We start from the raw sequence: 144,179 nt of genomic DNA, 5'->3' as shown, positions 1-144,179 counted from the left end.
GTTCAGTGGTGAACACAGCAGGTGCTAGGTTAATGATTGGACTCGATGATCTTAGAGGTCTGTCCTGGGTTACACAGAGATTCTGGTATCCACCTTTTCTTTTCTCTTTTCCCCAAATATGCCTACTAATTTAGACTGTGTCGGGGAATTTAAGATAAGGGTGGTACTATTATCCTAGGAGAAGAATGTATCCACAAGTGTGAAAGACTGGAATGCTGACGACTCAAACAATCCAGGTGTTGAGGGTGTGCACACCTGCCACCTCAGGCTATGAGCTGGGTGTTGTTTCTTTGTCCTTACACAAATGACTCATCTGTGATAACTCCCCTTGGGGGAAGCATCAGGACAATTCACACACATGGCCTGAAGATATTCATCTCTGCTGATGGCCATAATGGATCCACCTGTGCTGACATAACAGGCAGCTGTAACATCTTTGAAGGTGTCAAAGGTTCCTGAAATGTCCCATGATCTAGGTGTTTTTCTGCAATTCTACCTTGAAAAGAAGACTAAACAGCTAACGGAATTTTGAGGGATTGACTCTCCCCTTGTGCTTTCTACCAGAGGCTCCAGGTCGGGCCATTCTCCTTAGCTGCAGTGTAGAGCACATTTTTTGCATCTTGGCCTGTCGGGACTGGCCTGAGAGCTACAGCATGAACTATTTCCTGTTTAATTTGTTGAAAGGCTTGTCGTCGTTCAGGGCCCCATTTGAAATCATTATTATCCTGGGTCACTTGGTAGTTGGGGCTGACAGATTGTAATTTGGAATGTGCATTCTCAAAAATCCCACAATGCCTAAAAAGGCTTGTGTTTCTTTCTTGTTAGTTGATGGAGACATTGATGTTATTTTGTTAATTACATCTGTTGGGATATGATTACATCCATCTTGCCATTTTATTCCTAAAAGGTGGATCTCCTGTGCAGGCCCCTTTACCTTCCTCTGTTTTATGGCAAAACCAGCTTTCAGAAGGATTTGGACTATTTTCTTCCTTTTCTGAAAAACTACTTCTGCTGTATTGCCCCACACAATGATATCATCAATGTATTGCAGGTGTCCCAGAGTTTCACCCTGTTTCAGTGCAGTCTGGATCAGTCCATGGCAGATGGTAGTGCTTTGTTTCCACTCCTGGGGCAGTTGATTCCAGGTGTACTGGATGCCCCTCCAAGTGAAAACAAACTGGCCTGAACTCTGCTGCCAAAGAGACTGAGAAAAATGCATTGGCAATATCAACTGTGGCACCACTGGGCTGCCTTTGACTCCACTGACCGATGCTTAGATGGTTCCCAAGCAGCAATTGGCCCCTTCTGGACAATTTCCCCCAGTTAATATACTTGGCATGATGTTCTATGGTATGGAATATCCCTTTGGCCAGTTTGGGTCAGCTGTCCTGGCCATGCTCCCTCACAGCTTCTTGTGCACCTGCTTACTGGCAGAGCATGAGACACTGAAAAGTCCTTGACTCAGGGTAAGCACTGCTCAGCAACAACCAAAACATCAGTGTGTTATCAGCATTATTCTCATACTGAATTCAAACCACAGCACTGTACCAGCTACTATTTGTGAATATATCCTATGATGTGGAATATGCTAAGAGCGAGCATTTATCTGTCTGGCTTCCTTTTTGTTTTACTGTGTATCTGAACTGCCATTTTTTGTGTCTTAAGTTTATTCCTATGTTCTGTACTGTTTTACTCTTATGGCAAGGCAGCCATGATTTACTCACTGCTTTTGCTCTGTCTTCTTATAGGGGTTTTACTTGGCTATGTTTGTGTTCCTTTTGATTAATATTTAATATAATTATTAATACTTAATATTCTATTAATTAAAATAATATCGTAAGGTAAAATATACACAGGTACTTGCCCCAGAAATGCCAAGGCAGTAGAAAGGATTCAAAAAGATTTATTTCAGAGGCCAGAACACTAAAAACTTACAAAAAATCTCACAGTGCACAGACAGCACTGGGCCTCAGGGGAAAGGCAAACCTCCTGTTTGCTCTCAGGCTTTATTATCACTGGCCTTGTAGCATTTCTGTAAGCATTATCTCTCTCACATATCAGAGAGGATGGAAAATTACTATGACTAAAGCCAACTCTCTTGTGGTCCTATAAACAGCAGCCCAAAGTGAGACCCTTTGAGTTTTCCTGGCCTGCAGTGGGCTGCGACCAGCACCCTCCCTGTGGAACAATGGATAGGGTTAAAAATTAGAGGAGACTAAGAATTAGAGGGTAAAATGCAGCTGCTGCTCCCCAGATGGAACACTGTCGACCTGCCCCACAAAAATTCCCTAAAAAATGATAAGCACCTGCTACAGGGGATGGAATGGAAGAGGGGAGTAGCGTGAATGCACCACGGCCTCCCTCCATAAACATCCTGCAGGGAGGGGAACATGGTGATACTTTGTAGTTCAAAGACCATACAGTATCTGTCCACCAAGGGAGATAGATGCCAAGGACTACTACCCAATTAAGTGCTTGTGACTAGAGTCACTCAAACTCCACCTAAACCTAAAGAAATAATAGAAAAGTAAGTTGGAAATAAGGAAAAATTAAAGGAAGACTGCACTGAAACTGCTGGGAACAGTTGATGGGCTGAACTGCTCTTCCCCACCACCACCACAGGGACGCCTACTGGGTAAGAAACTTATTTTATGCATGCTAAATGCTGCTTTCAGGACTAAATCTTGTGCTTTGCTCTATAGCATTTTGGTAGAAACATAGAATAATAAAATCAACTGGGTTGGAAAAGACCTCCGACATCATCGGAGGACAAGGGGGCACGGGCTTAAGCTGCGCCAGGGGAAATTTAAGTTGGATATCAGGAGAAAATTCTTTACAGAGAGAGTGATCAGGCATTGGAATGGGCTGCCCAGAGAGGTGGTGGATTCACCATCCCTGGAGATTTTTAAACGCAGATTGGACGTGGCACTGAGTGCCATGATCTAGTAAATGGACTGGATTTGGACCAAGGGTTGGACTCGATGATCTCGGAGGTCTTTTCCAACCCAATTGATTCTATGATCATCAAATCCAAGCCTTGATCCAACACTGCTGTGGTTACTAGACCATGGCACTAAGTGCCACATCCAGCCTCATCTTAAAAAACCTCCAGGGATGGTGAATCCACCACCTCCCTGGGCAGCCCATTCCAATATCTGATTACTCTCTCTGTAAAAAATTTCTTCCTAATATCTAACCTAAACTTCCCTTGGCAGAGCTTAAGATCACGCTCTCTTGTCCTACTGATAGTTGCCTGGGAGAAGAGACCAACACCCACCTGGCTACAACCTCCTTTCAGGGAGTTGTAGAGAGTGATGAGGTCTCCCCTGAGCCTCCTCTTCTCCAGATTAAACAAACCCAGCTCCCTCATCCTCTCCTCATAGGACTTGTGCTCGAGTCCCTTCACCAGCCTTGTTGCTCTTCTCTGGACCTGCTCCAGCAGCTCAATATCCTTCCTGAACTGAGGGGCCCAGAACTGGACACAGTAATAGAGGTGTGGCCTCACCAGTGCTGAGTACAGGGGAAGAATCACTTCCCTGGACCCGTTGGCCACACTGTTCCTGATACAGGTCATGATGCCATTGGCCTTCTTGGCCACCTGAGCACACTGCTGGCTCATGTTCAGCTTCCTGTCAATCCAAACTCCCAGGTCCCTTTCTGCCTGGCTGCTCTCCAGCCACTCTGTGCCCAGCCTGTAGCGCTGCATGGGGTTGTTGTGACCAAAGTGCAGGGCTCGGCACTTGGCCTTGTTGAACCTCATCCTGCTGGAATCAGACCATCTCTCCAGCCTGTCCAGGTCCCTCTGAAGAGCCCTTCTGCCTTCCGGCAGATCTACACTCCCCCCCAACTTGGTGTCATCTGCAAATTTGCTAATGGTGGACTCAATCCCCTGATCCAGATCATCAATAAAAATATTAAATAGAACTGGGCCCAACACTGGTCCCTGGGGGACACCACTAGTGACCGGCTGCCAACTGAATTCAGCACCATTCACCACCACTCTCTGGGCCTGGCCCTCCAGCCAGTTCTTAACCCAGCAAACAGTGCCCCTGTCCAAGCCGTGGGCTGCCAGCTTTTTCAGGAGCATGCTATGGGAGACAGTGTCAAAGGCTTTGCTGAAGTCCAGGTAGACCACATCCACAGCCTTCCCCTCATCCACCAGGTGGGTCACCTGATCATAAAAGGAGATCATGTTGGTCAGACAGGACCTGCCCTTCCTAAACCCATGCTGGCTGGGTCTGATCCCTTGTCCATCCTGTAGGTGCTGTGTGATTTCACTTAGGATGATCTGATCCATAACCTTGCCAGGCACTGAGGTCAGACTGACAGGCCTGTAGTTTCCCGGGTTCTCCTTGCAGCCCTTTTTGTGGATGGGCACTACATTTGCCAACTTCCAGTCATATGAGACCTCCCCAGTGAACCAGGACTGTTGGTAAATGATGGAGAGCAGCTTGGTGAGCCCTAGGATTGATCCCATCTGGTCCCATAGACTTGTGAGAATCCAAGTGGATCAGCAGATCGCAAACTGTTCCCTCCTGGATTACAGGGGGGCTATTTGTCTTCCTGTCTTTGTCTACCAGCTCCAGAGGCCAGTTGTCCTGAGGACAACCTGTCTTACTATTGAAAGCTGAGGCAAAGAAGGTGTTAAGTACCTCAGCCTTTTCCTCATCTTTGGTGACTACTTTCCCCCCCATGTCCAATAAAAAATGGATGTTTGCCTTGCCCTTCCTTTTGCTATTGATGTATTTGTAGAAGCACTTCTTGTTATCCCTAATGCATGGTAATGCATGGTAATCACCTTCCATCAGGTGATGTTTCAGTTTGCCAGAGTTGAATACCTGTTCAGGTGTGAAATCCCAGGTAATGGGAGGTGTCAACCACCCTAGTAACCTGCCCAAATCCCTCCACACACCCTGCCACTCAGGAATTGCACGCCTCAGGGCACATTTCAATATGTCTTCACTCAAAGTTTGTTTTCTCTTACACCTGGATAACACCAGATTCTACGAACTCCATAGCGTGCCAACAGTATTAGTTAGTAATATTAACAGTATTAAACAGCTTACATAAGGATGAGCAAAGACCATGGGAGACTTCATTATAAAGCCATTCATATCCATCTTGGGCAGGGAGGGGAGGGTGTATTCCTCTATCGTCCCCAGATGATATCTCCCCCAGCATGACACTGCTGTCAGTGTAAGGGCAAACACGGAGCCATTGTTTATATTAGTATGTTCCCAAACTCAGCAAAATAAAGAGATAAGCAGTGCAGCTGACAAACACTGTGTCCTGCACAGGAGCTTGCTATTCAATAGCTACTACTACAATAGCATGCAATATATATATGTAACTGCCTTTGTCTTGCCCCATGTTCCGGTGCCAAAAAGACTGTAATGGGTTGACCTTGGCTGGATATCAGGTGCCCACCAAGCCACTCTATCACTCCCCTTCCCAGCCAGACAGAGGAGAGAGAATAAGATGGAAAATGACTTGTAGGTTGAGACAAGGCAGTTTTCTAAAGCAAAAGTGAGTTTGCATGCACACGAATGAAGTGGAAAATAACAAGGTTTATTTTCTACTTCCCATTAGCAAGTGATGTCTGGCCACTTCCCGGGAAGCAGGGCTTCAGTATGCATAACAGTTTCTCAGCAGGAAACCATTGTAAACCACAAATGCCCCCTCTTCCTTCTCCTTTCCTTAGCTTTTATATCTGAGCTGATGTCATATGGTATGGAATATCCCTCTGGTTAGTTTGGGTAAGCTGGCCTGGTTGTGTCCCCTCCCAGGATCTTGCCCTTGATTGATGAAGGAATGTTACAGTGCTGATGCTGTGCTCAGCAGTAGCCAAAACACTGGTGTGTTATCACACCTTTCTAGCTCCCAATGCAAAGCACAGCACTGTGAGGGCTGCTATGGGGAAATGAACACCATCTCAGCCAGACCCAATACAGTCTCCACCCCTTATTCCATACCATTTGCATCATACTGGAATCCCATATCTGACTATTTCATACACTTTCACAGATCCCATTTTATGGCCTTCTTCCACTTCTTCAGACCTTGGGCTCCATTCCATCGGGATGGGTACTCAGGACAGGAGAAGCAACACAATTGATCATTGGGCACTGACACCAGCCCAGCTCAGGTCATTGGCACTTTCCTTGCTCCTCACAGAATTTGCTCTGGAAGGGAAAGTATAGAAAAGCAGATAAATATTTGCACAAACCAAAGCATTAATTATAAAACCTATATTATTTTCAAGACCAGTGTGCTGGTTTTGGCTGGGGTAGAGTTCATTTTCTTCACAGTGGCTGGTATGGGGCTGTGTTTTGGATTTGTGCTGAACACAGGGTTGGTAACAGAGATGTTTTTGTTATTGCTGGACAGGCTTACACAGAGCCAAGGCCTCTTCTGCTTTTTGTACTGCCACGCTAGCAAGGAAACTGGGGGTACATGGGAGGTTGGGAGGAGACATGGCTGGGACAGGTGACCCAAAGTGACCAAAGGCATATTCCATATCATATGGCATCATGCTCAGTATATAAAGTGGGGGGGAAAAGGAGGAAAGGGGGCATTTGAAGTGATGGCGTTTGTCTTCTCAAGTAATAGTTATGTGTGATGGGGTCCTGCTTTCCTGGAGGTGGCTGAACACCTGCCTGCCCATGGGAAACAGCAAATACATTCCTTGTTTTCTTTGCTTGCATATGCAGCTTATTAAATTATCTTTATCTCAACTTTTCTAACTTTTACCCTTCCAATTCTCTCTCTGGTCCCACTGGTGGGGGAGTGAGCGAGTGGCTGCGTGGGACTTGGCTGCTGGTTGGGGTTAAACCACAACACCCAGTTATCATTCTAGCTGTCAACTAGAAATAGAACATTCACTTTTCAGACTTATATTCTCAGAGTTCATCCAAATATTTATTTGGTTGCCAGTTTTCATAGAAGCATAGAATCATAGATTCATTTACATTGGAAAAGACCTTTAAGGCCATCAGGTCCAACTGTAAACCTAACACTATCAAGTCCACCACTAAACCACGTCCCCAAGTGCCACATCTGCATGTCTTTTAAATACCTCCAGGGATAGTGACTCAACCACTTCCCTGGGCAGCCCGTTCCAATACGTGATAACCCTTTCAGTGAAAAAATATTTCTTAATATCCAATCTAAACCTACCCTGACACAATGTGAGGCTGTTTCCTCTCTTCTTATTACTTGCTACTTGGGAGAAGAGACCAACACCCACCTCAGTACAACCTCCTTTCAGGTAGTTGTAGAAGATGATAAGGTCTCCCCGAGCCTCCTTTATTCCAGGCTAAACAACCCCAGCTCCCTCAACCTCTCTTCATAAGACTTATTCTCTAGACCCTTCACCAGTTTCATTCCTCTTCTTTGGACACAGAACTGGCCCTGAGGAACCCCACTTGTGACTGGCCAGCACTCTCTGGGTCTCACCATCCAGCCAGTTTTTTATCCAGTCATGAGCAGCCAATTTCTCCAGAAGAATGCTGTGGGAAGCAGTATCAAAGGCTTTACTAAAGTCTAGGCAGACAACATCTACAGTTTTTCCCTCGTCCACTAAGCGGGTCACCTTGTTAAATAAGGAGATCAGGTTGGTCAAACACAACCTGCTTTTCATAAACCCATGCTGACTGGGCCTGATCCCCTGGTTGTCCTGCACGTGCCCCATAATGGCACTCAGAATGATCTGCTCTATGACCTTCCATGGCACCAAGGTCAAGCTGGCAGTTCCCCAGGTCCTCCTTCCAGTCCTTCTTGTAGATGGGCATCACATTTGCTAACTTCCAGTCAACTGGGACCTCCCCAGTTAGCCAAGACTGCTAGTAAATGATTGGAGGGGTCAGTAAGCAAAGCAACAGCAGTGACAGCAGCGATGACTAAGTTTTAAGGGTGAATTTTAGATCAGGCTGTACAGAGGGGTTCCTGTGTTCAGGGACTCCCGAGCAACAGCCCAGAGCCATGTCCGTACCCAAAAGTTCACAGCAGCCAATCAGGCAAGGAGGGGGCAGAGCAGGGAGCAGCATGGGAGATTTAAATGACTCTAGGGAGCACGAGCAACCAGGAGCACAGCAAACAGAGTGAGCAAACAGTGCGAACACATCAGTCAGGGCAGATGCAGCAGTTCGGCTTGGATGGGTGGACTCTGATGGATAAAAAACTGGATGGATGACCAGGCCCAGAGAGCTGGGGTGAATGGAGCTAAATCCAGGTGGTGGCCGGTTGCTAATGGTGTTCCTCAGGGCTCAGTTTTGGGGTCGGTCCTGTTTAACATCTTTATTGATGATCTGGATGTGGGGATCAAGTGCACCCTCAGTAAATTTGCAGACGACTAAGTTGGGTGGGAGTGTTGATCTGCTTGAGGGTAGGAAGGCTCTACAGAGAGACCTGGACAGACTAGATCAGTGGGGTAAGGACAATTGCATGAGGTTCAGTAAGGCAAAGTGCCGGGTCCTGCACTTGGGTGGCAGCAATACCATGCAACAATACAGGCTGGGGGAGGAGTGGCTCGAGAGCTGTTCAGCAGAAAGGGACTTGGGAGTGCTGGTGAACATCCAGCTCAATATGAGCCAGAAGTGTGCCCAGGTGGCCAAGAAGGCCAATGGTATCTTGGCCTGTATCAAGAATAGTGTAGCCAGCAGGACTAGAGAAGTGATCATCCTGCTGTACTTGTGTCCTAGTTAGGACAGCTGAGATCAGTTCATCATGGTATGGGTGTAACCCAAAACTGTGTATTCTATAGCCTTCCATGCCATTTCCCAGAAACTGTCGTCAATAGACTATTCGCACCCTCTGCCCATAGACCCTGACTCCTCAGGCTATAAACTAGGTGTTAAGAGGCCTGTGAGATAGGAGGATGCTCTTGTCCTCACACCCTTTGTGGAACTCCCCACCCTGAGGGAAGCGCTGAGCATTCCTGCCTGAACTGGAGGATATATAATCTTGGAGTCTTGGAACATTTTTTTAACCACTCATGGGATCCAGAGGAAGGCTGCAGCTCATCGCTCTCAACCAGACTTAGACCACCACTGGACTGCAATCACCACTTTTGGCCAGACTGCAGCAGCTCTCCCACCAGCAGGTTCTTCCCCTCTCCCTTTACTTTGGACTCAAGCGGGGCCCAAGGAACACCACTTTGTTCATGCCCCAGGGTACTGGGTTATACATTTGGGTTTTGTGGGTTGAGACCAATTGTTTGTATGATTGTACTCACTGTATTATTTTAATAAATTGTTATTCTCCTTTGAGTTGAGTTCATTTCCCCTGCTGGTTAACTCTTAAACCAGCACAACTTGGCATTGGTGAGGCTGCATCTTGAATATTGTATTCAGTTTTGTGCCCCTCACTTTAAAAAGGACATTGAGGTGCTGGAGCGTGTCCAGCAAAGGGCAACAAGGCTTGTGAAAGGTTTAGAAAACATGTCCTATGAGAAATGGCTGAGAGAGCAGAGTTTGCTTAGTCTTGAGAAGAGGAGGCTCAGGGAGGACCTCATCACTACAACTACCTGAAAGGAGGTTGTAGTGAGGTGGGGACTGGTCTCTTCTACCATGCCTACAGTGAGAGAACCAGAGGAAATGGCCTTAAGCTGAGGCAGGGGAGATTCAGATTAGATATAAGAAAAATCTCCACTGTTGGAGTGGTCAGGCATTGCAATAGGCTGCCCAGGGAGGTGGTGGAGTCACCATCCCATGAGGTGTTTAAGAGGCATCTGGATCTGGTGCTGGGTGATGTGGTTTAGTGGTTTAGGGGTTACAGTGGTAGTGCTGGGTTGATGGTTGGACTTGATGATCTTAAAGGTCTCTTCCAACCTTGATGATTCTATTCTATGGAGAGCTCATCCACCAGCTCCCTCAGTACCCTTGCGTGGGCCCCATCTGGCCACATAGATTGTGCATGTCAAAGTGGCATATTCATTCAAAAGGAATGTTTGTTTATATTTGTCAAGAACTTCTTTAGTCCTCTACTTAAATTGATCACATCAACATGCAGGAAAGAAATCAGTTTTAGTGGAATTAATCTCTATTTGATAGGTGACTTTCACCTCCAGAGTCTTTTTAGGACTATGTTCCAACATAGTTTTTGGAAAATCAAACTGTGGAAGAGCACAGTACTGAGAAATTCACAGCTGTAAATGTGGGTGGTCATAATTCCCTTAACATTTTCTCATTTTGCCTATCATGGGAAAATACCAACAGAGCTGAGTGTTTGTCCACTTTATTATGCTATCTGTAGTGAAAGACCTTATGTAATATGTATTATGAACAGATTGCATCACCATGTGAGGAAAAGACAGGAAAAGCTAGCTAAAAAAGCAGTAAAGCTACTAGATGCCGCTAATCAATGATTGCAGGTAAAAAATATAATTAATAAATATGACAAAGATTATTTCCTCATAAACTTGGATGAGTAAGGTCTTAAGTATAGTTTTCCTGTGCCATTTTATGCATAACACTAAGGTTTATTAAAAAAAGCTAAGCACTAGGTGTCTCAGTCTGATGGGACTGGAATGTTTGCTAAAGAGGATGAGTTATGAGATAGACCAAACTTCTCTCTCTCAGCAATTGTAAATTCAAAATTAAGGGGTTTTAATCAAGGAAGTGTGGAAAAAAACAGAAGAAATAACAACCCTTTATTAAAAGATATATTTATGTTGGCAAAAACAGTAACAAAACACAAAAAAACCAGACAACAATCCTAGAAAAAAACCAACAAAACAAAACAAAAAAGGTCTAAATGAATACTTCCCTGTCCTTTAGCGCAGTCCTAATCATGGTCTGCAGGGGGCGCTGTTGGATCGCCGGAGGTGCAGGGCCTGCAGTTCTATGTGCTGGCCTGCAGGGGGCGCTGTTGGGCTCTGGTGATCACCACATGGGGAGAGGGGTCTGGGGGGTTGGTCTCGGGTCGCAGGAGGAGCTAATTCCTCTCTCAGATTTATAACCTATAACACTAGGTCTTCAGAATGTATATATAAAGAAGTAGATACATGTCTGAGGTACTATTTTACATCAACACAGAATGTCATTTTTCTTCCTGCTTTTAAGATACAGAATTAAATTCAAAGCTAAGGTTAAAAGGAAGAAAGAAAACCCTACCTTATCACCTTCTTCAATCTGACATATTTCCCCTTTGTTTGCAGGGTTAAAGATTTGAATTTTTTTACCGCTGACTGAATCATGCCACTTGTTGTTTATAAATATCTGCAAAGGAAGAAATAATATTAGTAACATATATTGCTGCTATTATATATTTTAATTTAAAAATCTATTGCTCATAACTGAGAGCTTTCTGATACCTAAATTCCAAATGGAATATCTATTTCTTCATTCTTCTGAAAAGATAAGTGACCATATATGCAGTTAACAAGGAACAATTTTTTAAAAATAACTTTCTTTGGAGACAAGCCACTTTCTCTTTCCACAAGATATTTTCACTTTGTCGCATATTATGAAAAGACACTGGGGTCCTTCCCCTCTCAAACTGAAGTCTATGAAGTGCAGTCCTATCTGAAAAGTGACCTACCTAAAAATATCTGTCTAATCTATGCTCACAGTATTGGTAACTGTGGCCTTTCTGTTACATGCCCCTACAGAAATAAACCAAAGACTTGGGTTTAGTAGATGTGGTACATGTAGTATCCATCCAAAATGTAATCCCAACAAAAAATAACCAATGATATATTATTCTGAAATGAAAGTCATGACTAAAAACTCCACAGTCCATTGAATGAAACAAGGAAAGGAACATTTACAGAGAGGGTAATCAGGCATTGGAATGGGCTACCCAGGGAGGTGGTGGATTCTCCGTCCCTGGAGGTTTTTAAGATAAGACTGGATGTGGCACTTAGTGCCATGGTATAGCAACCACAGTGGTAGTAGATCAAGGGTTGGACTTGATGATCTCGGAGGTCCCTTCCAACCCGATTCTATGATTCTATGATTCTATGATTCTATGATTTAAACAGTGTAAAGGGTGTAGAATCCCAGAAGGGGCTAATGTGTATGTCTCAAACACCGATAGCTGGATGGCTGTGGAGTCAACCAAGGATCACTGGTAATAACAGTCAACTATTGTTGGTAATAACACACTGTAAGAAAGAGCAAGATGTGGCTGGAAAAGGGGCCATATGAAGGTAGGGTAGCACTTTTCTGGGACAAACATCCTTATTCTAGTTCCTGGACATAAGCACAACACAGCACAGCACAAGTGCAGGAATGAGGCCAAGAAGTGGGCATGGACTGTAGGGGGGATCAAGACCAACTGTCACGTGAAAGGGGGGGATTGCCTGACCCTTAAAGAGGGGAGATTTTCTTGACCCTCAGTAACTTACTTGTCTGTCAGTGCCCCAGGGCAGTCAAGACCCTTACACCTGACCAGCCTGTCAGCATCCTGTAAGGGGGGAACCCTTCACCAACAGATTCACAGGATCAGAGGGTGATTTGACTGCCCTTTTCGGGGGGACTGCGTCATGGCATGGAGACCCCTCAGCAGGTCCTGTAAAAGTGTTATCTGCTCCTGGCAACTGCTAGCACCTTATAAAGGACTCTAACAGTTTACGGAATAACGCTCTTTATTAATACAAATTGTGACAGGTTCATAAGGTTCATAGGTCATCGGTGATAGTGTCTGACTGCAAAAACATATTTAAACCAGTCTACTAATACTACAAAGCAAGCACAAACATGAACTCTAATAAAAAGCAATGTACAAATATACTACAGAGCAAGCACAAGCTCTAGTCCTAAAAGCAGAATTCACTGTGCATAGAATAAGGTTCTTACCGAGTAGGCGTCCCTATGGGGGGGGGGAAGGCAGGTTCAGCCCGTCAACTGATCCCAACAGTTTCAGTGGAGTCTTCCTCCAATTTCTCCCAATTTCCAACTTACTTTTACATTATTTTTTTAAGTTTAGGTGGATCTTGAGTGACTTTAGTCATAAGTACTAACCTTTGTGGAACATGTCAACTGTGTTCCATCCAGGGAGCAGCAACTGCATTTTACCCTCTAATTTTTAGTCTCCTCTAATTTTTAACCCTATCCATTGTTCCACACCAACCAAAACCCTCGAAGCCCTCCGACCCATTTCCAGAAAGGTCTGAAAGAATGGACTGCACATGATAATTAATTTACATAGAAAATGAGAAACCTATTATAAGAATTGATAGATGCAGGTTAACCAAGATGGCCATGAACCACAGCTACAGTGTGAAGAAAAGATTTATTCCATTATTTCCTGGCAGACAAAGACATTGCACTGCTAGGAAACAGCAGGCAGAAAAACTGCACGAGGGGGCCCGTTCCTGGTCTCTACATAAAAACAGGCCTGGTGCATGCACATTACTTCAAGGCTTTGTTCTCCCCTGTGCTTTTATGGTCTCTGTCTTGCCCAGCAGGAGCCTCAAGCATGTCTGTGAGAAAGTGTTATCTCTTCATAGGAATCCTACTTCTCAAAACAGGCAGAGGATAAACATCAGTAGGTGTCTTGGTTTATTGACAATGTGTCCCAGGAGGCAGGACCTCTGATGGAACAGAAACCTCTCCCCCTAAATTACGAATTTTTTTGAAATTGTGAGGTATTCTACTGGGCTTACCACACGCTTCCCTTGAAGAATAGGAGGGCTCCTGACCAGTAGGGGAACAGCAAAAACTGGGGTGCAGGGCAGCTCCAGGGAAACAGCAGCTGGGGACTCCCTCTCAGCTGCAGAACCAGGAACCAAAGATAGTGAGTTCCCATCATGCCAACAGCTTTATTCTCTTAAGTTCTCACATTATTTTTCCAGGCAGGACCCTTTCTTCCTTCCCTGCCTCCCCCCCACCCTGGGGGTGTCCCAGAAATTTTGCTAAACCATAATATTATCCACCCCAAATTTTTTCATTCCGTCATGCTACATTGGATTTGAGCTTTCCAACTATACACATGCATAGATTACTCCAATTATATACACATTTACAAATATATACATACAGGCACAGTGTTATGGACAGTTTACCCAAATATTAGGTCCCCTGGAGGTATACATTGTACTTCTCCATCTTTCTGCATCACCCACCAAGTGCAACCCAGTCCTTGAGCAAAAAGAATCCCATGAATGGGTTTGCCTTTGCTTGAGGCAGGACTAATCCAAACCATTTTTCCTAACATATCTCTCCGGTGTACTATGAAGACTTCATCTACAGTGTGAAGGGGCTCTGATTGGGCAGGGCCGGCTCGATTGACAGAGCCTCTAGTGTTGAATAACCAAGTAGCCTTTGCTAAATGCTGATCCCAATGCTTGAAAGTCCCCCTGCCCAATGCCTTCAAAGTAGTTTTCAGCACTTCATTACACCGCTCAACCTTCCCAGTGGCTGGTGCATGATAAGGCATATGATACATCCGCTCAATACCATGCTCCTTAGCTCAAGTGGTAACTAGGCTATTCTTGAAATGAGTCCCATTTTCTGACCGAATTTGTTCTAGGGTGCCATGTCACCACAGGACTTGCTTTTCAAGGCCCAGGATGGTGTTCCAGGCAGTAGTGTGAGCCACAGGGTATGTTTCCAACCATTCAGTGGTTGCTTCCACCATGGTGAGCACATAGTGCTTACCTTGGCGAGTTGTGATGTAATCAATCTGCCAGGCCTCTCCATATCCATATCTGCCAGACCAATATTCTCACCTTCAGGCCAATATGTAATTATTTCCAAGATTCATGTTCCTGATTCTGGCGTGATGCATGATCAAGGCAATCCACTTACTCTATGTTACGTCAGTGGCATGATGCATGGAAGGAGCCTTCCTGGTAATCTCTATACCTTCTGTCCTCTCTTTCTCTAAGGTCGTCCTCATATCTGGAATATTCATAATCTCTCTCCATTCTTTCCCTATCATAGGGGTGTCGGTATAGAGGGTCGAAGGGGTCTTCCAGATTTTCCTCTATGCTCCTCATCCAAGCACACATGGTGTCCACACTTGGTTCATCCATCTTTGGATGATATGCGGTTATCAAGCAATACCTATATGGTTTAGGGGCACCTTGAATTACCTTCTTCCACATTGGTTGTGTGCAAGGAACATTCTCGGGAACTTGGATGTCATAATATTCTGGATCAGAGTAGACAATTTCCTGCATGGCCAATTCCCGCAGGTATTGGATGCCTTCTTCCGCAGTCCTCCACCTTCTCGAAGAACTCTTCAGGGACTCCTTAAACGGGTATTTCGCCCTCACAGCATGAAGAATTCGGAGCCAAAGACTGGATGCCGTTTTCTCCCTTCCCATTTCTTGTTCTATCTTAGGGTCTCGGGCAATGGATCCCAGTTGTCGTGCTTCGTCACCTTCAATTATGTGACTATCAGCTCCCTTGTCCCAGCATCGCACCAGCCAGGCGAGGATTTGTTCACCAGGCAAGCGCATATAATCTCTCCGTAAATCTCTAAGCTCTCTTGTGGTCAGTGATTGTATAATTTCGCTTTCTCGCATTATTTCTTGTCCATCTCTCCCACGTAGAATCTTTTCTACCTCCCTCTTTACTCTTCCGCTCTTACGTGGAACCGCTCCTGCCTCCTCCCTGTATCTCTCACGTGGAGATGGAGACTGGGCATGCCATGGGGATAAGCTTCTATGTTGTTCATGGCGTGGAGATGGACTTCTACGCCGTTCATACCGTGGGGACGGACTCCTACGTCGTTCACGCCGCGGAGATGAACTTCTACGTCGTTCACGCCGTGGAGATGGACTTCTACGTCGTTCACGCCGTGGAGATGGACTTCTACGTCGTTCACGCCGTGGAGATGGACTTCTACGTCGTTCACGATACCCAGCCGGTGGAGGTAGCGAGTAGTCTCTCGGGTGCCAAGATAAGGGCTTCTTCCAATCATCCACACCTCCAAGAGAAGGTTGGGTCTGGAGGGGTAGAGATAATTCCCCCTCCAATTGAGGGGGATGCTTTGGCTCCTTCTTTGCGTCCTTTGTAACACTGAATTTGTAGTCAGGATATAAATCATCAAGCGACAATATACCACCGGCCATTTGTGCTGTTGCTTTCTTTTCTCTTGGTGCTGTTCTGTATTCCTTTGGGCGTGCCCCTAGTTCTTTTGGACGTGCTCCTTCCCGTGTAGCCGTTTCTTCCTCTCTGGTAGCTGCTTCTTCTCTTCCAATCGCTCCTTCCTCAGTCACAACCACTTCTTCCTCTCTCGCAGTCGCGCCTTCATCACTTGCTGTTGCTCCTTCTCCCATTGCTGCCGCTCCTTCGTTCACTACATCCTCTGTTCCTTCTTCTTCTTCTTCTCTTTCTTCTGTGCGTTCTGGTTGCGGAGATGGGTCCGTAAGTTCCTCGATCTCCCTTACCCACGTCTTCTTCTTCTTTATAGGGGCAATGATGATCTTCCGGTTCTTAGCTTGAGTCCCGATTCTAGTGGACTTAGTAGAAATGTCATTGACTTCAAGTTGTGTTTGGACCCCAACTTCTGTGGACCTAATAGGGACATCACTGGTTTCAAGTGGCGTGGTTTGGGTCTCTGTGTCGACCTTAGCCCTCTGAAGGTGGTCTATGGCAGCTCGATAAGCATTAGCCAGGCCCCAGCACAAAGCGGAGAATTGCATATTCGGATCTTTGTAGGAAAAACACCCTTCTGCCAAACAGTGGGCCATCTCACCAGAATCAAACATTTGTTCTGGTGTGAACTCCCAATTAATGGGGGGTGACACACGTCCTACTAATCTACCGAAATCTCCCCAAGCTCCATGCCACCCGGGGACTGGCCTGTCTGCAGCCCTTTCCAAAGTTCCAGCGAATCCCTTTGAGGTGTGATCTTTCCTACAAGAGGGAGAGCAACGGAACCCCATTCTTCCAAGTTTAAGGAGCACTTCCAGTACCTTTATCAATGACAGTACTGTTGCAATAAGATTTATATAGTAATTAGAGCCGATTTTAACCATGGGGATCTCCTTTACCAAACCTTCGATGTCAAAATTAAAGGATGGAAGCAATTCGTTCCATCCATCCTCAAGGTCTGGACGTCTCCCTATAGAGTAGCCTAACACAGGTGTAAAGACGGCTAGAATTATAAGACAAATTAATGAAATAGCCATTGCTTTTTGTTATTATTTCTTCTTGATCCCAAAACAAACTTTTGTTTTATATAAACAAAGTTTCCTTGGCTGTTTTCCCAGACTCTGGCAGTGTTCCCAGACCTGTTCCCAAAACAATAGATTGGCTTGCAAAACAACACCGAGCTTAGCTGTCTTCCTGGAAAATGTTTATCAAAACAAGCCAAACTTAACCAAAATATCCCACTTCTGACACCAAAAATGTTGTACAAGTTTCGAGCTGGCTTCCTGCCAAGTCCCCCGAAACTCGACAACAAGGACCCGCCTCCCAGAGAGGGAAAAGAAGAAAAACCAAGCAGCCAAAGCTATAGCAAAAAATATGTATATATATATATATGTATATTTATATATAAGACAGATACACGAAAGGGGAATACCACACACCGGGGGGGGAAGGGGGGGGGAGGGGAAAAAAAAAGGAGAAGGACAAAAAGGGGCAAGGACCGAACAAGTCAAACAGCCAGTCGAAGGCAAACTAGCAAAAATCTCACCACTTCCCTTCGAACAGGCAGGATGGCCAGACACGGTCCTTGGCTCTCCCCTCACGCGTGGCAGATAACGGCAGTCACTGTAGGCCTCGGCTCCAGATAAGCCCAACCGAAACAGGGACCCACCGTTCTCGAACCTCGCCGGAGAGGAAAGAGAGCGAACTCTCTTATCAATGCCTTATTTATACCCTGGGTTACGTAAAGGAATAGCATGGAATACTTCCTTGGTCACCCTCCTAGTTCCCTCCTGGTTACAAGCTGGTTTCCAGGAAGGCCTAGACTGAAACCATCACAATGTTCCTGATTCTGGCGTGATGCATGATCAAGGCAATCCACTTACTCTATGTTACGTCAGTGGCATGATGCATGGAAGGAGCCTTTCCCTTGAACATCCACCCCAGCACTGGTAGTTGGGGTGCCAGGAGAAGCTGTGCTTCCATGCCAATCACTTCTGAGGCAGCTTGAACTCCTTCATAGGCTGCTAGAATCTCCTTCTCTGTTGGGGAGTGTAGTTGGCCTCAGACCCTCGGTAGCTTTGGCTCCAGAATCCAAGTGGTCAGCCTCAATTGTCCCCAGGCACCTTCTACCAGAGGCTTCAAGAAGGACCATTGTCCCCGGTTGCAGAGTGGAGCACATTCTTCACCTCTGGTCCTGTCCTGACTGGCCCAAGGGCTACAGCATGAGCAATCTCCTGTTTAATCTAATCAAAGGCTTGTTGCTGTTCAGGGCCCCAATGGAAATCGTTCTTTTTGCATGTTATGAAGTAGAGAGGATTTACAATCTGTCTGTATTCTGGGATGTGCATCCTCCAGAAATCTAATGCACCCAGGAAAGCTTGTGTTTCCTTCTTACTGGTTGGTGGAGACATTGCTGTGATTTTATTGATGACTTCTGTTGGGACCTGATGATGTCCGTCCTGCCACTTTATTCCCAGGAACTGTATTTCTTGGACAGGTCCCTTGACCTTACTCTGATGGCAAACCCAGCTTTTAGGAGAATCTGGATTATCTTCTCTCCTTTCTCAAAGACTTCTTCTGCCATGTTCCCCATACAATGATGTCATTGATGTACTGCAGGTGTTCTGGAGACTCACCCTTCTCTAGTGCAGCCTGGATCAGACCATGGCAGATGGTGGGACTGTGTTTCCACCCCTGGGGCAGTCAGTTCCAGGTGTACTGCACGGCCCTCCAGGTGAAATCAAACTGTGGCCTACACTCTGCTGCTAAGACCAGAAAGGCCCCCAAAATTCAGTGCCAAGAGAAGCACCGCCCTAAGCTCCGCCTAGGCTCTGCCTATCATTAATATGTATAGATAGATGTAATAATATGAATATGTAAGTAATCATATATGTAAAACTGTATAAAAACCTTGATAACAGCGCCCAAATCCCAGTTCATAGGGTGGTTATGAACTTAAGAGAACTAATACCATAAATACAATCATGCAAAACAAGGGATCGATCCTCACCTTATCAAAATACCACCCAAGTACCAACTCAGGAGTTTCACCTGTGGTATGGCACCCTGCGGGAGGCGTCCCTCACTGTCTTATGGGAACTCCAATACCAAAATAGACAAAACCAAATATAAATACCTTTATCAATAGGCAGCGAGTTCTTTGTCCATCCCCGCAAGAAGCCACCGAAGAATGGAGCCCCACCAGGTAAACTTAACTGGGGCGCGCCAAGGGGGTCCCAAGCTTTGACGGATTCTGCAGCCAGGTGGAGAAGTCTGCTGCCTGGCTCACCAAATTGATACCAAAAATCTCAGAATGAAGAACTGCTCAGAGACTTTTTGTCTTTGAACATCAAGGTATTTATTATACAACATTGGGAGTGAGGCAGGTCGCCCTGCACAAACTCGCTTGAAGACACCACACATAACTGTTAAAACTCCCCTGGGATGCATATTAAAACATTGGAAAGATCTTGGAAGTATTCCGGGGGGGGAAGCCTAAGTAAAAAAATCATTGATAAAATATTGCAACAACTGCAATATTTGGTGGCCAATTTATACTTTAGATGTAAGGTTTGCCTCCCCGACAGACAAGGTTGGGACAGAACCAGTGTGCGTATTGTAGAGAGGGGCTGTTGTTGCTTACAGAGTACCGAGTGGGGGGAGGCGGGCAGGCCTGCCCCTAGGGGACCTGCTGGGAAAAAATTAAGTTAGGGGAAGAAAAAAAAAGAAGAATTAGATTTTTTAATTGATACCGGGGCTACATTCTCTGTTTTGAATCAAGAATTAATACCTAAAAGTGATAAATATGTTCAAGTTGTTAGTGCCACTGGCCAATCAGAAAGAAACTTTCTTTTGAAACCCCTAAAGTTCAAAATTGGAAAACAAATGGGAATGCATCAGTTTTTGTATTTACCAAATTCACCCAAACCCCTATTGGGCAGAGACCTACTAGAAAATCTGGGAGCTGTAATAGAATTTAAACAAGGTAAAATTGAATTTAAGGTACAGGAAGAACAATTAATAACAACTTTAAGTTTAGCAATAAGCCATGTGGAACCAAACCAGAACAATCAGGATGTCAATCAACTTTTGGATCAGGTATACCCTGGGGTCTGGGCTACTGAAACACCAGGAAGGTCGAAATGGGCAGATCCCATTCAAATAGAATTACAGCCAGGAGCAAAACCAGTAAGTAGGAAGCAATACCCACTGAGGCTAGAAGATAGAAAAGGAATTGAACCAATGATAGATAACTTCTTGAAGTTAGGGCTTTTTGTCGAGTGTGAATCAGATTTCAACACCCCAATTTTACCAGTCAAGAAGCCAAATGGAACATATAGGTTGGTTCGGGATTTAAGAGCAGTAAATAAAATAGCTAAAAACATACATCCAGTTGTTGCAAACCCATATACCCTCTTAACAAAATTAAAGGAAAATCTAATTGGGTTCACCGTATTAGACTTAAAAGATGCCTTTTTCTGCCTCCCCTTAGCACAGGAAAGTCAAAGGATATTTTCCTTCAAGTGGGAAAGTCCCACCACAGGAAGGAAAACTCAACTCACTTGGACAGTGTCACCTCAAGGGTTCAAAAAAATTCCCCCAATTTTGGGGAATCAATTAGCTAAAGAATTGGAACAATGGCAGTCACCACTGGGAGAGGGTATACTTTTACAATATGCAGATGACTGAAAACCAAAAAGAATGTATCCAATGGACAGTAAACCTCTTAAACTTTTTGAACTTAAATGGGTATCGAGTCTCTCAACAGAAAGCGCAGCTGGTGCAGAAACAAGTGGTGTACCTGGGATATGAAGTATCTGGGAGACAACATTCTCTGGAAACAGCAAGAAAGGAAGCCATCTGCCAGACACCTAAACCACAGACAGTGAGAGACCTTCGAGCCTTTCTGGGAGTGCCAGGTTGGTGTCATTTATGGCAGGTAACTAACATTGTCAGCCCAGCTTCATTCCTAGAAGGCAAAACCACAGCCAAACCCATTGTACACGACTGCTTGGAGACCACTGAAGCAGTGCATTCCAGTTGCCCGGACCTCAAAGAAGAACCACTCCTGGACGCAGAAGACTGGTTTACTGATGGCAGCAGTTTTTTAAAACAAGGTGTGAAGATGGCTGAGTATGCTGTAACCACCACTACTGAGGTAATCGAATCAAATCCTTTGCCCGCAGGAACCTCGGTCCAGAAAACAGAACTGATAGCTCTCATTTGAGCTTTAGAATTGGCAGAAGGAAAACAAATTAACATCTGGACTGACTCCAAAATATGGTCATGGAGCAATTTGGAAAGAAAGAGGACTTTTAACTTCTCAAGGAAAAGTTGTGAAATATGTTGAAGAAATTCTACGATTACTAGAAGCTGTACAACTCCCCTCTCAGGTGGCAATTATGCACTGCCAAGGACACCTGAAAGGTAACACTGTCCCAGAAATAGGAAACAGGAAAGCTAATGCAGAAGCTATTTTAGCTGCTGCAAGAGGTAAAGAACTACCAGTAGCAGTCCTAGTGCCAGAAAAACTAGACACAGATCAACAGGTAAAATATCAATTATAAATAAATATATGAAAATGGAAGTAATCTGTTAGACAATGGGTGGGGTCAACTAAAAACAGGTCAGTTAGTATTACTAGAAAAATTAGTGTGGCAATTTGTAAAAGTAGAACATGATAAAACTCATTGAGACTTGGACCCACTCTATCAGCATTTAAGGACCAGAGTGGCACCACCATAATAAAGCAAGTCATATCCCAATGTGAACTCTGTCTGAAAAAAAAAAAGAAAAAAAAATAACCCAAGTACTGGAACAAAAGTCCACCAAGGGGCAATAAGCAAAGGGCATTTCCCAAGTGAAATTTGGCAAATTGATTTCTCTGAACTTCCAAGAAAAGGGGGGTTTCGTCATCTCTTGGTTTTGACTGACAAATTTTCTGGATGGCCTGAGGCTTTCCCATGTAGAATAAATTAATCGAAAGAAGCAGTTAAAGTCTTGTTGAATGAAATTATACCATGGTTTGGAGTGCCTAAGAGCATCTCTTCAGATAGAGGTTCACACTTTCGTGCACAAATTGTACAAGCAATAAGTAAAGTGATAAAATCAATTGGCAACTGCATACGCCCTACAGACCCCAAGCAAGTGGGCAAGTAGAAAAGATGAACCATCTCATTAAACAACAAATCGCTAAAATCTGTCAAGAAACAAATCTGTATTGGTACCAAGCTTTACCTATTGCTTTAATTCAAATAAGAATCAAACCAAGGTCTAAAGAAAATCTAAGTCCATTTGAAATTCTATATGGCAGACCTTATGGAATGAACAGTATTAACAGTGAAGCTTTAGATCAGATAGGTAATCAATATGGTTTTTTTTAACTATGTTATATCTGTGGGGAAACAATTGAATAAGAATTCTGCTGTTGTATTAGAAAAATCAATCTAAGCAACCTGATTGTAAACTGCATCCATTTACTCCTGGTGATTGGGTATATGTTACAAATTTTTCAGGACATCCCCTACAACAAAAGCGGAATGGACCCTTCCAGGTGTTGTTGACCACGTTCAGAGCAGTCCAGATAAAAGAACAATCCACCTGGATTCATTAGTCTAGAGTCAAGAGGGCTCCCGAGAAACCATGGACTTCAGAGTCTCCAGGACCAACTACCCTCAGACTTACTCGATGCTGGTCATTGGAATTTGTATGATGACTTTGATTCAAGTTACTACTCCATAGTGGCCATGGTCTGGCGCTCATATTGGATACTCTAGCAGTGCTGGAAGTGGTCTCTACACTGATGGCCATGAAAAGTCCTATGTAAATTCAGCTGTATACGTTCTGCACAACAATGAGTCATACAAACAACAGGACTGGAAATCGATTCAAAGGACTCCAGATAGCAAACCAATTGATACTTTGATAGGGAAACCTGGGGATGTCATAAATAGGGTGCAGAAGTGTTAACGTTCATGACTGGGCTTCGCGAACGAAGATTTGGGAAGGCTCTATCCACATTTGTTACAGGCACGTTGGTGACTTATGAGACCAATAAGAGACAGACATATCCGATTGCAAAAGGCACAGCAGAAAGACTCTTTGGATGGTATATTCTGCAAAACACGGTTCTTTCTGCGTTGCCTTTTCTCCTCGAGAGTGATCCTGCGTGTGTTCTCAAAGGAGACAGCTGCATTATAGATGGTGTGTCTCCAGGCCTCCCGATTTGAGACCAGAGTAGACCAGTTATGGTGATCAATATGGCCAAGGCTGAGATGTTGTTTCAGGGAGTCCTTATATCTTTTCTTCGGGGCTCCTCTCATGCGGCAGCCAGTGGCAAGTTCACCATAAAGCAAGATCTTAGGGAGGCGGTGGTCCTTCATCCTGGAGACGTGCCCTGCCCATCGCAGCTGTGTTCTCATCAGCATGGCCTCTATACTTGTGACTGCTGCTTGCTCAAGAACAGATGTATTGGTCACATAATCTGACCAGTGGATGTTTAAGATTGTACGGAGGCAGCGTTGATGGAAGCACTCTAGGAGACGCAGGTGGTGGCAGTAGATGACCCATGATTCGGAACCATACAAGAGCGTAGACAACACTATGGCTTTGTAAACACTGATCTTGGTGCTTTTCTTCAAGTGTTTATTACGCCATACTCTTTTGTGGAGTTTTCCAAAAGCACTGTATGCCTTTGTTAACCTATTGTCTATCTCTCCATCAATCTTACCATCTGAGGAGATGAGGCTACCGAGGTAATTAAACTGCTGGACTGATTTGAGCTCCGATTGGCCAATGGTGATGTGGGGATGATGGGGGACTTCCTGAGGTGCAGGTTGATGGAGAACCTCTGTCTTCTTTAAGCTGACTTCCAACCCAAAGAGGTCAGCAGCATCTGCAAAGCAGGATGTTAAACGCTGCAGAGCTGCTTCTGTGTGGGCGACAAGGGCGGCGTCATCAGCATAAAGCAGCTCCCGGACAAGATGGTTTAAGGTCTTAGTGTGGGCCTTCAGATGCCTTAGATTGAATAGGCTTCCATCAGTACGATATCGAATGTAGATACCATCCTGATCATCGAGGTCTGCCATGGCCTTTTGGAGCATCATGCTAAAAAAGACTGTGAAAAGGGTAGGAGTGAGAACGCAGCCTTGTTTCACACCATTCTTAATTAAAAAGGGCTCAGAAAGTGTGTCACCATATCTGACTTGGCCATGTTGATCCTCATGGAGTGAGATGATCATTTTAAGGAACTTGGGGGGACAACCTAAATGTTCCAAAATCTACCACAGACCTTTTCTGCTTACAGTATCAAAAGCCTTGGTGAGGTCGACAAACGTTACATAGAGACCTTTGTTCTGTTCCCTACACTTCTCTTGCAGTTGTCTGAGGACAAATACCATGTCCGTGGTGCTTCTGTTGGCTCTGAAACCACACTGACTTTCAGGTAGGATTCCTTCTGCTATAGCGGGTATTAGTCTGTTCAAGAGTATTCTTACCAGGATTTTGCCAGCAATGGAGAGCAGAGTAATACCTCGGTAATTTGAGCAATCAGATTTAACTCCTTTCTTCTTATACAAAGTGATGATGACTGCATCACGAAGGTCTGATGGTAGTTCACCTAGTTCCAACAGCGCACCACAAATTCGTGAAATTTGGAATGGAGTGCAAGGCCCCCATGTTTCCAGACTTCGGGTGGAATTGCATCCACTCCGGCTTCCTTGCCGATTTTCACCTGCTGTATGGCCTTGAGGGTTTCTCCTAAAGTGGGGGCAGTATCCTATTCATACTTCACTGGTTGTTGTGTGATGGACTGAATTGCTGAGTCTTGTACTACACGGTTGGTACTGAAAAGAGTCTGAAAATGTTCAGACCATTGATTCAGAATGGAGGTTTTATCTGTTAGAAGTGTTTGACCATCAGTGCTGAGTAGAGGGCTTTGTACCTGGTATGTAGGCCCATATGCTGTTTTCAGGGCCTCATAGAAACCTTTGTGATCACCTGTATCTGCGCATAATTGAGTTTTTTCAGCTAGATCGATCCACCACTTGTTCTGGATGTCACGGAGTTTCCGTTGGAACTTGCTGCATGCGAGACGAAAGGCTACTTTTCTTGCGTGACAGGATGACAGTGCAAGGTGTGCTTGGTGGGCGGTTCTCTTCTTCCTCAACAAGTCCTGGATTTCTTGATTGTTTTCATCAAACCAGTCCTTTTTCTTCTTGAGGGAGAACCCTAAGGATTCTTCAGAGGACTGCAGGATGCTGTTTTTAATATGGTGCCAAATTGTTTCAGGAGAGTAATCTGCAGAATCTGTGGAATGGTTTTCGAGCCTAGTTTGAAGGTTTGCCTGGAATCTGTCTCTTCCTGTGGTTGATTGGAGATTGTTAACTTGGAGTCTTCTCCTTGGGATATTGCCCCTTTTAGGTTTGAATTTGAGATTGAAGTTGAGTTTACAGCACACAAGTTGATGGTCTGTTTGGCATTCTGCACTGGGCATCACGCGGGTATGGAGGACATCGCGAACATCTCTCCGTCGCACCAGGACATAATCGATGAGGTGCCAATGCTTAGATCTGGGGTGCATCCAGGTTGTCTTCAGACTATCTTTCTGCTGAAAGATAGTATTAGTGATGGTGAGCTGTTGCTCCGCACAGAATTCTAGCAGGAGTCGACCATTATCGTTGCAGTTTCCAACACCATGCTTGCCTAATATTCCTTTCCAGGCATCGAAATTCTTACCTACTCTGCCGTTGAAATCACCAAGGATAATGATCTTATCATCTGCAGGCACCTTTTGGGTAAGGCGGCAGGGTCAGCTTGGAGAGTTGGGGCATATATACTAAAGAGGACAACGTGTCGGTTGTTGTGGAGTGGAAGGTGAAGGGAGATAATGCGGTCAGAGTGACCTGTCAGCAGATTTTCGAGTTTGGGAAGAATAGAGTTTTTGATCATGAAGTCGACACCTGAGAGATGTTTTTCGGTTCTGGGCTTCCCTGACCAAAAGAGTGTGTAACCGGCACCATGTTCTCTGAGGCTTCCTTCCTCGTGAAGGCGAACTTCACTGAGGGCAGCAATGTCAATGCTGAGACGAGCCAGTTCATGGGCAATTAGGGCAGAACGTCGCTCAGGACGTCCACTATCCGCAGAATCGAGCATGGTTCTGATGTTCCAACATGCTAGAGTTAATTTAGGTACACCTTTGGAGGCAGGTGCATGCCTTTGTCTTTTGATCTTCGTGCGACCGCATTGGAAGAAGATGCCCGTTGGCCTGCGGTTAACCAACCGGGTGAAGGTGGAGATGAGCTTTGTCCAGGCCACCTTTTCTAGGCCCGTCTCCGAGTGGAGCAAGCAGTGCTGTCCTTGGAAAGGCTGCTTGGTCATTCAGGGTGCTGCCCCAAGAGACTGTCATCTCCGGTCAGTCTCAAATGACCAATATCCTGAACCGCCTGCATGCAGGGTTGGGTCTGCGGCTTCCAGTGCACCTTTCACCTGCCGTTTCGACCCTCGCCCATCGCTACAGGACTTTTTGCATGTGGGTAAACCCTTCAAGTCTGCGCAATGGATTTTTAGTTGAGATGCAGTATGTGCAGAACTGAACCCACCCTTTAATCCTGAGGTTCATCTGCCAGGGCCGAGCGAGCTTGGACGGTGGCAGCGAGATCCTCGGGACGTAGGTTTGATTAGAGTGACCTTCTCTTAGATGGATGGCCTTACAGGGCTAAGTGAGCTCCATCTGCCCCGGTTTGAGATTAGAATTGTCCTTTTCCTAGGATGACTGCCAGAAGGCTAACGAGCTCATCCTGCCCAAGAATGTATTAAATCTGGCCCTGCTGTTTTGACCTGTCTGGCATGGGCGACCCTACCGAAGGCATGTACCATCGCCAGCATAGCTCGCAACCACACAGGGGTACACCGTCTACGTTCCTGTTAGAACGGTTTGGGCAAGTCTTTCATTTCCTGCTTTACTATCACCTATTTATATACAATCATAAGGAGATACCCAGGAACAGCCCTTTGTCCTGCCCACCCTTTCAGGACGTAACAGAGCAAAGCAAACATATCCGGAGCATGCCGAGCCTGAGCAATAGCAGCAGGTGAGTCAAAGACAAACAGACAAACAAACCAACCCACCATTCTCCATTCTGACCCTCGTACACATCCAAGACTGGGGTGCTTATCAAGGCCCCAACTTGGCTGGGACCCCAATCACTCTAAAGGAACCCCAGTATTCTCCCTGACCATATCCTACCTCCACTGTGTTACCATGTATCTGCAGGTGCACTGCACACCTGTGATACTTCCTACAGGACTGCCCCGCTGTCCCTTCCGTCAATCATAAGACCCCCATGGCCCGCTCGATACTCCTCCCCTCTCTTTCCCACCCCCTTCCCCTGTACCCCCCCTCCCCCTTCCCCCCCAAACCTGAAACGGCAAACCTCTGTGTGCTCCGAAGCTGCTCTCTCCTCCTCCACGGGTGTGCAGCAACTGCTGGCAAGTCTCCCCTGCTTTCTCTCTCCCCTCCCCTGCTGCGACTGCACCTTGGGATTAAACTGCGCGCGCAGAGTGCGCGCGGCGCCGGGGGAACTCCTACCTGTCCCAGGAGCCACCCTCCGCACGCAGCCCGCCCACAGACCCCCGCACACCCCCCCGGCACGAGGGGGAAACTCCCAGTGTTAACGTATCAGTTCAAGAAACAGACCAGATTCAGATAACTATAAGACCTGCAGACCCCCAGGAATTTTTAGTTAATACTATTAAAGAAACCACTTGTAGATCCCCACCATGCGAGACCAAACTAAAATTAGGCCAGACAGCTTTGGTTTTATGTTTGTGGGCTGGAGTGAGAAGAAATAAAGCGCAGTGTGAGCTCAGGTTAGTGTTAAACCAAACAATTTAGGTTATGTGTTTGTGGACCGGGAGAAATAAAACTCTATCGAAATTATTTGTAATAGAACTTGAAGAAAGCATAACTACTAAATCTCCAGGTGAGACAACTTCACAACCTACAAGTCCTTCCCCAAGTTGTAATAACATACACAATTTAACTTTTGCTGGACCTTACGTAATTAGGCAATCAAATGAGCAGAAGTTATTGTTAGATCCCACCTACTCACTGAAAAGAATCCAAATAAACATCCAAGCAAATATATCTCACCTACAAAAAGACTGTCAGCCCTATATTCAGCAGAGCCTCAAAGGCTGGAATGCATGACTGTCAGCCAGATCCCATCATAATAGAGTTCGAAGAGATGTAGCTGGATGATTTGGCACAGGATTAGGTGTACTAAACACTATAGACCAAGAAGTACTGGTAAATAAGCTAAGTGCCGTCACTTCTGATCTAGAAAAACTCAAAGTTCCCTTAAGATCCTCCTTGCTCACTTTAGCAGAAACACAATCATTGGCAGTCAAATTGTTGACATTAGTAGTGATGCTGTAAGGTCCATTTGGTTTTTCTAATTTTCCTAATTTTATAAGTTTTATAAGTAGTTAAGTAGTAAAAGTAGGTTTTAGAAGCTGTAGCCCTTATTCCCTCACCCTTTAGCACAAGTAGTTTACACATTCCTCAACCCTCTTACCCCATTCTATGTTCCCCATATCAATTCTACCCCTGAATTCCAGTAGAAAATGTTTAGTCTTTTGTCAAGGCAAGGCCTATGCTGTTTAGAGAACACTCATATCTTAGCCTGAACCACAGAACACAGTCAAGAACTGGGTGACCGTGTACCCTTTGTGCTCTGAAGATGGTGAAGGTCATGAAGAAGTGGTCCTGAAAAGCCCCCAGACCCAATTCCCAGGAGGTGGGCCAGGGGGTGGACCAGAGCAAAGGCTACGGGATGGACAAAACTTGGATTGGTCGGGCAGTATTATAAATTGTAACACCTGAACATGACCTGCACGCACGTCTTGTGACATCTATGCCTAGGCACAAATTAAACGCTTTTCTTATCTCACCCTCAATTAACTGCTTTGGAGTTTTTTTCCTTAGCTCCTCATAGGCATCAGTAGCTAACCACACTGCGGAACATTTTATCAAAATTGCCGACTATACTGGTGGCATTAGCAGGTTTGCACTTGCTATCCAATGCATCTAGACTCAGCAGTGGGTACAATCTGTAGCTGCAGCAATACTAAGAGAAGGAACTTCAGGAATTCTATCCCAAGAAATAAGAGAAATAATAGCCAGAAACAGTTCTACTACTCAATTTGAGAAAAATCACCAGGCATAGTGGCAGTTAGTAAACTTCACTTACAATTCACATGAGCATATTGAAGCTTACGTACTCACTATCAGTGCAGCCAAGGAAAAGACTATCTTTCCTGTTTTGACATTAGGAGCTATACACCAGAATGTTATTGTCAGACCCATAGGCCATAATGTTTGGGCAAGTTATGATCACACCACATGCAAATGGCAGTCAATCAGTACAGAGGCATGTATTCCTAAGGGACAGTTGGGATATATCTGTGAAAATGCTGTAGTAGAAAATGAAGATTTATGCTTAAATACTGAAGACAGTGTATGTACTTTCGAGATGTTTCCCCATGCCAAGACCCAATCACAAGTCTATTATGTAAGAAATGGATGTGCATGTGTTAGGACTTTTTGTGTTAATTTTACCATTGATAATTGTCATGAAGTAGCAAATGGTACTAATTTTTGTGTGTGTAATTTTACTTGAATCATAGGTTGTGATTTTGATTACACTGTTCCTGTAACTACTAGACAACTAATTGAATCTGATTATATGCTGTACCATGATGTCATCATCATCATCATGGCTGGGCTTCGCGAACGAAGATTTGGGAAGGCTCTAACCACATTTGTTACAGGCACGTTGGTGACTTATGAGGCCAATACGAGATAGACATATCCGATTGCAAAAGGCACAGTAGAAAGACTCTTTAGATGGTATATTCTGCAGAACATGATTCTTTCTGCGTTACCTTTTCTCCTCGAGAGTGATCCTGCGTGTGTTCTCAAAGGAGACAGCTGCGTTATAGATGGTGTGTCTCCAGGCCTCCCGATTTGAGGCCAGAGTAGACCACTTATGGTGATCAATATGGCCAAGGTTGAGATGTTCTTAGGGAGGCGGTGGTCCTTCATCCTGGAGACAATTATATGCTGTACCATGATGTACTGAGATTGCAAATAGGCATGGATATCCATCTTTTCAAGGCAATGCTTAGACATCCTGACATAGAGAAAATGGTCCAAGAAGTAAACAGAACAACTCAGCGTATGCTCTGGCAAGTGAAACATGACACTGAAAGTATAAAGACTATCCTAACTAAAGTGGAACAAGTGGGGGAACATCATTGGTGGGACATCTTTACAGGGTATTCCCCCATGGCAACACAGGTGTTTCACTATTTGATATATCCTATATTGGTCCTAGTAGTAGCAATAATTCTACTATCCTTCTTAAACGTTTGTCTGTGGTACAGACGAAGTATCATAATCAAAAGGATGCAGATAATATGGGCAATGATGAAAATCTACCAAAACTCTTTGCTATTGAAACTTGAGGAAAGAATTCGCAAGTCATAAGAAAAGGGGGGGATTGAAATGAGAACCAGGCCTAAAAGAGTTAATTGAGATATCTCGACCTGCTAAGAAAGCTCCCCCCCAATACCTGTTCTGTTGAAGAATGCTAGAAACAGTATGCAATGAACCTAGGGGTAATAAATTAGGATAAGGTTGAATAGGAGAAAAAGGCTTGGAGCCAAGGCTTTCTGCAAGCTTCAGTAGTTAGGACAAGAACAATGGAAAGGTAAGAAACTCAGAATGAGGAAGATGAGAAGACGACCCCCGATTTGGGGAGGAAGGCCAGAAAGGCCCCCAAAATTCAGTGCCAAGAGAAGCACCGCCCTAAGCTCTGCCTAGACTCTGCTGATGCCTCAGAGTTTTTTTATTTTTTAATTTTTATAGACTTTAGAAGTAGATATGTAGTGGATGTAGATTTTAATGTATCAGTATTTGTAGTAGAAGTAACTACAGCAGCACATATCTCAAGTATCATTTCCACACTGAGGTCTCTACCAGCATAATTAACAAGCATTCTTTTACTGTCTCACCGTATTATATCTTTTACCAGTATTTTCCAGTAAAAGTAATGACAGTAGCTTAATGGTTGCACATACCAAACCCCGTCCCATATCAATCCCTCAAAATTCCGTTAGCTGTTTAGTCTTCTTTTCAAGGTAGAATTGCAGAAAACACCTTAAGGCCTGCACCCCAGGATGCAAACATAGGCAAAAGTGACCTTCAAGCCTGGAACTTTGGAGGGCCTCCAAGGACTCAAGGTGCTCTGAGGAGGATGAAGATGATGAAAGAGGGGTCCCAAACTCCCCCAGACTCAAATCCTGAGGGGGTGTGCCAGAGGGCATAACTGGGCAGAACCGGGGGTTGGTCGAACGGGGATTGGATGGACATCATTATAAAATCATAGAACCTGTGTCCGAATGCATGTGCGGGGTATGTATTCCTGGGGCCTGGAGGCTCATTAAAGCTTCTGCTCTTCTTATCTTATCTCCTATACTAAATTGATCTGGAGTCTTTTTTCTCCTCGGTGTTTTAGGCAACAGTTTGGCACTTCTGAAAGGTGGAAACCTGGAACTGAGATTTCTTCACATCAGTCCTCAGAACCACACACGGAGGTAATATAAGAGAGCAGCTGCTTTGGGTAATTTTGTTAGCAGCTGCAAAGGGGGGTTTTTCCCCGGAAATTGGGAATACAGTAGACTGGGATGTTAGGTTAGACTTGGGCCCAGTTGTTGCAAGAGTCGGTGTTTTCCGTCTGTGGGTGAAAAGCGTTTCGCCTGGACAGGCAGTTTGACTGTCCCTTGTGGCTTCGGTAAAGGCAGGCAGAGAGTGGTAACTCAGGGGTTTCATGTTGACCGGGCATGGACAGAGGGGAGGGATGCCTCTCCTGGTGTTAAAATACTCTGTTCTTGCCTGAGGCTGGTGGTGGTGCTTGGAGAAGGAGCTTGCATGGTGTTCCTGAGGCCATGAGTTCAAATCCAAGCACCAGAAAGTTTTTTCCCCTGCCTGCTACTTGCCATCATGGGTTGTATGCAATCTAGGGAGGAGGAGATTCCCAAAGGGTCTCCTCTAGCTTTGGTTTTGTGGCACTGGAGGCATTTAACTGGCTCTGAAACATCTTTAAAAAGGCAGGAGTTGTGTAGGCTGTCTGTAAATATATGAGCTACTCCGAGAGGTGGTTTGGCTCTTTTGAAATAAATACAGTGTTACAGCTTATTTCGATCCTTCATAAGGAGGAACGGTGGAACGAATTAGTGTATGTCGAATCGGTTTTGGTTTTTTTAACCCATCCGGAATGGAGGGCCGAATATAAGAAGGATGAATCCTCGGTAGAGGCGGAGCTCTCAGAAATGACTTTAGAGAAAAGAAAGAGGAAAAGTCGGGGTAAGCGGGATCCCATCAGCCAAATTTATGTTAAAAGCCCGGGAGATGAGGACTTGGATCTTCTAATGGCCCCTGATTTGCGAGGGACCAGCCCGGGAGCCCCAGGAGCCGCTCTGGGCCTGGGCGCAGGTGCATTGGGTGCTGATCCTGTCAGAGTGGCGGCTCCTCCAGCTGCTGCCCCTGGAGCGGTCACGGTCGGGGCAAGGCATAATACGTGTCTTTATTAGTTCTATGTCAGGACTAAATGCAATACTTGTGATTCGGGCTTTACATTTCATTTGCAGTGTTTCAAGTATAGACAAACTAACTAGTTGCACGACATACAGTGACTGAGGTATTACTGTCGCCAAGCTCGCAGGTACACATAGAGGCATTTATGGCCTGTCACGAAGTAAAAGCAGCAGAGGGCAGGACCAGGTTAGCCACAAGAAGATCGTTCTACCCCGCTGTCGGCTGCAACCCAATAGGCATGGGGAGTGGAAGTATATGCTATACTGGACCTCTGCTTGCCTTAGTGTGCTCCAGCTAGTAGTCATTGCTGATGACCATTGCTCAAAGTGTTACAAAAATGCATACTATGAGACAGGTGTGATAACCACCTTTATGGCATATGAGTAAGTTGTTACAGGATGAAAATTGTGTGAACAATTTTCTTTGCATTTCTGTGTGTTTTACGTTGGCATGGCTGGGTGCAGATAGTAAAAAATGCTGTGCCACTAATATGGCTGCAGGCCTTGTGCCAAGATGCCAAGGAGGAGTTTTGGCAGGTGAATAAAGTTTTCTCATCTCCTATGACCACCTGTTGTGGTCCAATTAGCAGTGGACAGCAAAGCATGTTTTCCTTATGTAACCAATGTTGTGTGAACAAGAAGCTGAGCACTATATAATCTGTCTTTTTCCTAATAAACCCGACATTTGCCTGATCATATTGATCCTGGAGCAATCTGTCCATACCCTTCCATCGAAATCTGGCGCCCGAACAGGGACTCAAAGTTCGTCAGTTCTTCGGGACGTAAGACGAACGGAAGAGCCGAAGGAAGCAGCCGTTACAGGCAGCGCTGAACCCCGGTGCTGTGAACAAAGCCGTGCACGGTCGAAATTGGAAGCTCACCTTGATCACGTGAGTCAGCTGGCGGGAGTATGGGGTCCACTGATTCTAAAGATGAAGAAATCGTGGGAAGGCTCCTGCAAAATATAGTCTCTCTAAGAGAGCCAAATTACGATAAAAAAGCCCTTGAAGGGTTAATTCTCTGGGCGAGAGCTAAGAATCTACTCCCCTCCGCTCAAGCAGCCTTTGAGTTATCCATTTGGGGTGCTATTAAGGCTCAAATATGGGAAGAAATGGAACAAGGGTCTAAAAATGTTAAAAGATATAGAAAATACCCTAAAGTTTGGCGTTTGGTCATTGAATCGCTGAAAGAGTTAACTACGGATCAGTGAAAACTTGTAATTGCTCAGGGAACTTTGTCAGGAATCAACGGGACCGCGGCGTATCTCCAAGCCCGAGCCGATAGATCTGTTTATGAGGAGGTCCTAGTGCCTGCAGCTACACAGCCAAGATCGCTAATGAAAGCAGCGGATCTCACTCAGTTTAGCAGCACGTTTGTACCAGCAGAGACTGTGAGAAAAGTAGGAGCAGTGGAGAGCGACACTGGCACCCTGCCAGCGCCACCGCCCTTCACTGCGCCTGCTCTGCCAGCACTACCATCTTCTATTGAGCCTGTGCAGCCAGCAGCCCCTCCTTCAGCTGCGCCTGCTGTGGGCATTGAGTCATAAACTGTTTCTGAGCATGCGTCGTCTGGAACAGAGCTGCTAAGAGCCTCCGAACCACTAGATGTAGCTACATCACCACTGCCTGGAATCATCATGTCGCCTGAAGTTACGTCATCAGCAGTCGTCTCCTCAAAACCAGGAAGTCAAACCATGGAAACTGCGGTCGCGGCAGCCGGAGTTGTCCCTTCAAGCATTGCCGTAGCAACTGAAGCTACTTCAGCAGGATCTGCGGCCTTGGCAGAGGCGGCTACCATCCTGGTGGGAGCTACCGTTTCGTCAGAAACCACCACCGTTCCGATGGGGACCGGAGCCACCTCCGAACGGAGCATGGCTCCTCAGCCTCCCTCAGTTCTGCTGCCGAAGGAGGACGAGAAACTTAATCATGGTAATGCAAAAGAGTTATTTTCATCATTTCCATCCTCAGGCTTGTCTCCTGATGACAAGAGCTTGGACAATGGAAGCGAGAGAGCTATTATGCCTGCAATAAAAGACCTTAAAGACACCTTATTGCTTTGCTTTCAAAAGCTCGAGTCTAAATTAGGAGAGAGACAGCTTGTGCAGCTGAATACAGCCCCCTCTAATGTTTCAACTTCAATTGAGAGTGAACCCTGGAAAGCTTTGGACTGGAAAATTTTAAAAGAAGTTAAAATGACTGTTATGCAGTATGGTTTAAAGAGTGATTATACACAAATAGTATTGTGGTATCTTTTTACTGCTCATCTGCTAACACCATATGATACTCGTATAATTGTATCTATGTTACTTTCCCCTTTCCAGCAACTGGAATTTTTCACCGAATGGAGTGCCAGCTGTGCAGCAGTGGTTGCACAATCTAGGCAGAAAGGACACCCTCTCTTTGGTGTTTCTGCTGACATGCTCATGGGTTTCGGTCAGTACGACAGCGCATATTTGCAAAATCAGTTTCCAGATGAGGTATTAAAAACTAGTCAGGATTTAACTTATAAGTCATTGCTTATCATAAGAGATGCAAAGTCAAGACTCCCATGTATTTCAATTAAGCAGGGACCCACGGAACCATACAATCAATTTGTAGATCGTTTAAATGAGTCAATAAATTCAGATCCAGACATAGATAATAACATGAAAGCAAAATTCTTAAACATGCTGGCCTATAATAATGCTAATGAAAATACAAAACAGGTTTTGGGTACACTACCTAGGAGTGCTACTACAGCCCAGTTTTTAGAAGCTGCTGCAAAAATAATCCAACAAGAGAAAGCAGCCTATTTAGCTGATGCTACAACTGCAGCTATAAAACCCCTTTTGTCTGTGGAGACTGACACTTCTTCAGATTCAGACATAAGTTCTGATGATGATGAAAAAGAAGTTAATGCTGGAGTTTAGAACAAGTCAGCAACATCCCCAGAATTTTTTCAGAATTATTAAATAATAGAATTAGTATAGTGGAGTTTGTTGTAGAATAAAGCTGTTATAAGTTTAGAATTATTAGCATAAGAGTATTTAGTAAAGAAATCAGTGCTTTAAGAATTTTTAACACACTTTCGCACAAAGAAAAAGAGGGAAAGAGAGATATCAGTTTTTCTCTATTGATTTGCAAAAGTGTTTCATATGTTTTAAGTATTTTGTGCACAGGTGTTCTCTGATTATCTGCACATAAATGAAACCCTGGAAAGAAGCTGGTTCTTCAAAACAACATCAGTATTGTTACTGTTGCAGGTAACAGTGTATTACCAAAAAAGCACAGTATTTAGTCTTATTGAGAGCACAATTTTTGGGCACAGTTTTTTCAGTATTACAAATGCACAATGTTTAGGTATTATGAGCACAATTTTTTGATATTTTTAAAGCACATAAGTAAGTTAAGAAGCACATAATTATAGAGGTTTAGAATTTAAAAAAGTGTGTTGTGTAAACTTTAGATTATTCACTATATATTAATAAAAAAAAGTTTATCTATTTGGTTAAGAAGCTTTAACATCATAAGGTACTAAAGAATTATAACTTTTTAGCTCATAAAACACAGTGATATGGAATTCAAAAGTATGTTTGTATGAATGTTGACAGTGGTCACTGTGAGAGTTTGTATGTTTGTATGTGTGTGTGAATGCATGATGATTAATGTGTTTTGATCCAACAAATACACAAACATCTCTAAATAAACACAGAAGACACATAACAAAAATAAATGGAGTTCCATTTCCAGAAGTGTTTTATACTGAATAAAGATTTTTCAAGAATAAATCCTATATTTAGAAAAGCACTTTTAAGAAAATTTAAGAGCACAAACCTTGAAATTAAGTTTGTTAATGTACTATTATTGTTATATGTAATCATGTTTATTGATATGTTATTGGTACAATAAGGAGTATTACAGAAATGCAAATCAAATTGTTCAAGAACAAAAAAGGGGATTTGTTACAGGATGAAAATTGTGTGAACAATTTTCTTTGCATTTCTGTGTGTTTTACGTTGGCATGGCTGGGTGCAGATAGTAAAAAATGCTGTGCCACTAATATGGCTGCAGGCCTTGTGCCAAGATGCCAAGGAGGAGTTTTGGCAGGTGAATAAAGTTTTCTCATCTCCTATGACCACCTGTTGTGGTCCAATTAGCAGTGGACAGCAAAGCATGTTTTCCTTATGTAACCAATGTTGTGTGAACAAGAAGCTGAGCATCATGAGCACTATATAATCTGTCTTTCTCCCAATAAACCCGACATTTGCCTGATCATATTGATCCTGGAGCAATCTGTCCATACCCTTCCATCGAAAGTAAGTGAATGAAGTTTGTTATAATGAAAAGGAATTGGAAACCTGTACAGTAGGTAACAGAGGCTATGGGGTAGCAAAGAATTTGGAGCCGGAAGGAGCACAACTAGGATTAAGCTGCCCTGTGGGCGAGACATGGATTTGTTGGGGTATCACCAGCAGATGGGGGGTCTACAATCTTATAAAGGAAGAGATCATTATAAACGCTGAACAAGAGACACCTAAAAATCACCTACTATTGTCAAAGTTGAGTGATTTATACTCTGAATTGACACAGGAGGAGATCAGAGATTTAGAGCTCCCCTCAGTGGGACAAAACTTGTTTGTTGATTTGGCAGAGAAAGTTGCAAAAGGGCTAAATGTAAATTGTTGTTGGGTTTGTAGTGGACCTTTAATGACAGAGGAATGGCCCTGGAGGGGTTTTAGCCTAGATGCTCAAGAAATACTTAAGGGAAATTATACTTTTTCTCGTAATAAAGTAAGTCGGTCAGAAGGGTGGATATTAAGCTCCACAGTGATTGGAAGAGAACAGGAGTTCATTTTGTACACCAAGTTGGGGAAACTCCATGGAAAAGAACTCTGAAGATTAACTTCACTCACAGTGAGTATTTTCCACAGGCCCTAACAGATTATTGGTTGGAAAAAGACCACTCCAATTGTGAGTGGGATATGAGCCAGAAGCCCTACAAATGTAACAAAACCAAAATGAACCCCTTTTCTGGAATAAAAGAAATATCAAAATTTTGGAAGAACATTGATAGCACTTCCAAAGACTTTTGGAAGGCACCCAATGGGCTCTTTTGGATTTGTGGAAAAAAAGTGTATACAACTTTACCAGAAAATTGGAGAGGTTGTTGTACTTTAGGAATAATCCTGCCTGGGTTTTTCCTGTTGCCCTTAGAGAGTGGAGATGAATTAGGGGTCCCTTTGTACGACTCCCTTAACCGGGAAAAAAGGGTGATTGGAGAAAAAGTACCCTATATTGGGATTAAAGGACACTCGGTGGGAGGATCCCAGAATTGGGTAGAGGAAGAGTGGCCTTCCAAAAGGATTATTGAATAGTATGGACCAGCAACATGGGCGCAGGATGGGATGTGGGGTTACCATACACCCATTTATATACTTAATCAAATCATATGGTTACAAGCTGTGGTCGAAATAGTTATAAATCAGACTGCGACAGGATTACAATTGATAGCTGAACAGCAGTGTCAAAGTAGGGCAGCCATATACCAAAACAGATTAGCCTTAGACTATCTTTTGGCAGGAGAAGGAGGAGTGTGTGGAAAATTTAACACCTCAGATTGTTGTTTACAGATTGCTGATAACTATGAAGCAGTAATGGAAATAGCCTCTAATATCCACAAAATAGCCCCTGTGCCAGTCCAAAGCTGGAAATCCATGCTAAATGGAGGGTGGTGGTCTGACCTATTTGGAGGAGCATGGTGGAAACAAGTGGGGTTTTTCCTTTTGTGTGCTATTGCTGGATTGGTATTTTTACCCTGTTTAATCCCGTGTTTCATAAGATTGATTACTAGTGTTGTTCAAGGGCAGCCCTGTACAGTGTTAAACAGGGACTAAATGAAACTCCCACCAAATTCCTGGATAGACTTAGGGAAGCCATGAGGAAATACACAACCTTAGATCCAGCCTCACCGGAAGGGAGGCAACAACTAGTAGGTTTAATGATGGGACAATCTAACCCTGATATTAGGAAAAAGCTACAGAAAATTAGGGAACCTGACAACAGAGATTTGGAAATATTAATGAGAGAGTCATGGAGAGTCTATAATAACCGAATAATACCCAAATTACAAATAGGCATGAATATCAACCTTTTCCAGAAAATGCTCAAACATCCTGATATAGAAAAAATGGTGCAAGAGGTAAATAAAACCACCCAACATATGCTTTGGCAGGTGAAGCATGATACAGAAAGTATAAAAACTATACTAACCAAGGTAGAACAAGTAGGTGAACATCATTGGTGGGATATTTTTGTAGGATTTTCTCCCACATCAACACAAGTGTTTCATATTTTTATACATCCCATCATAGTTCTGTTGGGAGCAGTAACTTTACTATCCCTGATTAATGTATGGCTGTGGTGCAGGTTGAGTGTCATGGCCAAAAGACTACAACTAATCTGGGCAATGTAGAATCTATACCAGGAACACCCAACTTTAAGACTTCATGAAAGAATTCATAAATCATAAAGAAACGGGGGAAATTGATGGCAGAAAGACACAAAAAGAGTTAATGCTGGTACACCTTGCCCTGCTGAGCCAGGAGAAGGTAATTGCTTAAAGATATTTGTTCTGTCTGCCTAGCTAGAAGAACATTATAGGAATACTGGTTAATGTCTTGTTCTGTTCAGTTTACTGGACCAAAGTCTCAATACTAGGGAATGAACCAGAGGTCTCCGGAGAGCCCAATCAACTGACTAGACGGTGGAACCCAGCCCTTCCACGAGGGATTTAAATGGCTGCTGGGAGTGCCAGTGACCCAGAGCATGGTGAACAGGAGAGGGCAAACAGGGATGTGGCATGGCAGTTAGCGAGGCAGTTCACGCAGGAGGGGCACAGCCACCTCCCAGCTCTCTCGGGTGAGTTTTGTTGGGTGTTTTTTGGTTTGTTTTTGTTTTTTCCCCCTTGTAACTTAAACCAGCAATGGTTTCCAAAAAAGCAAAAGCTGTTGCTGCTGCTATCACAAGGGATGTGTTCACACAGACGGAACCCCCCAAGAAGGACACCAAGATGGACGCAGCTGTTCAGGTGTCTGGCTGCGCAGAGTGTTTGAGCTTGGCTTTAGCACCAGAGAACAGTGTGAGCGGCATCTGTGTATGATGTGAGCAAGTGAATGATTTGCTGTGCCTGGTGGCAGAGCTCAAGGAAGAAGTGGAAAGGCTAAGAAGCATTAGGGAAAGTGAAAGGGAAATAGACTGGTGAAGTCACACCCTTTCGCCCACAAAAGAAGTCCAGCAGGAGACAGTGAAGCCCTGCCCCTCCTGCCATCAGGCAGATGGAGCAAACCAAGTAGATGAGGAGGAATGGAAACAGGTCCCTGACCAGAGAGGTAAAAGAATCCCCTCCCAACTCCCATCACCTCCCCAGGTACCCTTAAAGAACAGATATGAGGCCCTGGACCCAGAGAATCAGGTAGAGGACAGTCAAGAGGATCTGTCTGGAGGGTGTCCCGGTTGCACCCCATCTACCGGATGGATTACAACTACAGTTATAAAGGAAAAAAGAAGGGTAGTTGTAGTTGGTGACTCCCTTCAGAGGGGAACTGAGGGCCCTATATGTCGACCAGACCCATCCCACAGGGAGGTCTGCTACCTTCCCAGGGCCTGGGTGAGGGATATTAGTAGGAGACTCCCTGAGCTAATTCGGTCCTCAGATTATTATCCACTGTTGGTAGTCCAGGCTGGCAGCGATGACATTAATGACATTAATGTGATGCCTTAAGCCCCTAATGGTTTTTTATTTTTCTAATACTTGTAAGTTTTACAAATGGGTTTTAAAAGCAGAAACCCTCCCTTCTTTGTCCCTTGTCCCTTTCCCTTTCTCCAGTACCCTTGTTTATACATTCCTTAACCCTCTTACCCCATTCTATCCTCCCTATATCACTCATAGCCCCAAATCTAATAGAAATGTTTAGTCTTTTGTCAAGGTAAGGCCTAGACAGTTGACAGAACAGCATATCTGGGCCTAAACCACAGAATAGGTCAGGAATTAGGTAACTATGTACCCTTTGTGCTCTGATGATGATGATGATGGATGAAGGAGGGGTCCCAAAATACACCCCAGACCCATTTCAAGGAGGTGGACCCGGGGCAGATCAGAGTAAAGGCCACAGGGTGGGTACATCTGGGATTGGATGGATGGTGTTATAAAATGTAACCTCTCAGGCACAACCTGTGCGTGCGTCGTATACCATCTACTGCCTTGGCAAATAAACCCTTTCTTATCTCACCCCTAATTAACTGCTCCTGGAGATTTTTTCAGCACCAAAATACACCGGCAACAATGGAAGAAGTACTAGGACGATTAAAAAGGACTTCAAGGCACTGGGTCAATTAGTTAATGGGACAGGAGCACAGGTGGTGTTCGCCTCAGTTCCTGCAGTAGCAGGGATGAATGAGGGGAGGAGTAGAACCCATCTTATCAATAGGTGGCTAAAGGATTGGTGTCACCGGCAGAATTTTGTTTTTTTGACCATGGGGTAAATTCCATGGTACCTAGTCTCTTCAAATCAGATGGGCTTCATCTATCTAGGAAGGGTAAAAGGACTCTAGCCCATAAGTGGCGGGGCTGATCAGGAGGGCTTTAAACTAGGTTTGAAGGGGGAAGGGATTGAAACTGGCCTCTCCAGAAATGAGCCTAAGGGTGGAAAGCCCGAGTTAAGACTGAAATCAGCAGCCCAGCTGAAGTGCATGTACACCAATGCAGACAGCATGGGTAACAAACAAGAGGAGATGGAAGCCATCATGCAGCAGGAAAGCTATGATGTAGTTGCCATCACGGAAACATGGTGAGATGACTCACATGACTGGAGTGCTGCCATGGGTGGCTACAAGCTCTTCAGAAGGGACAGGCAAGGTAGGAGACGTGGAGGGGTGGCTCTATATGTTAGAGAGTCTCTTGACTCTGTAGAAGTTGAAGTCAGTAACAATAAGGTTGAGTGCCTGTGGATCAGAATCAGGGGGAAGGCCAACAAGGCTGATATCCTGGTGGGAGTCTGTTACAGACCACCCAACCAGGATGATGAGGGTGATGAATTATTCTACAAGTAGCTGGCAGATGTCTCAAAATTGCCAGCCCTTGTTCTCGTGGGTGACTTTAACATGCCGGATATCTGCTGGGAACTCCACACAGCAGAGAAGAGGCAGTCTAGGAGATTCCTAGAGCGTATAGAGGATAACTTCCTGCTCCAGCTGGTAAATGAGCCTACCAGGGGTGGGACCCCACTAGACCTGCTGTTCACAAACAGAGAGTGGCTGGTGGGAGATGTGGTGGTCAGTGGCCATCTGAGGCACAGTGACCATGAAATAATAGAGTTTTCAATACTCACGGATGCAAGAAGGGTCATCAATAAAACCTCTAAGCTGGCCTATTCAGAAGACTAGTTCAGAGCATACCCTGGGAAACAACCCTTGAAAACAAAGGGGTCCAGGAGGGATGGACGTGCTTCAAGAAGGAAGTCTTGAAAGCACAGGAGCAGGCTGTCCCAGTGTGCCGAAAGGCAAACTGGTGGGGAAGACGACCGGTCTGACTGAACAGGGAGATTTTGAAGGAAATTAGGGTAAAGAAGAGAGCCTACTGATTATGGAAAAAAGGGCTGGCTACTCAGGAAGAGTTTAGGAATATAGTTAGGTCATGTAGAAAGAAAATTAGAGAGACAAAGGCACGACTTGAACTTAATCTTGCCACTTCTGTTAAGGATAACAAAAAGTCTTTCTACAGATACATCAATAGCAAAAGGAGGGGCAAGGAAAACCTCCATTCTTTACTGGACATGGGCGGGAACACAGTTATCAAAGATGAGGAAAAGGCTGAGGTATTTAACAGCTTCTTTACCTCAGTTTTCAACAGTAAGACAGGTTGTCCTGAGGACATCTGGCTTCTGGGGCTTGTAGAAAGAGACAAGAATCTGAATAGCCCCCCTGTAATCCAGTAGGAAACAGCGACCTGCTGAGCCACTTGGATCCCCACAAGTCTATGGGACCAGATGGGATCCACCCAAGGGTGATGAGGGAGCTGGCAGAAGAGCTCACCAAGCTGCTCTCCATCATTTACCAACAGTCCTGGCTCACTGGGGAGGTCCCAGATGATTGGAAGTTGGTGAATGTCAAAGGGCCGGAAGGAGGACCCAGGAAACTACAAGCCTGTCAGCCTGACCTCAGTGCCTGGCAAGGTTATGGAGCAGGTCATCCGAAGTGCAATCACACAGCACCTGCAGGATGGACAAGGGATCAGACCCAGCCAGCACGGGTTTAGGAAGGGCAGGTCCTGTCTGACCAACATGATCTCCTTTTATGATCAGGTGACCCACCTGGTGGATGAGGGGAAGGCTGTGGATGTAGTCTACCTGGACTTCAGCAAAGCCTTTGGCACCGTCTCCCACAGCATTCTCCTGAAAATGCTGGCAGCCCACGGCTTGAACAGGGGCACTATGCTAGGTTAGGAACTGGCTGGAGGGCCAGGCCTAGAGAGTGGTGGTGAATGGTGCTGAGTGGTGCTGAATCCAGTTGGCGGTCAGTCACTAGTGGTGTCCCCCAGGGATCAGTGTTGGGCCCAGTTCTATTCAATATTTTTATAGATGATTTAGATGAGAGGATTGAGTCCACCATTAGCAAATTTGCAGATGACGCTAAGTTGGAGCAGAGTGTTGATCAGCTGGAAGGCAGAAGGGCTCTGAAGAGGGACCTGGACAGGCTGGAGAGTTGGGCTGATTCCAGCAGGATGAGGTTCAACAAGGCCAAGTGCCGGGTCCTTCGCTTTGGTCTCAACAACCCCATGCAACGCTACAGGCTGGAGACAGAGTGGCTGGAGAGCAGCCAGGCAGAAAGGGACCTGGGAGTTTGGATTGATAGGAAGCTGAACATGAGCCAGCAGTGTGCCCAGGTGGCCAAGAAGGCCAATGGCATCATGACCTGTATCAGGAACAGTGTGGCCAACAGGTCCAGGGAAGTGATTCTTCCCCTGTACTCAGCACTGGTGAGGCCACACCTGGAGTACTGTGTCCAGTTCTGGACCCCTCAGTTCAGGAAGGATGTCGAGGTGCTGGAGCAGGTCCGGAGAAGAGCAACAAGGCTGGTGAAGGGACTCGAGCACAAGTCCTATGAGGAGAGGATGAGGGAGCTGGGGTTGTTTAATCTGGAGAAGAGGAGGCTCAGGGGAGACCTCATCACTCTCTACAACTACCTGAAAGGAGGTTGTAGCCAGATGGGGATTGGTCTCTTCTCCCAGGCAACTATCAACAAGACAAGAGGGCATGGTCTTAAACTGTGCCAGGGGTGGTTTAGGTTAGATATTAGGAAGAAATTTTTTACAGAGAGGGTAATCAGGCATTGGAATGGGCTCCCCAGGGAAGTAGTGGATTCTCCGTTCCTGGAGGTTTTTTAAGATGAGACTGGATGTGGCACTGAGTGCCATGGATCAAGGGTTGGACTTGATGATCTCGGAGGTCCCTTCCAACCCAGATAATTCTATGATTCTATGATTCTGTGATTTGATGGTATATTTCATAATATCTTGCTTCGGTTTTGGTTTTACAGCTGAATTGAACATGATTGCTCCAATTATCTCTCATTTCTTTTTGACCTCATGTCTTAGTTTAGCAAGACACAAATGTTTGTTTAGGAGGGCAGGTTAGAAAAGAAGAACCAATCTCCTCCCTCTGAGTTATTATAACTTCGAAATTTAGAGGCTTCATGTGAAAGATGTAGAAAAGGAAAATAACAGCTCTTTATTAACAAACCTGAATAAACAACAATGGTGCAACCAAAACTTTCAAAAACAAAGTCCTAATTCCCCAGGTGGGGACCCCTGTGGCAAATCAGGGAGGCCGAGCGTGGGCTGTCCCTGGCGGCTCAACAACTGCTCACAGCCACGCAAGCGATGGTGGCTCCGTGGCCAACAATGAAAGGGTTTTTTCCTGCTGGTCCCAGGGCTATGGTGCAGTCCTCGGGTCAGGCAGCCACCGTGGGAAGATGCTCTGATAATGCAGCCCCACAGCCCGGGGCAGAATACCTTGCTCCAACTGGGTTGGGGGGGGCTCTCCTGGTCACTCCTGGTGGTGCCAGGTGGGGAGGAAAAAAAACACTTCTCCTTGGGGAAAAGAGGGGAGTGGCCGAAACCAAGGGTGGCTGCCGCTCTGTCGGTTGGTGGACAGCAAGTCCAACAGTCAAAGGGGGATTCCGAGGCATGGTGCTGTCTGGTTTTATAGAGAAGCCTCCCCCATTCCCATACCTATCTGTGCATGACCCCGCTGCTTCCCCCTTCTCGCCTCCTCCCACCCTGGAAAAAAACATATGGAGGGGGTTTTCAGTGTAGGTGCACACTGTCCAGTATTTGGTGCTTCTCTGGCAAAATACTAGGAACCATATTTTTTGGGTGAAAGTTTAATATTCAATTTCTAGATGCAGAAATACATTTCATAAGATAGTAAGTTAAATGTCTAGTTCAATTTAGTTATTAAATGTCTATTTTACTTTCAAGGTGCATCTGAATTACAAACTTAATATGGTGTATGCTTGGGTCTTTGGAAATTTTGAGGACTAAGGGATCCAAGCCCAGTAAATCCGGGGAGCTACTGATTTTGGTCATCTTTGCTGCAAGAACACAATTCAGTGTTTGTGAAGTAAGATAACACGCAGGCACCCCCCAAAATGCCAGGCAGTGGAAGGACTGCAGGAAAATTTATTTCCGAAGTTGAGAACATTAGACTTACAAGCAAAGTTCTAATGGCACTTCAAACACACCTGGTCTGAGAAAGACAAGCCCCTGTTCTTCTTCGGGCTTTATCATCGCTGGCCCCTCTGGCTCTCCCTGATGGCACAGAGGCCTGTAACGTCTGTGAGTGTTATCTCTCTCCTCACATACCAGAGAGAGAACCTGAGAGCCTCTCTGGAATGCAGGGGGAGAAAACATCAAAATAGTCTTTGAGAAAGATGTTTCTTTTAGGCAGGAAATGTTTCATAAGTGAGTAACTCTGTCTCCTCGTAGTAAAATCATCTGGAAGAATATTCTATCCTCACATTCCACCCCCTCGCTTAAGGAAGGATTTCCCACCAGGACAGGAAATATAGAACATAACAGTGTGCAAAGGCACATGGCAAAGCATATAGGAAAGGGATAAACATGTAATGCTGTGAGGTATGTCCTTCTGTCATGATATTACACCATTCAATCAGCAGGGCATCACTGACAAGGTGCCTTAGTCGTCACATGGAGTTCTGCTGATTTCAAAGTCCCTCTTAACGCAGCTGGATTGGCAGTTATGTGGAAGCAGCATGTGCCATCAGGCTCAAACAGCGTATGTAGCATTGAGACAGAAGGCAGCATAGCAGCAACTGGACTGGGAAAATTCTCTGGTGCAAACACAAGGCAGGTGGTCTATATCTACTGTGTGGAGAACAGAAATAAAGTAAAGGAAGTATTACACTCAAGTATTTACATGATAATTCTACAGGATGTACCCAGATCTGATAGCTCAGGATGGGGTGACTGCCCATCCAGACTAGTGAGGCACAAACCACTCTTGTACAGCAGGATGTCAATCGGAGTGGATTTTGAATAAAGGGTAGGGTGAAAGAGAAGAGAGAGAGAGAGAAAGAGATTAAAGAGAGAGAGAAAGAAATAAAGTAAAAAAGAAAGATCACCAGTCCTGGCTCCAGCATCAATCCAGCTGATGGGGTGTCCAGGGTCCTGGGGGCAAACACATGAGCTTTGTGGGGGTACCTTCTTATAGATAAGTTTTCCCTGCCCTGGAGCTAAGTTGGTTCCATTCACAGTTCGTTCTTCTAGACCTTTCTGAAAATGGGTCGGAGGGCTTCAGGAGTCTTTGGTGGTCTTAATCCCCCCCCACTGAATCCACTATTGTTTGACAGGTCATGCCTGCTTCATTCCTGTGCTTGCACTGGAATGTGTTGTGCTTATCTCCAGGAGCCAGAACATGGATGTTTGTCCCCGAAAAGTGCTGCCCTACCTCCATATGGCCCCTTCTCCAGCCGCATCCTGTTCTTTCTTGCCCGTTTGCACAGTATGTTCTTACCAACAGTCCTTGTTGGCTCCATGGCTATTGGTGTTTGAGACATACACATTATTCCCTTATCTTTTGGGCTTCTACACCATTCTCATCAAGTTACAGGCCACTGTTATTTCTGGTCTGCCTTTTGCTATTAATATATTTTAAAAGCCCTTATTGTTGTCCTTCACAGTACTGGCCAGCTTCAACACTAATTGAGCTTTGGCCACCCAAATTTTCTCCCTACAGTGGTGAACAGCATCTCTGCTTGGCACAAAACTAAATTCAGAAAAAGTTGCCAAACTGCTCAAGAGTAAGATTACCAAGAATAACCTTCAGGGTTTCTGTGCCATGTAAACCGTCACAATAAGTTGAAACGCTAACCTCTCAGTGACAGTTATCTTTACAGCCCCAACAGGTGTTGCTATTGGTTTTGAATTGAAAAATCTGAATAATCTGAAACCAAAAACGTCATTTGAAGAAAAGTTAACCAGGAAAATAAAGATGCAAGAAATGAGCTTCCTTGTTAAAATGGTTTCAGACTGGATAGAAATCCCCTCACATATTCCTCCCCCATATCCTTAAGTCAGTTAAATTCATCAGGCACAGATAATGCATTTTACGTTGGTTGGTTTGCTTTTAAATACAGGGGAAAAATTTTTTATCAGGCCTAATCATCATTTGAAGTACAGAAATAAATCAAAGGCATTTCATGTGCTCAAGTTCCAATAACCAGATAGATTACAAAATACTGAAAGACAAACAATTTTAAGGTCAGTATTAAGATTTATTTATTGATTGGTTATAGGCAATAGTTAATAAATGAACATATTAATTGCTATAAAAAATAAGAAATTGGATTTGTTGTTACCCATGTTGCTTGAATATAATATTGGGCTTTAGAAAGAGTTCTGAAGGATGCAGTTGAAAATGCAGTATACAGGTTTGAATTACTTCCAAGATATTGATCTTGCCAGTCCCCATCGCCACATGAATGTTGTTCTTCAAGAAGAGAAATCGAATTAGACCTAATCGAATAGAGTACTCAAAGGGAAAAAGTTAATCTGAAGACCCTTCCTCTTTGATCAATTCTGAAATAGCTTATGTTGAAAGAAAAGCAACCAAGGTAGAGAGAACATGTTGTTCTTTCAGGTTCTGGTCTTAAATTAGTTTTATTGATAGTGACAGTATATCAGCTAAGATTAGTAAACTAAAGAACATGCTCTGACAAAAGGGCACTCCCACATTGTGTAAAGGGTACTCAAAGTGTACTCTGTTAACAAATTACCAGGCCTTCTCCTGACATTTGTGCTCAGGGGGTTTACAGAATTGGATCGGGGAACTGACTCAACTCATTCACGGATGGATATTTCTTCAGGTTTGGACTTTTTTGTTTACTTTCTGTAAGTTAAACCAGTTTCCAGATGTAGGGGGTTGACCCTGGCTGAACACCAGGTACCCACTAAAGCTGCTCTCTCACTCCCCTCTGCAACTGGACAGAGGAGAGAAAAAAAAACAGCTAAGGATTCATGAGTGAAGAGCTGGGAGAGGTGACTTACTGATCACCATCATGGGCAAAACAGACTCCAGGTGGGGATATTACTTAAATTTATTACTAACAGGATAAGAGCCAAAGAGTGAGAAATAAAATAATCTTAAAAACACCTTCCCCCCACCCCTCTTTCCTTCCAAGTTCTCCTTCCTCCCCCCCAGCAGTGCAGGGAGACAGGGAATGGGGGTTATGGTCAGTTGTTGTTTCTGCCGCTGCTCAGAGAAAGGAGTCCTTCCCCAGCTTCCTGTGGGATCCCTCCCATGGGAGACAGTCCTCCATGAACCTCTCTGGAGAGAGTCCATTCCATAGGCAACAGTTCTTCATGAAACTGCTGTCACATGGGTCACTTCTCCATGGGGTGCAGTCCTTCAGGAACAAGCTGCTCGAGCGTGGGTCTCCCACAGGGCTACAAGTCCTACCCAGGAAAAAAACCTGCTCCAGCATGGGCTCCTCTCTCTATGGGTTGCAGGTCTCTGGCAGGACCCTGCTCGATCTTTGGCCTCCCATGGGGTCACAGCCTCCTTCAGATATCCACCTGCTCCATCATGGGCTTCTCCATGGGCAGCAGGTGGATCTCTGCATCCCAATGGTCCTCCATGGGCTGCAGGGGGACAGCCTACTTCACCGTGGTCTTCATCACGGGCTGCAGGGGCCACAGCTCCTGCACCTGGAGTACCTCCTACCCCTCCTTCTGCACTGACCTTGGTGTCTACATTGTTGTTCCCATGTTCTCACTCCACTTCTCCCTGGCTGGAATTTATTTGTGCAATAACTTTCTGTTCTTAAATATGTTATCACACAGGTATTACTATTACTCCTGATTGGCTTGGCCTTGGCCAGGGGCAGGAAGCCTGTCCTGGAGCTTCTTGCTGGCATTGGGTCCACCAGACAGGGGAAGCTTCTAGCAGCTTCTAACAGAAGTCACCCCTGTAGCCCCCCCCACTACCAAAACCTAGCCACAGAAACCCACTACACCAGATCCAACTCAAAAGTTGTATAAATGCAAATGTCAGCACAATGTCTCAGTTTAATGAGACTGATGTGTTTTGCTAAGGAGGATGAGTTAGGAGGAAGACCAAACTCCTCCCTCTAAGCAACTGTAAATTCAAAATTAAGAGGCTCCAATTGAGGAAGTGTGGAGAAAGAAAAAATAACAGCCCTTTATCAAAGGATATATGTGTATTGGCAGAACAACAAAAGAACACAAAAACAGCCAAACAATAATCCTGTACCCAAAAACCCCCTTCAAAAAGGAAACAGTTCAGTACTTTCTGCCCTTTGGAGCAATTCTAGTCACAATCAGCAGGGGGCACTGTTGGGCTCTGGCGGTCGCCATGTGGGGCCCCGGTTCACTGGAGAAGCTGAAAATGGGTATCTTCCCCCCCACCGAGAAGGGGAAGGGGGAAAAGGGGGCTCTTCCCACCAAACTCACACTGTCTGCAGCTGGCTGTGGCCAGGATGTCCCCCCTTTCGTCGACGGACACACGCTACTGCTAACACAGGAGCAGAGGAGAGAAAGGGCAACCTCCTCCCCAAAAGATTCCTCTGCAGATGGGTCAAGCCTCTGCAACGAAGTCCGAGCAGGTCTGGGCTGGGGGTAGAACAGGGCGCAGGAAAAACGGAAGCAAACTGAGGCCAGAAAACAGCCAGATGACCAGGCCGAAAAGCAAAGTGAACCTCGGACCTCTCCAACACACACCTTGCCTGAGTTAAGGCAAAAGTGAAGTGCCTCTCTTTTTTGAGGAGAGGAAAACAAAACAATTCATCACCCCTCCCCACAGTCTTCGGAGGGCAATCAGCTTGGAATGTGGATCTGCTAACTAGTTCCTTTGTGTGTGTCAATTACCCCAGGCAAACACCTTCCCCCTTCCTTGTTCCAACATTTTTCTTTTACAGCGATGAAGGGGAAAGAAATATTCCCTGCTTGGTTTTTTACAAGTAAACTCATGACACAGATCCACCCCTAATTTTTTTTCCCATGCCACCACACCCTATCAAATTAAACCTTTGAACTTCATACGTACATGCATTATTCTACCTATATACACATTCACAAATATGTAGATGCAAATATAGACACAGGAACAGAGTTATGGCCAGTGCCCACAAAGATAAGATCCCCTTGAGGTATACACTGGGTTTCTCCATCTTCTTGCATCACCCATCATGTGCAACCGGGTCCTCAGGCAAAAACAATCCCATGAATGGGTTTGCCTTTGCTCGAGGCAGGGTTGATCCAAACTGTTTTACCTAACATACCCCTCATGTGAATCACTGGGACTTTGTCTCCACCTACAGTGTGGAGGGACTCTCATTGGGCAGGGCTGGCTTGGCTGACAGAGCCTCTAGTGTTGACTAACCATGTAGCCTTTGCTAGGTGCTGATCCCAGTGCTTGAAAGTCCCTCCACCCAACGCCTTCAGGGTGGTTTTCTACAGTCCATTACACCGTTCAACCTTCCCTGCGGCTGCTGCATGGTATGGGATGTGATACACCCACTCAGTGCCATGCTCTTTTGCCCAGGTGGTAACTAAGCTGTTCTTGAAATGGGTCCCATTAGCTGGCTCAATTCACTCTGGGGTGCAGTGTCACAACAGGACTTGCTTTTCAAGGCCCAGGATGGTATTTCGGGCAGTGGTGTGAGGCACCGGATGTGTCTCCAGCCATCCAGTGGTGGTTTCCACCATGGTGAGCACATAGCGCTTACCTTGGCAAGTTTGTGGCAGTGTGATGTAATCAACCTGCCAGGCCTCCCCGTACCTATACTTACTCCAACATCCACCGTACCACAGGGGTTTCAGTCTCTTAGCCTGTTTAACGGCAGCGCATGTCTCACAGTCATGGATAATCTGGGAAATTGTGTCCATGGTTAAGTCCACCCCTCGGTCTCATGCCCATCTATAGGTGGCATCTCTGCCCTGATGGCCTGAGGCATCATGGGCCCATCACACTAGGAACAACTCTCCTTTGTGCTGCCAGTCCAGATCCACCTGTGACATCTTGACTCGTGCAGCTCGGTCTGCCTGTTCATTGTTCTGATGTTCCTCATTGGCTCCACTTTTGAGCACATGCGCATCTACATGGCAGACTCTCACAGTCAGCCTCTCTACCCAGGTAGCAATGTCTTGCCACATATCAGCTGCCCAGATGGGTTTCCCTCTATGTTTCCAGTTGGCTTTCTTCCATCTGTCCAACCACCCCCACAGAACATTGGCCATCATCCACAAGTCAGTGTAGAGGTAAAGCCTTGACCACTTCTCCCGTTCAGCAATGTCCAATGCCAACCGGATAGCTTTAAGCTCTGCGAATTGGCTCAATTCACCTTCTCCTTCAGTAGCTTCTGCAACTTGTCATGTGGGGCTCCATACAGCTACTTTCCATTTACGTTTCATTCCTACAATGCGACAGGAACCATCAGTAAAGAGGGCATAGCGTGTTTCTTCTGGTAGTTGACTGTATGCTGGGACTTCCTAAGCCCATATGACCTGCTCTCCTTCTTCTTCATCTGCTAGACCAAAATTCTCACCCTCTGGCCAGTTCATGATGATTTCTAGGATCCCAGGGCGATTCGGATTTCCAATACAGGCGTGCTGGGTGATCAGGGCAATCCACTTACTCCATGTAGCATTAGTGGTGATGCCAAAAATGGCAGAGAATAACTGCTCAGAGATGAATTTTTGTCTTTAAGCAGAAAAGGTATTTATTTCGTGCAACGTTGGGGGGCTAGCCGGTTCGCACTGGACAAACGAGCTCCAAAGTTCTCAGTGAAAAGTCAGGTAATTTATACAGTTTTCATGAGAGGTTACAACATCTTTACATAGATATTCATTTGATTTCGACATCTAATCATCATATTCATAATAGGCGGAGTTTTGGCAGAGCTTGAGGAAACTTTTAGGTGGTCGTTCCATTCTTTGGCCTCACTTTGCGGGGTTGCTCGCTCTTCTTCCTCGCTTGAACTTTTCAACTCTCTTTGTTCACTGACCTAGTTTCTGGAGCTTGCAAAACCCCCCCTGACTCATGCCCACCCAATCTTTATTTATGATTGCTAGATCTCTTAAAGTACATTTCTACTATCTCTTACTTCAGTACAGTCAGCAGAACGGAACAAACAATCTCTGTTATATTTCAACATAAGCAGAGCATCTTCCCAGAGCATGGTACCAACTCCATCCTAGTTAATCCTTTGAAGTCTTGTTCATCTCTGTTATATTTAAACGTAAGCAAGGCATCTCTCAGAGCAAGGTACCAACCCTATCCTAGTCAAGCCTTTAAAACCTTGCTCTGTTTCCCCCCCTTTTCTTAGGACTTACGAATTCTTTCATCGAGTTCCAAAGACAAAGGGTTTTGGTAGGCATGCATCATTGCCCACATTATTTGCATCCTTCTGACTATGATATTTAGTTTGTACCACAGACAGATGTTCAAGAGGGATAGCAGGATCATTCCTCCCAACATGATTAACATGGGGTGTATTAAATTGTGGAATATTTGTGTTGCTTTAGGGGAATGCCTTACAAAGATGTCCCACCAATGATGTTTTCCAAGTTGTTCTGCATCAGCTAGGAGAGATTTTATATTTTCAGAGTCATGTTTCACCTGCCAAAGCATGCGTTGAGTTGTTCTGTTTACTTCCTGAACCAGTCTTTCTATGTCAGGGTGCCTAAGCATTGCTTTAAAGAGACTAATATTCATGCCTATTTGTAATTTAGGTACATCATGATACAGGGTATAATCAGCTTCAATTAACTGTCTAGTAGTTACAGGAACAACATAATCAAAATCACAGCCTACAATTCTGGTAAAGTTACATACACAAAAATTAGTACCATTTGCTATTTCATGACAATTATCAATAGTAATGTTAACACAAAAGGTTCTAACAAGTTTTACTTGGTTCCCCGCCAAGTCCCCAGACACAAAATAACTCCGGCAAAGAGCTAAGGAAAAAACTATAAAAAATCGAAACTAGCCAAACTATATGAAAATAAATGTATTTCAGTTATATACAGTTGAAATATTATGTACAATTCCAAAAGGAAAAGGGAAAAGGGAAGGTGGAAGGAAAAAAAAAAAACAAACCAAAATAGATATACAAACAGTCAGAAATTCAGGATCTAGCAAACTAAAGAATTAGCAAAAGAATATCTTACTACTCTCCTTGGGACAACAGAAATCGCACTGGATGACCACCAGCACCTGCCGCCTCCCAAGGTCCCACTAGGCCTCACCAGGTCCCACTCCCCCACACGGCAGAACCGACAGCAGGGAACCCGCACCTCCAGAGCCACTGGAAGGGAAGAGAGCGAAGGCTTCTCCTCCCTTCTTCTTTATACCCCTGGCTTACGTAAAAATCATAGGGAATACCGGGTAATATGGCCACTTCCTTGGTAACAAACTGGTCACCAAAGAAGACCTAGACTAAAACTACCACACACATGCACACGCATTTCCTACATAAAATACTTGTGACTGGGCTTTAACATGAGGAAACATCTCAAAAGTACACATACCCTCTCTGATATCTAAACACAGATCTTCATTCTCTACTACTGCATTTTCACAGATATATCCCAGTTGTTCCCTGGGAATACAGGCCTCAATGCTAATCGACTGCCACTTGCCTTTGGTTCCATCATAACTTGCCCAAACATTATGGCCTAGGGGTCTGACAATGACATTCTAGTGTATAGTTCCTAGTGTCAAAACAGGAAAGATTGTCTGTTCTTTTGCTGCACTAATTGTGAGCACATATGCTTCAATTTGCTCATGTTGTGGGTTGTAGGTGAAGTTTACTACTTGCCACCAAGCCTGGTGATTTTTCTCAAATTGAATGGTGGAGTTGTTTTTGGCTATTATTTCCCTTATTTCTTGAAATAGTATTCCTGATGGTCCTTCTCTTAATATTCCTGCAGCTACTGATTTTACCCATTGCTGGGTCTGGATGCATTGAATAACCAGTGCAACCTTTTTGCTAATGCCCCCAGTAATTTTGGTAAAATCCTCGGTTGTGTAATTAGCTACTAATGTTAACAATCTACCTGCCAAAGATTGAATTTCTGCTAATGTGAGCATAGATGATCTCAAAGGAACTTCGAGTTTTCTGTTTTCCCAAATCAGAAGTGACAGCACTGAGCTTGTTGACTAGTACTTCTTGGTCTATGGTATTTAATACACCCAATCCTGTGCCAATCCATCCAGGTGTATCTCTTTGAGTTCTAGTGTGGTGAGACTTTCGATGGAAGGGTATGGACAGATTGCTCCAGGATCAATATGATCAGGCAAATGTCGGGTTTATTAGGAAAAAGACAGATTATATAGTGCTCATGACGCTCAGCTTCTTGTTCACACAACATTGGTTACATAAGGAAAACATGCTTTGCTGTCCACTGCTAATTGGACCACAACAGGTGGTCATAGGAGATGAGAAAACTTTATTCACCTGCCAAAACTCCTCCTTGGCATCTTGGCACAAGGCCTGCAGCCATATTAGTGGCGCAGCATTTTTTACTATCTGCACCCAGCCATGCCAAGGTAAAACACACAGAAATGCAAAGAAAATTGTTCACACAATTTTCATCCTGTAACATGAGACCTAGTTGCTAGCCAGGCATCCCATCCTTTAAGACTTTGCTGTATGTAAGGCTGGCAACTTTTTTGTATGTGGGATATATTTGCCTGGACATTTATCTGAACTCTCTTCAGCGAATATGTGGGATCCAACAGTAGTTTTTGTTCATTTGATTGCCTAATTACATAAGATCCAATGAAGGTTAAATTATGAACACTCTCACAGCTCAGAAAAGGAGTTGTGGGTTTGTTGGTTGTCCCAATAAATGGTTTGACAGTTGTTTTAATAGGTGGCTTAGTAGTAGGACTTTCTTCAAGCTTAATATAAACATTTCAGAAGTACCCCTGTCTTTGCTAACCCATAAGCACATAACTGAAACTGATTGATCTAATAGTAGCTTAAACTCACACTGGGCTTTGTCTCTTTTATCTTCTTTAATGCGATCCCACAGGCAAGAAACTGGTCCCTCTCTTTTTAACCAAACGCTATTGCCAGTGTTTCCCATATGACTAAATGTGACTGGTTCTTTATAGGTGTTACTATTAGCTTGACTTGTTTTGTCTCTTGCACTAACACAATAACCCCTTTACGCCCTATTTGGATCTCATCTTCCATTTTTCCTATTATGGTATCTAATGAACCCTAGATCTTATTCCAGTCTTGTTGTTATGTAAAACATAAATGGCTAGACTTGGGTTAGGCCCTGGGCCAGTTGAGAGTGGTTCATCAACCCATGGAAGTGATTCGACAATATGCACATCAGACCACGGCCATTCTAGAGTGGGAGCTTGAGATAAGGTTATACTTATCAAAAGTCCAAGAATCAGTGTTGGGAGGACTTGAGAGCAGGTACTTCTTGTTCAGAGGTCCATGGTTTCTCAGTGTCTCAGTTTGAAGAGACTGGAATGTCTGCTGAAGAGGATGAGTTATGAGACAGACCAAACTCCTCTCTCTCTCAGCAATTGTAAATTCAAAAATTAAGGGGCTTTAATCGAGGAAGTGTGGAAAAAAAAGAAGAAATAACAACCCTTTATTAAAAGATATATGCATATTGGCAAGAACAGTAACAGAACATAAAAACAACTAAACAATAGTCCTGTACCCAAAAGTTCCCTTCAAACAAAAGAAAAAAGTCTGAATACTTCTCTGTCTTCTAGCGCAGTTCTAATCACGGTTGGCATCACTGTTGGATCACTCGAGATGCAGAGCCTGCAGTTCTCTTTGTTGACCTGCAGGGGGCGCTGTTGGGCTCTGGCGGTCACTGCGCAGGAAGGGGGTCTGGGGGGATGGTCTCGGATTGCGAGAGAAGCCGAAAAGAAAAATGAGGACCCTTCCCCTAATGGAAGAAGGGGGAAAGGGAAAACAGTCCACCCCCATGTAACTCACTGTTGTCCTCAGATGACAGTGTCTCAGGGCTCCTCCTTTTTCTCCCAGTGAGCACAAAGACCTCTCCGATGAAAACACATCAAAACTTGGGCCGGAGGCAAAGGCAGCCTACGAGGAAACCGAGACCCGAGAGAGAAAACAGATCTCAAGGCTCCCCTCTCCCAAAACTGCCCGCACACAGACTCTGTCTCCGTTCTAGAGAGCGAACCCCCCAGTCAGCTCTCTCCCCTCCCAGTAGAGCCCGCCACCGCCTCCCAAAACTCCTCCCCTCTCTCCCCAGCCTCTGATGGGCCATCAGCTAGTTATTCTGTAAGGCTAATTGACTCCCTTCCCCCTTTCCATTCAAACTCTGTCTTTCCTACAGTGGGGGGCAGGGGGAAGAAAAAAATTCCCCCTCTCGGATTTCTAACCTATAACACTCAGGAGCTTTCTTGACTCTTCTCAGGAGCTTTCTTCACTCGGCAGTAGCGAATCCAAGTTGGTCGCTCTTTTATTCAAACTGCTGTGAAGGTGGTCAGCAACACCTGGAAGATTCCATCCCACTTCTCTTGCAGAGGGTTCCCTGAAAAATTCTTAACATATACCCAATCACCAGAACTAATTGTATGTGGTTTACAATCAGGCTGCTTAGGCTGGCGTTCTAACACCACTGTAGCATTTTTACTTAATTGTTTTCCTACAACTATAACATGATCATATACATACTGATTGTCTACTTGATCTAAAGCTTCGCTATTTACAATCTGCATCACATAGGGTCGGCCATACAAAATTTCAAATGGGCTCAGCTTTTCTTTTGATCTTGGCTTGACCCTTAGTCTGATTAAAGCAATAGCTAAAGCTTGATACCAGTATAAGTTTGTTTCCTGGCATATTTTGGCAATTTGTTATTTAATGAGATGGTTCATCTTTCTACTTGCCCACTTGCTTGGGGTCTGTAGGGCATATGCAATTGCCAATTGATTTTTAGTGCTTTACTTATTGTTTGTACAACTTGTGCACAAAAGTGTGAGCCCCTGTCTGAAGAGATGCTCTTAGGTGGTATAATCTAGTTCAACAGAACTTTAACCACTTCTCTTGATTTATTTGTTCTGCATGGGAAAGCTTCAGGCCATCCAGAAAATGTGTCAGTTAAAACCAAGAGGTAACGGTACCCCCCTTTTCTTGGGAGTTCAGTGAAATCGATTTGCCAAATTTCACCTGGGAATTGCCCTTTGTTTATTGCCCCTTGGTGTATTTTAGTTCCAGTATTTGGATTATTTTTCAGGCAAAACTCACGTTGGGATGTAACCTGTTTTATTGCGGTAAGTAGGTTCGGTCCTGCTACTCTAACTCTTAAATGCTGATAAAGTGGGTCTAAGCCCAAATGAGTCTTGTCGTGTCCTGCTTTTACAAATTGCCATACTAATTTTTCTGGCAATACTAGCTGTCCCATTTTCAGCTGACCCCACCCATTGTCCAATAGCTTACCTTCATTTTCATGTATCCACTTATAGTCTGTCTCTTGATATTCTGGTTGAAAATCTGTGTGTAGTTTTTCTGGCACTAGAGCTGTTACTGATAATTCTCTACTTCTTGCAACTGCTAATTTAGCTTCTGCATCAGCTTTTCTGTTACCTATTTCTGGAACCGTGTTACCTTTCAGGTGACCCCTACAATGGGGACAGCCACCTGTGATGGGAGCTGGATGGCTTCTAGCAATTGGAGGATCTCCTCTGCATGTTTTACAGCTTTTCCTTGGGCAGTCAATAGCCCTCGTTCTTTCCAGATTGCTTTGTGGGCGTGTATGATAGCAAAGGCATACTTGGAATCAGTCCAGATGTTTATCCGCTTTCCCTTTTCCAGTTCAAGAGCTTGAATAAGAGCTATCAGTTCTGCTTTTTGGGCTGAGGTCCCTGCAGGCAAAGGATTTGATTCAATTACCTGTTCTGTGGTGGTTACTGCATAGTCAGCCATCCTTACACCTTGCTTTACAAAACTGCTACCATCCGAAAACCAGTTGTCTGCATCCTGGAATGGTTCTTCTTTGAGATCTGGGCAGCTGGAGTACACTGCTTCAATGGTCTCCAAGCAGTCATGCTCAGCAGATTTATCTGAGATTCTTCCTTCTAGGAATGAAGCTGGATTGACAATGTTAGTTACCTGAATGGTTATGTCATCTGATTCAGCCAGGATCGCCTGGTATTTCAGAACCAGGGAGGTGATAAGCAATGGTTCCCTTTTTTTCCAGTACTGCTGATACAGTATGGGACACGGACACAGTCATTTTCTGTCCCATTTTAAGTTTCCTGGCTTCTTCACTGCAACCACTGCTCTCAGGCAGGTGGGCCATCCCTTGCTTACTTCATCTGTTTGGAGAAATAGGCTACCGCTCTTTTGTATGGCCCTAATTGTTGAGCCAGGACCCCAAAGCCATTCCTTGATGCTCATGCGAGAACAGTCAAAAGGGCTTCTTTACATCAGGCAAACTCAACGCTGGAGCCCTCATGAGCTCTCTCTTCAGTCGTTTGATGGCTTTATCTGTCTCGGGGATCCAGATTATGTTATTTTTGGTTATTTTCAGCAGATCATATAAAGGCTTTGCAATTAGCCCATACTGATATATCCATAAATGACACCAACCTGTCATTCCTAGAAAGGCTCATAGATCTCTCACCGTTTTCGGTCTGGGTGTCTGGCAGATGGCTTCTTTGCTCGCCATTCCCAGGGATTGCTGTCCTCTGGAGACTTCATATCCCAGGTATACCACCTTTTCTTCCACCAACTGTGCTTTCTGTTGGGAGACTCGATAACCATTTAAACCCAAGAAGTTTAAGAGAGAGATTGTCCACTGCACACCTTCTTCTTCTGTTTTGGTCTCTATTAATAAGTCATCTACATGTTGCAGAAGAACGTCGTCTCCCAGTGGCTGTTCCCATTGTTCTAATTCTTTGTCCAATTGATTACCCAGTAAGGTAGGACTGTTTTTAAATCCCTGAGGTAACACGGTCCAACTTAGCTGCATCCTCCTCCCACTAGTGATAGATTCCCATTCAAATGCAAGTATCTTTTGGCTTTCTGGTGCTAAGGGGAGGCAAAAAAATGGATCTTTCAAATCTAACACTGTAAACCAAATCAAATTGTTTTTTAATTTTGTCAAAAGTGTATAAGGGTTGGCAACCATGGGATATATTGTCTTTGCTATTTCATTTACAACCCTTAAATCTTGAACTAATCTATAGGCCCCATTTGGCTTCTTGACTGGGAGAATTGGGGTATTAAAGTCTGATTCACACTCTATTAAAAGCCCCAATTTCAAAAAGTTTTCGATTATTGGTTCAATTCTTTTTCTGTTTTCTAACCTCAATGGATACTGTTTCCTGACTACTGGCTTTGCTCCTGGTAGTAATTCTATCTGGATAGGAACTGCCTGTTTTGACTTACTGGGTACATCAGTATCCCATACCAAGGGATACACTTGATCTAGAATTTGGCTGATATTTTGATTGTCTTGCTCTGGTTTCACTGTTCTAGTTTGAACTAGTCAGTCCTCTGGGGCTGGAAATGGTTAATTCCAAAGTGGCTCTTCCGATATAGAGTCAATCAGAAGCTGCAATACGCCTCTGTGAAATTAGCATATTGCACAAACCGGAAGAGAAGAGGTTAATTGCGTTGTTGGAATTAGGGCAGTCATGAAATAGCAGAGAGGGGCCAGCAGGCCCCGCTGGGGGTCAAGCCCCTCCGCCCAGTCCGGGATCATGGGAGACCCGGAACAGTGTTAAAACTGGACTGGATGCCGTGGCCAAAGACTGGGGGGAATTTCTCCACTGTGAGTGGGCGGCAGAAGATGCCAGAACAGCAGCGGAGGCAACACAAAACAGCAAGCTGCTCCCAGAGCTGAGATTGGGCTGCTGACCAAAAAAGTGCAGCAGAGACTTGGCGAGCAGCAAGGCATGGCACGGAGCCAGACTCTGAGTTTGCAGTAGCGGAGTTGAGCCCAGCAGGAATGTTTTGGGGTAAGAACTGAATTAAAACCCCAGAACCCTTTGACCTCCTTGGGAAGGAGGGGTGGACTTCCAAACTTAAGGGAGTCCCAAAACGCAGCAGCAGCAGCAGCTAGAGCGAAATGAACCGAGAGCTCGGAGGCGCCCTGCATGAGATTTGGATGAGGGTAGCCGAAACGAGGAATACGGGGGAAGTGGCCCCCCTGTGCCGTTGCAGTTAAACTGAGGCCTCCAACAGAAGAAAGCCAAATCGGGCAGGTTTTTCTGGGTAAAGACTCTAATGAAGTTATCGGGGTATATAAAAGACTGAGAAGAACCCAGAATCCTGCAACCTAGGGAGAAGAATGGACCCGAAGTGGAGAAGTCCCTGAATCTTACTCCCTGGGACGAACCTTCATGAAGCAGGGAAAAAAAGGACTCAAAAGCTTTGACTCCCTGTAGCTCGTGATGCAGACCTGGTGCAGCAAGTGTTCCCTTGCAGTCCAGGAGGAGCTCTCGGCAGAGACCAAGTAGCTGGTGAGGGGTGCAGCCCGACCCCCGTGTAGTGGTTTGAACCAGGTTTTCCCTCTGAAGCTAAGAAAGTGGTAACCCCCAGGGGTGGTAACACTAGAGATTTGAACCAATCTGCGCTCCTGTGAAATATAAACATGCCACAACCAGACCGGAAAAGACGAGTTGTAGTTTTGGTGGTAGAAGTGGTAGCCATGTTCTGAGGCTACGAGGAGCAAAGGGCAGAGCCCCTGGGGGGCTCTGGTACCCCCTAACCCCCAACTGGGAGGACTGCAGAGACTTGGAACAGTGTTAGACTGAGCTAAGTGTTTATAGTTATGCTGGGAGATGTTTTCTCCACCCTGGGCAGCAGCAGGAGTAGCGACAGACCAACACTGACCGGAGAAATGGTGGCACAGGGCCAGAAGAGATAAGACGAAGCAACAGAGGCATGCAGCACTGCAGAGAGGACTCTTGGAAGGAGAGCCGAGAAAAGAGTCAGCAGCAGAGCTACAGAGTTTTGGGGGTAAGAACTGAACCAGACCCCCCAAACTCCCTTGAGACCTCCGAGAAAGAAGGGAGATGGACTCCTATTAAGGAGAGGAGTCTTGGACATACAGCACTAGAGAGAGAGAGGAGCTGAGAAGCTCAGAGCGTCCTGGGAAGCTAGACCGGGATGGAGAGGAATGCAGAGGGGGGTGTGTTGCGGATCCGAAGGGAAGAGGGGACAGGACACGAGGATGGGTGCAAGCAGACTTGTTTATTCAGCGTGTGCCCGATTCTTAACCGTCCCGCCAGGGGAAGGGGGCAGAACATCGAGTGGGCTATCAGACAGACAAATGGGGGAGCAAATCAGAACAGGGCACAGGCAAAAGGGGGAGGAGGAAGCCTGGGCATGTGCAGTTGTGCACTGTGTAGCATGAATACAGTGAAACCACATAATAACAGTAAAGTCCATATGAAAGTCCTGCCAATTGCTGTATGCTTTTCTCCATGCCTGGAACTGTTCTCATCCTGAATCTTGCTTCTCTACATCTCACCCTCTCTTATTAGTTTGAAAAATGCCTGTTGCGATAGTCCTTCTTGCAGCATGCTGTGACACAGGAAATAGTTAGTAACAAAACAAACAGAGAAAGCAAAATTTCAAAACAAGTGGACAGTTGCATTTGCTGAGTGACTCCCCCCCTAAAATTGTTTCCAGCCCGAGATGCCACTGCTCCATGGTGTCTAAAAGCTTAATGATAGTGGTCTTCTGTGGACTACGAGATCCTGAAAGTAAACAGAACATGTTAGAAGGGAGAATTTAGGATTGGGATCATATGATAAGGGAACTGCAGGGATTGCTGTGGTTTCTTGGCACTTGCTGAAGGGATGGGCTACGCAGGATGGAACGCGGTTGAGGGGGTGCTGCCTTGTTTCTTGACAGCTCACAGGTGCACTGTTTAAGATCTGGCATTGAATTAAAAGTCACTTTTCTTCTTAAGTCTGGTGACCTTTTCGGGGGTAACAGTTGTCCATAAATGTTAGTAAGAGAGCGGTAATCTTTAGTCCAGTGTCTGCCTTTCCCACATCGTTTGCACGGCGTCTTTGGAAGCTCAGTCTTTGTAGTTAATTGTGGGCAGATCTTTTTAATATGTCCTGTCTCACTACAGTGAAAACAGGTTTGTGGTCCAGCTAAAGCTTCAGCTATTAGTCTTGCTTTATGAGAATTAGACCCCACATTCTTACAGGCCTCTATCATCTCCAGGAGTGTAGGATCCTTTAGCATTTTTAAGGCTTGTTGGCAATCCTCCTTAGCCTTTTCAATCACAAGTTTGTTAAACAGAATGTCTTGGCTTTCCTTTTGCTGGACTTGCCGTGCTATAGCTTCCTTTAGCCGGGTTATAAAGTCCACAAAAGGTTCTGTTGAGCCTTGATGAATTAGGGTGAAGGAGGGTGTTTGGACATATGCATCAGCAACCTTTTTAAAGGCCTCCATTGCCAGATCTTTTGTAATATCTAGGTATTTTAAATCCACAAGAGCCTGGTCTTGTCGGCTGGGATAGTTAACCTCTCCATACAGCATATCAATAGCATTGCTTACAGGAATACCACGCCTCTCCATCTTTTCATTGACATATTTAACTATAAGACATTTCCATTCCGCTTCAAAAACAGATGCCTGCACAGTCGATAACAGTCCATTAATTACCGCTTTGATATCATAAGGTATTAACCGGCAGGCGAGAAAAAACGATTCAAAAAGTCCAACAGTATAGGGTGAGCCTGAACCGTACTCTACAATCGCTTTTTTGATGTCCTTTAACATAGTATAAGACACCGGACGCCACTGAGGGGCACGACCTTCCTCTAGGTAAATTGGAAAAGTTTTTAAAAACTCGGCATCGTTAGCCTGTGCGGCTTCTGTCCGGAAAGCTTTCCAAATATCATTGCATGGAAGAGAGGCATTTGCTATCCTGCAACTGCTGGGAGCCTCGGTAACAAGGGCTTCATGGGCGTGGCCATCTTTCCGGGTGTTATCGTCGGAAGAGGCTCTGGTCCTGCTCCTTAGTTTCCGTCTACCCTGGGAGGGTGATGACGTGGGGGTAGAGGCAGTGCTGGAGGGAGAGGGCATTCTGGTGGGAGGGTCCGTGGTCGTGCCGGGGGTCTAGGGGGGCGGGCGTGAAGGCGGGCTGGGGGGTGGTGCCGGTCGAGCTTCCACAGGCGGGCTGGGGGGCAGTGCCGGCGGGAGACGCGCGAAATCTTTGCATGCCGTTTCTCCACGCTGCGCACGCTCCCGCGCTCGCTCCCTGCTCTCCTGGGTTTCGCTCACGAGGCTGCTTAGCTCGCCGACGCCATGATGCCGGTATTCCGTGCTTTGTTTCTCCCTCCCGCCGTCCGCCCTCTCCCCCGCCCCCCCGCCGCTCCGGGACCCTCGGGGCTTGTCCATTTTTTTGGGTGGGGGCTTGGATTTTTGCTCAGATTCTGGGAGATTTTCACTGGGACTGGTTATTTGATGTTGTAGCACCATCAAAATCAATCTCCAAGCAATTAACGCTTCAGTAGCCGTTTTGTCTCCCCTCTCTTTCGCTCTCCAGATATTGTATCCAATTTTCTCCCAGTCTTTCAGGGACATGCTGTCGGAGACTGCTTCCCCTCTGTTTTCAAGCCATTTAGCAAGGGATTTTGAGGATTTTTTGTCTAAAGGGTGTCCATTTTCCAAAATAAAGTCTTTAAGCTTGCGGTATACAAACTTTTGAGGGGTAGATAGCGAGACGCCCATTGCGAAATTATTTTGTGAGGGTGGGAGATGGGATTAGAGGTTTTTCCCGGAGCTCACCTTTCTCGGTGCGGTGGCTATCTTGCCGTAATCTGGGGTTCTACCGGGAAGGACCAGCAAGACGAAAATGCTTCTCTCAGCGCTGTCTGAGCCCTTTGTGGCGTGGGAGAGGTTTTCTTAAGGTAAAAACCTTTTCTGCCCGACGCTGGACGCCATCTGTTGCGGATCCGAAGGGAAGAGGGGACAGGACACGAGGATGGGTGCAAGCAGACTTGTTTATTCAGCGTGTGCCCGATTCTTAACCGTCCCGCCAGGGGAAGGGGGCAGAACATCGAGTGGGCTATCAGACAGACAAATGGGGGAGCAAATCAGAACAGGGCACAGGCAAAAGGGGGAGGAGGAAGCCTGGGCATGTGCAGTTGTGCACTGTGTAGCATGAATACAGTGAAACCACATAATAACAGTAAAGTCCATATGGAAGTCCTGCCAATTGCTGTATGCTTTTCTCCATGCCTGGAACTGTTCTCATCCTGAATCTTGCTTCTCTACAGGGGTGACCTTGGCCGCCCCCCCCTTGCCACTGCTACCAAGGTGGCAGCCTGAAGCAGAGCACAGGAGCTCTGCAAAAGAGAATCTGAATTCCCTGAAGATACCAGACTGTCACGAAGACCCCCTGTACTTCGTGATATGACCATGGTGGAACGACCTTGTCTGGGGTGAACGTAGCCCACGGAAGACCCCTTTGCCTGCGTCAAGGGGCCGAGAGGGGCTTGGATTTCCCCCTCGTGAGTGCTGGCAGAAATCCAACTATCAGCTGCTGCATGTGAAGACGACAGATTGCTGCTGTAGAAGATACTCCTGCTTAGAGACTGGAAGGGATCTGTCCTTCTTCCCTCCTGGACTTTTATTTGGAGGGGAGAAAAGATCTGATCCATTGTAATTACTTATGTCATGGTAGAGATAGTTGTGATCGTGTGTATAATGTATTATAATATTTATTTGTACAGTCATTGTAATATATTCCCTTTCCCCCATTTGGAGTCTGGTGTATTTTTTCTAGGAAAAAACCCATCTCACATTAGATTGAGATGTGACAGGGGGCTAGTGAAGCCAGGTAAAACCTGGCAAGCGAATTTAGTAGAGCAATGTAAGGATTAGAGAGAGTTAAACACAAGATACAGGCTTTAAGCAAGGCATAGAGAACTCAGTATTAAGAAATAGCGGAGGCAATAAATTCACTAGAATACAGGACACTGACATGAGAGAACATAAGCATGAACAGAAAGAACTAAAAATGCTAGCACACACAAAAAAGGACATATGGAAGAAAAACAAAGGGAGATAAGAAAAGGGACAAGCCAAGAAATCAGGTACTCTTGCCAGATACTGAAAATCCCTGCCAAATGCACAAGGAAACTACCCAAATTAGGGAAAGTTCAAAAGTTTATGAAGATGATGATGAAAGGACACTGAGTTCATAATGAAGAAAGACAGGAACAACCACCGAAGTTCTCCCCAAATTAAAGACCATGCCTCTAACTCAGCCTCAACTCCGCCTGTTATGAATATTAAAAGTAGATGTTGCAATGTAATGAATATTCATAATATGTGATGTAATTGCTTGGCAAAAAGTGTATAAAAAGCTCAATTGTAAGTTTCTCGATTGGAGCAGTTTGTCCAGGGCGACCTGGTTGCTCCCCGGCCGTGAAAATAAATACCTCCTGCTTATAGACTGAAAATTCTGCCTCTGAGCAGTTTCTCCATGCCTTCTTTGGGGCACAAATTGGCATCACTAGGACTAGGGAATTAGAATTTTGGGGATCTCAAACCATGACACCCCGGTACCCCGATAAGAGAGAGACTTTAACTATCACCCTGAAGGTTTTTCTCCTGGACTAATTTGGGAGGGAGACCAAGGGGTGGTAAGAATTTGCTAATACTATGTATTTATTTACTCTTTAGTTTCTATAGTTTTTATTCTATTAGTAATAAATTTTAATATTTATTCTCCAAACTAAGTTTGTTCTGTCTGTGTCTGAACCTCCTCTCAATCTTTACAAATTTATGAGAGTTTTAAAATCCATTCCAGAGTTCAAATTACAACATTCACACAGCTCATGACTAAACTCAGGGCTGCTATTAATTGTTCTTAGTTTACCTGAAATTCAAATTTACCTTTTTCAAATTTAATTACAGCTCCCAGATTTTCCAGCAAATCTCTACCCAACAAAGGCTTTGGGGAATTAGGCAGATATAAAAATTGATGAATTCCCATTTGTTTCCCAATTTTGTACTTGAGGGGTTTCAGAAAGAAAGCCTTTTCTGCTTGGCCTGTTACTCCTACGACTTGAAGAAATTCATCACTTTTAGGTACTAGTTCTTGATTTAAAATCAAAAATGTGGCTCCAGTGTTGATCAGAAAGTCTAACTCTTTCTCACCTTCCCCTAGCCCAATTTTAACCAGTGGATCTGCTAGGGAACAACCCACTGGTCCCCCTCATTCACTATTCTGATGAACGATGACAGCTCCTCCTGAGTTTCTATTTGCCAACTTAGAGCAGTCTCGCTTCCAGTGACCTGTTTGTAGGCAATAGGAACACTGGTTTTGTCCTATTCTTACTTGCCAGGAGGGAAAACCTCCTCTCCCTCGTGTGGCCTGGCCTCAGCCTCGGCCTCTGACGCTTGGTCCTGGAAAATTTGAATTTTGAGTTATAGCAGCTACCACAACCCTCACCAGTTTTCTATCTTCCTTTTTCTCTCTGTTGTTGTACACTTTCCAAGCTTCATTCATTAACACCTCTAAATCTTTATTAGAAGGGTGATCTATTTTCTGCAACCTTTTTCTAATATCAGGATTACTTTGTCCCATTAGCAACCCCACCAATTGTTGTTTACGTGCCTCTGACGATGGGTCCAAAGTAGTGTATTTCCTCATGGCAGCTCTAAGTCTGTCTAAGAATGCAGTGGGGGTCTCATCCTGTCCTTGCCTTACATCGTACAAGGCAGCCCAATTCACCACTCTAGGAATAGCATTCCGTAATCCCACCTCAATCAAGCCCCTATACTGATCCAGCAGCTTATAATGGTCTGGGTTATTTGGGTCCCAATTAGGTTTTTGCAGTGGAAAAATTTGATCTGTGTTCCCTGTTAAGACTCTTGTTGCAATCTGTCCTTCCACATGTTGTCTAGCTGTTCTTATTACAAGCTCTTTCTCCATTTCTGTCAACTCTGATAGCATCAAGTCTATGTCTGACCAATCAATATCCTGATTTTTCACAATTAATTCAAATCTCTTAGCCACCTTCTCAGGATTTTCCCTAAAACATTTAGCTTCCTCCCTCCAGTTATTCAAGTCACTTGTCAAAAAGGGTGCTTTCACTCTTATTTGATTACCTGTAGGTGTTATTACCTGGCACAGGGGAGCCACAGTGTGACTCGTCTCTGTTTTAGCTCTTATTCTGACCCCAGTCTTGCTCTTGGCTTTCTGTCCTGCAGTCCGACCATGATAGGTGCTACTCACTCCTTTCTCTGGGTCCTCTACACTCTCTGCTACACTCTCAGAGTCCTCTGCCTCTAGTCCTGACTCCTGCAGGCTACTTGGTCCTTGCCTAGCTCGCTCTGGTCCTCTAAAAGGTGTCAACTGCAGTTCCTGAGGGTCCAAGATACTTTCCTCATCACTATCAAACATTCTGAGCATCAGTAACATACCACCCTATATAAGGATCATGAGCCCACACAGGTTCCCAATTACAAAAGTTCTCAATTACTAGTGGTTCATATCCCTTCCGTCTTAAATGTTTTACAAATTTATGCAATATACCCTCTAATTCTTCAAGCAGTTCTTGCCATTGGATCTCCCGCTCTAATTCTAATTGTGCTAAACTCCAATCAGTATCCTCCAGCTGAGTGGGATTTTTTCTAAAACTCTGGTTTTCGTCTCAAAATATTTCTCAATCTATTCCACCACTTCATATGTTAAATTATCAATCGCTTAGTCCGTCTCTGGCTGGCCCCCTCGCGGGAAACACGGAAACGCAGATTGGGACTCCACACTCACCCCACAGTCAGACTGCGTCTCACTCACACTCCACGCTCTCTCAAGAGTTTCCCTATCTCATAAGTTTACACAGTCAGATTGCGTTACCACACAAAGTCACAAGATGTCGCTGTGGACTACAAAATACACATTTCATAGCAGATCTGAATGAACCCTTAGAAACACATATCTATGGGTCGAGCGACAATAAAATCTTGTCCACTGGGTCTCCTCTAAGCTTTGACTAGCCCCACATCTGATACAATACAAATTCAGAGTTTGATTCAGTCCTATCTCTTGTGTTCCTCTTGGTCATAAAATATATTTATTACAATTGTTGCACAGAGCTCTTATATATAACGAACAGTTGCAAAAAGGACAAATTCTAATTTTGGGTCCTAAATGGGATGGTAAGTTCTCAGTTACTTGCTTAGAGTTACCAGAATCACTTCCCATAAAAGACCTTTAACTCTAATTTTGAGCATAGAACAAGACAGCACATAAATGAAACAGATAAAACACAGAGCACTATCTCAGTTGTTACATTCCAGGAATTCCTAACAAGACAAGAAGAAAACCGAAAGGAAGCAGGAAACTTTAGCTTCCCAAATCTTAAGACAACCCAAAGGAAACTTAAGAGCGTAGCCTCAAAAATCTTCAAGTCAGAATGAAAAATATTTGGCCAAATACAGCATAATACAAACCAAATCTGGGATATACTAGATAGGGGTTACTAACCCATTTAGAAAGCGTCCCTTCTCATAACCCTGCGGGGACAGCATCCCGTCTCTGTCTTAAGGGGTAAATTCAACCAAATTAAACCAAAGAGCAAATATAAATACCTTTTTATGTTGAGCAGAAGTCCTTGTCCACCTGTGTGAGAAGCCGAGGGGTAGGGGACACTTGTCGACCGAAGATCCAGCCTGGGGCCACCGAGGGTCCCCAGACCCCCTGGATTCCAGCACCGGCAGAGATAATTCCTGCATGGCTCACCAAAACGATGCCAAAAATGGCAGAGAATAACTGCCCAGAGATTAATTTTTGTCTTTAAGCAGCAAAGGTATTTATTTCATGCAACGTTGGGGGGCTAGCCGGTTCGCACCAGACAAATTAGCTCCAAAGTTCTCAGTGAAAAGTCAGGTAATTTATACAGTTTTCATGAGAGGTTACAACATCTTTACATAGAAATTCATTTGATTTCGACATCTAATCATCATATTCATAATAGGCGGAGTTTAGGCAGAGCTTGAGGCAGAGTCCTCTAGAATCGTCTTTTGAGGAGACTTTTAGGTGGTCGTTCCGTTCTTTGGCCTCACTTTGGGGGGTTGCTTGCTCTTCTTCCTCGCTTGAACTTTTCAACTCTGTTCACTGACCTAGTTTCTGGAGCTTGCAAAACCCCCCTGACTCATGGCCTTCTTATCTCCTTCAGATGCCAACCCAATCTTTATTTATGATTGCTAGATCTCTTAAAGTACATTTCTACAATCTCTTACTTCAGTACAGTCAGCAGAACAGAGCAAACAACCTCTGTTATATTTCAACATAAGCAGAGCATCTTCCCAGAGCATGGTACCAACTCCATCCTAGTTAATCCTTTAAAGTCTTGCTCATCTCTGTTATATTTAAACGTAAGCAAGGCATCTCTCAGAGCAAGGTACCAACCCTATCCTAGTGAAACCTTGCTCTGTTTCAGTGGCATGATGCATAGAGGGGGCCTTTCCCTTGAACATCCAACTCAGCATGGGTAATCGAGGTGCTAGGAGGAGCTGTTCTTCTGTGCCAATCACCTCTGAGGCAGCTTGTACTCCTTCATAAGCTGCTAGGACCTCCTTCTCTGTTGGGGTGTAGTTGGCTTAAGATCTTCTGTAGCTTCGGCTCCAGAATCCAAGTGGACGGCCTCAGATCTCGCCAGGCACCTTTTGCCAGAGGTTCCAGGCAAGACCATTATACCCAGCTGCAGAATAGAGTACATTCTTCACCTCTGGTCCTGACTGGCCCAAGGGATACAGCGTGGACAATCTCCTGCTTAATCTGTTCAAATGCTTGCTGCTGTTCAGGGCCCCAATGGAAATCATTCTTCTTGCGGGTTACCAGATAGAGAGGGCTTACAATTTGGCTGTACTCAGGGATGTGCGTCCTCCAGAAACCTATGACACCCAGAAAAGCTTGTGTTTCCTTCTTGCTGGTCGGTGGGGCCATTACTGTGATCTTATCAATGACTTCTGTTGGTACCTGACAATGTCCATCTTGCCACTTCACCCCCAGGAACTGGATCTCTCGGGCAGGTCCCTTGACCTTACTCTTTTTGCTGGCAAACCCAGCTCCCAGGACAATCTGGATAATTTTCTTTCCTTTCTCAGAAATGTCCTCTGCTGTGTCCCCCCATACAATGATGTCATCAATGTACTGCAGGTGTTCTGGAGCCTCACCCTCCTCTAGTGTGGCCTGGATCAGTCCGTGGCAGATGGTGGGACTGTGTTTTCATCCCTGGGGCAGTCGGTTCCAGGTGTACTGCACGCCCCTCCAGGTGAAAGCAAACTGCGACCTACACTCTGCTGCTAAGGGGATGGAGAAGAATGCGTTTGCGATGTCAGTAGTGGCGTACCACTTTGCTGCCTTAGACTCCAGCTCGTACTGGAGCTCCAACATGTCTGGAACGGCGGCACTCAGCAGCAGGGTGACTTCATTCAGGCCACGATAGTCCACAGCCAATCTCCATTCTGCATCAGACTTACGCACAGGCCAGATGGGGTTGTTGAAGGGTGAGTGGGTCTTGCTGATCACCCCTTGGCTCTCCCGCTCACGGATCATCTTATGGATGGACATCACAGAGTCTCAGTTCTTTCGGTACTGCAGATGATGCACTATTGTGGTGGCAATTGGCACTCGCTGTTCCTCAGCCTTCAACAATCCCACAGCAGAGGGTTCTCCGAGAGACCAGGTAATGAATTCAATTGCTTAGCTGCCTCTGTCTCCACAGCAGCTATTCCACAAACCCATCTATGTCCCTTTGGGTCTTTGAAATTCCCATTCCTGAGTTAGTCAATGCCCAGGATACATGAGGCATCTGGACCAGTCACAATGAGGTGTTTCTGCCAGTCTTTCCCGGTCAAGCTCACCTCAGCTTCCAACACGGTCAACTTCTGAGACTCTCCTGTCATCCCAGAAATGGAAATAGTCTCTGGTCCTACATGTCCTGAGGGCATTAACGTACACTGAGCGCCGGTGTCAACCAAAGCCTGGTGTTACTGTGGGTCTGACGTGCCAGGCCATCGGATCCACACAGTCCAATAGACACGGTTGTCCCGTGCCTCTACCTGGTTAGAGTCAGGGCCCCTCTAACACTGGTTTCATCCTGCCAATAAGTTTTTTTCCTGTGAACACTGACGGGAGGTACCTTCTCGCAGGTCAGATCCCTGCCCACAGGATACCAGTACTGCACTCACTTTCACAGACTTCCCTTTTTCTCTCTCTTTCAACTCTTGTACTCAGGCAGCTAGGACACAGATAAGTTTCCTGTCCCACAGTCTCATGTCTTCTCCATGGTCAGTTAGGAAATACCACAACTCAGTTCATGAGGTCTGTCCGCTCTCTCTAGCTGGGGGGCATCTGGTTCTCACTGGGGCCATATGGAAACTGTTTCCTTCAATCCTCTCTTTCAGTCTCTCCTGTTTATCTTTCACCTCTGTGGTTAGTGTCTTGAGGTCCTTAATGTCTGTACAGTGGAGATGCAGGCCTGTAGTGGTCCTTCGATCATACTATCATACAACCAAAGTTTATTTATTATGGACATGACAGGCTCTCGCTTCTCCTCAGCCTGCAATGATGTCAGGTAACTGGTGTGTGCAGACAGCCCCATACATGTGAGGCTCCACCACATCTGTGGTGTACACTTAACCCTGTCAGGATCGTTGGTGGGTTGCCCATCCCTTCCAAACAGTACCTCCAACAGTGCCATTTCTCTCAGGCATAGGATCCCCTCCTCTATGGTCTTCCAGCCCTTTGCATAATGGTGTGCCTGCAAGGAATCTCTGTAAATGAACCTCTCCCTCACACCGTCCAAAAGCCGTACCCAGAGAGACAGGGGCTTTGATTCTCTCACGAACGCCTCCTCGATACCCACATCCTGGGCAATAGACCTCAAGAACCTCGCTTCACTGCCATCAAGGTTTATGGCATCACCTGTGGAGTCCCAAACTCGGATCATCCAGGTCACAATGGATTCATTCGGGTGACGAATAACATCTGCCCATAAGCTCTGGAGGTTGTTATACAATAAGGACTCAATGATTTCTGACTCTGGACCAGCTGCCTGTAAGGATCCTGCCTCCTCATCATCGTCAGCTGGACTAACCGATTTAGTCTTATATTTCCTCTTTTGGATGGGGCAACCTCCATTGGCTTAGTCTGTCCCTTTGATTTGGCCATATCCTGAGTCACCATGGTATCAGGCATCTTGTTTTCATCTTTTCCTTTTCCCTGGAAGTGCTGCACCATATCGAGCAGCTTCCGGTAGGCAATGGCCAAAGCCCCACATGCAGCTGCCAGTTGCCTCTCCATGGATCCATCACGACCTCTCTCCCTCACGGCTTCATTATTTTTGTAGGGTTTAGGAGTTGTTCGAGGGTGAGCTTCCATGCTGTAGGAGCTGAACAACTTTCTAGGAATTTACCCATGTCCTCCCATAATCCATGCCACTCTAGGTTTCCCACCCCTGGGGCAGGCTTCTGGACACGTTCTTGATAATTCTTGACCCTAGCTTCACATATTAGGTATACCATAATGGCACAACCTTGCATGAAAAGCCCAAAAAGTAAAATGTCTCTGACATCTAAGGAGAATTTAAACTTCTTAGAGGCAATCGTATTGTATCCAAAGGGAAACTGGATGAAGGACTGGGCAAATATACCCCCCCTGTGTTTCTCCATAGGGATGGGTGCCATTATCCTTAAACCCCCAGAGGAAACAGTTTAGGCTAGAGCAGTAGTGCATCCTTGAGGACATATTCCAGATGAAAATCACAGGTGTTGAGTTTGCTGTGTCATAAACCCAATGCACAAACTTGAAGGTACTTATCACAATGACGGTCTTAATATCAGAGCTGAAACACACTGACAGATGGGACAGATATCTTGGCATGGTTATATGCCAGAGGAAAGCAACAGCCCAAAGCATCACAGTGCCTACAGGTTCAAAACACGTGTAAATCACACAAGGGCACTTATTCCTTTTCCACCATTCCTCTCTTTGGGCTTCACGTTGGGCGCAGATTATGTCTCAGTTTAATGAGACTGATGTGTTTTGCTATGGAGGATGAGTTATGAGGAAGACCAAACTCCTCCCTCTAAGCGATTGTAAATCCAAAATTAAGGGGCTCCAACTGAGGAAGTATGGAGAAAGAAAAAATAACAGCCCTTTATTAAAGGATATATGTGTATTGGTAAAACAACAAAAGAACACAAAAACAACCAAACAATAATCCTGTACCCAAAAACCCTCTTCAAAAAGGAAACAGTTCAGTACTTTTTGCTTTTTGGTGCAATTCTAACCACAGTCAGCAGGGGGTGCTGTTGGATCACTGGAGGAGCAGAGCCTGCAGTTTCTCTGTGTTGGCCGGCAGGGGGCGCTGTTGGGCTCTGATGGTCACCGCGTGGGGCCCCGGTTCACTGGAGAAGCTGAAAATGGGGATCTTCCCCCCCCCAACACACAGAGAAGGGGAAGGGGAAAAAGGGGGCTCTTCCCACCAAACTCACACTGTCTGCGGCTGGCTGTGGCCAGGATGTCCCCCTTTTCGTATGTGGACACACGCTGCTGCTAACACAGGAGCAGAGGAGAGAAAGGGCAACCTCCTCCCCAAAAGATTCCTCTGCAGATGGGTCAAGCCTCTGCAACGAAGTCCGAGCAGGTCTGGGCTGGGGGCAGAACAGGGCGCAGGAAAAACGGAAGCAAACTGAGGCCAGAAAACAGCCAGATGACCAGGCCGAAAAGCAAAGTGAACCTCGGACCTCTCCAACACACACCTTGCCTGAGTTAGGGCAAAAGTGAAGTGCCTCTCTTTTTTGAGGAGAGAAAAAAAAACAACTCATCACCCCTCCCCACAGTCTTCGGAGGGCAATCAGCTTGGAATGTTGTGATGGGTTGACCTTGGCTGGATGCCGGGTGCCCATCCAGTCACTCTATCACTCCCCTTCCCAACTGGAGAAGGGAGAGAGTAAGGTGGAAAAAAAACAACTCGTGGGTTGGGATAAGGCAGTTTATTTAAAGTAAAAGCAAAGTGGAAGCTTGCGCGCGCAAAAGCGAAAGATAGCAGGGTTTATTCTCTACTTCCCATGAGCAGCAATGATCGGCCACTCCAGAGAAGCAGGGCTTCAGTACGCATGATGGTTTCTCAGCAGGCAGCCATTGGAGACAATGAATGCCAGCCCCCCTGCTCCTTGCCTTAGCTTTTATATCTGAGTTGACGTCATATGGTGTGGAATATCCCTTTGGTCAGTTTGGGTCAGCTGGTCTACTTGGGTCCTCTCCCAGGATCTTGCCCTCAACTAAGGAAGGAATGTTACAGTGTTGGTGCTGTGCTCAGCAGTAGTCAAAACACTGGTGTGTTATCAACACCCTTCTAGCTGCCAATGCAAAGCACAGCACTGTGAGGGCTACTGTGGGGAAATGAACTCCAGCTCAGCCAGACTCATACAAATGTGGATCTGCTAGCTAGTTCCTTTTTGTGTGTCAATTACCCTAGGCAAACACCTTCCTCCTCCCTCGTTCTACATTTTTCTTTTACAGCGATGCAGGGGAAAGAAAAATTCCCTGCTTGGTTTTTTAGAACAAGTAAACCTATGACACACAACATGTTACCTAAAATTGGACAAATAAGTCTCTGGACAATTTTGAGTATGGAAAGGTAGAAAGCCATTCTTTAATTAAGGCCCTAGGTGCACAAAGTTATAATACACATACCACACCATAGACTTTTACCGTTTTTATAACAATATCTAATTATAATATTTGAACTTTACTTCATTGGTTACACCCAGCCCAAAACTGTCAGTCCCATCATCCCTCCCTCAGTCACGTCTCCCAGATTTGAGTCAGTGGGCACAAAACACCCAACCTTTCTTCCCCGTCCTGCTCTTCATCATCATCTTTTTCCTTCTTGGAGGGGTTTCAAGGCTTCTGAGTAGTTTTCACTTGGTTATATCAAATGGTATGACTGTTATGTCTTATTCAAAGTACATTTTTTACCGATAAAATGTTCTTCGCCTTGCTACAATCTTTGTCCATTGGAATTCATGACAAGAAATATTAAACAACATTTTTAGAAATCTTGTACAAAGGTACTAAAAGGCCAAAGGTACTTGCAAATTATATCAAAAGTGCTAAAAAGCTATACTGATATCTATACAATATGTATTTTAAGGCATCAAAGAGAGCACAAGAACTTACCCCTTTCATCAGCAGCCCATAGTTGGGTTGTCAAACTGTAACCTGTTGACATCGCTCAGTTATTGCCAGCTTCTCTAGAACAAAACAAAGTAGTAAGAATGATACTAGCAGTTTGCGGAACACAGATAATTGAATATGTTATTGCATAAGTATTTTGGACTAGTTGGGGAATTTTTATGATATCTTCTGAATTAAACACATGTTCATGCTTAAAATGCAAAAGAAACATATAATGGACAATGCATTAGGCAGTCTTACCACAACAAATGGATTGTATTGGGTCTGGCTGAGATGGAGTTCATTTTCCCATAGCAGCCCTCACAGTGCTGTGCTTTGCATTGGTAGCTAGGAAGATGTTGATAACACACCAGCGTTTTGGCTACTGCTGATCAGTGCTGGCACAGCATCAGTGCTGTCTCTCAACATCCTCCCCCCATCAAGAGGCTGGGGGTGGGCAAGATCCTGGGATGGGACACAACTAGGCCAGTTGACCCAGATTAGTCAAAGGGATATTCCATACCATATGATGTCAGCCCAGATATAAAAGCTAAGGAAAGGACGACAAAGGTGGGGCATTTGTTGTTTACAATGTTTGCCTGCCAGAGCAACTGGTAAAAGTGAGAGAACAAAATAAAGAAGTGAGAGAAAAAAAACAATAAAAAGTGAGAAAATAAAATATTAGTAATAATAATAACAGTAATAAAAATAATAAGTTGTAATGAAAACAAAAAATAACAGGGATAAATAAAACCCAAAAAAGACAAGTGATGCAAATGAAAAGAATTGCTCACCACCAATGGACTGATTCCCAGTCAGTCCCTGAGCAGCACCACCCCCTCAGCCAACCACCCCTCTAGTTTATTCCTCAGTATGATGTCATATGGTATGGAATATCCCTTTGGTGCTCCAGTCCTCTGATCATCTTTGTGGATCTTCTCTGGACTTGCTTGAGCAGGTCCATGTCTTTCTTATGCTGGAAGCTCCAGAGGTGAACATAGTACACCAGGCTGGCTCTGATGAGATAGGTGCAGAGGGGGACAATTGCCTCCCTTGACCTGATGTCCACACTTCTTTTGATGCAGCCCAGGATATGACTGGCTTTCTAGGCTGCAAGGGCACATTGACGGTTCATATTCAGGTTTTCATCCCAGGGAAGGGAATGTACTTCTGAGTGTCAGAAAAGAACCAGGAAACACCAACACTCTAGGCAGCAGCAGAGAAATACTTGTAAATCATCCCAAAGGAATTAAGGAGGATTCCTCCCATAAGGTGAAGAGGTCAATAGCCCAGCTTAAGTGCCTCTACACCAATGCACGCAGCATGGGTGTAAGACCCCAGCCCCAGAGCTAAGAGCTTAAATGGAGTATTACTTTTAAAAATATACAAGGCTCCAAAAATTCGCCCACCAGATTTTTGAAGAGCGCTCAGTTCTTTAATACCTTGAGGTAGCATCATCATCATCATCACGGCTAGGCTTCACGAACGAAGATTTGGGAAGGGCTCTACCCATGTTTGTTACAAGCATGTTGGTGGCTAAAAAGACCAATACGAGATAGGCACGTCCAGTTGCAAAAGGCACAGCAGAAAGACTCCTTAGGTGGTAAATTCTGCAAGGCACGATTCTTTCTGCATTGTCTTTTCTTCTCAAGAGTGATCCAGCGTGCTTTCTCAAAAGCATCAGCAGCGTTAAAGATAGTGTGTCTCCAGACCTCCCGATTGGAGGCCAGAGTAGACCAGTTATGTTGATGAATATGGTCAAGGGTGAGATGTTGTTTCAGGGAGTCCTTGTATCTTCTCTTCGGGGCTCCTCTCATGCGGCAGCCAGTGGCAAGTTCACCATAAAGCAAGATCTTAGGGAGGCAGTGGTCCTTCATCCTTGAGACGTGTCCTGCCCAATGCAGCTGTGTTCTCAGCAACATGGTCTCAATACCTGTGATTGCTGCTTGTTCTAGAACAGATGTATTGGTCACGTAATCTGACCAGTGGATGTTTAGGATAGTATGAAGGCAGCGTTGATGGAAGTGTTCTAGGAGACGCAGGTGGTGGCAGTAGATGACCCATGATTCAGATCCATATAAGAGAGTAGACAGCACTATGGCTCTGTAAACACTGATCTTTGTACTTTTCTTCAAGTGTTTATTTTGCCAAACTCTTTTATGAAGCTTTCCAAAGGCACTAGATGCCTTTGCTAACCTGTTGTCTATCTCTCCGTCAATCTTACCATCTGAGGAGATGAGGCTACCTAGGTAATTAAACTACTGGACTGATTTGAGCTCTGATTGGCCAATGGTGATATGGGGATGATGGAAGACTTCCTGAGGTGCTGGTTGATAGAGAACTTCTGTCTTCTTTAGGCTGACTTCCAGCCCAAAGAGCTCAGCAGCATCTGCAAAGTAGGATGTTAAACGCTGCAGAGCTGCTTCTGTGTGGGCGACTAGGGCGGTGTCATCAGCATAAAGCAGCTCCCGGACAAGATGGTTTAAGGTCTTACTTAGGTTGAATAGGCTTCCATCAGTACGGTATCGAATATAGATACCATCCTGATCATCGAGGTCTGTCGTGGCCCTTCAGAGCATCATGCTGAAAAAGACTGTGAATAGGGTTGGTGCGAGAACACAGCCTTGTTTCACACCATTAGTTATTAGAAAGGACTCAGAAAGTGCATTGCCATATCTGACTTGGCCATGCTGATCCTCATGGAGTGAGATGATCATTTTAAGGAACTTGGGGGGACATCCTAAAGGTTCCAAAATCTTCCATAGACCTTTTCTGTGCACAGTATTGAAAGCCATGGTGAGGTCAACAAACGTTACATAAAGACCTTTGTTCTGTTCCCTACACTTCTCTTGCAGTTGTCTGAGAACAAATACCATGTCTGTGATACTCCTGTTGGCTCTGAAACCACATTGACTTTCAGGTAGAATTCCTTCTGCTATAGCAGGTATTAGTCTGTTCAAGAGTATTCTTGCCAGGATTTTGCCAGCAATGGAGAGCAGAGTAATACCATGGTAATTTGAACAGTCTGATTTAATTCCTTTCTTCTTATACAAAGTGATGATGACTGCATCACGAAGGTCTGATGGTAGTTCGCCTAGTTCCCAACAGCACACCACAAACTCATGAAATTTAGCATGGAGTGCATGGCATCCATGTTTCCAGACTTCAGGTGGAATTCCATCAACCCCAGTTGCCTTGCCAATTTTCACCTGCTGTATGGCCTTAAGGGTTTCTCCTAAAGTGGGGGCAGTATCCTATTCATACTTCACTGGCTGTTGTGTGATGGACTGAATTGCTGAGTCTTGGACTACACGGCTAGTACTGAAAAGAGTCTGAAAGTGTTCAGACCATCGATTCAGAATGGAGGTTTTATCTGTCAGAAGCATTTGACTATCAGCGCTATGTAGAGGGCTTTGGACTTGGAATGTAGGCCCATATGCTGTTTTCAGGGCCTCATAGAATCCTCTGTGATCACCTGTGTCTGCACATAACTGAGATTTTTCAGCTAGACTGATCCACCACTTGTTCTGGATGTCACGGAGTTTCTGTTGGAGCTTGCTGCATGCAAGACGAAAGGCTGTTTTTCTTGCGTGACAGGATGACAGTGCAAGGTGTGCTTGGTGAGCAGTTCTCTTCTTCCTCAACAATTCCTGGATCTCTTGATTGTTTTCATCAAACCAGTCCTTGTTCTTCTTGAGGGAGAACCTTAAGGATTCTTCAGAGGACTGCAGGATGCTGTTTTTAATATGGTGCCAAAGTGTTTCAGGAGAGGCATCTGTAGAATCTATGGAATGGTTTTCGAACCTAGTTTGAAGATTTGCCTGGAATCTGTCTCTCACTGTGGCTGATTGGAGATTGTTAACTTGGAGTATCCTCCTTGGAGTACTGCCCCTTTTAGGTTTTAATTTAAGATTGAAGTTAAGTTTACAGCGCACAAGCCAATGGTCTGTTTGGCATTCTGCACTAGGCATCACGCGGGTATGGTGGACATCGCGGACATCTCTCCGTCTCACCAAGACATAATCGATGAGGTGCCAATGCTTAGATCTAGGATGCATCCAGGTTGTTTTCAGACTATTTTTCTGCTGAACGATAGTATTAGTGATGGTGAGCTGTTGCTCCGCACAGAATTCTAGCAGAAGTCGACCATTATCGTTGCAGTTTCCAACACCATGCTTGCCTAATATTCCTTTCCAGGCTTCAGAATTCTTACCTACTCTGCCGTTGAAATCACCAAGGATAATGTTCTTATCATCTGCAGGAACCTTTTGGGTAAGGCGGAGTAGGTGGGTGTAAAATTTATCTTTTTCACCAGGGTCAGCTTGGAGAGTTGGGGCATATATACTAAAGAGGACAACGTGTTGCTTGTTGTGTAGTGGAAGGTGCAGGGAGATAATGCGATCAGAATGACCTGTCGGCAGATTTTCGAGTTTAGGAACAATAGAGTTTTTAATCAGGAAGCCAACTCCTAAGAGATGCCTTTCAGTTCTGGGTTTACCTGACCAAAAGAGTGTGTAACTGGCACCATGTTCTCTAAGGCTGCCTTCTTTGTGAAGGTGAACTTCACTGAGAGCAGCAATGTCGATGTTGAGACGTGACAGTTCATGGGCAATTAGGGCAGAATGACTCTCAGGACGTCCGCTATCTGCAGAGTCAAGCATGGTTTTGATGTTGCAGCATGCTAGAGATAATTTGTGTACACCTTTGGAGGCAGGTGTATGCCTTTGTCTTTTGATCTTTGTATGACTGCATTAGTAGAAGATGCCCGTTGGCTGCGGTTAACCAACCGCATGAAGGGGGTGATGACCTTTGGTTAGGTCACCTTTTCTAGGCCCCTCTCCGAGTGGAGCAAGCAGTGCTGTCCTTGAAAAGGCTGCTTGGACATTCAGGGTGCTGCCCCAAGAGACTGTCATCTCCTGTCAGTCTCTAACGACCAATATGCTGAACCGCCTGCATACAGGGTTGGGTCTGCGGCTTCCAGTGTACCTTTCACCTGCCATTTCGACCCTCGTCCATCACTACAGGGCTTTGCAAATGTGGGTAAGGCCTTTGAGCCTGCGCAATGGATTTTTTAGGTGAGACGCAGTGTGCGTGGAACTGAACTCACCCTTTAATCCTAAGGTTTATCTGCCAGGGCCAAGTGAGCTTGGACAGTGGCAGCGAGGTCCTCAGGATGAAGGTTTAATTAAAATGACCTTCTCTTAGATGGATGGCCTTACAGGGCTAAGCAAGCTCCCTCTGCCCCGGTTTGAGATTAGAGTTGTCCTTTTCCTAGGATGACTGCCAGAAGGCTAACGAGCTCATCCTTCCCAAGGATGTATTGTATCTGGCCCTACGGTTTTGACCTGTTGGGCATGAGTGACCCTACGGAAGGCATGTACCATTGCCAGCATAGCTCGCAACCACATAGGGGTACACAGGTTTCATTCCTATTAAAACAATTAGGTCAAGTCTTTCACTTCCTACTTTTCTGTCAGCTATCTATATTCAATCCTAAGGAAATACCCAGGAACAACCCTTTGACCTGACCACCCTTTCAGAATGTAACAAAACAAATATATCCAGAACATACTGAACCTGGGCAGTAGCCGCAGGTGAGCCAAAAACAAAGAAACAAACTGTTCCGGCCCCCATACCTTTCAAGGCCCCAACCTGGCCGGGACCCCCATCACTTTAAAAGAACCCACTATCCACCCTGACCTTATCGTCCCACCACTGTGTTACCTCATATCTTCAGGCGCACTGCTCACCTGCGACATTTCATACAGGGTTGCCCTGATTGCCCTCCCACCAGTCCGAGGACCCCTACAGCCCACCCGACACCCCTCCCCTCCCCCAAACCGGAATGGCAAACCTCTGTGTGCTCCAAAGCTCCCCTCTCTTCTCCCATGAGGGCACAGCACCCACCGACGAGGCTCCCCCTCTCCTTTCTCCTGCCGCGGATGCGCCCTAATATCACCATGCTCACTAAACCATATCTCGAAGTGCCATGTCTATTCGTTTTCTGAACACTTCCAGGGATAGTGACTCAACCACTTCTCTAGGGAGCCTCTTCCAATGCTTAAACACTATTTAGTGAAAAAATATTTCCTAACATGCAATCTAAGGCTCCCATGGTGCCACTTGAGGTCATTTCTTCTTGTTCTAACTCTTGAGAGACCAACACCCACCTCGCTACAATCTCCTTTCAGGTAGCTGTAGAGACAAATAAGGTGTCCCATGAGTCTCCTTTTCTCCAGGTTAAACAATACCAGTTCCCTCAACTGCTCCTGATATGACTTACTTGCTAGACCCTTCACCAGCTTCACTACCCTTCGTTGAGCACACTCCAGCGCCTCAATGTCTTTCTTGTAGTGAGAGGCCCAAAACTGAACATGGAATTTGTGTTGGAGTGTATGAATTCTTTATGACACAGCAGACATAAAAAATTATCTTAGCCAGAAACCATGGAATTTAAACACAGACAAGGAAAGCTTGTTTACGTGCACCACCTGATAGTCTTACACTATCTTTTAAATAAATAGACTTCCAGGGTCCACAGTCCCTTTTTGACCTTGTTTACCCCATCTGCTGTTGTAACTGTGATAAAGAAATATCTGTTTACCTGTTTAAAGAAAAATATCTCTAGACCTTTAACCCTAACTATGTATGGAATGTATATCCCCCCTTCCCCAAGCTCTATATATACTGAAAATTTTGAACAATAAACCATTCAGCTTTGTACCCACAAATTGGATCGTGCAATCTCAGATTTGAGGTGTGGCCTCACCAGTGCTGAGTACGGAGGGACAATCATTGCCCTGGTCCTGCTGGCCACACTATTTCTGATACAAGCCAGGATGCCATTGGCCTTCTTGGCCACCTGGGCACAGTGATGGCTCATATTCAGCCAGCTGTCAAACAGCACCCTCAGGTCTTTTTCCAATGGACATCTTTCCAGCCAGTCTTCCCGAAGCTTGTAGCTCTGCATGGGGTTATTGTAACCAAAGTGCAGGACCTGGCACTTGGCCTTGTTGGACCTCATACAATTTTGAGGTCCAATTTTGGACTGCGACCCATCAATCCAGCCTGTTCAGATCCCTCTGCAGAGCCTTCCTACCCTTCAGCAGATCACCACTTCCACCCCACTTGATGTCGTCTGCAAAGTTACTAAGGGTGCACTCGATCCCCTCATCCAGATGATTGATAAATATATTAAACAGGACTGGGCCCAAAACTGAGCCCTGGGGAACACCAACTGGATTTAACTACATTCACCACCACTCTCTGGGCCCAGCCATCCAGCCAGTTTTTTAACCCAGCGAGGAGTCCACCTGTCCTAGCCATGGGTTGCCAGTTTCTCCAGGCAAATGCTGTGGGAGATAGTGTCAAAGGCTTTACTGCAGTTCAGATAGACAACATCCACAGCCTTTCCCTTATTCACTAGGTGGGTAACTGTGGTGGTGCATTCCCTCTCCCCCGTCATCCTGCCCTGGGTGCACTATGATCTGAGAAATGCTCCTTAGGTCTCGGCCTTGACAAACAGCACCTGGGCAGAGCTCCTCTTGAGCTTATTAGAAACAGTCTGTTCCCAGGAACTAGCACTGTAACAGACTCCTGATTTTTAAAGAACAGTCTTGGAAACTTATTTTTCTTGCCTGAATAACAACCCCAAGTGGAATAATATTTTTGTTATCAAACTTTCAAAGAAAGTTGCCAAACTGAATTGCAGCCAGGATGGAAAATTGCTATGACTAAAGCCCAAGTCTCTTGTGACCCTATAAGCAGCGGGCTGCAACCAGCAACCTCCCTCTGAGTGGGACACCTCTCAGAGCCAGTGAACTCTCACGTTTGCTATACACGGAGGATGACCAAATGCTGATGATGGATCCTGGGCTGATACCCCTGTGTGGGGGGAAGTGGCAGACCCATTGAGCCCCTAGAAGTTGAACCCTTAGAAGGGTATAGTATACTGGATGGCATAAGACTGTTCCCATGAGAAGCAGAGAAGCTAATTAACCATTCCCATGAACAGTACAGCCTTGAGAAGTGGGGAGTTAATTGGCAAGTTGATAAGTAGGTTTAGGGAAGTTAGAAATGTACAAGGACGAAAATGTTGGCTATGTTCGTGGTGCAGGTGCATGATAATAGTATTTTGTAGAAATTATATTATTTACAAAAAGTGTGTGAAAAAATGTGGGCTAGTTTTCCTAATAAAGGATGCTGCTGCGCTGAGGCGGCAGACAGCACTTGTCTCAACTTCGTGTGCAGTGTGTGTACGTGTATGTGTGCTTTTCTATATCGGTCAAACCTAACGACTACGATAACTACCCCACGACATGTGGTGCCCCGTGTGAGAATCGAACTCACGATCTTCAGGTTATGAGACTGATAAGAGTTATTAATGCTGATTTGCTAGCCCCATATGATATTACACATCTGGCACAGATAATATTTGAACCGATACAATTGCAATTATTCATGCAAAAGTGGGCTCAGATGGCCAGTTGTTCAGAGTGAGAAAATCTGCTTAAAGCCGATGGAGACCCATTAAAGGGTGTGGGGGCACAGGTTTTGATGGGAGCAGGACCATTTTCTAATCCAGATCTTCAGGCTACATGGGACCCCACTGTGCTCCAAGAGGCTCAAAAAATAGGCATGACAGCTTTATTACTGATGCCTGCTCGGCTGGTGCTAAAGAAAAAAAACTCAGGAGCAGTTAATTAGGGGTGAGATAAGGAAAGGGTTTAATTGTGCCAAGGCAATAGATGTTACAAGACGCGGGCCCAGCTGCACCCGAGATGTTACATTTTATTATATTATCTGTCCAATCCCAAGTGTGTCCACCCCGTAACCTTTCCTCTGGACCGCCCTGGGTCCACCCCCTGAGAATTGAGTCTGGGGTACATTTCGGGACCACCTCTTCATCATCTTCACCATCTTCAGAGCACAAAGGGTACATAGTCACCTAGTTCTTGACTCTGTTCTGTTGTTCAGGCCTAGATATGGGTGTTCTCTAAACAGTATAGGCCTTGCCTTGACAAGAGACTAAACATTGCCACTGAATTCAGGGGTAGATTTGATATGGGGAGCATAGAATGGGGTAAGAGGGTTAAGGAATGTGTAAACTACTTGTACTACAGGGAAAGGAAGTGAGGACTGCTGCTTTTAAAATCTACTTCTACTACTTATAAAACTTACAAAAATTAGAAAAATACAAAACTAATAGGGGCTTAAGGCATCATTACAGACTATGGAAGTCTCATCCCTGAGGCCATAATATACGGCCATTAAACAGGCTAACGGGGAGCCATTCTTACAATTCGTTGAAAAACTGGCTCAGTCACTAGAAAGACAAGTAGAAGATGACGTCTTGCTGTAGATGCTTTGTTTGCAGCTGGCAAGTGACAAAGTTAATACTGATTGTAGGAAAACCATCAATTCCTTGCCGGGCCAGCCTACTTTAACTGACATGATAGAAGCTTGTTCTAAGGTGGGATCTATCGAGCATAAGATGTCTGCCTTGGCAGCTATCTTGCACCCACCTCATAAATGCCATAATTGGACCAAGAAGGGCACTTTAGGGCAAAGTGTCCTTGGATAAAAGGGAAGTCCCTCAAGGAAAATGCTGTACCTTTTAAAGGGACCCATAACCGCTGTGGTAGACAGGGACATATTGCAAAGCAATGTCATTCTCGATATCATGTTAAGGGACATCCATTGCCGGGAAACGAGAGAAAGAGCGCGGGGGGTCACATGAGGACACAAGTGTCCCCAACAGTAACCCAGGGGTTGAGGTCACATCAGGGTGCAGTGGGAGCATCGATGTCGTTCCCGTGTGAACATCTCACAGGGAGAACCTCAGGGTCAGCAGGAATGGATGTATCCACCTCTGACACAGTAATCATTCTATCAAGAAATGTAACTAAGGTTCCCTTAGATGCCTGGGGACCTATTGGACATGGATTAAGTGCATTATTAATCGGACGTTGTAGTAGCACAATTGCAGGACTTTTTGTTCATGTCGGGGTCATTGACACTGACTATACGGGACAGATCTGTGCTATGGTTTCCACACCTTATCCACCAGTGACAATTCCTAAAGGGACACCAATAGCTCAACTTGTACCCTTTGTGAGTTGTGTTCCCCGAACAGAGCCTCGTGAATGCCAGGATAAAGGATTTGGTTCTACCGGTGCACCACAAGTGTTTTGGTCAGTGCCGATTTCTGCGCAGCGTCCACAGATGACCTGTACTCTCTGCAACACTTGAAGCTTGCCATCAGTTGTCCAGGCGAACGGACTCCTAGACTCTGGAGCTGATGTAACTATCATTGCATGGACATCCTGTCCGGCCTCTTGGCCTTTGGTTATGGCAGGGGCCGAGGTTGTAGGATTGGGAGATACTGCTCAGTCTTGTTTCAAAACATGCCGTACTTATTACTAATCCTGAGGGTCAAACTGCTACCATCAGGCCATATGTGACTGTGGCACCTTTAACCCTGTGGGGACGAGATACCCCCACTCTCAGTGGGGGGTGAAGATCACTATGGATTTTTAACAGGAGTCACTGTATTGCAGGGTGTGACACAACCCACCATTGCTTTAACATGGCTTACAACTACTCCTGTGTGGGTTAAGCAGTGACCCCTACCTACAGAAAAGTTGTTGGCCCTGCAACAGCTTGTTAAGGAGCAACTTGATGCTGGTCACATTGAATCATCTCAGAGTCCTTGGAATACCCCTGTATTTGTGATAAAGAAAAAATCTGGAAAATGGAGACTGTTGCATGATCTCAAACAAATTAATGCAGTCATGGCTGCCATGGGAGCATTACAGCCTGGTTTACCAACTCCTTCTATGCTTCCTGCAAGATGGTCCATTGTTATTATTGATTTGAAAGATTTTTTCACAATACGGTTAGACCCCAGAGATAGAGAAAAATTTGCATTTTCGGTTCCATCTATTAATCGTGCAGAACCTTACAAGCATTATCAATGGAAAACTCTCCTACAATTTGTCAGTGGTTTGTGGCTCTAGCATTGTCTCCTATATGAATGCAGTTTCCTGACTGTCATTGCTATCATTATATGGATGACATTTTGCTTGCTGCAGTCACTGAGGATCAGCTGGATGTGTTAGAAACTGAAACTAGGAAGAGTTTACAATCCTTTGGCCTAGTAGTTGCTCCTGAGAAGGTGCAGCAAGACGAACCCTGGAAGTATTTAGGGTTCAAAATTACATGGAAAGCAGTTATTCCTCAGCCAATCCAATTGGATATTAACGTCAAAACTCTTACTGATGCACAAAAGCTGTTAGGATCTTTGAATTGGATTAGATCCTATCTGGGATTAACAAACACCCAGCTGGCACCTATATTTGAACTGCTCAAGCATTCTGACAATACTCAGGAACCGAGAGAACTGACTAGCAAAGCAGTTCAAACTGTCTGGCAAGTGGATCAGGCTTTACACTCTAAATTTTTTTTCACGAATTGATCATTGTCAAATTGTCCAATTTTTATTCTTGCAGATCACATTGCTCCTTTTGGGGCATTGGTACAGTGGTCTGACCAATGGTCTGATCCACTGCACATCCTAGAGTGGCTATTTTTGCCCTATCGAGCTCAAAAAACTGCTCCTGGATTGTTTGAGCTCATAGTTCAAATCATCATTAAAGCTAGAAAAAGGTGCGTAGAGTGTACTGGCAGAGGTTCAGCTCTGTACAATCTCATTACTTTGAGTGGTGTCTGGAAAACAAATATGAATTGCAAGCTGCTTTAGCTGGGTTCCAGGGTCAAATTTCTTATCATTTACCTTCACATCCCCTTCTTAAGTTTTTTAGGGAAATTCCAATTGGACAAAAAATACTACGCAGCGAGGAACCCCTAGATGGTCTTACAGTGTTTACTGATGGCTCTGGAAAAACAGGTAAAGCTACAGTAGTGTGGAAAACAGAACGTGGATGGCAACATCAAATTGTTCATCAGGAAGATTCTCCTCAAATTGTGGAACTTCGAGTTGTAACTTTTGCTTGTCAGTTATTTCCTAATCAACCTTTAAATGTTATTACCGATTCTGCATATGTAGTTAATTTGTTATAGCGACTCGATCAGGCAGTGTTGTATTCTCCATCTCCAGGTCTTATTTTTCAAGTTTTGTTCGAGCTTTGAAGAACTCTTTTACAGAGGCCTGTTCCTTATTTTGTGCTACATATTCGTAGTCATACCTCTTTACCAGAATTCTTTACAGAAGGTAATGCCCGAGCAGATGCTCTTGTTTCTGCCGTTGCTTTGGGACCTGTTCCTAACATTCACCAACAAGCTGTCTTGTCTCATCAGTTTTTTCACCAAGGTGCAGAAGCCCTGAGACATCAGTTTGGCTTAACTCATTCTATTGCTCGCTCAGTTATTGCCTCCTGTCCAGACTGTCATAATGCATATACTCCTGTGTATTTTGGCACCAACCCTCAAGGCCTTACAGATTTGGCAATCAGATGTCACCCACATTAATGAGTTTGGTAATTTAAAGCACGTCCATGTTTCCATTGACACATTCTCTCATGTAGTGGTTGCTACTGCACATGATGGACAGAAAAGCCATGATGTCATTAAACACTTCTGCTGTGCTTTTGCTACATTTGGAGTGCCCACTCAAGTGAAGACCGATAATGGTCCGTCTTATGTTTGTAAATCTGTACAAAATTTCTTTGCTTTGTGGGGGGTCACTCATATAACCGGTATTCCACATTCCCCTACAGGACAAGCTATTGTAGAAAGAATGCATGGTACCCTGAAGCAATTGCTTCAAAAACAGAAAGGGGGAATGAAGGGACAACCCCCTCAGGCTAGGTTGGACAAAGCTGTATATGTGTTAAACTTTTTGACCTTCCCTGGTGATTCTCCTCATTCACCTTCTTTTCTGCATTTCTCCTCTCTTTTATCAACTCAGCCACCATCTGGTAAAGCTCCTGTGCAGATACGGGATCTTGTTTCTAGTCAGTGGTCTGGTCCACATGAGTTGATAACCTGGGGAAGGGGATATGCTTGTGTCTCTACAGATAATGGCCCTCATTGGGTACCTACGCAATGTGCGCGTCCTGCTGTTGGCCCTGGAGGTCATCAGTGCAGTTCCTGATCTGTCAAAGTTCACACCATGGAACAGCAGAAACGTCTGGGTGACACTGATGAAGGAACTTGTCATGGTTTGGACCTTGTTTTCCCCCAGAGGCTGAAAAGTGGTAGACCCCAAGGGGTGGAAACCCTTGGAAGTTTTGAAATTCTGCCCAATGGGCGCTCCTGCAGAAATGTAAACATATCACAACCAGACCGGAAGAGAAGAGTTGTAGTTTTGGTGGTGGTAGGAGAGGTGGCCATGTTGTGAGCCACGAGGTAGGGGCTCTGTGCCCCTCGGGGCCTCTGGCCCCCTCCCAGCCCCTGGCTGGGGGGCTGCAGGGACCTGGAACAGCATAAAGCTGGGCTAGGTGCCTGTAGTTATGCTGGGAGATGTTCTTCTCCATGGGCGCAGAGCAGCAGCCGGGACTGACCAGAGAAACGGTGGCAGAGAGCCAAGAGATAAGAACCAGAACTGGAGAAGCAGCAGAAACAACATGCAGCACCGGAGAGAAGACTCCTGGAAAGGGAGGTGAAAGAGAGCCAGCAGCAGAGAGACAGAGTTTGGGGTAAGAGACTGTACCAGATCCCCCAAAACTCCCTTGGAGACCCTCTTGGAGAAGAGGGACATGGACTCCTATTTTAGAGGAGCCTTGGAGTATGCAGCACGAGAGAGAGAGGAGCTGAGAAGCTCAAAGGCGTCCTGAAGTTGGACCGGGACGGCCAGATGGAATGCAGGGGGAGTTGACCTTGGCTCCCCCCCCTTGCACTGCTGCCGCAGTGGCAGCCTGAGAGACAGGGCACAAAGGCCCTGCAAGCAAGGAGCTGAGTCTCCTGAAGATACCAGACAGTCACGAAGACCCCCCTGTGTCTTCGTGATATGACGTGGTGATACGACCTTGTCTGGGGTTACGAAGTCCACGGAAGACCCCTCGGTTGTGAGGCGATGGGGCCGGGGGAATTTGATATCTCCCTCGTTGAGTGCTGGCAGAAAGCCAGCAATCAGCTGCTGCATGTGGAGAAGAGAGACAGAACCTGCTGCATTAGAAGATCCTGCTGCTTAAGGACTAGAAGGGATCTGTCCTTCTTTCCCTCCTGGACTTTTATTTGGAGGGGAGAAGAGATCTGATCATTGTAAATACATATGTCATGGTAGAGATAGTTGTGATCGTGTGTATAATGTGATATGGTATTTATTTGTACAGTCATTGTAATATATTCCCTTTCCCCCACTTTGAGTCTGGTGTGTTTGGTCTGGAAAAGCCCATCTCACATTGGGTTGAGATGTGGGAGGGGGGATGGAACTAGGGAATTGGATTTGGGGACTATCTCAAACCATGACATAAATGGTAGCAGAGGATGGTTGCGAACCATCGGGGGAAAGAGATGAGAGCCATGATGCTTGTGGTAGCAGAAAGAGTTTTCCAGACAAAACACAGACTGTACCATTGTAGAGAAAGTAAGGCTATAGTAATGTAAGTTAAGTACTAAGAGTAGAGTTAAGTTTGTGATGATACTATATTGATATGTAGTAGAGAGATTTTGATTATATTTTAGTTTATTGAAGATTGAATGTTGATTAGAGTTTTTTTTTCAGTTGTTGTGATATGTTGACAATTTCGCAGGAGCGAGGGGTGGAGTGTTGTCGTGGTTTGGACCTTGTTTTCCCCCAGAGGCTGAAAAGTGGTAGACCCCAAGGGGTGGAAACCCTTGGAAGTTTTGAAATTCTGCCCAATGGGCGCTCCTGCAGAAATGTAAACATATCACAACCAGACCGGAAGAGAAGAGTTGTAGTTTTGGTGGTGGTAGGAGAGGTGGCCATGTTGTGAGCCACGAGGTAGGGGCTCTGTGCCCCTCGGGGCCTCTGGCCCCCTCCCAGCCCCTGGCTGGGGGGCTGCAGGGACCTGGAACAGCATAAAGCTGGGCTAGGTGCCTGTAGTTATGCTGGGAGATGTTCTTCTCCATGGGCGCAGAGCAGCAGCCGACGCTGACCAGAGAAACGGTGGCAGAGAGCCAAGAGATAAGAACCAGAACTGGAGAAGCAGCAGAAACAACATGCAGCACCGGAGAGAAGACTCCTGGAAAGGGAGGTGAAAGAGAGCCAGCAGCAGAGAGACAGAGTTTGGGGTAAGAGACTGTACCAGATCCCCCAAAACTCCCTTGGAGACCCTCTTGGAGAAGAGGGACATGGACTCCTATTTTAGAGGAGCCTTGGAGTATGCAGCACGAGAGAGAGAGGAGCTGAGAAGCTCAAAGGCGTCCTGAAGTTGGACCGGGACGGCCAGATGGAATGCAGGGGGAGTTGACCTTGGCTCCCCCCCCTTGCACTGCTGCCGCGGTGGCAGCCTGAGAGACAGGGCACAAAGGCCCTGCAAGCAAGGAGCTGAGTCTCCTGAAGATACCAGACAGTCACGAAGACCCCCCTGTGTCTTCGTGATATGACGTGGTGATACGACCTTGTCTGGGGTTACGAAGTCCACGGAAGACCCCTCGGTTGTGAGGCGATGGGGCCGGGGGAATTTGATATCTCCCTCGTTGAGTGCTGGCAGAAAGCCAGCAATCAGCTGCTGCATGTGGAGAAGAGAGACAGAACCTGCTGCATTAGAAGATCCTGCTGCTTAAGGACTAGAAGGGATCTGTCCTTCTTTCCCTCCTGGACTTTTATTTGGAGGGGAGAAGAGATCTGATCCATTGTAAATACTATATGCCATGGTAGAGATAGTTGCAATCATGTGTATAATGTGATATGGTATTTATTTGTACAGTCATTGTAATATATTCCCTTTCCCCCACTTTGAGTCTGGTGTGTTTTGTCTGGAAAAGCCCATCTCACATTAGGTTGAGATGTGGGAGGGGGGATGGAACTAGGGAATTGGATTTGGGGACTATCTCAAACCTTGACATAAATGGTAGCAGACGACTTTTTGTGCATCACTGGCGTATCCAGAACAGTCATTTCACACCTGCCTGAATGACACTGAAGCATCTCTCCTGGTACAAGATGTCGTTACTTCTAGTTCATGGGTATGGGTGTCAGGATTTTGAAGGAATGCGCTGCATGAATCTTTCAGACCATTCTAAATCAATTTATAAAAGCATTGCAGAATTGCAAGCAGAAACTCAAGATTAAGGAAAGTACTGGATTCTTTGGCTTAGAGGATTTGTTTGGTAGATGGGGAATGCCTGGTTGGCTAGCTTCACTGTTTAAAATGGGATGCTTAGTGGTGTTAGCAATTGTGGTTGTGCTACGGATGTTGCCATGTTTAGTATCGTTTCTGCAAAGGGCCCTGCAGGATACGAAGTTGAACCCTTAGAAGGGTATAGTATACTGGATGGCATAAGACTGTTCCCGTGAGAAGCAGAGAAGCTAATTAACCATTCCCATGAGCAGTACAGCCTTGAGAAGTGGGGAGTTAATTGGCAAGTTGATAAGTAGGTTTAGGGAGGTTAGAAATGTACAAGGACGAAAATGTTGGCTATGTTCATGGTGCAGGTACATGATAATAGTACTTTGTAGAAATTGTATTATTTACAAAAAGTGTGTGAAAAAATGTGGGCTAGCTTTCCTAATAAAGGATGCTGCTGTGCTGAGGCGGCAGACAGCACTTGTCTCAACTTCGTGTGCAGTGTGTACGTGTATGTGTGCTTTTCTATATCGACCAAACCTAACAACTACGATAACTACCCCACAACACTCCTGACTCCTCGAGACTCAACCCTTCACCTGTTGAGAAGATGCAAAGGCATCCAATGTGAGTATTTCACTGAATTCAAGGGGAGTTTTTTCACAGGTATACCTTGTACCAGACTCTTTATGTCTCTGTGCGTGCAAGTGTGAATATGCTATGGCAAGTACACTAGGAATGTTGTTCTCCTAGATTCCTGTCATGGTTTGAGATAGCCCCAAAATCTAATTCCCTAGTCTAAGCCCCCTCCCACATCTCCACCTAATGTGAGATGGGTTTTTCCAGACAAAACACACCAGACTCAAAGTGGGGGAAAGGGAATATATTACAATGACTGTACAAATAAATACCATATCACATTATACACATGATCATAACTATCTCTACCATGACATATAGTATTTACAATGATCAGATCTCTTCTCCCCTCCAAATAAAAGTCCAGGAGGGAAAGAAGGACAGATCCCTTCCAGTCCTTAAGCAGCAGCATCTTCTAAGGCAGCAGGTTCTGTCTGTCTTCACATGCAGCAGCTGATAGCTGGCTTTCTGCCAGCACTCACGAGGGAGGTATCCAAGCTCCCTCGGCCCCCTTGACGCAGGCAAAGGGGTCTTCCGTGGGCTTCGTAACCCCAGACAAGGTCGTTTCACCACGGTCATATCAAGAAAACACGGGGGGGGTCTTCGTGATGGTCTGGTATCTCCAGGAGACTCAGCTCCTTGCAGGGCCTCTGTGCCCTGCCTTCAGGCTGCCACCGTGGCAGCAGTGCGAGGGGGGAGCCAAGGTCAACTCCCCCCGCATTCCATCTGGCCGTCCCGGTCCAGCTCCGGGACGTCTTTTGAGCTTCTTAGCTCCTCTCTCTCTCCGGTGTTGCATGTCTAAAACTCTTCTCCTTAATAGGAGTCCATCTCCCTCTTTTCTCAGAGGGATCTCAAAGGAGTTTTGGGGGGCTGGTACAGTCTTACCCCCAGAACTCTGTCTCTCAGCTGCTGGCTCTCTTTTTCCCAGCTCTCCTTCCAGGAGTCCTTTCTCTGGTGCTGCATGTTGCTTCTGCTGCTCCTCCGGTTTCAGGTCTTATCTCTGGCTCTCTGCCACCGTTTCTCTGGTTCAGTGCCGGCTGCTGCTCTGCGCCCATGGAGAAAACATCTCCTGGCATAACTACAGGCACCTAGCCCAGCTTTATGCTGTTCCAGGTCCCCGCAGCCCCCCAGCCAGGGGCTGGGAGGCCCCAGAGGGCCCAAGGGGCTCAGAGCCCCTTCCTCGTGGCTCTACAACATGGCCACCTCTCCACAACCAAAACTACAACTCTTCTCTTCCGTTCTGGTTGTGGAATGTTTACATTTCTGCAGGAGCGCCCATTGGGCAAAACTTCAAAACTTCCAGGGGTTTCCACCCCTTGGGGTCTACCACTTTTCTTAGCCTCTGGGGGAAAACAAAGTCCAAACCACTACAATTCCTAAGTACTTTAGATTTGTAGTAAGTCAGGCCTGTGAGTTACTATTGTGATATAGTAAATTCTATAAGAATCCTTTGCTAAATTGTTTAACTTAAGTTATTGATTAAGTACTATTAATTTTAAGTGCTGTTAAGTGCTGTTAGGTCTTTAGGCATAAATTGTTGGTCAAGTAGGGGCTCAGTTTAGCATGGGGGTCTACTCTGAACCTTGTGACTCAACAGGAGCATCTTCCATATTCCTTTTTATCCTTATCCTTTCCTATCCTTTTCTCCCTCTGCCTCGCCCCCACCCCCCAACCCCGCACCCCAGTCTCCATGTAGGTAGTTTTGGGTTTATTTTGATTTGGATTGGTTGATTTTGGATTTTTGTTTGTTTTTTCTCTGTGTTGCTTTAACCATCTAGTAAATAGTAGAGTGAACCTTGCCAATGAACTTTGTAGAGCTTTCGCTTTTGTATTAAACCTGGTTTTGCCAATATCTTTGTCCGTAATTCCTTAAAACACCTTAAAACACTCATTTGTGACAGTCATCTGGTCATAGAAAGGAGAACAGGTTAGTCAAGCAGGACCTGCCTTTCATGAACCCATGTTGGCTGGGCCTGATCCCCTGGTTGTCCTGTACATGCTTGTGTGATAGCACTCAAGATGATCTGCTCCATAATCTTCCCTGGAACCAAGGTCAGGCTGACAGGTCTGTAGTTCCCTGGATTCTCCTTCTGGCCCTTCTTGTAGATGGGTGTCACATTGGCCAACCTCCAGTCATCTGGGACCTCCCTGGTTATCCGGACTGCTGATAAATGATGGGTAGTGGCTTGGTGAGCTCTTCCACCAGCTCTCTCAGTACCCTTGGGTGGATCCCATCTGGCCCTATAGAGTTGTGCAACTCTAAGTGGTGTAACAGGTTACTAACTACTTCCTCCTGGATTACAGGGGGTTTATTCTGCTCCCTTTTCCTGTTTTCCAGCTCAGGGGCCTGGGCACCCTGAGGATAACTGGTCTTTCTTTTAAAAATTGAGGCAAAGAAGACAGTAAGTATCACAGCCTTTTCCTCGTCCTTAGTGGCAATGTTGCCCCCTGTATCCAACTGTAGTGGGTTGGTCTCTTGGAGTTTTTAGGCCTTCCTTAGCAACGGGGTCAGAAATTTAAGGAAGCATTCTATATTATTCCTTTCCATAACACAACATATAAAAAGATGCAGATAAGAGAGTTCGCTCTCTTCTTCTCTCTTCCGGTGGCTGAAGGCAACAGGTCTCTCTTGCAGACGGTCTTGCTGGTATAGGTCAGGGCCTACTGTTTAGACTTGTCATTAGCTCTGGTCTCTCCAGGAGGCATGGGGGAGTTGGCTACTGCCTCACACAGTTCTGCTGTCTTGTTCAAGGAAGTATTTAATTAGTTTTTGTATTTATTCACTAGCTCTATAGTAATGGGTATATTTGGAGGCTATTTGGTTTTAGTTCTTTTATCCCTGCTTCCCTCTCCCTTTTCCCTTTTTCCCTCTCAGGAGCTCTGTTGTGTATAATATATTCATACTGTATATAAAATTGTAAATATATGTAATATATATATATTTGATATAATCCCATTTCATTTGAACTTCTTTCAGGTTTTTTTCCTGTGGTTTGTTTTTTTTTTTTTTTTTGCTTGGGGAGAGCAGGAGGGGGGAGGAGACAGCTTGGACTTGGCAGGAGAGTCAGACCAAACCGATACACACATTGGTATTGGGGGCTCGTCCGGGAGATTTTAGTTAAGTTTAACCTGTTTTGAAAATATTGTCCGGGAAGACAGCCAAGTTCGGTGTTATTTTGTAAACAAATCTGTTGTTTTGGGAACAGGTCCGGGAACACCTCCAGGGTCCAGGAAAACTGCCAAGTGCAGTCTTTGTTTACAAAACAATTGCTGGGAAAGCAGCCAAGAAAACTTTGTTTATATAAACAAGACTTTGTTTGAGAACACGGAGAAAGAATAAAGGTAAACAATGGGAAGTGCTAGCTCTACCTTCTTCAGCCACTACCATAGGAGCTCTGTAGGTGGCCCTAACAATGACTCCGAAATCGGCATCGCCCGACAGTCCCATAGCACAAGGGTTCTCTTTTTAAAGGTCATTCTACCCATTTTCTTTCTGATTTTGGCAATATTTGTACCTGTCCTAGGCTATCCCATAGGGAAACATCCAGGCCCAGAGAATGAATGTTGCCAATACTTTTCTTAATTTCGACATCAAAGGCCTGGTAAAGGAGATCCCCATGGTTACAATTGGCTCCAATTATTATCTAAATTGTGTTACAACAATACTTTTATTGATGAAGGTAATGGAAGTGCTACTTAAAATTGGAAGAATGGTGTTGTACTGCTTTCCCTGTTGTAGGAAAGATCACACCTCAAAGGGACTCGCTGGAACTTTGGAAAGGGCTGTGGACAGGCCAGTCCCCGGGTGGCATGGAGACTGGGTAGATTTTAGTAAATTAGTAGGGCATGTGTCACCTCCCATTAATTGGGAGTTCACGCCAGAACAAATGTTTGATTCTGGTGAGATGGCCCAGAACATAACAGAAGGGTGTTTTTCCTACGAAGATCCGAATATGCGATTCTCCTCTTTGTGCTGGGGCTTGGTTAGTGTTTATCGAACTGCTGTTGACCACTTTCAAAAGGTTAAGGCTGGGACCGGAGCTCAAACTATGCCACCCAAGACCGGTGATGTTCCCATTGAGTCTACAGGAAGTGAGGCCAAAACACAACTTAAAGTCAATGCCGTTTCTACTAAGTCCACTAGAACTGGGACTCAAGCTAAAAAGCGGAAAGCCCGGAGGAAGGGGCTACTGCAAAAGAAAAAACAGCTGCCAGAGAGGAAGAAACGGTTGCAAGAGAAGGGGCTTGCCCAAAAGAACTAGGGGAGCATCCAAAGGAAAGTAGAGTAGTATCAAGAGAAAAAAAGGCAACAGTACAAACGACCCATGGTATATTGTCACTTGATGATTTATATCCTGACTCCACATTCAGTGTTTCGAAAGACACAAAGAAGGGGCCAAAGCGTTCCCCTCAACCCGAGGGAGAATTATCCCTACTCCTCCAGACCCAACCTTCTCTTGGAGGCATGGATGATTAGATGAGGCCCTTATCTTGGCACCCGAAAGACTACTTGCTACCTCCACCAGCTGGGTATGGCGAACGACATAGAAGTCCATCTCCACGGTGTGAACAACGTAAAAGTCCATCTCCGTGGCCTGAACGACGTAGAAATTCATCTCCACAGAGTAAAAGACATAGAAGCTCATCCCCGCAGCATGCCCAGTCCCCACCTCCACATGAGAGATACAGAGAAGAGGTGGGAGCGGTTCCACGTAAGAGCGGAAGAGTAAAGAGGGAGGTGGAAAAGATTCTACATGGGAGAAATGGACAGGAAATAATGCAAGAAAGTGAAATTACACAATCACTGACCACAAGAGAGCTTCGAGATTTACGGAGAGATTACATTCGCTTGCCTGGTGAACGAATCCTCACCTGGCTGGTGCGACGCTGGGACTGTTACCCAAGGGACTGTCTCAACCAATCTCCTGAACAGGACAAAGTCTGCCTTCCAAAAACCCAAGGTATTGATTTTGCTGACCCCCTTCTTCATTGAGAATCAAAAACTATCATTTCTAGGTCTCTTGGCCTTGTTGAACTTCATGAGGTTATTGTGGGCCCACTTCTCATGTCTGTCCACGTGCCCCTGGATGGCATCCCTTCCTTCTGTTGTGTCATCTGCACCATTCAGCTTCATATTATCTGCAAACTTGCTGAGGGTGCACTTGATCTTGTCTGTGTCATTGATAAAGATATTAAAGAGCACTGGTTCCAAGACAGAGCCCTGAGGGACATCATTTGTCATTGGCCTCCACCTGGATATAGAGCCACTGACTACAACTCTCTGACTGTGTCCATTCGGCCAATTCCTTATCCACTGAATAGTCCACCATTTATATCCATGTATCTCCAATTTGGAGATAAGGATGTTGTGCAGGTCCATGTTGAAGGCCTTACAGAAATCTAGATAGGTGACATTGGTCAGTCTTCCTTTGTCCCTTGTAATTTATGGGGTTTTTTTACTCCTGACATGCTCTTCTTTCTAATTCACTCTTTACACCTGGACAAATGGAAGTGTTAGGTTAAAGTTCTTCTAGTTCCTGAAAGGATTCAGATGTATGTTTTACAGTACGACATAATGTCACAAAATAACTATAGGACAGTGTACAGTTACCTAATGTCACATCTAAAATATTAAGGTATGGCTCTCCAATTGTTCAGAAGGCTCAAGTGGGAATTTACACCAAGAAGATGGATATTAATTAATTCTAGGATGCCGTTGAAGATGGTTAGAAATCTAATCAGTATTGTGCTCCAGTAGCTCTCACTGTTAAATTCCGTAAAGGTATTTGACAGAATAGAGTATGATTATCTCTGCCACTGAAAACTGAGTAGTTCAGTGTGGAGGGAGAAATGTAATTGTCTAAATGGAAATCTTTATATCTTCCTCTAACACAGTAAACTAAAGGTCTCCCATATTCCAGCAGCATAAAATATTCCTTATCTACTCATTACATATTTTTTCATGTTGGTTCATGAGTTACAGGTTAGAAGAGTTTAAAATTAAATGTTGAGGAAATTAAGGATATGGGAAAGGAAGATTACAGTCCTTCTATTATACGTCATTAATATCCTTTATTACTCATTTAACACTAATTCATAATATTTGAATACTTGGGGATGTATGGCATGTAATCATAAGGCTTATGAAGTTTGGCAGGTATCAGGGGATAAAATGGGTGACCAGTCAAGGAATACAGATCTTTACCATATCCCTGAGGACAGGTGAATCAGGACTGTGTCCCAGCATGCATAAAACCTTTGGAGTACCAGGACCTAGGGATGGGACACATGGGAGACAATCAAGTAAGCTTGCTAATAAGCTGTTCCAATAATGATCTCTCTCATTTCAGCATCAGAATAGAAAATGAATGGAGGAAGGCAAGGGAACTAAGAAATAATAGAAGTTTAGTAGTGGTGAAAGAGCATATTCTGACTATAACTGTTTTACAAATGAGAAAACTGAGGCATACACAGATCCCATCTTGAATCAAAATTATTGTATGTGAAGGAGGATATTTTAAACATACAACGCCCTCTCAGTTTTTCTACATTTTTATTCTACCGACAAATGCATCTGGGAAGTTACTAATACCAAAGGCAGTCAAATCCATTATAATTGTATAAGCAATAGGAGCTGAAAACACAGGTTTGTAGTAACACATTTGTTTTTCCCTTGCTTTCCATCTTTATCTTAGAACTTCAGATTGCATTACAGATGTTAAGGGATGTTATAAGCAGCTGCCACCTCCAGCAGCTCCAGGCCTTCTGCTCAGGCACTGTGGTCCAGCCTGAGGTGCCCTGAAACCCAGGGGTCTCTGTTCCAGGTTGATGGGCATGGCTGCTGTTTTCCCATTTGCAGGTTCAGTCAGTAGCAAGGCTGATTGTGTATTTCACACACATGCATACATAGACAGAGGACATCAACACAGACAGCTACACAGACAAGATGCTCCCTTCAACAGTACCTACATATAATAATACTACCAGGACTCACAGAAAACATAAGTATAGGCAGTCAAATTCCCTTCCTCCTCTTTGGTTCGTAAGGATTGAAGCACACACGCGCACACACACTACTCTCTATAGTCACAAGCACATGCACATTCACAGATCCTTTGAGTACTGGCATAGCCCCTCTATCCATCTGTTATTGCTGCCCAAATCCTGAGCCCTCTCACCTGCTTCATGGATCTCATACTCACTGGCTAGTCCAGCTTGATCAAACATACATGCATTCACATACTCATCTCACAGGCACTCCACACTTGCAGGTCTCCCTGAATACCAGCACGGACTGTGTGTACACCTGATTCCCCTGCCCAGACCTGGGACCTCCTACTCCTCAGCTAGTCCAGTTTGAAGTTTGCTAGAGATTTACACACACACATGCACACTAGATTTGGGGAAGATAGAGACACTCACTCCCCCTTCTCCCTCACAGGCACATCATCAGGCACATAGGCTTGTTATCTGTGGTCCAACTCCAACCACCAGTGCTTAGCCCCACACTCATCCCATTTTCCCCAGTAGCTGTGCCTGGAACACACACTGGTCCCATGTCAGTGGCTGGAGCAAAGACCCTCACCTGCTCCAGTAACTGACACCTCAGGTCCAGGACACTTACACCCCTGGTCTGACTTCAGTAGCTGGCACATAGTCCTTACAGCATTCACATACATGGGATAATGAGATTATACAGAGAGATAGTTATGAAAGGATTTAATAAGAAGATAGAACAGACTATGTTGATCAGGCACATGGCTCAGTCAAACTCACCTGCGTCATTTTACACGTGACCAGTCCCTTTTATGCCCCTTTCTGTCTACCCTTCCCCTCTTTGTTCCTCCACAATCCCCTTCCCCTAAACATTACATCATCAATTTTGCATAGTCCCACAGACATCCCTCAAATATTCCAAACCCATGTGTTCCTCTTGTTTCCTCCTTCTTACTGTTACAAATTCCAGGTTGGCCTTCTCCAAAGCTGTGTCTGCAGTTTCTTGATGGTCTATTAATTAATAACTGGAGACTTTTGGTCCTTGACATTGTCTCCAATTGTTAGTCTACCAGGTTTTTGTCTCTCACTGTTTTTGTTTATTGCTTCCCAAGTCTGATAAGTAAAGACTTACTTATTATCTCCTCTTGCATTGAAAAGGTCCTTGATGGACAGGAACAGGATGCCCTCTCCTTCCACATATCCTTACAAAAAATATTAGTTCTAGGTTTTTTCTGTAGCTTATTAAGATATGTTGGCAGTGTTGGGGATTGGACTAGATGATCTTTAAAGTTCCCTTCAAACACAAACCATTCTGTGATTCTGATTCTATAAGTGACTGTATAAATTATCATATTCCTGAACAATGCTATATAGTATGGTCAAGTGCTCTTGTTTGTTTGTTTGCTTATTTGGAGTATTTTTTTATGTGCTTTTGGAGGGTTTAAATGGAGAGGTAGTGACTCATCTGCATCCATTCAAAGAGTTGATCATTACTGGGTACTTGTGCATCTACATGCGTACTTTTACAGCTACCCAGGCAGTGATGGGTTTCCCTCTGCGCTGCCAATTGGTCTTTTTCCATTGATCCAGCCACCCCCACAGAGCATTTGCTTCCATCCATGAGTCAGTGTAGAGGTAGAGTGCTGGCCATTTCCCTCATTCAGTGATATCTAAAGGCAGCTGGATGGCTTTCAGGTCTGCAACCTGACTTGATCCACCTTGCCCCTCAATAGCTTCTGTGACTCGCCGTGTAGGACTCCATATGGTAACTTTACCTTTTTGATGTATTTCTACAATATGGCAGGAAATGTCAGTAAAGAGAGCATATCACTTTTCATTTTCAGGTGGCTGATTATATGGTGGGGCCTCCTCAGCATGTGTCACCTTTTCCTCTGATGATGATGATAGTCTGAAATTTTTGCCTTCAGGCCAATTCATGATGACTTCCAAGATCCCTGGGCGATTGGGATTTCCTATTTGAGCTCTCTGTGTGATCAGTGACCCACTTACTCCACGTAGCATCAGTGGCATGATGTGTGGAAGGGACTTTCCCTTTGAACATCCAGCCCAGCACTGGCAGTCGGGGTTCCAGGATGAGCTGTGCTTCAGTGCCAATCACTTTTGAAGCATCTCAAGCCCCTTCATAAGCTGCCAGTATCTCTTTTTCAGTTGGGGTATAAGCAGGCCTCAGATCCTTTGTATCCCTGACTCGAAAATCTCAGAGTTCATCCTCAAGTCTCCCCTAGTATTTTTTGCCAGAGACTCCAGGAAGGACCATTCTCCCTGGCTGCAGTGTAGAGCACATTTTTCACATCTTGTCCTGTCCTGACTGGCCCAAGGGCTACTGCATGAACAAAAGCTTGCTGTTGTTCAGGACCCCACTTGAAATCATTCTTCTTCTCGGTCACATGATAGAGTGGGCTTACAATCTGACTCCAATCTGGAATATGCATCCTCCAGAAACCCACAGCACCTAGAAAAGCCTGTGTTTCCTTCTTGCTGATTGGTGGGGACATAGCTGCAATTTTGTTGACCACGTCCATCAGAATCTGATGATGTCCATTTTGCTCCTAAAACCTGAATTTCCTGGTCAGGTTCTTTGACCTTACTTTGTTTTATGGCAAAACCTGCCTTCAGGAAGATCTGGATTATCTTGTCCCCTTTCTCAAAAACTTCCTCTGCTGTGTTCCCTCATACAATGATGTCATCAATATATTGCAAGTGTTCTGGAGCCTCATCCTTCTCTACTGCAGCCTGGATTAGTCTGTGACAGATGGTGGGACTGTGTTTTCACCCTGGGGCAGTTGGTTCCAGGTGTACTGGACACCCCTCCAGGTGAAAGCAAACAGTGGTCTGCACTCTGCTGCTAAAGGAATAGAGAAAAATGCATTAGTAATGTCAATGGTGGCACCACTTTGCTGCCTTGGACTCCAGTTCATACTGAAGCTCCAGCACATTCGGCACAGCAGCACTCAGTGGCGGTGTGACTTTGTTCAGGTCACAGTAGTCTACTGTCAGTCTCCACTCACCACTGGACTTATGCACTGGCCATATAGGACTATTAAATGGTGAGCGAGTCTTGCTGACCACTCCCTGGCTCTCCAGTTCATGAATCATCTCATGGATGCAGGTTGCAGAGTCCTGGTTGGTGTGGTATTGTCAACGGTGCACTGTTGTGGTAGCGATTGGTACCCACTGTTCTTCAACCCTCAGCAGTCCCACAACAGGAGGGTCCTCTGAGAGACCAGGCAAGGTATTGAACTTTCTAGTTTCTTCTGTCTCCACAGCAGCTATCCCAAAAGCCCAATGTCCTTTTGGGTATTTGAAATACCCTATCCTGAGGTAATCTATGCCAAGGATGCACAAGGTCCCTGGACCAGTCACAATGGGGTGTTTTTGCCATTCATTCCCAGTCAGGCTCACTTCAGCTTCCAGTACAGTCAGCTGTTGGGATCCCCCTGTCACCACAGAAATACGGATGGTTTCTGCCCCTACATATTCTTGATGGCATCGGTACATTTTGCGCCTGTGTCAACTAAAGCCTTATACTCCTGTGTGTCTGATGTGCCAGGTCATCAGATCCACACAGTCCAATAGATCCAGTTGTCCCTATCCTCCACCTGGTTAGAGACAGAGCCCCTCTAGTTCTGATTGTGGTACTCATTGCTCACCTCTTGTAAACATAAACTGGAGGCCCCTTCAAGAGTATGGGAAGTAACATCAGCCCTTCTATTCTGTCTGAGGACTTGCCCACTGGAAACTGGAGTGGCATTTATCCTTGAAGAATTTCCTGCAATGGTTGTTCTTTTCAACTCACATACCAGTGCTGCTAGGGCAGAGGTGGGTTTTCCACCCCACTTCCTCATGTCCTCTCCATGGTCATGCAGGTAAAAGCACAGGTTACTTCATGGTGTTACCCTCTGTCTCAAGCAGGGAGGCTCTTACTCCCAATAGCAGAGACTCTGGTCTGTACTGGCGGGGCATGGGACATTTCCTCTCTAACTTGCTCGAGTCTTTCAAGTCTGTCTGCTGTCTTGAACAGTCTTTCCACAGCAGGGGCACAGGTCAGTAGGGAGGAAAAAGGATGATCTTCAGGTGGTCACCTGAAGCACTGTTTCTTCTCTTTCTTTCATTAACATCAATGCTAATGAGTTGGCGTATGACAATGGTGCACTCCGTACAAACTTCTGCCACGTGGATTGTGTACCCTGGACTTCATCTGGACCTACAGGGGATTGCTTGTTATTTGAATCCCTATAGATTACCTCCAGCACAGCTAATTCTCTCAGGTACTGGATACTTTTCTTCATTTCTTCTTCTTGCTTGGGCACACTACTAGATCATCCTTGAGAGAATACCTTTCCCTCATGCTTGACAGGAGTTGCTTCCAGAAGCTGAGAGTTTCTGTCCTCTTCCCAATCCCCTGATCAATGCCCACATCCTGGGACAGGGATCCTAGTTGCTTGGCTTCACTACCATCTAGTTTCATATTGTGGGCTGCAATATCCCAGCATTGGAGCAGTCAGGTTACCAGGGGCTCATTTGACTGGCAGCTGAAATCTTTTTGCATATCTCACAGCTCACTTGCAGATAGGGATTGGGTGATTATCTCTGGCCCTGCCTCTTCCTCCTCTTCTGAGGGCCCTGCTTCCTCCTCATCCCTCACTATGCCAACTGATTTGGTCTTGGACTTCTGTATAGGGGCGATTGCTACCGGCACAGGCTGTTCCTCTGGTTCAGCTGCAGTTTGAGTGGCCATGGTGCCAATTGGTCTGCTTTCCTCCTCCTCCTCCTCCTCCTGAGAGTGCTGTCTAGTATTGAGCAGTGTCTGGTAAATAGTAGCCAGGGCCCAGCATGTTACCTAACTTTGTGGCTCTCTGGAACTGCCACAGCATTTTTCCTTCATCTATTTTATCACTTTATCAGGGTCCTGTAGTTGTTCAGGGGCAAACTTAAACCATTAGAGCAGAGAAGTCCTCCAAAAACTGGGCCATTTTCTCTGACATTTCATGTCACTCATGACTATCCACCCTCAGGGCAGATCTCTGAATGACCTTCCTAGAAATCTTTCTTCACTCTGAACATGGTGTGGACCGCACTGAGACCTGGCAGACTTAGCAACAAGAACATGCTTTCCTTAACATCCAAAGGGAATTCAAAATTCTCAAAAGCTGTTGTAAGAGGCCTGAAGGAGGAAAAGGGGGTGAAAAGCTGGGGAAAATCATCCTCCCCTGTTCCCTTCATAGGCTGGGTACGATTATTAATGAATTCCCAGAGGTAGTGCCCAAGGTAAGGGTAGGAGAGTGATGCCTTAAGGTCCATCTGTTTTTTTGATTTTTCTAATTTTTAAAAGTTTTATAAGTAGTTATATAGCAGAAGTAGATTTTAGAAACAGCAGCATTTATTCCCTTACCCTTAGCATAGTAACTACAACCCTTTTACCCCAATTCCCCATATCAATACCCCTGAATTCCAGAAGAAATGTTTAGTCTCTCTTTAAGATAGGTCTCTTCTGTTTGAGGACATCTAATCCTGGCCTGAACTGCAAGAGTACAGTCAAGAACTGGGTAACCATGTGCCCCCTGTACCCCGAAGAAGATGAAGATGATGAAGAAAAGGGTCTCAAAGACCCCAGCCCCAATTCCCCAGGGGTGGGACGGGGGGTGGACCAGGGCAAAAGCCAGGGGGTGGAAAAATCTGGGACTGGACAGAGAATATTATAAATTATAACATCTGTAACAGAAGCAGTGCGCGCGTCTTGTAACCCTATGCCTTAGAGGCACAAATTAAAATCCTTTTCTTATCTCACCTTTGAAACTAATTTGCCTGGGAGTTTTTTTCTCCAAATTTTCTTTTAGGCATCAAGAGCAACACTGAAGACACATCCTAAATGACCCTCACTGCCCTTGATGTTATCGTGTCAGAAACTGATATCACACAGTACATCAACAAAGCAATCCTGATCCCTCTCCCTGCTCTGAAAAAGAGCACTGTGATGGCCACATAGTGCATATATGGAGACACATACAGGGTGTCATGGGGGAAAAATGGAAGGTTTAGACAAAGTTTATTAGAGAATCCCTCTAGTTGGGCTACAAGGTGCAAAAAGGACTCCCTTGCATTTTAGACTCCTCAGAAAGGAACCTAGGTGAAGTTAAACCCTTTCTTAGCCTCAGATTTTGTCAACAGTTTAAATTTAAGGAATTATAGAGGTGTGATTGAACCACTTTGTCCTGCAGGTTTTAATGATGACAAATCTGATATATTTAAATGAAATGAATTATTTGACAAATGAACAGACAAAAGATCTTAATCAGAATTATTTGCTACACAGTATAAAAGCTAAAATCTACTAGTGGAGTATAGTATAGCATAGAATAGTATAGTGCACTATATCAAAGCAATTATATCAAAGCGAGCAAAAAGAAACAAACATTAAGTAGATCGATGTAACTCACCACAGAACAATCGTGGGCAGATGTCTCTCTTTCATTTAACCCCTGGGAGAATAACCATGAAGAGGCGTCCCTGCTTCACAGGAGAAGCTCTACATACTAGAAGAAAGAATGTAGAAGAATCTGCCATATGAAAGTTGGACTGGGCTTTTATAGCTATAAAGTGATTGACTGCCAGTCCCATATCTCCAGGCCAGCGAGCAGCTTATCTGTCAAATCTTGCTTCAAAAAGCAGGATGTGTGTTTGCAGTTGGTAGACCAGGCTGGTTTTAGCATAATTCAACACTAAAAGCAGCACCATTGTGGGAAATAAATAAGGCGGTTTTATTACAAACAGGGATTTCCATGGTTACCTCGTGTTGAGATACCTGGAGGTCATTTTGTTTGAAGGACTAGGGAGCCAATTTGTGGTCAGGGACTGGCAGACTGCTTGTGGTTCTGCTTGAAGTTGCTTATTGTTGCTGCCTACCTGCTGCTACATACAGTTCTTCTTGGGGTTGCCTATTGCTGCTCATTGTTGCCTACTGCTGCTTATAGTTGTGTCTACTTATTGTTACTTACTGTTCTGTTTGCTTACTATTACAGTGCGAAGGCGAGCCAGGAAGAATGTAAGGTGGTGAGACCAGCCTGGGTTCACTACCAGGGAACCATGCGGCCAGGAGTAGGGAAAGAACCTGATAGGTCGATGAGGACAACCAATGGACTGCACCAGAAAGCAAAGATTGCCTTTTAAGGAAGAAAAGAGCGAGGGTTGCCATGGGAGGAGCAAGGGAGTGGTTATGCTAATCAAAGGGTCTTAAAAGGGCTCATCTCTCACATTCGGGTGTGCTCGGACTGGGTCATGAGTTCAGTGCACCCAGGGCTGTCGGAGGACAGAAACTGTGTGAACAGTTTCCATTGCATTTCTGCGACCTTCACCTTGGCATGGCTGGGTGCAGACAGTAAAAAAAATACTGCGCCACTAATATGACTGCAGGTCCTGTGCCAGGGTGAAGGAGGAGTTATGCTGGCAGGAAAACAAGTTTTATGGACACCTGGTGTGGTCCAATTAGTAATGTACAGCTCAGTGTGTTTACCTTATGTATCCAATGTAACCTGAAAAAGAATCACATGTCTCTGCATCACAAGCAGCATATAAGCTGCTTTTCCTCTAATAAAGCGGACATTTTTGCCAATCATATTGATTTGTGTGCATTTCTGTCTGAACCCCTCCGCCGTTATCTGGCGCCCGTTTAGCAGGGAGTTCTACTTCGTCGAGTTCTGCAGGGACGCAAGGCGAACGGAAGGAGCTGAGGGAAGCGGTCGTGGGAGGTGATGCTGTCCCCGGCATCACGGAACAAAGCCATGCGCATGGTACAGAGGAATCTCACCCTGGCCCGGTGAGTCGACCGAGGGAGAGAGCATGGGGCCCGCGGCATCCGAAGGGGATGAGGCCGCGGAAACGCTCCTCCGATACATATTCTCTCTAGGAGAGCCTGTTTCTGATGGAACCGCCCCTAAGGGGTTGATGGCATGGGTGAGAGCGAGGACTCTACTTCCCGCTGCTCGAACCGCCTTTCAGGTGTCCACAAGGGACGCTATAAAGGAATTCTTTTGGGACGAGATCTCTACGGGGTCAGGAGCCCCTAGAACGTGTACTCTGCTTTGGCGTCTGGCAGTTCAGTCGCTACGAGAGTTAAGTTCTGAGCGACGGGAACTCATGAAGGTTCGGACGGCTCTGTCGGGAGATGGCGGGACTACGGTGGGTCCCCGCCCCGTTCGGTCTGCTGTAGGGAGGATCTCCGTGCCTGCGGCTGCGATGTTGCGAATGCTAGGACCCTTAGAAGCAGCGAGATCACCTCCGTTTAGCACCGTGCATGTAGCAGCAGGACGTGTAGGGGCTGCAGGAACATCACTAGCGGCGGAGAATGAAGCTGGAGCCGTGCCAGCAGCACCGCTCTCTCTTGCGGCTGCGCAGTCGGCAGTGTCGCTCCTCACTGTGCCTGCTACTGCGCATGTGCCAACTGGACCGGCACTGCTGGGAGCCTCCGCGTCCCTAGATGGCGCTGCACCGCTGGCGCCTGAAGCCACCGTGAAACCCGGAAGAAAGCCACTGAATCGCTGCCATGGCAACAGACGCTGTTTTCGGAAAAAAAAAAAAAAAAAAAAAAAAAAAGACAAACCATGCCGTTTCCAGGTGTGGTACATATGAAAGAAAGTAGCAGCTATTGGGCCTTGCATTGGAAGATGCTATATTAGCACAACGAGCAACACCGAAAAAGTGCCACTTCTCGTTGACAGGAGAGGCAGGCTAGAGAACTGCCTTTCCGTATTTTTTGTTAACTCTCGTGTTAATTGTGTTGTGTGTCCAACGTTGTTGTGAGCTCACTGTATTGTTAACGGTACCGTGCTTGTGTGTGTGTGGAGAAGCGGCCATACGTTTGTTAGTAACTGTTAAAAGCCAGAGGTGAGAGTCCGGGAGAATTTCCTCCCGTTAGAGTGTCTCGGGTACACATAACAGCATAAAAATTCCCTTTAGGATTACTCAAACAGCTGCCAGAGTCCGGCGTGCGGGCGCTGGGGCCGCGCGCCAGGGCTGGGAGCTGCGCGCTGGGGCTGCCGCTGCGCCGGCTCGGCCGTGGGGGAGGCGGCGCTGGCAGCCACGGCAAAAGGCGGCAGGGGCACCTCAGCGACAGAGGCACCTCGGCGGCAAAGGCACCTCAGCGACAGAGGCACCTCAGCGACAGAGGCAACGCCGACAGCTACTTCTGCAGAGCCAGCCAGACTTCTGCGGGCATCCCCGGGAGCTGCACGGCGCACGGAGCAGCCCGGGGAACAGCAGCTCGGCGGTGACTGGCTTGCGGGGGAGTTGCCCTGCAGAATCCAGGCATGTCAGTAATTGAGAACAGAAAGCAGAATCTCTCTCTTTAGTCCTTCTACTCACTTGTAGATAACTTAAAACTAAAAGATTGTGTTTTACTAAAAGTTAGCATGCAAGAAATTTTAAGAGTTTCCCAGAGAATGAATCTTTATATAAAAGCTTTAGTGAATTGCCTTGTTTTTAGTTACATTTTACCCCTGTAAAGACCTTCTGCCCAAATTTCGTGTTCAGTCTTAGCAGGAGACATAAGGTTCACACAATAGAGATCATTTGTTGCTTAGCAACTGGGTGGGACTCAAACCACCTCCAGCAGTTTCTCAGGACTAGGGAGAGAGTAGAACTTATACACCAAAAACTACAAATCTGCAAATAAGATAAATGGAAAGCTAGCAGGCTGAGGATTTCCTTAATTCTTAGGTAAAACATCTCTCTATCTTCCTGTTATAAACTGAGAAGTTATTGTGACAGTGGAAATCACATCTTTAGAATTGTATTTAAAAAGGTTTACTCAGCTGATTTTAACATTTGGATGTTTAGTTTACATTCCTGTCTGATATTATTTCTTTTCCTTGGTCAAGCTTAGTGAATTCATTATTTTTTCCTTTCTTTTTTTCTTCTGTGTTTATGACAGAGTTGCAACTTTGAGTTGCATTTCATGTGCTGTTTAAGCAATTGTTAATATTCTATTTATAACATAGCAGCAAGTACATTTTTTTTTTTTCATATTTTAATATATATCTTCTGTCGTGGATTCGTACAGTATGTACAGAGCAGTTTGGTCAAACGAAACGTATTATATGTTTTTAAATGTTTTATAACTGCTGATATAGCATACAGCCTAATTGCTTTTCTAAAAACACTACTCAGGCACACACTATGCTGTGAAGTTTGACTTATCTCTCTTGGCACTGATGTTATGTCAACAGTTATACTACATGAATTTCAGATTATTTTTAAAATAACCTAACAAGATGCAAAATGCGTGTGTTTATACCGATAAAAAAGCAGATTGCTAAATTACACTTTTCCAAAACTATTGATGCGTGAATTAGAACTTTTTATGCCCATTTGATTTATAAAGCAGAAATGTCTGGAGACCACATGATAATCTGTCAGGAAATCAGTAGAGATTGCAATAAAGCTGAGTTACTAGAGTCAGGTTGAATTTAGTAAAATTTTTCTAGTTTGCCTCCCAATATAACGATCTCAAAGCTAGATTTAGTTAGCTTTACATTCGGGAAATTAATTAAAACCTGTGAGTGATTTAGGATTTTAATATAACAGGTGTAGTTTTTACCTGTTCTGTGCTGTTGTTCCACGATTATGGAGTTACATGTTCTTATAACTAGTTATTTGTTTTCCTTTGTGCTGCTTATGTTGTGAATTTTGTTCCCTTACCGAAATTTCATAGATAAAAGAACTAAAAATACGAGCAGATGATGTAGATCACATCTAAGGAACCGGCTGCAAGCTGGAATCTGGCCTTCTATATCCTTCTGAACTGCACATGTAGCTTAAGGCTGAGTATTAAACAGAATGATCAAACAGTATTTTTTCACTGTCATAGACTTAAATGCGAACTTTTTCAAAAGATGAGCTTGACAATGACTATAATAACTTGATGGCACAATTAAGTGTGACAGATTCAGGCAGGGGAAGTGCATCTGTCAGTGCATCTACTGCTGAATCTTCTATGGGACTTGCTCTTAATATGACCTCAACACAGATATCTGCAGTAAAACACATCCAATTTGGAAACCATGGGCAGCTTTTGCCAATACAAAAAATACCAACACGTTGTGATGAAGGTTTCTTTCTCAGTGACTTAGCAAATAAGAACTGCTCTCTAGTAAGCAGCTATGAGTTTCAGACACTGGCTGGACATGGAGCAGAATCAACTGTTACAGACTGTCTCCTCAGGTCTGGGGAGAGTAATTTGAAAACTATGCAAGAAACGGATTATGGACAAATATCTGCAGAAGACATAAAAACAGAGACAGATTTTTTCCTCACAGGAGACACCATATTGATGTCACCCTTCAGCTGTTGCTGCCAGTGCAAGTTACAGCCAATCTGCAGCACCAGTAGAGATGCCTGAAAAAGAGATAATCTGTATGGAAACAAACACAGATAGTTTGGCAGAGGTTATGCCAGAGGTGCTTTCATTCATATCTCACAAAGAATATGAATCCAAGGATGAAGACTTGTCTTCACTGAATCATTATGAATTCAAACATACAGTGATGCAGAAATAATTAACCAATTAACCAGTAGTGCAATCAACTTAGAAAAAAAAAAAAAAAATATATTGGAAATTACACCCGGACAGATTGAAAGTTTACCTGACAATCCAGAAGCCAAAGTCCAAAGTGTAACTGAAGACAGCAGTGGAAAGGATTTTAAAGACATTAGTGTATCTCAGAATCCAAAGAAACCTACTAATATTGTAGCTTGTGAAGTTCAATGTGAGTTTAATACAAATCTGTGCCTGATGCATGAAGAAGTGGACAAAGATGAACTGCAGGAAGCCAGCACTGAGGTAGAACATACTCAGGAATCAAAAGCACTCCTGCATTCTGGCAGCCAACTTGAACCAAACAGCCTTTGCCAAAGAGGAAAAAGTGAGAAAACAGAAATAGGTCTACCACTGAATGTACACAAACATTCAGCTGTTTGGAAAGCAGCTCCACTGCAGACTGCTTGTCACTGGTATCTAGGACAGAGGAGGATTCTCTCCCCACAACTCATCCAGAGCTGCCAAAAGATCACACTCTGCGAAAAACACCTTTTGTCTCCGTGTTGCCTGTGCAAACTGTGGAGCAGAGGAATGTCTGTTTAGATGTGAATTTAGAAGATGATTTCTTGACTGAGATAGGGCAGACGTGTCACTAAGGGGAAAGGAAGACAATGGAAAACTATAGAACTTTTAACATCCTGAGGCCTAAGGGTTGTCGCTGTATACAACGATCTGTTTCTGTGCTGCTCATGTCACATCAGTGATGTTTGTGAAGATCAGGCAGACTGGTGTGGTTTGGGAACTCTACATCAGACATTAACTATTTTGCAGTGCTTGTATTTGTGTTTCATCTCAGTAGTGTTACAGTGGGTAGCAAGATTTATTTGGAATCAGCATATGACAGAAACCTTTTGGCTTACGAGTCTTCCCAAGATTATATGTGATTGTGCAATAACAATTTTTGGGGTAAAATTCTATATCATATCCAAACTAGAAAAACTTTAAAAGGGTGGATTGCTTGTCCAGTTTGAAAACTACTACCAAGTTGCCAGACAATGCTATGTATTTGGTATAGGGGTCAGTGATTTAAGAATTTGTAAAACACTTTTGCAAGACAGAAACGGGGAGAGAACAGGTGGCAACCCCCTCAGTTCATTTGCAAAAGTTGTTTCATATGTTAAGTTTTTTTTTGTACACAGGTGTTGGTAGCTGCCTGCATGATGAATGAAACCTTGGAAAGAAAGAACAAGGTTGATGCTGTTTTCTGCAGGTAACAATGGTAACATCAGGAGCTGTTGTGGCTAACAGTTTCCTCAATATTGTTAGAACACAGTTTTTGGAGCACAATTCTTTTTGGTATTATAAGCATAGTTTTTCTTAGTCATATACACCTTTTTAGTATATTTTTGTATATTTTTTTTTAAGCACATGAAATTAAGGATTTAAGAGAGTGTACGAACTTTAAAGTAAGTATTACAGGAGCACAATTTGTCAGCATTATGAGCACATTTTAGTGTTGTTAAGGCACAGTATTTTTAGTTTTGTTGGAGCACAATTTTTTAGTATGTTTAAGCATATAATTATAGAAGGTTAAGATCTTAGATTATTCACTGGGTATTGGTGGAGGAAAGTTCACCTGTTTGGTGGAGAAGCTTTAACACCATAAGGTACTAGAGAATTAGTATGGTTTCGTAACTCATGAGACAGTAAAATGAGATTCAAAAGTATGTGTGTGTGAAGTGTGTTTGAATGATGGTGGCCACCGTGTGAAAGTGAATGAATGAAAATGTATGCATGTATGTGTGTGAATATTCACTTACACAAACACTTTTGGATAAACAAATACACCGATACCTTTCCATAAAATGGCAAGAAATCCTGAACAAACTCTCCGGGCTGCAATAGAATGGTATGCAAAGAGTGCAATAGAAACGGAAGATCCAGTGTTAATATACGATCATGTCATTGTGTTATTCAAGGGCCAAGGGGTGAAAAAGAATAACAGAAGACATATGGCCCAGAGTTTAATGGAGTTCCATTTCCAAGGATGTTCTGAACAGAGTGGAAGTTTCAAGAATAAACCCTACATTTAAAGAAGTACTTTTAGGCACACTTTGAGAGCACACATCTTAGGGTCAATAGGTTGTTGAGTTTATTGGTGATGGTGGTGTTGTTGTATGTTTGCGCTTATTGAGATGTTATGGATACAATAAGGAATGTTACAGAAATGCAATTTAAACTGTTCAAACTTCAACGGGGGATTTGTCGGAGGACAGAAACTGTGTGAACAGTTTCCATTGCATTTCTGCGACCTTCACCTTGGCATGGCTGGGTGCAGACAGTAAAAAAAATACTGCGCCACTAATATGACTGCAGGTCCTGTGCCAGGGTGAAGGAGGAGTTATGCTGGCAGGAAAACAAGTTTTATGGACACCTGGTGTGGTCCAATTAGTAATGTACAGCTCAGTGTGTTTACCTTATGTATCCAATGTAACCTGAAAAAGAATCACATGTCTCTGCATCACAAGCAGCATATAAGCTGCTTTTCCTCTAATAAAGCGGACATTTTTGCCAATCATATTGATTTGTGTGCATTTCTGTCTGAACCCCTCCGCCGTTACAGGGCGCTGTTAATAAAGTTTGTTTCACTTTATTTGGCTGTCTTCTAAATTTTAATTAGATATTTCTCACAGTTTGGGGGCTTGTCCGGGATTCAATGTCCGTCGGTCCGGGTTAGGGGCCAGTGAACCTGGAAGGCGTGCCCCGCTGATTTCAGAGGTCCAGAGGCCTGGGCCCTCTTCTGGGACGGCAGCGACTGAGAACCCGAGGACGGACAGCATGAAACAAAGACGGGGGAAGAAAGGGAACCAGATCTGGTATAGAAATTAATCCGCGGCAACCGTCAAACCTTGTGCATGGGACCCGGTAAGAAAAGAGAAGGGCTATCCTCAAAGTACTACCGGGTGGTTGGGTTAGAGGAGTGTGCGTGTGTGTGGCTGAGACGTACCAAAAGGTGTGAAGTGAGTGAGGGGTCCTTCTAGACGCGTTTCCATATCCCCGCAAGGGGACTGGCCAGCCAACGGACGAAGCCGTTGTTGTGGAGCAAGAGTGCGGTACTCCTCGGGATGGAGGACTGCGGGTGGCTCCGACTTAAGTAGGAAAGCTTTTGGGTGGTTCCAGCTAAGAAAGAAGGTGTCTGGATGGTTCCAGTTAAGAAAGAAAGTTCTTGGGTGGTTCCGGTTAAGAAAGGTGTCTGGATGGTTCCGGTTCAGGAAAAGGGTTTTCGGGTGACTCCAGTGGAAAAGGAGACTCGAAGGTGTAGAGTGTGTGTGTGTGCTAAGGGAGCACCATATCCCAGAGCGTGTGTGTGCTCACTCCTCGGGATGGGGGCTGGGAAAAGTAAGAGGTCCCCAGGGAATAAAGGGTCAGGGAAGACCCTAAGCATCCCCCAGATAGCCCAGGGGTCAGGATGCTGGATATTTGAGATGAGTTGACTCGGGGTAAGGAAATATTCGTGTGAATAAGAAATGGTGGAGTTGGTTTATATATATTCCATTCACCACCATTCTCTGGGCCCAACCATCCATCCAGATTTTTTACCCAGCGAACAGTGCACCCATACAAACCATGAGCAGACAGTTTCTCCAGGAGAATGCTGTGGGAAGCAGTGTCAAAGGCTTTAGTAAAATCTAGGTAGATTATATCCACAGCCTTTCCCTCATCTGCTAAGTGGGTCACCCTGTCATAGGAGACCATGTTGGTCAAGCAGGACCTGCCTTTCCTAAACCTATGCAGGTTGGACCTGATCCCCTGGTTGTCCTCTACATGCTGGCACTCATTATGATCTGTTCCATGACCTTCCCCGGTATTGAGGTCAGGCTGACAGGCCTGGATTTCCCTGGATCCTCCTTCCGACCCTTCTTGTAGATGAGCGTCACATTTGTTAACTTCTAGTCGACTGGGACCTCCCCAGATAAGTCAGGACTTCTTCCTATAGCTCTTTCTAATGGTTCAATAATAAAAGCAGTATAAATGGAGGCAACATGACCTAGAGGATAAAATTAGGCAAGGAACCAGAAAGGGACCCTTATCATATCAAATATTTTCTCTTTTTTTCAGTTTCATTTTTCTACTGTAACAATGGAGGTAATGATTCTCAGGCCCTTTATCTAAAATCCAATCAGTGCCTGAAAAGTGCTGTAAAAATGCTACAGATGTGTATTTAGTATGCATATTTGGACTCCACTTTATTGGCTGAGTTTTAATTTTAGATTTTATTCACATAGTCTGTACATTTAGTTAATATGTTTTCCTCAAAGCATATTGGTGAGGGTGGTTTTCAGTTTATTTGTGTACTCTTGTGAGAGAAGCACAAACCAAGCTACTGTGTGGCAAATGTAGGTGAAGAGACACTACAGTTCAGACCATCCATCTTCAGAGAACTGCAATTCCTCTCTCTATGTTTGCCTGATTGGTGAATTTGCAATACAGCGTATAGTCCTACTGTTTAAACAGGATTAGATTAAAGTAGATTTTTCTTAATTGTATTTGAAGTCAAATCATGGGATTTATGAGGGGAAAGTAGATTTATGATCCTGGAAGAAACTTGATCCGTTTCAGTCAGCTTTAGAGGGAGACTGAATTGGTTCCATTGATTGCTATATTGAACTCATCTGATGGACAATATCCATATTGATTAGTATTTCTGCTAGCAGTTCCCTTTCTGACCATGTAGGCCAAAACCTTGGATGTTTTTCTACCATTTTAGTCATCGCAACAGTTCATGGGGATTTCAGTGAGTACTGGCTTTATTGCCAGGAGGAGGCAGGACAGGGAGGAGAGATGAGACCATCACACACAGATTAGCATGGGTTGCTGTGGAATTGATTTGCTTAATCATAACTGTCCAGCTATAGCTACTATAGCTACCAGCTAAAAAAAAGTGCAAAGTGTGATTCCAATTTTGAGGGGCTTGATATTTCTCTGCTTTGAGGTTATGAGATTTGTCCTTAAGGTAAGGCTCATAAGCCTCACTACTTTTCCTGGCTATCAACATGAACTCCTACTGTACATTGTATAATTAATCTTTGACACAACTCAAGGCAACAGAAACAATAATAATGACAATAACATACAATTACAGTTTGAAGGAGGAAGGTTCCTTGTCCTTCTCAAAATTTGACAGGTAGGGCCAGTACCTTCTACAACCAGTATGAGGCTCTGGAACTAGAAGGTCAGACAACTGATGAGGTGGGCAAAGGTCCTTCTGGGGTAGAGGGGCCTCCTAAAACAACACTACCTGTACAATGCATCACAACCTCCTCTGTTAACAGGAAAAGAAGGGTAGTTGTAACAGGAGACACCCTTCTTAAGGGGAACAGAGGGCCTGATATGCAGACATGACCCAACTCACAGGGAAGTCTGCTGTCTCCCAGGGGTTCAGGTAAGGGACATTACTGGAAAACTCTCCAGTCTCGTAAGGCACTCTGATTACAATCCGTTATTGGTTGTTCAAACTGTCAGCAATGAAATAACAAAGAGAAGTCTGAGGGCAATCAAAGGAGATTTCAGGGCCCTGGGATGATTGGTAGAAGGATCAGGAGCACAGGTAGTGATTTCATCAATTCTTCCAGTAACAAGGAATAATATTGCTAAGAATAGGCAGATCTATCAGGTGAGTGGCTCCAAGGTTGGTGTAAATGAAAAAATTTTGTGTTTTTTGCCCACAGGATGATCTACTCAACACCTGGTTTACTGACACCTGGCGGGATGCACCTATCCAAGAGGGGAAAAAGAGTTCTAGCACAGGAGCTAGCAGGGCTTGTTGACAGAACTTTAAACTAGCTTGGAAGGGGGAAAGGGACAAAACCAGGCTCACCAGTAATGAGCAATGGGATGATGTGCAAAAACATGAGCAAACAAGCACTAATGGGATCCTTCTATCTGCTTCACAAGGTATTGACTACAGTGTACCACACTTGAAATGTTTCTACACCAATGCACACAGCATGAGGAACAAACAAGAGGAGCTCGAAGCTTTGGCCCAGTCCAAGAGATTTGACATCAGTGGCATAAGTGAAATCCTGGTGGGATGGGACCTCTGACTGAAGCGCCCTGTTGGATGGTTACAGGCTCTTCAGAAGGGATAGGCAGGGCAGAAGAGGCGGAAGGGTGGCACTGTGTGTAATAAAAGGGTTAGAATGTATGGAGCTCACAGTTGGCAATGGCACAGTTGAGAGTCTGGGTAAGATTCAATGGGTGTGCTGGTTTAAAAGTAACCCGGTGGGAGAAATGAACCCAACTCAAGAAACATTACAAATCAGAGTTACAATTTACTAAAAAGATTACAATAAATACAATGATACAGAGAAAAACTGGTTTTAACCCACAAAAACAGATGTATAACCCAACACCCAGGGACAAGAACAGAACAGTGTTTGTTAGACCCTGTGCTGAGCACCACGTGGTCCCCCTGGGTGCAAAGTAAAAGGAAAAGAAAACCTGTTGGTCCAGATGATGATTGCAGTTCTGTTGAAGTACTGGACCTCCTCTGGATCCGACAAGTGGTACCAGAAGTCCCAAAACCCGAAGTTTATATATGCTCAAGTTCAGGTGGGAATGCCCAGTACCTCCCCCAGGGTGAGAAGTTTCACAATGGGTGATTTAACTCTGAGTCATGGGATATTTTTGGAATCTTTGGTGGTCTAGGTGTTGCAGCTGCCTATTATGCCAGCCCATTGTGGCCCATTAGCAGAGATGACCCCTCAGGCTGGGTGTGAAGGTGTTAATACCTTCTCAGAGGGGAGTTAGCTGAGTCATTGGTGTGAAAACAAAAGAATACTCCCCTGCCTCACAGGGTTTCTTTAGCACCCAGCTTGTAGCCCGAGGTGTCAGGTGTGCCTTGGGCAGTTGCTGCAAACAATGCATTTATTAACAGTCCATCAGAAATGACACAGAGGGTGTAGAATACACAGTTTTAGTTATACCCACATAGTGATAAACTGGTCCCAGCTCCTGTAACTAGGACAAGGGGCAAACAAATAATATGGATGTCATCATGGGGGTCTACTATTGACCTCCCAGCCAGGAGGATGACGCTAATGAATTATTCTTTGAGGAACTAAGCTACACTTCCAAGTCAACTGCCCTTGTCTTTATGAAGGACTTCAACTTGCCAGAAATTAACTGGGAGCATCACACAGCTGGTACAACCCAGGCCAGAAGATTGCTAAAACACCTGCATGACAACTTTATGGAACAGGTCCTAAGGGAGCCGAGTCAGAAAGATGCTCTCTTTGATCTGCCGTTTGTCAACAGAGCGGATCTTGTGGGTAAAGTGCAGATTGGTGGCTGTCTTGGCCACAGAGACCACGAAACAACTGAGTTTAAAATCTCTGTTGGCAGGACAAAAAGTGCCAGCAAAACCTCAACTCTGGACATGAGGAGAGCAGACTTCAGGCTGCTCAGGGAACTAGTCAGTAAGGTCCCTTGGGAAAATGTTTTTGCAGGTGCTGGGGTCCATCAGTGCTGGTCACTTTTTAAACATCACCTAAGGGCACAGGAGCAGGCAATTCCCAAGTGTCCGAAGTCAAGCAGGTGAGGCAGAAGGACAGCTTGGCTGAACAGGAATCTTCTCTTGGACATAAGGAAAAAAAGGAAGGTGTATGCCCAGTGGAAGCAAGGTCAGGTGACATGGGAAGAATTCAGAGATGCTGCATGCCACTGTAGGGAGAAAATTTGTGTAGCCAAAGCTTAACTGGAGTTGAAGCTGGCCAGAAATGGGGGGCACAATCAAAAGAGTTTTTTCAAATATATTAAGGGAAATAGGCATTAAAGAAATATCATTGGCCCATTACAGGATGAGGATGGTCACCTCACAAACAGGGACAGAGACAAAGCAGAGATGTTTGATGCTTTCTTTGCCTCTGACTTCAACATGGATGACGGACCAAGGGGGTCTCAGTGCCCTGAGCTGGAGGACCATGACTGCGAGAATGATCAACACCCAGTCAACCATGAATTTGTGCAGGATCTACTGCTCCAGCTGGATCCCTACAAATCTATGGGGCCTGATGGGATTCATCCCAGGATCCTCAAAGAGCTAGCTGAAACCTCTCTTGATTTTTGATCAGTCTTGGGAATCCAGAGAGGTACCAGCTGACTGGAAGCTAGAGAACATTGTCCAGATTTTCAAGAAGGGCAAAAAGGAGGACCCCAGAAACTACAGACCTGTCAGTCTCACTTCAGTGCCTGGTAAAATTATGGAGATTATTCTGCTAGGTATTGAAAAACAATGCTGTCATTGGTCGCAAACAGCACGGTTTCATGAGGGGAAAGTCCAGCTTATCCAATCTGATTTCCTTTTATGACAAGGTAACACACCTAGTTGATCAAGGGAAGACAGGCGATGTAATCTTTTTGGATTTCAGTAAAGCTTTCCATACTGTCTCTCACAGGATCCATCCGGACAAAATTTCCAGCACACAGCCGGATAAATACATCACTCAGTGTGTGAGCAATTAGCTCACAGGTTAGGCACAGAGGATAATAGTGAATGGGATAACATCAGACTGGCAACCTGTCACTAGAGAGGTTCCGCAGGGCTCCATTCTAGCCCCAGTGCTCTTCAACATCTTCATAAATTACTTGGACACAGGACTGGAAGGGATACTAAGCAAGTATGCAGATGACACAAAACTGGGAGGAGCTGTTTACTTCTTGTCTTAGTTTAACAAGATTACAACTTAGAAATTAAGAGACTTCAGGTGGAAGTGTGGAAAAGGAAAAGAAACAACTTTTTATTAACAAAATCTGAATAAACAACAAATGGCGCAATCAAAAACTTTCAGAAGAAACAAAACAAAGTCCCAAATCCTCATGGGGGAGGGGAGAAACCCGCGGCAACCCAGGAAGGGGGGAGGGGGAAAGGCAGGAGTGTCCCGGCAGTTCAAAAGCTGCTCACAGCCAAGTGTGCTCACAGCCAGCAATGAAAAAAAAAACAAGTCCTTTTCCCACAGGCAGTCTTGAAAGCAGAATACCTTGCTCTGAGATGGGTCAGTCTCTCTCTCAGTCATCCTCCGTGAGGTGTCCCATAGGGAAAAAAAACTTCCTCTCAGGAAAAGAGAACGAGGCGGCCAAAAACCGGGCTCCTGCTCTGTCCAGTCACAGACCAAACCCTAAAAGCCTGCTGTGATAAATAAATAATTGTGATTCATGAAACAAATAGGTGATTACATAAAAATAAAACAAACGGATTGTAAAACTTAATTACACCCCCATAAAGAAATAAAACAGACCCTTACAAGGTCAAGGGGCCCTAAAACCTTCCTACTATCCTAAGAATAAAATACGGTCTTTTAGGCGCCTGTTTGTCCAAGAATGCATGAATTATAACCGGTTGTAGAGATAACCATTTAGCTTTAGCTGTAAGAAAACCCATATATTAAATGCTTAGCAAAAAACTGTAAAATGTATATGTATATGATATAATTAATATGCATGAAGTAGCTAAGATAAATGCCAAATGTACACTGTAGTAGGGTGTGCAGATTTGGGAAACTGGTCCCCATTTCTGTCACCCAGCCGGCTGCTTGCTTTTACCATATAATAAACTCTTATTCAAAAATTTATAGAAACTCGAGACTTTATTACACTCCCGAACAAAGGACTGTCCCTGCCCTGACGCAGGACGTTTCTCAGAAATGTCCTCTGCTGTGTCCCCCCATACAATGATGTCGTCAATGTGCTGCAGGAGTTCTGGAGCCTCACCCTTCTCTAGTGTAGCCTGGATCAGTCCGTGGCAGATGGTGGGACTGTGTTTCCACCCCTGGGGGCACAGGGGTACTGCACACCCCTCCAGGTGAAAGCAAACTGCGGTCTACACTCTGCTGCTAAGGGGATGGAGAAGAACGCATTTACAATGTCAGTAGTGGCATACCACCTCGCTGCCTTGGACTCCAGCTCGTACTGAAGCTCCAACATGTCTGGAACGGCAGCACTCAGCAGCGGGGTGACTTCATTCAGGCCACGATAGTCCACAGTCAATCTCCATTCTCCATCAGACTCACACACAGGCCAGATGGGGCTGTTGAAGGGTGAGTGGGTCTTGCTGATCACCCCTTGGCTCTCCAGCTCATGGATCATCTTATGGATGGGGGTAACAGAGTCTCAGTTCATTTGGTATTGCCAACAATGCACAGTTGTAGTGGCAATTGGCACTCGTTGTTCCTCAACCTTCAACAATCCCACAGCGGAAGGGTTCTCCGAGAGACCAGGTAATGAATTCAACTGCTTAGCCACCTCTGTCTCCACAGAAGTTCTTCCAAAAACCCATTTATGTCTCTTTGGGGTCTTTGAAATACCTGTTCCTGAGATAGTCAATGCCCAGGATACATGGGGCATCTGGACCGGTCACAATGAGGTGATTTGTCAGTCCTTCCCAGTTAAGCTCACCTCAGCTTCCAACACGGTCAACTTTTGAGACTCTCCTGTCATCCCAGAAATGGAAATAGTCTCTGGTCCTACATGTCCTGATGGCATTAATGTACACTGAGCGCCAGTGTCAACTAAAGCCTGGTATTCTTGTGGGTCTGACGTGCCAGGCCATCAGATCCACACAGTCCAACAAACATGGTTGTCCCATGCCTCTACCTGGCTAGAGGCAGGGCCCCTCTAACACTAGTCTTGGTTGGGGCCATTACAGCTCTTTCCCTGTGAATACATTCAGGAGGAACCTTCTAGCGGGTCAGGTCCTTGTCCATGAGATACCTTGCTTCATTGCCATCAAGTAGCAAGCCTTCACCCATAAGGTTCCACACTCGAATCAGACAGGTCAAAATGGGCTCATCTTGGTATCGAGTAACGTCGTTCCGCATATTGCGGAGCTGGTCATATGACAGGGATTCGGTAATGATCTCAGGCTCTGGTTCCTCCACTGGTTGTGAAGGCCTTGGTTCCCCATCCTCGTTAACTGGGTGTATTGACTTGGCTTTATACTTCTTCCTCTGCACTGGGACCACTTCCTCTGGCTGTGACTTCCCTTCTGGCGTAACTGGGGACTGAGCACTTGTGATGTCTATTGGTTTCTCTGCTCCACTATCTTTCCCTTCTGACTGTAGGTGGTGTTGCCCAGTCCATACCATGGTGCGGTAAGCATGGGCTAAGGTCCAGCGCATTGCTATAAGCTGTCCATCTCTGGAATTTATGGACCGATGTTCTTTCAGGCACTCATCAGCCTTACAGGGGATCTGTGTTTGGTCAGGGGAGAGCTTCCAAACAATCACGGGAAAGTATTCCATTAGCACCGGGCCTATCTCTGCCCATGCTCCCATCCAATCAGAGTGATTTATGTCTATGGCAGGCTGTTGGGCCATGGCAGGTGATTGGACAGTGACAGGTGGTTGGACAGTGGCAGGTTGTTGGACCGTGGCAGGCTGTTGGACCGTGGCAGGCTGTAGCACAGTGGCAGGCTGTTGGGCAGGTTCCTGGGTAGGGTCCCCATTGTCTGGGATAGGTCTTGGGGCAGTTACCAAAGACAACCTCATCCTGTCTCTAAATGCTGGGTAGGCCACACTGAACAAACACAGCAAAAACATAATCAAAAATAGAATATCTTTAATGTCCAGGGGAAAAATCAACCCTTCAGAAGCTACCATGGTAGGGCCATTTGAGAAGTGGGTGAAGGGTTGGGAAAAAGCATTTGCCTGCGTTCCTCCCCCAAAATAGGTACCATTATCAGTAAAACTCCAAAAATAGAAACCTGGGTTGTGGTAGTAATGCATCCATGTTAAAACAAGAAGCTAGGCCCAAAAGAGTTAACTGAGAAATCTGTGTCTGCTAAGAAACCCCCCTAACATCTAATCAGTCTATGCTACTAAAGACTCGTTCTGTTCTGCCTACTGGACCAAAACTTAGAAGAATGGTAGAAGTAGTATACAATAGGCCTAGAGGTAATAAATCAGGATGAAGTAAGATAAGGTAGACATTTGAATAGGAGAAATAGACCTGGAGCCAGGGCTTTCTCCAAGCTTCAGTGAGTGGGTCGAGAACAATGGAAAGGTAGAAAGGTCAGGCTGATGAAGATGAGAAAAGACCCCAGACTCATGGGAGGAAGAGTGGATTTACCACCAAAACTGAGGGCCAAGAGAAGCACCGCCCTAAGCTCCACCTGAGCTCTGCCTATACTCCGCCTGTTATTAATATGTATAGATAGATGTTGTAATCATATGAATATGCATTTAATCATATAGGAAAATTGTATAACAACCACTGATTTTGTGTGAAACCTTTGAACAAGTTTTCTGTGGTGGGAACCACGCTTGCTCCTGACGTCGAAATAAATACCTTTGCTGCTCAAAAGATCCAAAGTCTCCGAGCAGTTCCTTATACCGGATTTTTCGGATTCAATGTATATATATTCCAAAAGAGAACTATGGGGCCAGAATTTTTCAGCCACTGGTACCAATTTACAAACTTAATTGCAGCCGCAACTGTTGCAGCCATGGTGTCCATCTTTAAGAAGTGATCCATAAATGGAAAGACCATATACACTGCCAAATGCCAAAAGAAGTTGGACCACATGATTGCTAATGGTGTGTCTATATGCAATACACAGGTGATTAAACAAGAGGGTTTATTCCTTTTCCACCTTTCCTCTAGTCAAGCCCCATGATTTGGGTGCCAATTAATGTCTTAGTTTAACAAGATTACAACTTAGAGATTAAGAAACTTCAGGTGGAAGTGTGGAAAAGGAAAAGAAACAGCTTTTTATTAAAAAAATCTGAATAAACAACAAATGGTGCAATCAAAAACATTCAGAAGAAACAAAACAAAGTCTCACTTCCCCAGGTGAGGGAGGGGAGAAACCTGTGGCAACCCGGGGGGGGGGGTGGGGGAAAGGCAGGAGTGTCCCTCCCGGCAGTTCAAAAGTTGCTCACAGCCAAGTGTGCTCGCAGCCAGCAATGAAAAAAAAAACAAGTCCTTTTCCCACAGGCAGTCTTGAAAGCAGAATACCTCGCTCTGAGATGGGTTGGTCTGTCTCTCTCTCAGTCGTCCTCTGTGAGGTGTCCCGTGAAGAAAAAAAACTTCCTCTCAGGAAAATAGAACGAGGCAGCCAAAAACCAGGCTCCTGCTCTGTCCGTTCACAGACCAAACCCCAAAAGCCCCTGAACAAAGGACTCTCCTCGCCCTCCCCGCAGTCACTGTGGTTTCCCGGAGTGCCTGCCCCCCACTCCCGCGCTACCCAGCGTGTGCGGCTTTGCTCCGCCCCCACCCCCATCCCACAAGAAACAGACGGGAGGGGAGAATGGGGGGAGGGGACGACATTGGGAAAAAATTCCAACATCTCTTTTCAAACCTTTGACACTTCCCCAAAGGCAGGGAGGCCTTGAAGAGAGACCTCAACAAATTAGAGGACTGGGCAATCACTAACCATATGAAGTTCTACAAGGGAAAGTGCCGGATTCTGCACCGCGGATGGGGCAACCCTGGATGTACGTACAAACTGAGGAGTGAAATGCTTGAAAGCAGTGCTGTGGAAAGGGACATGAGGGTCCTGGTTGATGGCAAGTTGAATATGAGTCAGCAGTGCCCTGGCAGCCAGGAGGGCCAACTGTGTCCACGGGTGCATCAGGCACAGCATGGCCAGCTGGTTGAGGGAGGTGATTGTCCCGCTCTACTCTGAACTGGTGCAGCCTCACCTTGAATATTGTGTGCAGTTTTGGTCACCGCAATGTAAGAAAGATATTAAGCTATTAGAGAGTGTCCAAAAGAGGGCAACAAAGATGGTGAAAGGCTTTGAGGGGAAGGTGTATGAGGAGCGGCTGAGGTCACTTGGTCTGTTCAGCCTGGAGGACACTGAGGAGAGACCACATAGCAGTCTACAACTTCCTTGTGAGGGGAAGAGGAGGGACAGGCACTGATCTCTTCTCTGTGGTGACCAGTGACAAGATCTGAGGTAAGGGCCTGAAGTTGTGTCAGGGGAGGTTTAGGTTAGATATTAGAAAGAGGTTCTTCACCCAGAGGGTAGTTGGGCACTGGAACAGGCTCCTGAGGGAAGTGGTCACAGCACCAAGCCTGACAGAGTTCAAGAAGCTTTTGGATGATGTTATGCCAATTTGTGCCCCAAAGAAGGCGTGGAGGAACTGCTCAGAGACAGAATTTTCAGTCTATAAGCAGGAGGTATTTATTTATGGCCGGGGAGCGGCCGGGGAGCAGCCAGGTCGCCCTGGACAGCCTGCTCCTCTCGAGTAACTTACAACTGAGCTTTTTATACACTTTTTGGCAAGCAATTACATCACATTTTATGAATATTCATTATATTGCAACATTTACTTTTAATATTCATAACAGGCGGAGTTGAGGCAGAGTTTGAGGCGTGGTCTCTAATTTGGGGAGAACTTCGGTGGTCGATCCTGTTCTTCATCGTCATGAACTCAGCGTCCTTTCACCATCATCTTCATAAACTTTTGAACCTTCCCTAATTTGGATAGTTTCCTTGTGCCTTTGGCAGGGATTTCCAGTGTCTGGCAGAAGTTCCTGATTTCTTGGCTCATCTCTTTTCTTATCTCCTTTTGTTTCTCTTCTATGTGTCCTTTTTGTGTGTGCTAGCATTTTTAGTTCTTTCTGTCCATGCTTATGTTCTTTTATGTCAGAGTGTCCTGTATTCTAGTGAATTTATTGCCTCCGCTATTTCTTAATACTAAGTTCTCTATGCCTTTGTTTAAGGCCTGCATTTGGTGTTTAACTCTCTAATTCTTGTAGTGCTCTACTAAATTCACTTGCCAGGTTTTACCTGGCTTCAGATGCTCTCAGGCACATGGTGTGACTCTTGGTCATGGTCCTGTGCAGGGCTAAGGGTTGGACTTGATGATCCTTATGGGTCTGTTCCAACTCATCATATTCTGTGAATCTGTGATTCTGTGAAACTTGCCAACCATCCATTTCAACTGAGCCTCTTGGCATTACTTTGATATTTGCCTTTTTATTGTCTAATTCATTCTTTCTACCTTCTCATGAGACTGTGGTATCCATGGGGTGTGATTCCCAATTAATCTGCAAAAACTTAAACACTTCCTGCACTATTTCTTCTATGAAGTGGGGTTTATTATCTAAAGATTCCTTTGGTCATACCAAATCTGGTTATTATTTTTTTTAACAAAGCTATTTACTTCTCTACTTTTGTTGGTACCACAGGGGAAAGCCTCTGGCAAAGCAGAAAAAATATCTACTAATAGATAGTTTTACTGTTTGGTAATTCTGTAAAATTTATTTGCCAATATTCCCTGGGTATTATTCCTTGCTTTACACTTCCTCCCTGTATTTTCTCTCCTATTTTTTATTTTAGCACTGCTAATTACACATTTCTTTAAACTATTATGCCTGCAAAACTTTGTATTTTGAGTCCAAAGAAGTTGTTCTTTTCTAAAAGCAACAATGCATCTGCTCCCGCATGTGTCTCTGGATGCATCCTTTCAAGTAGGGTTTCCATCATCTTCTCAGAGATCAATATCTGGTTTTCAGGTGTTTTCCACCATCCTTCTTTATTTGTAGTACTGTCCAACTGTTCTGTGAATTGGTCCCCTTCTTTTGTAAAATTTGGCAGAGCACAGACTACGCCAAATACATATTTTGAGTCAGTATGAATATTGACTTTCTTTCCTCAGCTCAATTTCAGGGCCTGAGTGAGGGCTACCAATTCAGCTTTCTGGGCAGAGGTTCGCCAGGCAGTTGTTAGCTTTAACTGCTCCCCTCAGTAAAAAGTTCCATCTCTGCTTCAGGTGACAAGTTGACTCTATTCATCCACAGATATACAAAAGAAGATGTCTTTCAAATCTAACACAGCTGGACTCCTGATTTCAGTTCAGCTTTTACCCAGCTGACATTTTTTGCTCAAACCCAAACCAATGGTATAACTGCATCTAAAACTTCATTGGAGATTCCCTCTTCTGCAGGTTTTCCCTCGGTAAGTAGGAAGATCCATATATTTTCCAGAGGAATATGCAACTGGACAGAGTCTTCGGAAAAGTTAATTCTGCATTTAACTTGCATAGCAAATCCCATCTGAGCAGTGGCAAAGGACTCCTGCATATAGAGAAACTGGTATGTTCATTTTGTGTTTCCAGTTGTGAATTCCATTGGTTGTAAAAATGGTCTGAGGGATTTCCTCCCCATCGCACCAACATCTACTTTCATTTTACTTAAAGGTCCCTTACAGCTAGTAACTACAGAATAAGTTGCTCCAGTATCCACTAGAAAATCTATTGTTTTGATGTCTCAGAGCTTTTTTTGGATTTTTTAACTTTTATAGATTTTAGAAGTAGCTGCGTAATAAACGTAGATTTTAATGTAGCTGCATTATATCCCTTACCCTTTATCAATCCCTCTAAAATTCTGTTAGCGTGTTTAGTCTTCTTTTCAAGGTAGAATTGTAGAAAAACACCCTAAGGCCTGGACCAGAAGATATCACACAGACACAGTGACCTTCAAGCCCAGAACTTTGGAGGAACTCCAAGGACTGTACATGATTTGAAGAAGATGAAGATGAGGAAAAAGGGGTCCCAAACACCCCTAGACCCAATTCCTGAAGGGGGGTGTTGGGGGGCAGAGCGGGGCAAAACCAGGGGTGGACAGATCTGAGATTGGATGGACCTTATTATAAAATCACAGAGCCACTGTCTGGGCATGTGCACGCAGTATGTATTCCTCTAGGCCTACGGTCTCATTAAAGGACCTGCTCTCTTTATCTTATACACTAAATTGTCCTGGAGTCTTTTTCTCCATGTTTTTCTAGGGAAGAGTTTCATTCCCCAGTTTAATTGGAACCAGAGGATCGACTGGGGAATCAGCAAGAGATGCCTCTGGTCCCCTTCAGTCCAACTCAATTTCTGCCATAATTCCTGCCTCTTTTTGGTTTTCCTTTTGTTCATTTGTGAGGCGGGGGCACTCCTTTTTCCAGCGTCCTTCCTATCTACAATAGGAACAGTGATTTTTTTTGGAGGGGTGTTAAACCACACCTTGCACGGGTGTCCGCGAGCCGCCCCCAGGGGACCCTGGAAGCCTGCACAGGCATCCACGGGCCGGCCTGGAGGACCCCGGAAGCCACCAGGCGTCCACGGCTGGCCCCCCGAGGGTGTCCGCAGAGGGGGAAAGGAGAGGGGGAGCCTCGCCAGCTGGTGCTAAGCCCTCGTGGGAGAAGAGAGGGGACCTTCGGAGTACACAGAGGTTTGCCGTTCCAGTTTGGGGGAGGGGAGGGGTGTCGAGTGGGCCATGGGAGTCCTCGGACTGGTGGGAGGGTGGGCGAGGCAACCCTGTATGAAATGCCGAATATTTGTGGTAACACAGTGGGGGGAGGATAAGGTCAGGGTGGATAGTGGGCTCTTTTAAAGTGATGGGGGTCCTGACTGGGTTGGGGCCTTGAAAGGTACGGGGGCCAGAACGGTTTGTTTCTTTGTTTGTTTTTGGCTCACCTGCGACTACTGCCCAGGTTCGGTATGTACTGGATATATTTGTTTTGTTGCATCCTGAAAGGGTGGTTAGGACAAAGGGTTGTTCCTGGGTATTTCCTTGGGATTGAATATAGATAGCTGACAGAAAAGTAGGAAGTGAAAGACTTGCCCTAATCGTTTTAATAGGAATGAAACCTGTGTACCCCTATGTGGTTGCGAGCTATGCTGGCGATGGTACATGCCTTCCGTAGGGTCGCCCATGCCAGACAGGTCAAAACCATAGGGCCAGATACAATACATCCTTGGGAAGGATGAGCTCGTTAGCCTTCTGGCAGTCATCCTAGGAAAAGGACAACTCTAATCTCAAACCAGGGCAGATGGAGCTTGCTTAGCCCTGTAAGGTCATCCATCTAAGAGAAGGTCACTCTATTTAAACCTACATCCTGAGGACCTCGCTGCCACTGCCCAAGCTCACTCGGCCCTGGCAGATGAACCTTTCGGATTAAAGGGTGGGTTCAGTTCCACGCACACCTAAAAAATCCATTGCGCAGGCTCAAAGGCCTTACCCACATTTGCAAAGCCCTGTAGCAACGGGCGAGGGTCAAAACGGCAGGTGAAAGGTACACTGGAAGCCGCAGACCCAACCCTGCATGCAGGCGGTTCAGCATATTGGTCATTAGAGACTGACAGGAGATGACAGTCTCTTGGGGCAGCACCCTGAATGTCCAAGCAACCTTTTCAAGGACAGCACTGCTTGCTCCACTCGGAGAGGGGCCTAGAAAAGGTGGCCTAACCAAAGGTCATCACCCCCTTCATGCGGTTGGTTAACCGCAGCCAACGGGCATCTTCTACTAATGCAGTCATACAAAGATCAAAAGACAAAGGCATACAGCTGCCTCCAAAGGTGTACACAAATTATCTCTAGCATGCTGCAACATCAAAACCATGCTTGACTCTGCAGATAGCGGACGTCCTGAGAGTCATTCTGCCCTAATTGCCCATGAACTGTCACGTCTCAACATCGACATTGCTGCTCTCAGTGAAGTTCACCTTCACAAAGAAGGCAGCCTTAGAGAACATGGTGCCAGTTACACACTCTTTTGGTCAGGTAAACCCAGAACTGAAAGGCATCTCTTAGGAGTTGGCTTCCTGATTAAAAACTCGATTGTTCATTATCCTTGGTGATTTCAATGGCAGAGTAGGAAAGAATTTTGAAGCCTGGAAAGGAATATTAGGCAAGCATGGTGTTGGAAACTGCAACGATAATGGTCGACTTCTGCTAGAATTCTGTGCGGAGCAACAGCTCACCATCACTAATACTATCGTTCAGCAGAAAAATAGTCTGAAAACAACCTGGATGCATCCTAGATCTAAGCATTGGCACCTCATCGATTATGTCTTGGTGCGACGGAGAGATGTCCGCGATGTCCACCATACCCGTGTGATGCCTAGTGCAGAATGCCAAACAGACCATTGGCTTGTGCGCTGTAAACTCAACTTCAATCTCAAATTCAAACCTAAAAGGGGCAGTACTCCAAGGAGGATACTCCAAGTTAACAGTCTCCAATCAGACACAGTGAGAGACAGATTCCAGGCAAACCTTCAAACTAGGCTTGAAAACCATTCCATAGATTCGACAGATTCCTCTCCTGAAACACTTTGGCACCATATTAGAAACAGCATCCTGCAGTCCTCTGAAGAATCCTTAGGGTTCTCCTTCAAGAAGAACAAGGACTGGTTTGATGAAAACAATCAAAAGATCCAGGAATTGTTGAGGAAGAAGAGAACTGCTCACCAAGCACACCTTGCACTGCCATCCTGTCGCGCAAGAAAAGCAGCCTTTCGTCTTGCATGCAGCAAGCTCCAACAGAAACTCCGTGGCATACAGAACAAGAGGTGGATCAATCTAGCTGAAAAATCTCAGTTATGCGCAGACACGGGTGATCACAGAGGATTCTATGAGGCCCTGAAAACAGCATATGGGCCTACATTCCAAGTCCAAAGCCCTCTACATAGCGCTGATAGTCAAATGCTTTTGACACATAAAACCTCCATTCTGAATTGATGGTCTGAACACTTTCAGACTCTTTTCAGTACTAGCCCTGTAGTCCAAGACTCAGCAATTCAGTCCATCACACAGCAACCGGTGAAATACAAATAGGATACTGCCCCCACTTTAGGAGAAACCCTTAAGGCCATACAGCAGGTGAAAATTGGCAAGGCAGCTGGGGTTGATGGAATTCCACCTGAAGTCTGGAAACATGGATGCCATGCACTCCATGCTAAATTTCATGAGTTTGTGGTGCGCTGTTGGGAACTAGGTGAACTATCATCAGACCTTCGTGATGCAGTCATCATCACTTTGTATAAGAAGAAAGGAATTAAATCAGACTGTTCAAATTACTGTGGTATTACTCTGCTTTCCATTGCTGGCAAAATCCTGGCAAGAATACTCTTGAACAGACTAATACCCGCTATTGCAGAAGGAATTCTACCTTAAAGCCAATGTGGTTTCAGAGCCAACAGGAGTACCATAGACATGGTATTCGTTCTCAGACAACTGCAAGAGAAGTGTAGGGAACAGAACAAAGGTCTCTATGTAACCTTTGTCGACCTCACCATGGCTTTCAATACTGTGAGCAGAAAAGGTCTATGGAAGATTTTGGAACGCTTAGGTTGTCCCCCCAAATTCCTTAAAATGATCATCTCACTTCATGAGGATCAGCATGGCCAAGTCAGATATGGCAATGCACTTTCTGAGCCCTTTCTAATAACTAATGGTGTGAAACAAGGCTGTGTTCTCCCACCAACCCTATTCACAGTCTTTTTCAGCATGATGCTCCAAAGGGCCACGACAGACCTCAATGATCAGGATAGTATCTACATTCGATACCATACTGATGGAAGCCTTTTCAATCTAAGGCGACTGAAGGCCCACACTAAGACCTTAAATCATCTTGTCCGGGAGCTGCTTTATGCTGATGACACCGCCCTTGTCGCTCACACAGAAGCAGCTCTGCAGCATTTAACATCCTGCTTTGCAGATGCTGCTGAGCTCTTTGGGCTGAAAGTCAGCTTAAAAACGACAGAAGTTCTCTATCAGCCGGCACCTCAGGAAGTCTTCCATCATCCCCATATCACCATTGGCCAATCAGAGCTCAAATCAGTCCAGCAGTTTAATTACCTAGGTAGCCTCATCTCCTCCGATGGTAAGATTGATGGAGAGATAGACAACAGGTTAGCAAAGGCGTATAGTGACTTTGGAAAGCTTCATAGAAGAGTTTGGCGAAATAAACACTTGAAGAAAAGTACCAAGGTCAGTGTTTACAGAGCCATAGTGCTGTCTACTCTCTTATATGGATCTGAATCATGGGTCATCTACCGCCACCACCTGCGACTCCCAGAACACTTCTATCAGCGCTGCCTCTGTAAAATCCTTATCATTCACTGGTCAGATTATGTGACCAATACATCTGTTCTTGAGCAAGCAGCAATCACAGGTATTGAGGCCATGTTGCTGAGAACACAGCTGCATTGGGCAGGACACATCTCAAGGATGAAGGACCACTGCCTCCCTAAGATCTTGCTTTATGGTGAACTTGCCGCATGAGAGGAGCCCCAAAGAGAAGATACAAGGACTCCCTGAAACAACATCTCACCCTTGGCCATATTCATCAACATAACTGGTCTACTCTGGCCTCCAATCGGGAGGTCGCAGGATCACCCTTGAGGAGAAAAAACAACACAGAAAGAATCCTGCCTACAGAATATACCACCTAAGGAGTCTTTCTGCTGTGCCTTTTGCAATCAGATGTGCCTATCTCGTATTGGCCTTTTTAGCCACCAATATGCTTGTAACAAATGGGGGTAGAGCCCTTCCCAAATCTTTGTTCGCAAAGCCTAGCCATGATCACCCACACCTTTACCCTCTGCCTCTTCCCTGCCCTTGCACGTCAGTCAGGGCGGCTACCAATGAATTCTGTAATTTAGCTCTTTTTCCCCCTCTCTTCTGCCTCTTTTCTGTTGTTATATACTTTATATGCAATAGACATCAACTGTGAAATAACCATCCCCTCTGCTCCTTCTGTCTTTAGGAGTTGCTTTCTAATGTCTGGTGCAGACTGCCCAATAAAAAGCATGTTAAACAGCATCCTGTTTCTTTCACTTTCTGGATCTAAATCAGTCCTTTAACAAGCTGCTTCACACAATCTTTCATAAAAGACTCTTTTTTTCCCTGCTTCACTTCATTCAACTTGGCAAGGTTTTTTGGTTTCTCCACTCCCTTCTGGATTCCATACAAAATCAATTTCTCAAATAATTTTAACTAATCTGATTGGGATCCCACTTTGAGTCCTCCTTAGGGAGAAATTCATCATGATTTGGAATGCTCTGAACCTTTTTATCTGATCTTTTTATTTTCCTAACTACTCCTTCCTGAGCCTTTTCTAAAACTGCCTGCCATTCCTTGTGGGTAAAAAAATATTCCAGGAGAGCCTGGATGTCCCCCAAGTTTGGATTATGAGTTAACATCACAGTTTTAATCATACTATACATTCCTTTGGGATTACTACAATACGATCCTGCTTGCTGTTTCCAGTTCAGCAAGTCATAAGTGGTGAATGGCACATGCACATACACTGCCTTCCCCTCAGGTCTGACTGCCTGCCTTAAAGGTGCTTGTAACACTGACTTATCTTTTCCTCTGGTCCTACTAGAAACAGGGGTTGCATCAAAAACAACTTCTTTATTGCTAGATTCACTGTCGACCTCCTGCTTTGATCCTTACTTTGGAGGAGCTGCCAATAATTGGACTTCCTCTTCTGAATTTTTGTCTTTTTTATCTTTTCATCTCACACAAGAATGTTTGCCCTCATCTTTTTTCTTTTTTCATTAACCAGAGAATATAATCCATTTTGATACTTTCAGTCTAGTAAACCACATTTTTTATTACATCCCAATAATTTCTTTAAGCAAAAAAAAAACTCTATAAGGGATTTCATCCCATTTGTTCTGCCTCCTACAAAATAACATCAACTGTAAAATTGAATTATATTTAAAAGACCCATTTTTCACCATCATCTAATTCATATTGAGACCACCATTGATTACAATAGCTTTTCGATTTATCTTGAGTCATAGGGTCACCCCCAAATTTATTCCAATTCTTTAGGATGCATCCAAGGGGAGAGTAAAGGGGAATTTTTATAGAAGCAGAGGAACCCATTTCGGTACAAAAATTTCCAATGTTTCATACACTATCCAAATGCGCACACCTTAAAACCAGGTTTTCACACTACAAAAATCCAAATGCGCACACCTTAAACCCAAGTTTTCACACTACCAACTCTGAGTGTGAAAACATATGTGTTAAATACATTGTGTGAAAATGTGTGAGCCAAATATCAAAAATCCAAGATGCATATCACCAAAGTGTAGAAACAACACATTTGCTCCTGCAGCTTATGCAGAGCCCAAACCCAAAATCCTTCTGCTTCTTTGTCAATCATCAGTCACCCCCTTTACCAATGAAACACCTCTATAAAGCATTGCACAGCTGAGTCGCTGGTCATCCTGGCTTTGGGGCTGGTCATCCAGACTCCCCTATCAAAAGGTTGGTGTGCACTGGAATTCATGCAACTGAGCCCCTTTGCTTGGAACATCCAGTTGATCTGGACAAGGTACTACGGCAGTCCTATCTGGGTCGCCAAAAACTGTTGTCCCGAATGCAGGCTTGTTACCTGGTGTGCAGCGCCAATTCACACACTGAGGTGAGGTATTTCTATGTTTTATTCTAGTTTGCGCAAAGAAGGGAGATGGATGGTAACCCACAAAAGGCTGGCTCCCTGATCATCAAAACTATACTTTTTAACAAACAAAGGCATAATTTTTCATTGCTAATAAATTACATAACCTTTTCATTAATTAGTACTCAATCCCCTATTTGCTAGTTTTATCTCTCTCTTCTCATGCTGACTAGTCCACAGGCTCAGTTTTTCCCTCCATTTGAGGCAGGGGTCCGTTTTGAGTCGGTGGCCAATGAGTTGGTGGTTGCAATCTCCCACTGCTAGAATTACCTTTCCCCCAGGTACTGCTCAGTCCTGCTGACTTCACTCCTGGTGGCTTTCATTCAGACAACCCATTCATCTTGGGATTGTCTTCCCTTTTCCTTAAAACAAAAGATTAGCCAAACATACGGCATTCACAATGCAATTGCTTAATCATAACTGTCCAGCTATAGCTACTGATTAAGAACTAAAAAAAAAGTGCAAAGTTTGATTCAAATCTTGAGGGACTCAAATCTTGAGGGGCTTAATATCACTATCACTACATTCCCTTGTAAAAAGTCCCTCTCCAGCTTTCTTGTTGGCCCCCTTTAGGTACTGGAAGGCTGCTATAATGTCTCCCAGGAGCCTTCTCTACTCCAGGGTGAAAAAACCCAACTCCCTCAGCTTTTCTTCATAGGAGAGGTGCTCCAGCCCTGTAATCATCTTTGTGGCCCTCCTCTGGACTCAGTCCAGCAGGTCCATGTCCTTCTTATGTTGGGGGCCTGTTACGACCCGCCCCAGAAGGCAAGGGTAACCCAGGTTCTTGTTAATAGATCCCTTGGGGCAGATTAGAGTGAAACAACACAGTCTTGCTGAGGGTTCACTCAATCCCACTGTCCATGTCACTGACAAAGATGTTAAAAAGCACCGGTCCCAATACCGACCCCTGAGGAACACCACTCTTGCAGGAAGGAGCGGAAGTCTTAGACAAAATTTGCTAGTTGCAAGGTCCTGCCAGGATGGTTGACTAATCCAGGTATAAATAACCATGTTGTAATACTGGAAACCATATTCTGCAAACACAGAAAGATAAACCATTTAATGTTGTTCATTTCTAATTCCATTGCAGTTTTATCTGCAGCAGGTTTACTGTGGATTTACTGTTTACTGTACTGTTCTGTGTCTGGAGTTGTCTTTATTCACATATAGTGAGTCTAGGAGTCTCCACCCGTAGTTTTCACAACAGTACACATAATCACAAGAACTGGAAACAGTCCTTTCCACTTCTGTTAGAGTGGCTCATTATTTCCAGTCCAAAGTTGTACCCAAACTCCTAGCTGATGAAGATAAACTTGAACATTCAAGGTTATTAGCAAGGCTCAAACAGCGAAGTTATACAATGATAAATGACTTCTGCAATTCCATCTCTGACCACCAGTAGCAGGGGGACAGGGTCTATATTCACTAACCCCAGCAGGTGGTAGTGTAGAGGCAGTTTGCCAAAGCCTTACTGAGAACACAAGGGAACTGGATTTCCATTAATTCCCCTTAGAATTCACCCAGGTTTTTACCTTCAGGACATCCAACCCCATAATATTTGAAGGGAAAGGCTCTAATATCATCATGGCCTTGGTGGGGCAACCAACATATCACTTGAGCCGACCACAGCAGCTTGGAGTATCCAAACACATCTGCAACATATATCGATTTTTTGTCAGGGACTATCCTGTATCCTTTTGCAGTTTCCTCATTTAGGGCAGATATTTGGGACCCTGTGTTGACTGAAAAGGTGGCTGGGGACCACAAGGGACCAAGTAGAAAAATTGCCACCATATCTCCAGTGAGCCTTTGTAGTGGGTTGACCCTGGTCGGATGCCAGGTACCCACTAAAGCCACTTTCTCACTCTCCTGCAACTCGACAGAGGAGAGAAAAAAAAACAGCTAAGGATTCATGAGTTGAGATAACAGCTGGGAGAAGTCAGTGACTAATTACCTTAACAGGCAAAACAGACTCAAAGTGGGGATAGTACTTAAATTTATTACTAACAGGATAAGAGCCAAAGAGTGAGAAATAAAACAATCTTAAAAACACCTTCATCCCCTCCCCCCTTCCTTCAGTGTTCTCCCTCCTCCCCCCCAGCAGTGCAGGGCGATGGGGAATGGGGGTTACAGTCAGTCCTTCCCCTGCTCCTGTGGGGTCCCTCCCACAGGAGACAGTCCTTGATGGACCTCTCTGGCATGAGTCCATCCCTCGGGCAGCAGTCCTTCCCAAACTGCTGTCCCGTGGGTCACTCCTCCATGGGGTGCAGTCCTTCACGAATGAGCTGTATCAGCATGGGTCCCCCCACAGGGGCCACAATCAGGAAAAACCTGCTCCAGCATGGGCTTCCCTCTCCACAGGCTGCAGGTCTCTGACAGGACCCTGCTCCATCCTGGCCCTTCCATGGGGTCACAGCCTCCTTCATGCATCCACCTGTTCCAGCATGGGCTCCTCCATGGGCTGCAGGTGGGTCTCTGCACCCCGGTGGTCCTCCATGGGCTGCAGGGGGGCAGCCTGCTTCACCATGGTCCTCACCACGGGCTGCAGGGGCCTCAGCTCTGGTGCCTGGAGCACTCCTCCCCCTTCTTCTGCACTGACCTTGGTGTCTGTTGTTCCCATGTTCTCACTCCACTCTTCCCTGGCTGGAATTCTTTCTGCGCAACAACCTTCTGTTCTTAAATATGTTATCACAGAGGTGTTACTATTACTCCTGATTGGCTTGGCCTTGGCCAGCAGCAGGAAGTCCGTCCTGGAGCCGGCTGGCATTGGCTCCACGGGACAGGGGAAGCTTCTAGCAGCTTCTAACAGAAGCCACCCCTGTAGCCCCCCCCCCCCCCCGGCTACCAAAACCCAGCCATGGAAACCCACTACAGCCTTTTAAGATATTTCCATTTGCCAACTCCCATCTCACTGTTGAGGGAGGCACTGGGAGTTTACTTAGTCGGTTCTGGTCTTTGAACCAGGAAAGTTTTTCTCTCCAATCTGTCCTTCTGACAGCAATTTGGTTTTTCACTTTGTTCATAACAAATTCTACCCATTTGCCATAAGTTACTAACTCCTCTGCTATCTCCCCCCATGTAAGACCAGGTCTTGCCTGCGGTCTGCCCGCACAAGCAGCTCTAAGCTGATCTTGCAATTGGGTTTCCTTAATTAGGGGGATCATTCTATCTGGATTAGAAAACAAAAACATGGGAGAGAGCTGACAGAGTACAAGACGTCTTTTGTATATTAACTGGAGGCAAGTTGCCGCCTGCACCCCCTCAGCAAAATCAACTAATACCGGAAAGGGGGTAGAGATGGGCCCCTCCAGCTCCCCCTCCCCATGGTCAGCTTTTACAAGCAGGCAGAGTTCAGAGTTTGGCTTTACATCATGCCCAAGGGAGTCTGCTTCCCTCTCCATCTCCTGTGAGAGGCTGGAAAACTCCATCTCACACGCCGTTTCTCTTCCCGTCTCTCCCCTGAGATGGGCAGTTTGCAAATTTATTTAGCTTTCTCTTTTGAAAAACCTGTTGTTATAGATTTAAACTTTTCAGTGAATTTTCCACACCAACACACAGTTTTGAGGATGGGGGAGCGAGCCTTTCTGCTAGGAAGAGAGAAACATCAAAGTTCAGTTGTTTTCTAACTAGGATCTTAATGGCTCTCCGATTGAAAAGCTAATAGCTTTCTCAGCAGAGGTGGGATTCTTTTGTTTCTTTTGCCTATGCCCTAAGGCAGTGGTGGGAGAAGTGCGGTGAGTTTGGACTTAAAGGGAAGTAGACTCTTTTCCCTGCCTTGGCTGCCAGTCAAGAGGGGAGCTCTTGTGTGAAGCCCCCGTGGGAGTTAGAGGGCTATAAAACCCACTGGTGTCACATGAGCTACCTCTTTGTTCCCCACTCAGCTTTGGACTAGGAGCTGCCACCTCTCAGTTGCTGCCGGCCGACCCCGTGAGGCCCCGCTGTACCATCAGAGTTGGTCCCTCCTCCTTGGCCGCTGCATTCCACATGCGAACCCTGCACAGTTGCTGGCCGGGGGAAACCCCTTTTGTGTGTGAGTCACCGGCGCCTGAAGGAGAGCTCCCCCCGTCTGAACCCACTGACACTCTGAGGTCCTGGCTGTCATCTTGACACAGATACCCCGCCAGCACCCTCCTGCCGGCTGTGGTTATAACTGCACCGAAGGAAAAGTAGTATTTAGCAGGGTGAAAGTTTCTGTTATTGTGTTGTTGTTTGTTCTGTTTTGTTCTATACATTTTTAGTACAGAACTGTTATTCCTTTTTTCTACAGTTTGCCTGAAAGCCTCTTAATTTTGAATTTATTATAATTTGGAAGGAGGGGTGTTCTTTCTATTCCAGGAAGGTTCCTGACTTCCTTGGCAGACATTTGTCTTTAAACCAAGACACCTGTTGAACTGGTTTCTCAAGTTTTCAGCTAAAGATTTAGCCAGTCTAGACAAAGATTCAATTAACTCCTTATCTCCTTTCTCTATGACTTCAGTCGTAGCCTCTGGCAATCCAAGCTTGAAACCTTTTCCCTTACCAGGTTTTTTTCTTTTCCTTTTACTAGGTCCCTGGTTTTTTCAGCTATATTGTGCCTCAGTAAAAATTCTTTTAAGCTTTTTGTCTGTTTCTTAAAATTTGCCATCCTGCTGAATACACCAATTTGTTGTGGGTAGGAGTGGAAGGCTTAGACAAAATTTATTAAAGAAGTGCCTTTGAGTCACAAGGTGCAGAAAGGACTCCCTTGCTTTCTAAACTCCTTCTCAGAGAGGAGTTTAGTTGCAGTTGAATCCAGTCTTAGCCTCGCATTATATCAACAGTTTAAATTTAAGGAATTATAGAGGTGTGATTGAACCATTTTTGTCCCGCAGGTTTTAATGATTGGCAAAAGGAGAATATTTCTATAAAATTAATCATTTATTATTAAAGCAATTATTGAAACAATTATATTAAAGCTAGCAAAAAGGAAATAATTCTTAAGTAGAGATTTGATGTAACTCACCCATACCAATGCTCGTAGGGAGATCTCTTTCGCTCAACCTTGAGAAGTATCCCATTTATTAGTGTCACTGGCAAAGTTTGTTTCTTGTCATTGTCTCCATGTTTGTTTTGTCAGTTCTGTGTCTCTCTATATTTTAGTTTTAGTTTCTTAAAAATAGTTTCCCCGGTAGATCAGGTGTCTGATCAGATAACCTTACTGGAATAGACATTCTCACACTCTCACATGCCCTCATCAATTAGTGTGACTCACTGGGTTTGGTTCTTCTCACTGTCTCTGTTGGGGTCGAGGGGACCCTGCGCAAGAAATAGGTGAGGAGGTAAAGTGATCTGGAAATTTTTCTTTGCTCAAGAAACCTATTGTGGCTAAAAGAAACGTATGTTGAGAGAATGCGTTGAGAACAACCACTTTTTGTCTTTCCCTCAGAGCTGCTTCCTTGCTAGACAAAACAGGCAACCCATTATCTGAGAAAGTGCAAAAGAAGCATTCCTTTCTCACAAGTGGGGGAAGGGAAAAGATCGAGGGAAAAGGAACAGCTCGAAGGCAGCACTGTGCATGTCAAAAGCCCCCTTTGATATGTGCAGCCAAGAGGCCCTGCAGTGTGTGTGTTTTGCCACCCAGGTGTGAGTTTGTGCAGTTGTGTAGCATCCTGGAAATAAACTTCCTTTCTTGCTTGAAAGTCCGTGGCTTAGCCTTCTGATTACCTATGTGAACATTGGAGCTTGCAGTCTCCTTTATCATTTATGTTCAGGTTTGTGTCCCCGTGTGTTCTTTTTTTATGGCTTTCTCCTCTTCTTATTGCCTTTTTTTTTTTTGATTGAAAACGTGTGTGACCAGATACCCTTAAAGGAGCAGACACTCTCCTTTCACATACCCTTACATCCATAGTCATTTCATCACAGAACATCAGCAGGTTGGTCAGGCATGATTTTCCTTTGGTAAGACCATCCTGGCTGTTTTCAGTCACTATTTTTTCTTTCATGTGATGAGAAATGGCTTCTGGGAGGATTTGTGTCATAACCTTCCCAAGGACTGAGGGAAGTCTGACCAACCTGTTCTTCCCCAGATCCTCCTTCTTGCCTTTCTTGAAGGTGAGTGTGATGCTTGCCTTTCCCCAGTCATCATGAAATTCCCCTGATAGACTTTTCAAAGATGATAGAAAGAAGCCTCACAGTGACATCAGCTAGCTCCTTTAGCACCCTTGTGTGCACCCTATCTGGTCCCATGGACTTGTGTATGTCCAGTTGTCTTAAGTGTTCCCTAACTTGACCTTTCCATACTGTGGGCAATGCTTCACTCACACACACTCTGCCACTAGGCCTAAGGGAAGACCTGACCAGCAAAAGCTGAGGCAAAGATGGCATGGAGTACCTTGGGCTTTTCCATATCCTTGGTCACTAGGTCTCCTGACAAGCATTGAAAAGATTTTTATCATCTGTAACTTCAAAATGTACCATTTATACAAATGCATAAGCGAAACCAATGGTTGTGACCCATTACTGGCTCTCGACGGGAGAAAAAGTTTGAAAAGCCCCACACCCCAACTGTAGTAGAGATGCAGGCAGTATCCACCCCTAGTATTAAGGCAAGTGCAAGCTCTGGAGAAGGCAAAAAATGGAAACTAGTGACTTTTGGCACAAAAAGAAGATTTTGTCCCACCTAAGGGCTTATGTCATGGTTTAACTCTGGTAGGCAGCTAAGCACCACACAATCACTCATTCACTCCCCCCACAATGGGATGGGGGAGAGAATCAGAAAGGTAAAAGTGTGAAAACTTATGGGTTGAGATTGTATGGGGTTTGCATGGTAAGGTTTTGCTGGAAATGAATGAATTCAAAACTCCACAAAAGTCTGGGCAGAAGATAATTTGGAACATGGAAAAATTAATTCTCAGGACCTCATAAAAGGTACAGGTCCACCACCACAAAGGCAATATAAGTATACAAAAGAAGCAGAGAAAGGGCTGCAACCCACAGTCAGGAGTATGAAAACATGGGGAAAATTGCCTCAAGACAATCAAGCTTCAGTTACAGTGGTGCCCTAGAAAGGCAAAGGAAGTAGGGATCAGGCAGCAGCACCTTGACAGCCAAAGGAAAGTCATGCCCAGGTTCTCACATATCCCAAACTCATTCTCACCGCTACATGATCTGTTCCTGCAGCACGTGTTCTTTCCTCACATAGCAATGACTGCCTGAGTAATGAGAACACCACAGCTATGGTGGATCGATTGTGAGGCACCAGACAATTGACAGAAGTGGTGCTATCAATTGTAGTACACTCCCTATACTGCTACTTCTCCATTCAAGGATTCTGTCTGCATGATGATCCATAATGTTGCATTGCTAGGCCACCTATAGAATCATAGAATCATAGAATCGATTGGGTTGGAAAAGACCTCCGAGATCATCGAGTCCAACCCTTGGTCCAAATCCAGTCCATTTACTAGATCATGGCACTCGGTGCCACGTCCAATCTGCGTTTAAAAATCTCCAGGGATGGTGAATCCCCCACCTCTCTGGGCAGCCCATTCCAATGCCTGATTACTCTCTCTGTAAAGAATTTTCTCCTGATATCCAACTTAAATTTCCCCTGGCGGAGCTTAAGCCCATGCCCCCTTGTCCTATTGCTGAGTGCCTGAGAGAAGAGACCAACACCCACCTGGCTAGAACTTCCCTTCAGGTAGTTATAGACGGTGATGAGGTCACCTCTGAGCTTCCTCTTCTCCAGGCTAAACAACCCCAGCTCCCTCAGCCTCTCCCCATAGGACTTATGCTCTAGTCCCTTCACCAGCCTTGTTGCTCTTCTCTGGACCCGCTCCAGCACCTCAATATCCTTTCTGAACTGAGGGGCCCAGAACTGAACACAATACTCAAGGTGTGGCCTCACCAACGCAGAGTACAGGGGAAGGATCACTTCCCTGCTCCTGCTGGCCACACTATTTTTGATACAGGACAAGATCCCATTGGCCTTCTTGGCCACCTGGGCACACTGCTGGCTCATGTTGAGCTTCCTGTCAATTAGTACCCCCAGGTCCCTTTCTGCCTGGCTGCTTTCCAGCCACTCTGTGCCCAGCCTGTAGCGCTGCATGGGGTTGTTGTGGCCAAAGTGCAGGACCCGGCACTTGGCTTTATTGAACTTCATCCCATTGGAATCAGCCCATCTCTCAAGTCTATCCAGATCCCTCTGCAGAGCCCTCCTGCCTTCCAGCAGGTCGACACTGCCTCCCAATTTGGTGTCATCAGCAAATTTGCTGATGATGGACTCAATCCCCTCATCTAAATCATCAATAAAGATGTTAAACAGGACTGGACCCAACACAGACCCCTGGGGAACACCACTAGTGACCGGCCGCCAGCTGGATGCAGCTCCATTCACCAGCACTCTCTGGGCCCGACCCTCCAGCCAGCTCCTAACCCAGGAGAGGATACACTTGTGCAAGCCATGGGCTACCAGCTTTTCCAGGAGTATATTATGGGAGACAGTGTCAAAGGCCTTGCTGAAGTCTAGATAGACCACATCCACAGCCTTCCCCTCATCCACCAGGTGGGTCACCTGATCGTAAAAAAAGATCAGGTTGGTCAGACAGGACCTGCCCCTCCTAAACCCATGCTGGCTGGGTCTAATCCCTTGTCCATCCTGAAGGTGCTGTGTGATTGCACTCAGGATGATCTGCTCCATAACCCTGCCAGGCACCGAGGTCAGGCTGACAGGCCTGTAGTTGCCAGGGTCCGGCTGCAGCCTTTTTTATGGATTGGGGTGACATTCGCCAACCTCCAATCATCTGGGACCTTCCCAGTGAGCCAGGATTGTTGGAAGATGATGGAGAGCGGTTTGGCAAGCTCTTCTGCCAGCTCCCTCATCACCCTGGGATGGATCCCATCTGGTCCCATAGACTTGTTAGGATCCAGCTGGCTCAGTAAGTCACTAACTACATCCTCCTGGAATACAGGAGGGCTATTCAGGTCTCTGTCTCTGTCTATCTGCTCTAGAGGCCAGTTGTCCTGAGGGTCACCTGTCTTACTGCTAAAAACTGAGGCAAAGTAGGTGTTAAGTACCTCAGCCTTCTCCTCCTCTTTGTTAACTATATTTCCCTCCAAGTCCAACAGAGAATAGAGGTTTTCCTTGCCCCTCCTTTTGCTATTAAAACCCCTGAATCCGCTAACACATATTCCTTATTTCTATAAGGAAAATACCTTGTTTCCTGTGTATTTGGATGTACTACAGTGCTTGTTGGGAAAATGAAATCAGTTTATAGTGCGAAGCATCTATAAAATCTCATCTGGAATCCTGCATACAGTTTGCATCTGCTATATTAAAGGAAGGTGAACTCTGATGGGAAAAGGTTCAGAGAATAGAGGTCTAAAACAACTAGGCAAGAATAGTAGAACAAGGCTGAGAGGGATGTAACTGCTGTCTATAAATGCTCTGAGGGAGAGCAAAACAGATATTTTTGAGGGATAACATTAGCCCAAAGGAAAAATTGCTACAAGACATTCCAAAACAAATGTAAGCTGAAAACTACAGTATTTCTAACAATCAGTGCCACAGACTTCTGGGAACAACCTTCCAGTTAGACCTGCAAGGATGGAAAGAAACAAGAAGGAAACACAAGCTTTCCTAGGCCTTGTGGGGTTCTGGAGAATGCATATTCCCAGTTATAGTCGGCTTGTGAGCCCCCTTTATTGAGTGACCTGGAAGAAGAACCATTTTGAGTGGAGCCTTGAGCAACAACAGACCACTGAGCAGATCAAACAGGAGATAGCTCATGTGGTAGCTCTTGGGCCTGTTCAATCAGGACCAGCTGTGCAAAATATCCTCTTCACTGCAGTTGGGAAGCATGGTCTCACCTGGAGCCTCTGGCAAAGAACATCAGGAGAAACCTGAGGTTGACCATGAGGATTTTGGAGCCGGGGTTATCAAGGAGCAATAGCCCGCTACACTCCAACTGAAAAGGACATATTAGCAGTGTATGAGGGAGTTTGAGCCACCTCAGAAGTTGTTGGTACAAAAGCATGTCTCCTGGCACCGCGATTGCCCATGCTGCACTGGATGTTCAAAGGGAACATCCCCTCAACGCATCATGTTGCACTCCAGT

The sequence above is a fragment of the Pseudopipra pipra genome, chromosome W (genome assembly GCF_036250125.1).
Source record: "Pseudopipra pipra isolate bDixPip1 chromosome W, bDixPip1.hap1, whole genome shotgun sequence".
NCBI lineage: Eukaryota > Metazoa > Chordata > Aves > Passeriformes > Pipridae > Pseudopipra > Pseudopipra pipra.
Note: the sequence above shows the minus strand (reverse complement) of the source record.